This window comes from Sciurus carolinensis, chromosome 4 (assembly GCF_902686445.1).
Source record: "Sciurus carolinensis chromosome 4, mSciCar1.2, whole genome shotgun sequence".
Classification (NCBI taxonomy): Eukaryota; Metazoa; Chordata; class Mammalia; order Rodentia; family Sciuridae; genus Sciurus; species Sciurus carolinensis.
In genome coordinates this window covers 6,176,706-6,320,884 of record NC_062216.1, presented here as the reverse complement: position 1 = coordinate 6,320,884, position 144,179 = coordinate 6,176,706, and the positions used below count along the sequence as shown (strand labels likewise).

General features: G+C 39.0%; 1 pseudogene; it reads left to right on the top strand.

Moving 5' to 3' along the window:
- Nucleotides 1–74,461: 74,461 nt before the first annotated feature.
- LOC124982248 (ubiquitin carboxyl-terminal hydrolase 17-like protein 6) lies at nucleotides 74,462–126,683 on the top strand (annotated as a pseudogene).
- Nucleotides 126,684–144,179: the final 17,496 nt, after the last annotated feature.

The window sequence follows — 144,179 nt, the reverse complement described above, 5'->3', positions numbered from 1 at the left end:
CATTTTTGTCTTTTCATTTTGAGACAGGGACTTCGTAAGTTCCTGAAGTGTCTGGTGCATTGCTTATGAAAGCCTGAAAATTACTAACCTCCAAACTCATCATTGTAAATGAGAATCATTCCAAGTACAAATTAACTCATTTTAATTTTAGCTATGAATTATTTAAATTTATCATCACTGGATAATGGTTCTTAATAGTAGCATAGATGTAAAATCATGGAAGAAGGCTCTAAAAAATATAGATTCAAGACAAAGGGAAATGATTCCCTAATAATCAAAACAGAAAGTCGAGAAGTCACTGCTGAAACTATAAAATTGAGCAATCATAAATGCTCCTCTGATGGTCTAAATAACTAGGGATACAGAATTTGTTTTATTGTGAGGCAATGAGGGTGTCACCCCATGGACTGGCAGGTAATAAGACTTGGAGGAGACAGAGAAACCCACCAGCAGGGTTCCTCACATGAGCAGGGACATGCTCTTTTCCCAAGCTCTGAACTTTTCAATGCCTCATCTCAGGGAAAATAACACTTCTGCTTGATTTCCCTCTATATAGGGTCAATCAGTTATTAAATTCAATCAGGGCTGCATTCCAGGGACACACCTGACTTCAGACCATTTACCCTAATCAGGGTTTCAGCTGCAGGCACACCCTCTCAGATTGATGGGAGTGTCCACACTACTCAGAAGCCTTTCCCCACAACCAGTTGAAGACCAATGAGATAAGGTCACCACTGAAGAGGAATTTGGAAGATAACTTAGATCTTCACTCACTTATCAATATCCCTGGGAGCATCCTGTGGCCTGGATGAATTGTAATTATGGGAACTTGGCACAGTGGGGTTCCATGGGCAAAAGGCAACATGACCCTGCAGTATACTGGACTTGAAAATACAATGAGAAATGAACACATTGGAAAGGTTTCAATAAGAAAGTGTAGTAATTAAAACATCATTACTGTTATTGAGATGCAAATAGTAGGGTTCTGGCTAGGTCAAACTTTAAAGAAAATATCAAGAATTCAGGGCAAGGGAGTTCTGAAAATGACCAAGTAGAGGAATCCAGGGCACACCTTCGGCCCTCCAAGGCTGAATGAAAAGCACAGTTCTGCAGTGACCTGATGAGGTAGCAAGAAGATGGGAAGAGCTGGCAGGTCTCACCGTGGGTTATAGGTCAGGAGAAGAGCTGGAATGTCACTTTTGAGAATACAAAGAGAATTAGAGAAAGGAATGAACTGTGGCCACACTGGGGACATGTGTGTCCCAGTGTGGAAGGAAAAGCAGGCTGTGCTGTCTAGCAATTTCACAGCCTGAGCCAGAAAGAACCTCAGATACTGAGAAGGAATAAGTATGGGTGAGAAATCAGCATTCCCCAGCAGGTATAGAGAATGCAGGAAGCCTGGCCAGCTTTGTGTCCACTTTCTGGGCTAGAAATCAGAACCCAATGTAGTTTTCTTTTTCTTTCTTCTTCATTATTCTGTCTTTGTCTTGGCATTGCTTTCATTTGTGTACTCAAGACCTGGTGGTCATGCCTGCTGTATATTCACCAACTTCCCTGCCCAAGTCAGGAGCCCATCTGGACATGGGAGTGGGACTGTCCCATATTTTTGCAGGAATATTGGGCAATGCCAGGAGCATTATCAGCTAGGTCACAGGTCTGCAGAGTGGAGAAAAGCTGAGGGCACTTTCTGGTTCAAGTGGTATTCTGAGCTCTGTGATGAGAATTAAGGCCATGGGGATGTAGACCTGGGTCTAGTGGGGGTTGTGTGGAAGCTCCACCTTCAACCTTCCAGTTCAGGGTGCCCCACTTCCCCACACCAAGAAGTGTCCTGAGGCTATTCTCTGGTGATCTCTGGGACCTCTACCACTGGAGGATGTCAGTAGAAAAACCATCGTGGATAAAGTTCTCCTGGCCATGAATGCTGTGGCTCTTTAAAGTCATTTTACTATAGTACTGAATATTTATTTTGATGTTAATAAAATTCTCCCCAGTGTAGTATGCTGTGTTCACACTTCATTTTCTATACAAGGTTTATTTGCTACACACTGATTCTCTACTGGCCTCTCACTGTGAACACTTGGTGGCTCTACAATAGTGGTTACAGCAATCAAGATGATTCATGTTGCATGCTTAAATCTGTATCTCTGCATTTTCCCATTCTGGGTCAATAAACCTGTAAAGTGCTAGTATGCGAGACAGAAATGTTTGCCTTACTTTTTCAGACCTGGGCATTGGGAATTTAAAGTAACCTCTAAGTGATTATAAATATGAGCAAAATTTAGAATCACTGGAGTTGGCTGACAAAGGACACAAGTCACTGATAGGGAATCACCATGTTCTACCTTTGGGAATATGTCTGAATCGATTCAAGAAAGTCTCTAGATTTTCTCTAGAGAAGACTAAGCAGATGCCAGTTCCTTCGTACCTGAAAGCACTGGCACTGCAGTCCTTATTCATATAGTGTCTGATGTGATGATGCTTCTTAAAACAACTAAGAAATAAACACTAAAACAAGGCAGTTCCCATTGATCCCAATGGGAAAACAGAGAGGAGAACCATTTAACCAAAGACAGCTTCTCAAATTCAAATGAGCTGAAAATCACATTGAGAAACAAGGCTCAAATTCTAGGTATCTATGACTCTGAAAACTGGATAGAGCCATAAATTTGTCATTAGTAAAGTCAAATCTCATGGTGATGTTAGTACCCCCATGCCCTACTTCCTGTCACAAGGAATGCAGGAACATCCCTGGTGCAGGTGCAGGCACAGCCCAGTGAGAACCTTCATGCAAAGCAACCTCTCATATAAATTAGGGCTGGGTTCAGCGAAGTATACTCATTTCTTCCCGAAAGACCCCTGTAATTCTGAGCCTTAGGAAATGGAGTCATGTAGAGAACTGATATCTGAAGAGGAGAGCCTTTGCAAAACCGTGAGCATTCACCCATCATTGTGACTTTACTGCACTTTCACTCTTTGCTCACATGTGATTTAGGAAGCCTTGTCCTCAAGAACCCATGATTGAAACTACAGCATATCCTGAGATTTAATTCTCATGTCCCTTATTTTGAGTAATTGATAGTGAATTACATTAAGGGAGGAATGAAGGGGTGCAGAGACTGGAGGGATGAGATGGAAATGTAAGAGAGAATCCTAGAGGAAGGAGGGAAGCTTTCTCTGGAGCTCTGCATGCACCTCTAGGCACTATGGTCTAGAAACCAGAAATATCAGGAACACCAAATCACTGCTGCAAAGTTCTGAACCACACAGAGGTCAGATGTGATGGAACCCTCTGTCCTGGAGCCAGAGTGGAGCTGAAGTTCCATAAAAGAGGAACTGTACAGAGACATTCCCTGGAATAAAGTCTGGTTTGTGATGGTCAGAAGTGTACTGGCCTCCTGTGAAGGTGGCCATCCAACTGGTGACTGGTGGGAGGGTTGCTGCTGGAGGAGCTATTGGGGCTTGTCATTTCCTTTTATTTAGCGCTCCTGCCCTGTTCCCTGTCCCTAGACCTCAGCACCTGCTTTCAGAAGAGAAAACATCAAGGTTTGTGAAGAAGAGCAGTGACCTGAAAGCAGTGCTCAGGTGAGCAGCACCAGCCATTCCATGAGTGGTGTATGACACCCCCGTGTAGGTGTTTGTTCACTCGACCAAACCTTGGCATGAAGACCATCTCAAGTCATGCCTGCAGACTTCCTCCCGACCTGTGTGCTTTTTTCTCTAGGATTACTATAAGGAGCTGTTCACTGACCTGCAGGAATCTTGTGTGATCTTCCAGGATGGAGTTCACCTCATGTACTGACTGTGGTTCAGTCCCTGGATGCTCTGACCCTTCTCAGAGGAGCGTGGGCAGTGATGGGTGCTGTAGCCCAAGGCCATGTGCTGTTTTTGGTGATGTGCTCCTCACTGCAGGGCCTCTGTCATGGAAATGACTGACCCTGTGGAGATCCCCACACCATGGCAGGTGTAGCTTCTGTATCTGAGGGATCCCAGGCCAATGGAATTTCAAGCCCAGGACTACTGGTGTTCCTCCCTCCTAACACTGAATTTCTTCCCTTTCACTCTGGCTCAGTTGGGCTGCTGGCATACATCTGGGGGGCAGAAATGGAAGGCAACCTCTTAGTGAGGCCCAGGCCTGTTCACCAGCATTTCCTCATCTGAATAACTAGTCTGAATCTGGGACTTTCAGAGGTTCCTAATTCCATCCACTCCACACACAGAACCTGACCAAAGTCCCCAAGTTGAGACTGGATCATGTCACCTTTGTGGTTGTGGAAGAACTGGCTCAAGATACATATTTTACATAAAGTGTTTTCAAGTGTTGACAAGAAAACACTTGCATATTCAACATAAATGTCCTCACGACTCTAAATTTTCACATAAATAGAAGATGCAACCCTTAAGTTGCACGGGCAGATGCAGATTGGCCCTCCTGAACACCAAGCCTGCTCCTGAACTTCATGGATACAGGACAGTGACACCCTGGGTCGGAGGGACAAATGGTGGACAGGAAGCTCCTGGGGAAGAACCCATGCTCCTCAACCACCACCCTCACAGTCAATTTTTGAGAACCTGAAGCAGGTTTTCCTCTACTGAACTAAGCCTCAGTAGTTTGTTCACAACTGCAAGCCTGTTAACCAGTCCATGCAAGTGGGCTCGAGCATCCAGGACTCATGAATGCTGTGATCTCTGTACCCTTGTCAAGACCCTGGGAGATTAGCTGACAAACCCCTAGGAGGGCTTCTGTACCTTACTATATTTGATTGGAGTCTCTCCCATTCTTTTCCCCCTTCCTCTCTCCTTGCTGTCTGTCCTCACCATCTTCCTACTTACCCCACACAGGTGTGATGAACTGATAGATCTGAATCCATGAGAATGGTACAGGCCAGACTCTAAGGGAAATGACTAAACAGACTCCATTTTGCTCTGAGACTCCATGTTATGTAGGAAATAATCTTCTCCCATAGGAACACCCGCCTCTGTGCCCATCATCAGTTACTTGGTGTGACATGTTTAGTAATATACAATGGCAACTCCTATGTAGTAAAGAATTGCTCTCTTTTGATTCCTATTGCTTCTAAACAATGTACCATGTGAACAATGATGGTGTAGATGCTAGTAACCATTCTGTAGGTTGTACCTAGGTAAGGGTCATTTTGACCCACGTCCCCCTCTGTTGTTGATCTCATGATGTTAATGTGTAATTTTGAGTCATAGCAACAAACACTTATGATTAATGTAATTTTTGGTATAAGAACCCCTACAACCCTAGGGTCAGGGCTATTCTCCCATAGCCATTTTTTGGGGCATTGTGTGAGACAGTCAGTCAGCAGGCTTAATAAAGACTCTCGAATTTGGACTTCTTATTGGTGATTGGTCTATTCTTAAGTTGTGCCCCATAACACAGGGGCAAGTCACTCTCACCAGGAAGTCAGGTCTCACCATTCCCAGTTCATCCCAGACAACACAGGGGCTCACCACACTTTCCTTGTCATGACATTATGCAGGACACAAACACTTGCTAAGATCCCATATGGATGGATCCTCAAGAACTTTTGTGGTGTTGTCCTAAGTTCCTGAGGTCTCTTTTTCTTACTTCTCATTCAGGACAACCACTGGGCCTTAGCTGGGAGTCTACCTTCCCTTTCCTGTGACACTCCTGTTCGTTGCCCTAACCCTCATCCACTTGGGTCACCTGGAGGGATGTCTTCATATTTCCCTTATGGAGACAACCCATGAAAACAGTAGCAGAGCACAAGTCAAAGACCCTGAAACCTCAATGAATACATACAAAAGGTCAGATTTTGCAATGAGAGTTTGGGAAATTACATGACCTGTGGGAACTATGATCCTCAAAACACCAAAACAATATGAGGTAAAAGTCCCTGCTCACAGAGTCTGGTTTCCACATTTCCCACATTACAGTAGACAAACCCACTTTTGACCCAATCCAACACCATCACATGTACAGAGAGATTATGAAAAATGCCTTCCTTCTTGAAGGAAGAAAATCAACTGTGACAATCCCCAGGAAGTGCATTTCCTCCACTCAGGCCATTCTCCTTCATCTCTGTTCCAGCACTTTCTGAGTAGCATCCCAATGATTTTCTCTTTGTGTGGGCTAGAGAGCAGAAGATCAATGTATTGAAGGATTAAATCAGTGTCCAGGGCTCCATGAACTACCATTCTCAGGGCCGGGCTGTGGTTTGTGGTAATGATTAAGGGACTTTTGAGATACCATTTCCATTCACTGTCAGTCAACCAAAGGGGAAAATTCAAAGTGAATGTAAGTTGACCAAGTGAGATTTATACTGTTATTCTCTTAATGATGAAAGGAGAATCTGAGGCAGAGTTTTGAACCCTAAGAAGGTCTCTACCAGGCATTGAAGAAGCAACTTGGGTTGGTTTTGTGATGCAGTGGTACAGTGTATAAGCAGCAAGCATGAGGCCCTGCCTTCCCTCTCCTGAATCAGAAGAGAAAAAGAAATGAAAGATTCCTCATAGAGTGGAAAGGAGCAGGGATAGACAGGAGGGAACAGAAGCAAGAATATGGAAATTGAGATCCACAACTCTCATGGAATGGCACCTTTCCAATAATCTGTGGGATATAAAGAGAGTCAGTAGCCTCTGCTGAGATCATAGTCCCAGACAACACACGCTGGAGGGCCTGTGAGAGGTTTGCAGAGGACCCAGTCTGCCCAGACCTGGGATCCTAACTTATAAATGAGTGACTTAATTGTTTTTTAAACACTGAGTTTGTCCCAATATGTTACACAGAGCTGGAAAAAATGTGTAGATTTGTTTCTCCTTCTCCTCCTTCACTCCTATAAGAATTCAACCTCCAAACAGTGACTAAATCATTTACATGCTGTAGATAGAATCCTGACTGAAAAAGGAGTGATGTGGAAGAAGGATCATCCTCATTTTCAGGATTCAGTTTAATGTGAGGCTGGTGAAATGCAAGTGAAATGGACAGAGGAACCCTCAATCAGTCTTTCCTTGATGGTGGCAACATCAGAAGCTGGGACAAGTTTGCTGGAACTCAGTACAAAATTATAATTGGGGCACTTTTTCAAGAGGTAATTTATGATAATAAATTGTAAGTTTTCATCACTTTTTTCAGTTTTTGTCTCTTACATAGGGTGTTTTTCTATTTATAATTCATGCTGGTCTGAGAAAATGATCACAATTTAACTGACTTGGATGATTTTGTGTATCCTGACACTGCACAGCAACACAGTAATGCAGAGATGAGAGAACTTTTGACTCCTAGGAGGAATTTCTATAGTTACACGTTTTTGTTGGCTCTCTCTGAAGGGTTCTACCGGTTATCATAAAAAATCACTTTGAAATAAAACTCAGGAAGATAAGGAGAGGAATACAGGTAATTTCTTAAGATGTAGAGAGAAAAGTATTTGAGAGCTGGAAACTACTAGTTTTTTTTAAATATTTTTTTTTTATTTTTGCAGACTGGGGTACAATTTTTCATTTCTCTGACCTTATACGATGTAGATTCACAACATTGGTGTAATCATACATTACATAGGGAATGTCTGTCTCTGTCCACAATGTTTTATACTCCTGCAGCCTCCTCTCCTCATTTCCCTCCATGTCATCTAAAATTCCTTCATTCTTCTTTTACTTCCCACCTCCCTACCCCTATTATGTATCATGATTCACTTAACAGGGGAATCATTTGGCCTTTGGTGATTTGGGTTTGGCTTATTTCACTTAGCATGATATTTTCCAATTGCATCCATTTATCTGCAAATGCCATAATATTGTCAAGAGGAAATAAGAAAAAATTAAAAATCTCAGTGCACGTATAGTGATAACTAGTAAACCACAGTGTAAAGGAATACACTAGAGGTATATTTGTCACTACAGTGATTTTAATGTGATATTGGTTTTATTTCTTTATTTTTTTATTTAACTACTGGGAATTGAACCCAGGGAAGCTCTGCCACTGAGCCACATTCCCTGTCCTGTAATTTTTTTTTTTTGAGACAGTGTCTTGCTAAATGTGATGGGCTTGCTAAGGTAGATCTCAGAATTGCAATCCTTCTGTCTCAGGCTGCTGAGTCCTTGAGACTAAAGGTGTACACCCCATGTCCAGTGAATGTGCACATATTTATTTATTTGACAAACAATGGTGGATGATGAAGAAGTATATTGACAATTGTACAAAGTGTCTCTTCAGTTTTCACATGTATATGTATCAAAATGTTTAAATATGAAATGTAAATCACTATGTCTCAAAATACTCCAGAGGTAACTAGAATAAATGTGATAAGGTTATGTTGATTGGATTAGGAGTGCTTTCATGTGACCTGGAAAAGTAACCTCATGAAAGTTCCATTTTATTTATAGCACTTTTTAAAATTTGTAGTGACAAATTAGAGGTAATATAAACATTTAATTGAACTATGACCAATATTTAATTATGTGGTTCTAGGAGGCAAATTTATAAATCTATTGAAGTATGAAACGGAGTAAATTGAATGTAATTGAAGAGAAGGGTGCTTATGTACCAGCTCTTTGTTTGTTTTTTCCTACTAATTGACATAATATTTGTGTACACCTGCAGAGTACAATCTGTTATTTCCACACCTGTGTACATTGAGTAAATCTACAACCTCAAAGACACAATGTCATTTTGGTGAGAACATCAATCCCCTATTCCACTTGTTTTGAAACCTACAAATCATTGCTGCTATTAGCCACATAGGTGGAACTGGAGGGCATCTTTTTAAGTGAAATAACCCATTTGAGAAAGGGCAAGTAACTTTGTCATATAAGAGCAAAGACTCAGTCCTCTACTTTCACTGCCCGGGTGCTTTTCCTACCAATTGCCAGGAGGTGAGTCACACTCTTTGCTCTCTGTCACCCTTGCCAATAGCAAGTCAGAATGGAATTTACCATAGTAGGGTGACATGACTCTTGCACAGAGAGGTTGGCATTTCACTTCCTAGAACCTAGTATAAAAACAAACAATATACAAAATAAAAATCTCATGGCCAGAGCATCAAATATTCCTGATCCACACATCAGAGATGTTAACTGTTATTGACTCCCAACTGTGTTGGCACTCTTCTCCCTCTGATAGCACACACACACACACACACACACACACACACACACACTCAAGTTTGAATTCAAATGTTTCCAATTCATTAATAAAGAGTTATGTTATTAATCAGTAAAGTGACCTCACAACTATAAGCTTTAACTTTAAAATAAACCTGTTGTCTTTGAACAGCTCCCTCTGAGCAATTTTTTTTAATTGATGCTCTTGATGATTTGGTAATCATGATGATTTGATGTTGTGACATTTTGGCAACAAGAGAGACCTGAGGTCAAGGGGAAGGATGTGACCTGATCTTGAAACACTTCTATTCCTTAAGGGGATGGAATTACAGCTGAGGAAGGTATTCACACCAAGGCTACATCCTTGTCAACATCTGTTATATTTTTATTTCTTTGGTGATATTCATTCTAAGTGGTGTCAGGTGACATCTTGGTCAGGTTTTCAAGTGAAAACTATTCCCTAATAGCTAAAGACATCAAGCACTTTTTCATGTATTAATTGACCTTGTGTAGTTATTCTCTGTAAACGGCCTATTCAAGTCATTTACCCATTTTTTAATAAGCAAATTATATGCTGTCCCAAGGGATCTTTGCCTCCAAGCTACAGTGCAGCCCTTTTTATTTTTTGAGACAGGGTCTTTCCAAGTTGCTTAGGGCTTCACTAAATTGCTTAGGCTGGCTCTGAACTTGGGATCTTCCTGCCCAGGTTCTGGAGTCTCTGGGCTTACAGGTTGTAATTTGATGCCTAACCAGAGTTGAAACTTTGAAGGGAATTGAGTTCCCCTCTTTTTGCCTCAATTACCTGTTCCTTGATTTTTTTTTATTATCCTTTGAATACGCCTCAGTAAAGTTGTTTTGTTTTTCATTGTCTTAATGCTTTGGTTGCCAGGGTGATTGGGGTTAAGACAGTTTGGGAAACAAGAAAGAGTCCGAGAAATAGGGTAGGATGTGATCTGATCTTGAAAGACAAGTTTTTCTAAAGCAGATGTGATGACAGCTGAGGAAAATATTGACACAAGTCCTCACCTCCAGGTGCTCTGCTCTCAGAGGAGTCTCACTGTGCTGTGCAGTCACCTCATTATCCTCTCTCTCCCCTAAATGACTATGGTTTGGTTGTGAGGTGTCCCCCAAAACTCATGTGTGAGACAATGCCTGAAGGTTTAGAGGAGAAATGATTGACTTATGAGAACCTTGACACAACCTGTGTATTGATTATCTAATGGGATTAACTGAGTGGTAACTGTAGAGAGGAGGGTGAGGCCTGAGACTGGGAGTCCCTGGGGACATGTCTTTAGGGTATATATTTTTTAACCAGTGAATGGAATTTCTCTGACTCTTGATCATCATGTGAGCTGCTTCCCTCTGCCACACCCTTCTACAAAGATGTTCTGCCACATCTTGAGCCCCAAGGAATGGAGTCATGGATTGGGTCCTCTGAAACCCTGAGCACCCCCACAAATCTTTTCTCCTTGAAATTTTTCTGCTCAGGTCTTTTAGTCAGAGCAATAAAGGAAGCTGACTAAAAGACTAACTGATTTTCCCACCTGCTAAGAATCAGGCACCTAAATTCTTTGGGCACTGATTCATTCTGACTTTTCCTGATGAGAAAGGGTGATGTTGGTCAGAGTGACCCAAAGTCCTTGTTCTCTATCAGGTGGGGCATAGATAGTTAAGGGTATGCAGCGTCGTGGCAATCTGGAGGTCTAGGTGGCAGTTGGATAATACTAGGACAACAATAAACAGGACAGTAAAGCATAGCATTTTGTGTACAATTATCACAAAAGCAATTTGTATGATAAACCATTCCCTGAAAACCATTGGAGAGTAAGTATCTCATTAAAGCATAAGGCAGTGTCCAAAATACCAGTGATTTGTGACTGGAAGACATTCAAGCATTTACACACATTAGTAGAAATAGTAGAGTCACATCAAGATTATGCACAGTGAAAAACAACTTTTCTTTTATTTTTGTGTGAGTTACTGTGGTCATGAGTGCTTGTGTGTTTCTGTGTGACATGAACTACCCATGTTGTTAAAATAGACTAAATATATTAGTCTCTGTTTTATGTCAGAACTTGTTGAATAACAAGTTGTTTTGAGTTGTTTTGTGAGTGGTAGGTTGTGTTAGGTTATTTGAATTCTTTATATGTTCTAGCTTTTAATCCTCTTGGAAGAGGAGCTGGCAAAGATTTTTTTCTATACTCTGAGATTTTCCCTTCATCCTGCTAGTTGTTTCTGTCACCATGTAAAAGCATTTTATCTCCTTGACATTCCATTGATTCCTTATTGGTGGTGTTTTCTGAGCTACAGGATTCTTATAAAGAAACTTGCTACCTGGTCCTATATATGAAAGTTTTTCCCTTATGTTCTATTCAGTAGCAAATTTTCTGCTATGTTAAGGTTTTTGTTCCACTTGCAGTTGACTGTTGTGCAGGGTGACAGATTTCTGTTTTCAGTTATTTTTTTTTATATCATTCATATCCAATTTTCCTCACACCACTTGGTAAAGATGCTGACTTTCCTCCAACACAAGATTTTGTTGCCTTGGACAAGAATTAGATGACTGTAACCTGTATCTCTGCAGGGATGTCTCTGTATCTTATGTTTTGCTTCATAAGTCCATGTGTTTATTTTTACACCAGAACTATCGTATATTTTTTACTATCACTCTGTACTATATTTGAAGTCATTTATTTACTCCTCCTCCTTAACTTTTTTTTTAGTCAAAATTGCTTTAGCTATTATTACTGGTCTTTTTTTTTCTTCAGTATAAATTTTAGGATTAGTTTTTCTTTCTAAGGAGAATATTATTGATATTTTGTTGGGGATTGCATTGAATTTGTAGAATGCTATGTTAGCCTGACCATTTCAAAAAATCAATAATACCTTTCCATTAATATTGGAGGATTTTCCACCTTCTCATCACTTTTTAGATTTCTATGTATGTGTTTGTGTGTGTGTGTGTGTGTGTGTGTGTGTCTGAGTTTCCAAAGTAGAGGTCTTTTAACTTTTTGTTTAGATTCATTCATAAGTATTTTATTTCATTTTAAAAGTCCTTATGAATACAATTGCTATCTGAATTGATTCTGTAGCAGATCCATTCTCGGTATACTCTGATTCTGAAACCTATAACTTTGATGAATTTATTAATCAGTTCTAGAAATCTTCCAGTGGAGCTTTCAGAATTTTCTCAACAAAAATTATTTGTTTGCAAATGATGTGATTCATAAAATGAAAGAAAGATTCAGAAAGAAGTGAGATTGTTTCTGCTTGCAAATAATGTGAGGACAATCTCACCTCTCCTTCCTACCTGTATCCTATTTATATCCTTCTTCTGCCTAAGTTCTGTGACTGAAGTTTCAAACACCATAATGAAAAGGAGTATTGAGAATGGGCATCCTAAGTTGTTTCTGGTTTCCCAGCAAATGCTTTCAGTTTTTTTCCATTCACTGTAATTTTGCCTTTGTGTTGTACTGTGGAGATTTTACAACTTGAGGTAAGATCCTTCTATCCTTAGTTTATTCCATATTTTGTCATAAATGGATATCAACTTTTGTCAAAGACTTTTATGTACCTTTTAAGATGTTTGTGTGCTTTTTGTCCTATATACAATTTATGAAGCCTATTCAGTTGTTGACTCACCTATGTTGGACCATTCTTGCATCCCCAGAATGCAATCAACATGACCGTCGTGAGCAATCTGTTCAGTGTGATGTTGACTGTGATTTGATAATATTTTGGTAAGGACTTTTGCACATTTGTTCTTGAAGAATACTGGTATAGAGCTTTCTTTCTTTGAAGCATACCTCTCTGGACTTGGTATTGGAGTTATACTGGCTACATAGAGTAAGGCTGTTTGTGTTACCTTTCTATTTCCTGGAATAATTTGAGGCAAGTTCACACTAGTACTTCCTTAAAAGCCTTTCAGAATTCAGATGTGTGACCATCTGATCCTGAACCCTTTTTTGTTTTTCTTTTGGAAGTCTTCTTCTTTTTTTAAATTTTTCAGAGTAACCAATAAGGTCTTATTTCCAAAAAAATTAAAAACAAACATGAGCCTCATTTTATTCATGGGCTTTGCTTCACTGAACTTTTGTTTGAGGAACTACAACTCATATGTCTAACTACCTGTTTTTGCGAGTAATTATCCTATTTTGAAGAAGAAGAAGTTGAAATTGAACATAAAATTCTACAACATATTGTCTGAAAGGAGATGCTGTATAAATTGTATTTGAAGTGTATGATGAATGGGTTGGATGGATAAAATTGGGGTTATATATTACAAACACCCAACGTTTTGAAATTTTCTTAATTTACCCAAGAATTTTGAAATATTCCCCCATATGCTATTCTCTTTTCAATTAATATTTTCTAGTGTGCTATAGTTACACATAATCATGGGGTTTATTTTGACCTAATTTTACATGCATGGAAGATCATTTTCTCTAACTCAGGCACCAGTGCTTCCTCATACCCTCCTCTGTGGTGATTTCAGGCACATTTAGCAAGAAAGAGGGAAGTGTTAACTGCTGAGGACAATGCTGGCTATCAATCAATTAATTACCCATATTGATATCTAATCAATAAACACACAAGAGCCAATAATGAGAGGAAGCCTGATGGATCAGGCCATACCAGATTTGGTCTGTAACAACATGGAGTAGCTCATCTCTTCTTTATTTCATAGTCACACAGGTAAAGGGGTCAAGACTGAGAGGGGCTTCTTCTGTGATGAACAGGATGGGGTGAAGTTAGGGAATTCATTTGTTTAAGGCACTCGCATATCACTCAGAAGCTAAGCCACTCCCACACAGGGCCACTTCCTTCCCAGGCTATCTGGAGCAGTCTGTCATGGCTACCAGTTCCTGGGAGTCAGGCCTCTGTATCCCATGGCTCAACCAAGTATGATTCTGTTAGATATAGATGACTTTCCACACTTCTCCTCTCCCCTGTTCCCTGTCCTCTACCCTGCTCATCTTTTCTATTTATTTATTGTCTTTTATTTTGTTATTTAACTCTTAAAGGTGGAATTCTTTGTAGCATATGAACACATTTACAAGGAATAATTTGTTCAATATCATTGTTCAGTTCTTCCCATTTCCCATCTCCCCTCCCTCCTCCTCAGTCCCCTTCCTCTTCTCCTCCTTACTCCTCTGCATGGGTTTTAATTACTGCTTAAATCTCACTGGTTATTAGTGGATCTGTTTAGGTTTTCCCCATTGTTTTGATTCACATTTGACAATTTATATGTGTCTGGAAACATACTCATTTCTTCTAAAATTTTCAATTTATTGAAATACATGTTTTCAGAATGGTTGGTTATGATCTTCTAATTTCAGTGTTGACATATGTAATATGTTCTTTTTTATTTTTAACTTTATCAAGTCTTCTTTCTCCTTTTTTAATTTCATTTGGATAAGGGGTTTTCAATTTTGTTCATTCTCTCAAAGACCCTACTTTCCTACCCTGTTTATTGTTCTTTTATTCTCTATCTCAGTCATTTTAGCCTTGATCTTTATTGTGTCTTTACTTCTACTGATTTAGGAACTAGTTTGTTCTTCTTTTTCTAAGATCTTAGAATGCAGCATTAACATATTCATTTGGATTCTTTCTGATTTCTTAATGAAGGCACTCTTAGCTATAATCTTTCTGCCATCACTGTGTTCCAGAGAGTTTGTATGTTGCTATATTTCTATTCTCATTTGATTCTGAGAAATTTTCAATTTCTCCTCTGATTGCTTCAGTGACCAGCAAATTATTCAAAAGTGTATTGCTCAATATCCATGTGCTTGTACATTTTCTGTTCACTTCTAATTTTTAAAATATTTTTCTTTAGTTTTAGATATATAATGGCTTTATGTTATTTATTTATTCATATTTATGTGGTGCTGAGAATCAAACCCAGTGCCTTACACCTGATAAGCTATTGCTCCTCACCTGAACTTCTAATTTTATTCCATTAATATCTGATAAGTAGATGGGAATTATTTTGGCTATTTTATGTTTTCTAAGACATTCTTTGTCATCTGAAATATAATCAATGTTGCAGAAAGTTTCATAAGCAGCTGAGTAACATGGGCATTAAGCTGGTGTTTCATAAAATATCCTGTAGTCTCTTTTAAGTCCATTTGCCTTATGGTATGAATTAGCTCTGCTTTATTTCCTGTTGATTTTATGTCTGCATGAATTATTTGTGAAAAATTGTGTGATTTTCCATTTGAAGTAGGAAGAAATGCTGTCTTTGTTAGTAGGAAGAGGCATTCCGCAAGGCCTGTCAGCCAAGCATCAGGGACTTTGCCTCAATCTATATGACCATGGAGTATGTTTGGAATACCAACCAAAGGTGTTGCAGAATGAATGATCTCATCTACCAGGTAGGAGGAAATAGGTGAGACAAAATCCTTCCTATGTTGTCCTATTTCCAGCCATAATGAAGAAATCTTACCACTGTTTTTAGTTTAGGTGGAAAATTATTAATTGTATGTTGGAGTTAAAGTTTCTTAGAGAGATCTTCATCTTCATTTTGCACTGTGAAGATAGTCTTGATTTTTACCTTCCCAGTCTGAATTTTCTTTTTTAAATTTTGTGCTCTTCTTCTGAAACTTTTCATAAGCTTTGATGCGCATGATTGTGTTTCTAATACCTGGAGAATTTCCTGCATTTGGCTCATCTGCTCCACTGATATGCCAAATGGGTCACTATACACTCATGGGGAGTGATACATTTTAATGTTCTTTTTCTCCCCATTCTCTGGATACATGATGTATTTCAAAGAAAAATAGGTGAGGAAGGTGTAAATAAAATAATTGAGGTGAAATTCATGACCACATCGGAAGGAAAAGCACCCTGTCTTCAGGTCAGTGGTAAGTTCTCTGCATGTGAATGCTGGTGATAGAGATGAAAGACCCCAGTCATTAATTCGTGACTGAGCACAACTGACTGTCTGTAATTAAATGGACAGTGAGCAATTTCTCACCCACAATCTCTGCATATATTGTAATCACTGAGAAATGTAAATAAATTCAAAACTAACATATAAAATCTTAAAACTATGGTTCACTTCACAAACACTGCTAATGTACTTGGTCTTTCAATTTATAGTAGCTTTCAAAATTATTCCAGCAGCTCTGGTATTAGGATGCTACCAAATAGAGTATAATTGACCAACCTGAGAGTAATGTGGTATGCACATGGAAGTAAAAATGTAAAAACCTTTTGTCTTTAGACCATTAGTGGTGAGTGAATGATTCAAATGTATCTAAGTTAATGTTTGTTTTTATATGAAAAATATTGACAACTTTTCATGTTGTTTGCCAAACAAGAATCTCATACATAGGAAAATTGACCAAAACTAAATGAATCACAAGAAGATTTAACTCACATCTGCATCTGCTCAGTGTTTAACTCACAGAGCCAAGAAAGACTGTCAATAAGCCATGTGGACAATCCCATAATGACTGATTTCATGTTCAGGATTAAAGAGCAATCATAGCGGAGATACACCAGATGAATGTACCATCTGTGTGACAGGCGATTCCATCTGCAGAAGTCAGTGGCCCTTTTCTGCCAGTCTATCTTGACATCCTCTGGAGGAGAAAGCAGCATATACTCATAATGCTTCTTCCACAAGCTTTTGGTCCAGGATTTCAGCAGTGATGTTTATATTGAATGCCTGGAGACTAGGAAGATATAATTGCTCCATTTGATATTTTGACAAGTATTAGCTGAAACCATCAGAATTTCCTTCTCTACTAACCTTCAATAGCTGTGATATCTCTACTTTAAATTAAAATTACACACATAATTTTGAAGTAAATTATAATGTAATTGAATGTAATGCAAATTGCAATTTCTCCCTTTAAAAGAACAACAATCCATTGTATTTTGTGTCAAATTTAATGTCCTGAACAAAAATAGAATTCACTCACCATCTGTACCTGAACTTCAAAATAAAGGTGAGTTTACATGAATTGTTATTACAATTTTCTGATTACAGATTTTCACATATATGTATATTTAATTTCCATAACCCTAATGATAATACTTCCTCTACTAATTCATCAAATGATATAAATAGAGTCTGAGAAAACCTTAATACTATGATAAATTTGCCCATCTAATAATACAGGCACAATCTTAATTATTTTCTGTCACTGTTCTCAAAGTATTTTGAGAGTTCTGCATGACCTCTATGTTCACCTGGAACGGTTTTTCTAATATTAATCATCAATACCTTCTAGCATGTTGATACTCACACTTTCTCATTTCTTTCTACTTTCTACTCTTTAAAAACTCTAAAATACTTATTTACATATAATTTTTCTTGACAAATAGCAATTACACATTGTTATGGACTTCAGAGTGATATTTTGGTACATTTATACATTGCATAATCAGATCAGGTCACTTGGTATATGAACCACCTACAATATTTTGTTTTCCAATATGTATATTTCTTTCTGTTGGGGACTTTCAGAACCTTCTCATTTTGAAATATCTATCAATTGTTCTCAACTGTAGTTATTACACTTTGCTATAGAACACTAGAAGTCATTCTCCTCTTGCACTGTACCTCTGTACCTATTAACACTCCCCTTTCTCCCACATCTTCTGAAGCTCTGGTCACCAATTTCTGCTCTATCCTCCTATGAGATCAGCATTAGCACCCACATGTCTATCAGAGTGTGTGGTATTTTCCTTCTGTGCCTGACGTCTTCTTCTTCTTCTTCTTCTTCTTCTTCTTCTTCTTTGACTTTCAGAAAATATTTGCAATACACATGCTTATTTACAAGATATATGACTGGAAAACTCAATAATCATCAAATAATGCAATTAAAAATTAATGAAACACATAAAGTGGTATTTCATTGAACAGCATAATCGAATGGCAAAGAAGCAAATGAAATGTACACAGAATTATTGTTGTCAGAGAATTTCCCATTAAAACCATAATGAGATAATTAAGAGTTTGCCTATGGTAATGTATAAGCATAAATATGTATATGTTATTTTTTATTTGCAAATGAAAAGTGTTAACAAAAAATAAAATCAATCTGTTTCTGTGTACCACATGATATGTGAGAATAAACAATTATAATTAAATCATTCCAACAATCTTCTCTCTGAGCCTGACAGCAGGACTATTCAACACATTTTCCAAACAGTACACCATCAAACATATCATTTACCTAATTTTCATTGACCTTTATATCAGGTGTTCTTTTTTTTTCAACAATATCAATAACTAATGTAAGTATAATGAATTTGATATTAAAATTAATAGTAATAAAACCTGAACATGTGTAAAAATGAAACCATACCTTTATGCTCTATACCTATATTACATTTTAAATATTGATACACCAATAAGTAAAAGAAAAATAATCAAGAGAAACCTAAAGTAGGACTATTAATATAAAATAAATTTCAAGAAGTATTGTCAGAGACACTGGGGAACATTTTGGAACCTTAATAAGGCAACGTCATTAAGAAAGTAAAACAATCCTAAATGTGTACTTGTCTCCTAAAAAATTTTCAACACAGATAAAGCAAGATTTCATAAATCTAAGAAAAACACACCTATAATCATATTTGGAGACTTTGAGCCCCCTCATGTTGCTGGAGGGAGTAATGACATAGAAGGCTTAACAACATTATCAGCCACCTGGACCTACTTGTTATTTACAGACCACTATATACAAAAATGACAATTAGAAAATTCAGAGGATTGAACCATATTCTGTCATAAAATAAACATTGAGAAATTTTAAAAACTTGAAATCATGAAGACTGTGTTTCCTGCATGATTTATTACATTAGAAATCAATCACCTTAAGATATAGATCCCCACCTCCATGTCTCAATTATTAAAAAAATTAATGGTAAACTTATAAATATCTCATAGGTCAAATAAGAAAGCACAAGAAAATTAATTAAAAGGTGCTTGGAACTAAGTGATAATAAAAGCTAAAATCTGAGAATCTCTGGGATGAAATAGTACTTAGATGGACACTTATAACAAAGTATTTGTAGCAGAATGAAGTTAGAGTAACAATCAAATTATTTTCAAATTAGGAAGTGGGAAGGAAAAATAAGAATAGGAGCAGAAACATGTGAAATAGAAAAGAAATAACACAGCTAACAGTTGATTAAAATCTAACAAGTATAATCATGTAAAAAGCAAGAAAAGATCAATGGAAAAGGAGATATCAAAACAACCCTACAGATCCTAAAGTGTATTAAGGTAATATTACAATTGTGTAATTACAATTATACAGTTTACATGATCTGGTCTGTTTTAGAGGATGGAAACTCCTGCTTGTTTACGAGATCCATGTGCATGATGTTTTTTCCCAACTTTTCAGTCTGTGGATGTCATTGCCTATGAGGTGAGTCTCTTGGAGACAGCATATTGTTGGATTTTCTTTTTTAATCCAGTCTGCCAGTCTATGTCTTTTGATTGATGAGTTTAGGCCATCAATGTTCAGGATTATTATTGAGATATGATTTGTTCCCAGACATTTTTGTTCATTTCTCATTTTTAATTTGATTTAGTTTCTCCTTTGATTGACAATTCTTGTAGTATAGTTCCTCTGTTCACTGACTTTCATTTATTTATTTACTTTTTATTTCTTTTTTAAATTTATTTTTATTGTAAACAAATAGGATACATGTTGTTTCTCTGTACATGAAGTAGAGGAATACCATTTGTGTAATCATACATTTACCTAGGGTAATAGTTTTTGATTCATTTTGTAATTTTTTTCCTTCCCTCTCACCCCTCCCACACCTCTTTTCCCTCTATACAGTCCCTCCTTCTTCCATTCTTGTCACCCTCCACCCCCCATTATGCATCATCATCCACTTATCAGCGAAAACATTCGTCCTTTGTTTTTTTGAGACTGGCTTATCTCACTTAGCATGATATTCTCCAATTTCATCAATTTGCCTGCAAAAGCCATAATTTTATCCTTTATGGCTGAGTAATATTCCATTGTATGTATATATATATATATATATATATATATCTCACAGATTCTTTTTCCATTCATCAATTGAAGGGCATCTACATTGGTTCCACAATCTGGCTATTGTGAATTGAGTATCTATAAACATTGATGTGACTACATCTCTATTGTATACTGACTTGAAGTCCTTTGGGTATAGACCAAGTCATGGGATAACTGGATCAAATGGTGGTTCCATTCCAAGTTTTCTAAGGAAACTCCACACTACTTTCCAAAGTGGCTGCACTAATTTGCAGTCCCACCAGCAAAGTATGAGTATACGTTACCCCCACATCCTTCCCAACACCTATTGTTGCTTATATTTATGATAATTGTCATTCTAATTGGGGTGAGATGGAATCTTCTTTTTGGAATATTTTGTTGAGAATATTCTGATGTGCAGGCTTTCTGTTTCAAATTATTTACATTTTTGTTTATCATGGAAGGTTTTTATTTCATCTTCAAATCTGAGATTAAATTTTGTTGCATATAGGACTTTTGTTTGGCATTCATTTTCTTTCAGAATGTCAAAAAAGTCCCAATAAAATATAGTTAATCTGTTTAATGTCATCTGATTTTTGTAAAATATCCTTTTATTGGTACAACCTCTGGTTCAGCAGAGATTCCTTTATTTTGTTACTTAGGCTAAATGATCATACAAACACTGATTAGGCCTGTCTGTGTAGGAGTTTAAGAAGACCTGTAGTCTTTACACTGACTAAAAGTTTCTGACTCTAGCAGTTTCTCTTGATAGTTATTAAGCACTCTTCCCTACAAATACTTCTTTTGTAGCCTCCAATCTTACTTTTTCTTAGGTGCTAATACAAGTGTTCATCTTAAGTTATACTTAAGTATTGTTTCCTCTTTGAAATGTCCAGGAATGGCTGTGGTTTGGTTTTTAACTGTTTTGCTAGGTGATTAAGATCAAGCTGGTCAAATTGACCACATTCCTGTCTGCTATTAAGCATCAGTCGAGTTCTCCCAAGGGAAGCTGGAGCAATTGGCTAACTGAGTCCCCGCTGATTCCAACTTGGGGTGTTTAATTCCGGCCAAGGTTTCTGCTTTTTCCTTCACCATGCCTGGAGACTGAGCTTCCTCTTCAGGTATTGTACAACAAAGGATCACAGATGCTGGGGTCTAAAATGAAGTAAACCCTTGTTAAGGGATTTATCTTTAGGGCATTTTGTCAGCCAAATGATAAGTAGAGATTGACTTTTAAGAATGACTGGATTATGGCCTCCAGTGTCTGCAGCTGGTGGCAGGCTCTGAAGGAATGCATGGACCCCATCTTTCCCCTGAGGGTAAGAAACAAGTATTGACTGATGGAATCAAAATAAAACCAGAGGTGGATTCCAAATTAATAACTGCAAACTGATTTATCAGTATAACACCAATGATTTATTTCTTTCTGTGTTTGAGTCATTAGCAAAACTTCTAGAAAATAAAGTGTATGCAAGGAGTCCAGCACTCAGTATCCAAAATCATCATTTTGAAGTCAGGAATTGTTCTTTCCAAATTCTGGAGAGGAAGAGAAACCACTGAACATTTTAAGAAAAAACTGAAATCATACCATTCATCTCAAAATAATGTGTTTCTTAAGAACACTTGAACCCCTGAAAGGCATTTATTTTAACAAATGCATCTCTAAGTATAGCGGTATAAAAATAATCCTGTAGACCACTGTAACCCAAATTCATAGAAATCAACATCATCTAATGTCATCTTGCATTTCTAATCTACCAAGTGCCTAAAACCCATTTAAAGTGTTGATTTTGTGAACCTGCATCTAACCAAGTATTAACTTAGAAAGATTGGCACAGATGCAGGCAAGTAGCATTTATATAGGACACAAGGACTTGCAATCAGGTACATGGATTAGAGTCAGGTGATGCAAATGTGTGAGTCATGTTTTATCAGGAATTTCCACAGAGATTAGGCGAGTGGCATCAGGTGAGACATTGGATCACATGGGCTCAGGGCAGTATCCAATGTCCAACCCTCCCTTTCTTCTGGCATCCAGGAAGCTGCCTCTTCTCCTGAGCTTTTATCCAGGAGCCACCTGCCTAAAAACCTGGTGACAGATCAGAGGAGGACAGCTGGAGCTCAGGTAGGATTCCTTTACCAAGGTATTCTTCAGGTAATTGTTGAGGGAAAGAGTAGAAGAGAAACAGAAAATGATGGAGATTTAGGTTCTTGGGTAAGGATTGTTTGATTTAAGTAGTGGGTGTTTGCATTGAGAAATCATTCAACATTTTATTGACTGTGGAAAGATTCAAATTTCAGAGGGAACATGCTCCACCATTCTGAGTTCTATGGGTAGGTGGAGGAGTCATATGGAAACTGGTCATTTTTACTATGGGCAATTTAAAAGTGTAAATGTGAACAAATTAATGGGCTTCAGCCTGATATTCCCATCCATGCACATGTCAGTGTTTTCTCCTGTTAATCCATCCTTCTACCCATTTCCTCTCCCCTCTCTTACCAATCACCATCTCTCACTCCAGATGCTCCCTTCTCAGTCCCTGGTGATTCTCCCTATACCTGTGGATCATCTTCTTTCCTTCAGTTTCCACATATGAGAGGAAACACTGGAGCCTTATCTTTCTGTGTCTAGGTGGTGTCTTCCAGTTCCAGGGAAGCTCTGATCATAACTGGATTTACCTCTTTCGTGCTGAATATGAGTGCTTAGTTTACTTCTGCTGTTTTTCTTGTGTCCTCATCAGTTGGGTAAATATTCAGGTTAAACCTGGCCCCACAGAATGTTTTAAAAGTCCCTGCCTTTCAACAGCACAGGAGCATTTCAGAAGCATTGTTTTTGGAACCTCTTTAATCATCTGCTAATAAACTGGAGTTTTGGCTCAGTTGTAGGAGGCTTCCCTTGGTACATGCAAGGTCTCAAGTTCAACACTCAGCACCACATATAAATGAAGAGAATTTTAAAGAATCCATTGAAAACTGAAAAATATTAAACCAAAATTTTTAAAAGTCTGGTAAAACTCATCAATGATCCTATGGAGCCATGGATGTTCCTTGGAACAATCTTTACAATGGTTCATTTGTAATAGTTCAATTCTGTTCTTGTTTCTTAAGTATTTACTGAGGTCAGTTTTGGAAGGTCATGCGTGACCAGAAATTTGGCCATTTCCCCTGGATTTCTAATTTATTAGCATAGATTTTTGGTATATACTATTCCCCAACGTGCTAGATTTGAGAATCTGGGTTGAGAAATCAGGTAAGAATCAAATTACTTTCTCCATATATGTAATCTGATTTTTTTCCTCTCACAGCCTTTATAATTTTGTCCTTATTCTGTATTCTAGGCATTTGCATTACAATGTGCCTTAACATGGGTCTGTTATAATTTTGCACATTTGGGGTCCTGTAAGCGTCTTGTATTTGTTTCTCCATTTCATTCTTTAGCATTGGGAAATTTTGTGGGTCTATTGCATTGGAAAGCCTGTGCATTCCTTTGGTTTGTATCTCCATGCCTTCATCTATCCTGACAAATCTTAAATTTGGTCTTTTCCTGTTATCCCTTAATTCTTGGAAACTCTGTTCATGATTTTTTAACATCTCCCTATGGTCACCTCTATTTTGAAGATTATATATTTTGTCTTAGTTGCCTGAGGTTCTGTCATACAATTGGCCTAATCTGTTGGTGATGCTTTCTATTGATTTTTAGATTGGTTTATTAGTTCCTTTATTTTTGTTTGTTTTTTTCCCAGAATCTCTATCTCTTTATTGAAGTAATCTTCTGCTATCTGTGTTTGCTCTCTCTCCTTTACTTTCAGATAAAGTTAACTATGTACATACTAAACTTGTTTTCTGACATTCTTCTGCTGTGTTATCAGTGGATCCTATTACTGGAGTATGTTGGTTTCCTCAGGGTGACTTGGTCCCTTGCTTTCTCATGTCGTTTGTGCATCTACCCATCTAGTAGTTATGGATCTGAGGCAACAGAGTTTCTACCCTGTGGCTTGTACTGTCCCTCAAGGTTTCTAGTACACTACTGTTTAGGAGGAAACAAATAATAACAACAAGCAAGCAAACAATTTAGAGCATTAAACCAACTATTTCCTTCTATCATGTCTACAATGTTTAGTATCACAAGAAACAGAAATTATATGACCACCCATGCCTATAATAAAAAAAAGCAAGTTTGCATAAGTGTTCACATTGCTAAATGGTGCACTGGGAAAAAACGGAAGTGCTAGAGTGTGTAATGATTATGACAGAGGAGGAGAGAAGGCAGAAGTAAGGAATTAAAGGAAGAGTGAAAGATAGAACAATAGAGATTGACTGTTAGCAGAAGAAAAGGGGGAATCAAGGGAAACAGCTAGGTAGGAGAAAAATATACATGAAGCAAAAACTTTAAAGGAAAATCAAGAAATACATGAATACAAAACAAAACTACAATAAACTAAGGAAATATCCTAGTGCATAAAGAACTAATCCTTGTGAAATAATTGGCTTCAAGAATGCTAGAGATGAGAAGAAAATAGGAAACTGTATAAATGTATAAACTGTATTAATATACCATTAAGGTCACAATTAAACAGTGAAAAAGAATTTTTTAAAAATCTTCATGCAAAGTTAAAGAATTATATCCATTTTAATTTAAAATATTCTCAGCTTCTCTTCTCTGCAGTTTTAGGTGTGGTCATCTAGAGCTTGTTGCTCCACTATCTGTTGCTGGAGTGAGAAAGGCAACCCCAGAAGTGGAATTCCTGGAGGCATTGTTTAGGCTTAGTTAGGCTGGAGGCTCTTTGCCAAATGGCAATTGGTCTGGAGATTCTAAATCAGCACACCTCCTGCACCCAGTACTTGCAGACCATGCTGTATGATTTTAACCCATGGCTTCCCTTGGTTTCCACTCATTGGGTAGGTGGGTCAATACTTAGTTCCCTACATCACCTGCAGATGCCATGTTTCCTGGTCTCCAAAGAATTTCTCCTGCCCCCAAACTTCAAAGTTCCCAGCCAGTTGTGTCTCTCACAGTTGGTCCTGCAAGCAGTCAGATTGGAGGGGGAGGGGTAAAGAGAGGTGGATTTCTGATACCAGTTGTCCCTTGTGTAATCCTCTCTCCACATTTGATTGTCTTCTGGACACTTAAGTGCACTCTGTCATGCAGTGTGTGTTTATTGGGCCTATATCTGAAGTCAAACTCAGGTTTGCCAGGACTTGGCTTCCTCAGTTGCCAGTCCCCCAGTCACAGCTGCAAAATGATACCTTTCTTTTTCCTCCTTATGCCACCTGGAGAGATGGTGGCTTCTTTCCCCACACTCGGATACCATGCAGTGTGTCTTTGTGGTTTGTTGAAAAGTGTCCTTGGGGCAATATCCTTGGTCCCTAAATGCTCTGTTCCCAGACATGTCCCCAGGCCTCTGAAAACTGCTGGTTCCTTTAATTCTCTTATCCCTCTGTTATTCTGATGGAGGGACCACTGTGACTACAATATCCAGCCGTGTTGTGTCAGTGTATGTGCCACTGGGAATTTTTTTCTTATTTTATCTAACCTCCTGTGTCCCCAGACTGCTCTGTAGGACTAGTTTTAGGATCAATGAAAGTACCCCCCCTTCTTTTTGTTTACCCACATTGTGGAGAAGCTGCCTGTCTACTTTATTGTTTTCACTCATTCAAGTCTCCAGAAATGCAGTTTTCTCTATTTTGTCATCCCAGATCTCTCCTTACCATTTTTGAATCACCAACTCTTTCTTGAAATCTCACTTATTCATTTTCAATATTGTATAAAATGTCCAAATTTCTCTTTCTGTTTATTCCTAGCTTCAGTCCACCATGATCAGAAAAGAATCAGGATATTTTGTGAATATTTTGAATATGTCAGTTCTTGATTTGGAGCCTAATTTATTACATGAATTTGCCAAGTCTAAATATTTCCTCTGTTCATTTTATTTCAAAGTGGTACAGCCACTCTGGAAAGCAGTATGGAGAAGCCTTAGAAAACTTTGAATGGAACCACAATTTGACCCAGCTACTCCACTCCTGGGCCTATACCAAAAGGACTTAAAATCAGCATATAACTGTGACACAGCTACCTCAATGTTTATAGCAGCTTAATTTACAAGAGCTAGATTGTGGAACCAATCTAGATGCCCTTCAATAGATACATGGATGCAGAAATTGTGGCATATATATACAAATAAATATATAAGGGATTATTATTTAGCCATAAGGAAAAAAATTATGGAATTTGCAGTAAATGGATGGAGTGGGAAAATATCATGCTAAATGAAATAAGCCAATCCTATAAAAACAAAGCCTGAATAATTTATCTGATAAGTGGATGATGATATATAATGGGGGATGGGAAAGAGGCAAGAATGGAGGAGGGATGAATTGTGTACAGGAAAATGAGGGGTGGGTAAGGGTGGGAAAAGAAAATAATAGAATGAGACAAGCATCATTACCCTATGGACATTTGTGAGCACACAAATGGTGTGAATCTATTTGGTATACAACCAGAGAAAAGATAGTTGTAAACCATTTGTGCTCAATGAATAAAAATAAAAAAATAATAAAATTAAAAAAGCAAATGCTTTAATTTTATATTTATGAGAAAGTAATTAAATAGCAGGGTGCTAAAATTAAGTCAGCAAATTGGAATGCAAATTATGAACTTCAATTCTATGTATGCTACATAATAGAATTTCTTTGGAACATTTATCTGAAAACAGCCTCTCCTGAACTCACAGGATATGATATGAAAATAGTTTGGTTTTCAAATAGTTGTGCAAGAGAACTATATTTATACCAGTCCTCATGGCCATGATTGTTTCATCACTCAAGGAAATCACTTCCTCTGTTGACACTCACACACTGTGTTGCAATAGAAATGAACATGTTCTCTAGAATCAGTCACTCGGGGAACAAATGTCTCATTACCAGGCAATGTGTCTGGCCTAGGACAGGGTACCATCCTTGGACCAGGTGACTATAGCAGAGAATGGAGAAACATGTGGTAATGGGACATCACATTGTGTGGAATAGTTCTGACTATGTGGTCATGGTTCTATCTATCACAAAAAGGCAAGGAAATGCACATAGTAGGGCATTTGTTTCTCTGTGAATAGAACTTTTTTCTTTTCCATGTGACTGAGAGAATTCTAAATCTGACACCTGAGGAACACAGACCTGACTGTAAGGAGATGAGGCCATGGACAGATAGTTCCCACACCCTCAGCTACATAGATTCTTTAATACCCAGAATGTGAAAAAGTAGCAGAGGGCAGCAGTGGGTACCAGGGCTCCCTCACCAGAGTAGGAGGGTCCCAGGGTAAGTGGAGACCTGGGTATATGGAAAGCCAGGGGCCAACATGGATTAAGGAGCCTGGGTTAGATCATAGAGGTTCTGTCTCTGTAACTGAGTTGTCCATTCCAATCCCATCATGGGCTAGTCTGGGAACTCCCCATCAGGCCAACTGGTCTGTTCTTACACTGCCAGTGATTGCTTTACCTGAAAATAAGTATCACATCCAGCCAAGATGTTGTCCATTTTTTGAATCCTGGCTCAGTATCCCATCTCTCAGATTGTGTAGTCCTTCCTACTTGTGCCTCCATCAACTCTGGGTTTTGGGAACCACTCTAGCATCTCCAGTACCCTAGAAATGGACCTCCTATCTGATTCTCTCCCAAATATATAATACTAAGATGTGAAAATCTGTCCTTTTCTTGATAATGGAATATTGGCTGTCATTCTGCTCATGCACTAACATTTTCATTTTCTACCCACAGGTGAAGTGCAAGAAATGTGGGGCTTTGGAAACACTTGAAGGAGGAGAAGATGGCCAGTGAAGTGCTGGGATGGGGGGGGCATTGGCCACACAAGCCTTGGGTCCACAGCAGGAGAAGGAGGACCAGGCACAAGGGCAACCTGAGAATCTCCAGATCACAGGAGGCTTTAACTAGCCTGAGAGGCAAAAGAACCAGATGCAAAGTTGAGCATGGGAAAGGAAGTCATCCCCCCTCCACTGCAATCCAAGGTAGTTGTGTCTCTCCTTCTCTACACCACTGCACAGCCATCTCCAGGCACTTACAGAAAAACTGGAAAGGAATAGACAAAATCTTTATATCAGGAAACCACACCAAGGGGCTCATTTTTCTCATGTCCAATCAGTAAAGGGGTGGTGTGAGAGCACATCTAGGTGCGTGGCACACTACAGGCACAGAAGGAATGGAGAACATATAAAACTACTTAGTTAGAAAATGAGAAAGACCATCTGCCTGCAGTCAGGGTAAGGGTCTGACCTGAGGGAAGACACGATGTAGCAATTGTCACAGGGCTACAATATGTGTATCACCAATCACTTAATGAGACCAGGACCTTAAACTCTGCTTCTCCACTTGGATACACATAATTGACATTATTTGTTCAGTAGAGAAGAGGAGCAGCAGAATGATCTCCCCCAGAAATATACCAAGAGTCCCCAGGAGAGGCAGCAGACACATTGGAAGGAAGTGACAGAGCCTTGAGCCTGCTTGAAGGTGAGTCTCTCCCTTCTGCGTTGCTTCTTTCCAACTTTGGGCAGCACTTATTGGCTTCATTCCATGTCTCTTCTGCATGAGCCATCTGCTCCAATTTGCTCTGTACAATGTGATTCAAGTTTGTGTATTTTTCAGCTCTGATATTTCCAATTTTTTGTAGAGGGACTTGCACATCTCTCAATTACCTGCCAGAGAGGAATGGTTGAATTAAATTGCTGCACAAGACCAAATCTTAGTGCAGGATATTCTTACTTAGTGTGGGTACATACACTCAACTTGTTTTCAAAACTTGCCAGCTATTAGAGTGTCCTCCAAATCACATTAGACAATTTTATTCCATACAAGTAGCAGGAACGAGCCTGTTAAAAACTTATAACCACATAAAATATTAAGAATGATTTTAATTTTCCAATTTTGCATGATTTTTATCATTGGATAAGCTAACATATTTATATTTTATCACCACACCTGGAACACTACCTCAAGTTGAAAATGACTACTTGTTATTATCTTACAGTTAACTTTCAAGTTCTATGTTCCATATCATGATTGACAGATTTTTATTTTCACTTGATGTAGAGCAAGTACTAATGAATATTTTATGTGTCTGTCTTTTCCTGTAGCATGAAAGCAGGCCAATGCCAATTCAAACAACCCAGGGGAGATCTGTCCTACACCCTGTCTGCTTGAGTAAGCCTATCGCGTTCCCTCTGCCCGCAGAGAGAGACACGACAAACTGGTTGTTCATCAGAGCTCTTTATTGTTCTCTTCTTCCTCTTCATTGTGGGGGTTTCCGGGACCCCCAGCCTTGGGCATGGTCAAGATGGCGCCTGACGCTGAGCCAAAAGCGGCCAGCTGTACAGTAAACAACCAGCGAATTCCAATGATTGGCTAGTTAACGATGTGATTAGAGCATGCCCCCCTCGTGTACCTATCCTATGCTTGCAGCTGTCCGCGTTTACCTCGTGTACTCTCCCCTGATTGGTTGAAGTGTATATAAGCCTAGTGGGTGGGAGAGTAAGGGGACGAAGGCTGAAGCTGAGCTGGAAGCTGGGAGTGCGCGGAAGCTGGGAGTAAGAAGAAGCCTAGAGAAGAGAAGCTGGAAGTGCGCGGAAGCTGGGAGTAAGAAGAAGCTGAGAGAAGAGAAGCTAGGAGTGCACGGAAGCTGGGAGTAAGAGAAGTGTAGGAGAGGGACTGTGCATAATAAACTTCCAGAAGGAACGCGATACTTCTTTCTTCTTTCTCCTTTTCCTTGTTCTTCTTTAACAAGGAAGTCACGGTCCTTATATATGAATCATGAGCCAATCAGGTTACAGAGCATGTGGGGAGAGCATGATTACAATATAATACAATAGGGGTATCAAGAGAGCACACAGCGAGCACGAATCACCTCATCCAATCAGAACGATTTCCTTAAGCAGTGTCAGCTGTTTGTTGCAAACCAGGTTGCCCCGGCTCATTGCCAGGTGCCACACTGAAGTCCTTGATGTTGCAAACCAGGCCACCCTGGCTCAGTGTCAGGGTAACTTCCTTAAGCAGTGTCAACTGTTTGTTGCAAACCAGGTTGCCCCGGCTCAGTGCCAGGTGCCACACTGAAGTCCTTGATGTTGCAAACCAGGCTGCCCTGGCTCAGTGCCAGTGTGTTTGTTGCAAACCAGGTTGCCCTGGCTCAATGCCAGGCTAGGGTGGGGTCTGCGAACCCTGACATAAGCCCCCTGTGAACATCAGTCACATGAGACCATCTTACTGCTATGATTCCCGTCCACACACTTGAACTTGTATCTCCTGGGCCCAGAAAAGGAAAGGTACTGGTTTTCACTGACAGATGCCTGCTATCATTAAGGCACTCTGACCAAAATCCTGCCCTCCATGTGAAGACAGCAGTCCCAAAGCCAGAGGGAGTCTTCTTTCAAGTTTTGAAAGTTTTGGAGTCATGTCATGCCTTCAAAAGACATGATGTGGGCCAGGTGCACAACTCTCGAGCACTGTAGAAAGGTCCTAATGTGTCCCAGCCACATGCCTGCAGATTGTAGCATCCAGAGGGGACCAGGACATTGAAGTGAGCACAGGCCATGAAAAGGGACATGTCCTTGTCCCCAGTGAGACTTGTCAGAATGCCCAAAGGAATCCTAGACTCAGTCACAACCAGACTCCCCAGGAGAGCTCTCAGGGTCTTGAATTGGGGTGTATCCATTCTCTCCTGCCTCTGCCAGGTGTATGTGGACTAGGAGCAAAAGTGTCATTCTGGGCTATGTGGACAATACCAGTCAAGATGCCCAGCAATGTCTGCACCCTATAGGCAAAAGACTGGTCCTGAATTCCAGGCAGTCCTTCTTCAAGTTCCACCATCCACCATCCATCTATGTTCCAAAAAAAAAAAAAACCCTGAGAATGGTCTCCAGGAGATTGGACACTGACAGGTGTGGTTCAAGTTCATTACAGTTGCCTCCTTCTATTCTCCTGAGAAGAAAACCCTTCCTGCTGAGAGCCCTCCCATTCTGGAAAAGGTCAAGGGACATGGCTCCCATGTGCCTGTGTGTGTCTGCTATGAAGATCATCAGGTGTCGTGCTCCTCTGAGGACAGTGATTGGGAGTGAGATGCACCATGGAAAGGAAGACTCACACTCCACACACATGTGACTAGGCAAGCACTGTTGGGCTGAGGAAGCAAAGACACAGGGAGCAGGCTATACCTAGAGAAGAGGAATGTCCCCAGCTGTGGAATGGGTGCAACTGCTGAGACCTAAAGTGCTGAAACAAACACACAGATATTTACACTGTGAATCATGTGAAAGTAAATTGGCATTAACATGGGCACTTAGTAAGACAGCATGTGAAGGCTTTTACATGAAATAAGATGTAGGAAGATCTGAGTTGATATGCATTATAGATAGTGAGCTGTAATGCAAGTGTAGTGTTGAAATGATCCCTGTTGTCCAATGACTCATCAGAGGAACTCTGGGTGATCTCTGTGGTCTCTATTTTTTCGAAAGAGCACTGCATCAGAAAATACCCCTTGACACTGGAGGATGCCAGTGGAGTCCATTTTGGACAAAGTTTTCTTATTCATGAACACTGGGGTTTTTAAAAGTCATCATAAACATATACTTATTTTATTTTGATGTTAATATTCTCCTCAATATTGGAGGGAGTATCAATATTGTGACTGCTTACCTAGCAAATCCCTTTGAGAATCATTTCTCTTCAACATATTTATCTGATAAATATGGAGTCTATTTGCCTCACATTCTGAAGATGAGTCTAAAATGAACAAATATGGCAATCAAGTTTATTCATCCTGTGCACTTAAATACATATCACTGTATTTTCCCCTCATTCCTAATGAATTTTAAAAATTCTAGCCAAGATGAAAAGTTCTCTGTGAGTGAGTTTGTATTTTACTTAATACCTGGGCACTGGGATTTCAAAATACTTCGCTGGGTGATTGCAATAGTTAGCAGATTTGGAACTTTACTGATGTTGGTTAGCACTGATCAGAAGTCATTGAAAAGCCATCTCCTTCTCTACCTTTGGGAACACCTCTGACTAGGGTCAAGAAAAGAAGCTCTGTGGTTCTGCAGGGAAGATTAATCAAGTGCTTTTCCCTCCTCCCTGAGAGCACTGATGTTGGGGATAGTGTCTGATGTGATGATCCTTCTTAAAACAAGACAGGGGATTCTAATCAAAACCAGGGAGGAGAAGTAGTGAGATAAATATGGCTCCTGGAATCCTAAAGAGCTAGTCACCTCTAAGAAACAGTACTCAAATCTAAGAAAGTAGGATTCTGGAACTCAAGGCTAGAACCATGGTTTAGATTTTTAATAAGGTCACTGGCCAGACTGATGTTAGTTTCCTCCATATCTGTCTTGCTGAAGCTCTAAGCTGGGGAAGGCAGGCACAGCAAATGCAGCACCTCACATCAACAATCCTTCCTCATCCAAATTACAGTAGGTTCCAGGGAAGCTTGCCATTTTTCTCCCTGAGAAAACTTCATTTCTATCTTAGTCAATTGGAGATACATATAGAAAGGATATATGATTATGAGGCCTTTGGAAAAACTAGGCATTCTTTAAACAGAGTAACTTACACCAGACTCTTTTCCCTCCCGTGTATTGGGAGCTCTGGGTGCAACAACTTACTGGGAACCCGAATGCATTTCATGACTCATTCACCTGCACCTTGGTGTGAGACATGTACAGTGATCTTGGCAAATCCAGGACAGGAAGGAAGGGGTGGAGGTAGGGAGACATGAGAAGGGATAGGTAAGGGCAGTGCACAGAGGAAGGAGGAAAGATTTCTAATGCCAACTCACCTCAGGAGTACTGAGTGCTGTAGGCCTCACAGGTGCAGTGTTCCACAAGTGAGAGGGACTGAGGTCAGTAGGCTGCTGCCGCAGCAACAGAACCTGAGAGGGTTGGGGCTGTGTTGGAGCTTTGTGTCCAGGTGCAGGAGTGGAGCTGACCCTCCCAGCAAGCAGGTAGCATGGGGAGATGTTCCCTCCAGTGGATTCTGGTAGTGCAATGGGCAAAGGGCATGGGTCTTCTGTGTGCCTCTGAGGGTGCCTTACAGCTGAGGCTGGGGGTCATTTGCTTCTTCCTTGGCAAATTTAAGAATTATCAGGATAGAATGAGGTGCAGAGAGACAAAGCAAAAGAATGCACATCTTTTCAATGAAATAGTGTCAGAAAATTTCTCAAATACAAAGAATGAATTGGAAAATCAAACACAAGAGGCTTACAAGATTCCAAATGTGCAAAGTTTCAACAGAGCCACATCATGGCACATTGTAATGAACATGCCTAGTACCCAGAATAAGAATTAAATTTTAAAGACTGTGGGGGGAAAATGTCAGATTATATATAGGAGAAAACAATTTGAATCTCAGCTCATTTTTCAACCCAGACCCTCAAAGCAAGGAGGCACTGGACCAACATATACCAACCTCTGAAAGAAAATGGATGCCATCCAAGATTCCTACATCCAGCAAAATTAAGTTTCAGATTTGCACAAGAAATAAAACCTTCCTTGATGAAAACAAAATTAAAAGAACTCACACCCAGAAAGCCTGCACATCAGAATATTCTCAGCAAAACATTCCCTGAAGATAAAGTTAAAAAAAGAAAACCAGTGAAGGGAGGAACTACACTAAAGGAATAGTCAATCAAAAAGGAAAGTAATTGAAATTAAAAACTAGAAATAAATCCAAATGACTGAGAACAAAATCATATCTGAATAATAATCTTGAATATTGATGGCCTAACTCATCAATCAAAAGATATGGACTGGAAGGTTGGATTCATAAACAAAACCGAGCGTATTCCTGTCTCCAAGACACTCACCGCATAGAAAAAGACATCCACAGACTGACAGTGAAAAGTTGGGAAAAAAACATATCACTCACATGGACTGTATAAACAAGCAGGGGATTCTATCTTCTAAAGTAGGTCAAGATATGTAAGTTGTATAATTATAAGTATACAATTGTAATATTAATGCATTTTAGCATTCATAGGGTTGTTTTGATAGCTTCTTTTCCATTGATATGCTTTCTTGCTTTTTTCTTGATTAGACTTGTTAGATTTGTATCAACTTTTACTGTATTATTTCTTTTCTATTTCCCATGTTTCTGCTCCTACTCTTATTTTTTCCTTCCCACTTCCTAATTTGAAAGTAAATTGATTTTTAATCTAACTTCTTTCTGAGACAAATACTTTCAGTTATAAGTGTTCATCAAGTACTATTTCATCCTGGAGATTCTCAGATTTTTAAGATTTTATTATCACTTAGTTCTAAGCACCATTTATTTAATTTTCTTTTGCTTTCTTATTTCTTTGAGAAGATATTTATATCTGTGCCATTTAATTTTAAATAGTTGAGATATGGAAGTGGGGTTCTAGATATCTTCAGGTGATTGATTTCTAATGTTTTTAATCATGCAGGAAACACAGTTTCATGATTTCAAACTTTTAAAATTTTTAAATAAACTTTCAAAGCTTATTTTATGACAGAATATGGTTCATTCCTCTGTATTTTCTAATTTTCATTTTTGTGTACAGTGCTCTATAAATAACAAGTAGGTCCAGGTGGCTGATAATGTTGTTAAGCCTTCAATCTCATTACTCCCTCCAGCAACATAAAGGCGATGCCAAGCCTCCAAATATGATTATGGGTTTGTCTTTCTAAGCTTGATGAAGTTTTACTTCATGTAGTTTGGCATTTTCTAATTGGGTACATACACAGGCAGGATTTTTATACTATCTTGAAGAAATTACTCTAGTATAGTTAAGAAATGTTCCCCTCTACCTGTGAAAACTCTTTTTCTTGAAATTTACTTTATATGAATAGCTCTACTTCAAATTTCCCATGCTTAATGTCTTCTTTGTCTTTCAACATAATGGCTTATTGATATTTAAAGTGTGACATATGTATAGAGTACATATTTATTGCTTGCATTTTACAGTGTTGAACATTTATACATTTTAATTACAATATATAGTTTATATATACTCATATTAATTATTAGTATAGTTCAAAAAAAAAAAAAAAACACCTGACATGAAGGTCAGTGGAAAATTGGGTAAATGAGAGTAAATGAAATTTTGATGATGTAATATTTTGGAAAATGCATTGAATATTTGTACTCTCAGACTCAGAAAATTGTTGGAATGTTTGTATTGCAATAGCCCACTCTCTCATTTATCAGAGGGAATACAGCAACAGATTTATTTTATTGCTTCTTAAACATTTCATTTTGAAAAAAAATAATGTATACATATATAGATAGGTATATATACATATGAACATATATAATATATAATATGTGCATGCATAAATATGTATATTTCCATAGGCAATCTCTTAGGTGTTCCATTATGGTTTTTTTTTTTTTATAAATACGGTATTTATTCTGGTGTAAAGCCAGTAAGATTACATTCTTAAAAATTTTTTAAATACTTGCCTTAAGTAATTTGTGAGACTATAGAGTTTTACAAAGTATGGATTCTGAAGAATTTTTTTGTAATTTGAATTGCCAAATAAAATTGTATTTATGATATACAACATGAGTTTTGAAGAATGTATACATTGTGGAATGACTTAATGTAGCTAATTAACATATTATCATTATGTTAATAATGTCATTCTTGTGATGAAAAAGTATTCATTTTCTAACATTTTTAGAAAATAATTCATTTTCTAACATTTTTACAAAATACCCTGTATCAGTGATAGTCACTGTGTTGTATAAAGAACTCTTGCATTCATTCTTTCCTTCTTTCTTAAAATTATTTGTTTTTCTTATTTTTTAGTTTATTTTTATTGTAAACAAATGGGAAACATGTTGTTACTCTTTGTACATGGAGTAATAGCATACCATTTGCGTAATCATACATTTACATAGGGTAATGATGTTTGATTCATTCTGTTATTTTTTCCTTCCCCCCCACCCCTCCCAACACTCTTTCCCCTCTATACAGTCCTTCCTTCCTCCATTCTTGCCCCCCTCCCACCTCCCATTATGTGTCATCGTCTGCTTGTCAGTGAGAACATTCATCCATTGGATTTTGACATTGACTCATCTCACTTACCATGATATTCTCCAATTTCATCCATTTTCCTGCAAATGCCATAATTTTATTTTTCTATATAGTTGAGTAATATTCCATTGTATGTATATACACCACAGTTTCTTTATCCATTCATCCATTGAAGGACATCTAGGTTGGTTCTACAATCTGGCTATTGTGAATTGAGCAGTTAGGAACATTGATATGGCTGTAACTCTGTAGTATACTGATTTTAAGTACTTTGGGTATAGTCTGAGGAGTGGGATACCTGGGTCAAATGGTGGGTTCATTCCAAGTTTTCTAAGGAATTTCCACACTGCTTTCCAGAGTGGCTGCACTAATTTGCAGTCCCACCAGCCATGTACGAGTGTACCTTTTTCCCCACATACCCTCCAACACCTATTGTTGCTTGTATTCTTGATAATTGCCATTCTAAATCAGGTGAGATGAAATCTTAATGCAGTTTTGAATTGCATTTCCCTTATTACTACAGATGGTGAACATTTTTTCATATGTTTGTTGATTTCTTATAGATCTTCGTCTCTGAAGTGTCTGTTCATATCTTTAGCCCATTTGTTGATTGGGTTATTTGTATTCTTGGTGTAGAGTTTTTTGAGGTCTTTATATAGTCTGGAAATTAGTGCTCTATCTCAAGTGTGAGTGGCAAAGATTTTCTCCCACTCTGTAGGCTCTCTCTTTGCATTGCTGATAGTTTCCTTTGCTGAGAGAAAGCTTTTGGTTTGAATCTATCCCAGTTATTGATTCTTGCTTTTATTTCTTGTGCTATGGGAGTCCTGTTAAGGAAGTCTGATCCTAAGCCAACAAGTTGAAGATTTGGACCTAATTTTTTTTCTATAAGATGCAGGGTCTCTGGTCTTATTCCAAGGTCCTTGATCCATTGTGAGTTGATTTTTGTGCAGGTTGAGAGATAGTGGTTTAGTTCCATTCTGTTGCATATGGATTTCAATTTTCCCAGCACCACTTGTTGAAGACACTATCTTTTCTCCATTGCATATTTTTAGCACATTTGTCTAGTATGAGAAAATTGTATTTATTTGGGTTTGTGTCCATGTTCTCTCTTCTGTACCATTGACCTACCTGTCTATTTTGGTGCCAATACCATGCCATTTTTGTTACTATTGCTTTGTAGTATAGTTGAAGTTCTGGTATTGTGATATCACCTGTTTCATTCTTCCTGCTAAGGATTGCTTTAGCTATTCTGGGTTTCTTATTCTTCCAGATGAATTTCATGATTCCTTGTACTATTTCTGCAAGGTACATCATTGGGATTTTAATTGGAATTACATTGAATCTGAATCACACTTTTGGTAGTATGGCCACTTTGACAATATTAATTCTAGCCAATCCATTAACATGGGAGATCTTTCCATCTTCTAAGGTCTTCCTGAATTTCTTTCTTCAATGTTTTGATTTTTCATTGTAGAGATCTTTTAATTCTTTGGTTAGATTGATTCCCAAGTATTTTTTTTTTTGAGGTATTGCAAATGGAGTTGTTTTCCTTATTTCCCTTTCAGATATTTCATCACTGTGTGTATAAAAATGCTTTAGATTTATGTGTGTTGATTTTATAGTCTGCTATTTTGCTGAATTCATTGATGAAGTCTAGAAGTCTTCTGGAGGAGTTTCTTGGATCCTCTTAATATAGAATCATGTCATTAGCAAATAGTGTCAGCTTAGGTTCCTCTTTTCCTATTCATATCCTTTAATTTCCTTAGTCTATCTAATTGCTCTGGCTAGAGTTTCAAGGACAGTGTTGAATAGAAGTGGTGAAAGAGGACATCCTTGTCTTGTTCCCGTTATTAAAGGGAATGGTTTCAGATTTTCTCCATTAAGAAAGATGTTGACAATGGGCTTAGCATAAATAGCCTTTACAATGTTCAGGTATGTTCCTACTATCCCTATTTTTTCTAGTGTTTTGAGAATGAAGGGTGTTGTATTTTGTCGAACGATTTTTCTGTGTCAATTGAAATAACTATATGATTCTTATCCTTAAGTCTATTGACATAATGGATTATGTTTCTTGATTTACAGATGTTAAACCATCCTTGCATTATGGGGATGAACCGACTTGATCGTAGTGCACAATTTTCTTAATATGTTTTTGGATATGGTTTGCTAATATTTTGTTAAGGATCTTTACATCTATATTCATGAAGGATATTGGTCTAAAATTTTCTTTCCTTGATGTGTCTTTGCCTGGTTTGGGTATGAGGGTGATTTTAGCTTCATAGAATGAGTTTAGTAGAGTACTCTCCTTTTCTATTTCCTAGAGTACTTTGATAAGTATTGGAATGAGTTCTTCTTTTAAGGTCTTGTAGAACTCAGATGAGAATCCATCTGTTCCTGGGCTTTTCTTGGATGGTAGGTTTTCAATGGCTTTTTCTATTTCATTGCTTGATATTGATCTGTTTAAATTGTGTATGTCCTCCTGGTTCAGTTTGGGAGAAGTATATGTCTCTAGAAATTTGTCACTGTCTTCGTTAGTTTCTATTTTGTTGGAATACAGATTTTCGACGTAGCTTCTCAATATGTTATGTATCTCAGTGGTGTCTGTCATGATATTTCCTTCTTCATCACAAATTTTAGTAATTTGAGTTTTCTCTCTCCTTCTCTTTGTTAGTGTGACTAAGGGTTTGTCTATTTTGCTTACTTTCTCAACCAACTTTTTGTTTTGTCAATTTTTTGAATTGTTTCTTTTGTTTCAATTTCATTGATTTCAGCTCTGATTTTAATTATTTCCAGTCTTCTACTACTTTTGCTATTATTCTGTTCTTCTTTCTCTAGGCTTTGAGTACTAGACACTTGCTCTGAATGATGGAAGCTGCTTTGGGGTTTCCAAAGTGATTTATCAAATGGTCTCATGAAGGATTTCATATACTGTGCATAGAATGCAAAATGGAGTGGAGATGCTGGTGTACCTGTTGAACTGTAATGTAAGTAGGAGGCTCATGTGATTCTGTTTTCCTATGACTGAATTCAGAGCATCACTGGTTGATCACTGGGACCTCTGTCTTTGCAGCAGTGTCCTGGCTTGAAATGGGAGAATTTGACCAGAGTATGTCAGTGGAAATGATTTAGGACAGTTTCCTTGTCCTCACTTATTGTGCTCATTTATATTCTTTGCAAATATGTACTTAAAATTCATTTTAAACTTAACACAATTCTCCCCATGATTTATCATGTCCATAGTTTAAGCACTTAGCTTTGCACATCCATTTCAAACCCATTTTTCTCCTCCAAGTGTACTTCCTGTGTAGTGGTACTCAATCGGCATGAGTTGGAACCTCTTCGATGTGGCAATTCAGATCATTCATTGTGTTCAGTGAAGTATGTGTCACTGTATTTTCCTTTGTACCATAATAAAGTCATGAAATTACATAGATTTTCCCAGATAAAAGAGCTTTTATCTTCATTTTGAGTCCTGAACCTTGAGGCTTTACATACTGTCCAGGCGATCCTACCATTCAGCAGTTGGGGAATCACTGATATCGTGAGAAGGAGTGCAGGTCTCTACATACGTTCACCATGCCTAAACTTTAGAAATAGGTCTGCCCAGGATCCACAATGACTCTGTGACACTCTGGGATAATTAAGCAGCTGATCTCTCCTTCCTTGCCAATGGGACTGACATTGGATTCCCTATTCAGAGACAGTGTCTGGGCTGGTAAAGAACTTCTTAATCCAGGCAGGTGACACCTTGTGAGAACCCTGGAAAATATTTAGCTGCTCATGGCTCCTGGCACCCTAAGGCACTGCCACCTCTTTCTGAAGCTGGGCCCAATGACTCAGGGATGCTTCTGAACTGCAAGTTCAGAGCCAGGGATTGCCATCTTCAAAGGTATCAGTACTCTGCATTTATTAGTTCCTGACCCAATCTATCCTGCAGTACTGATATCATGGACACAGATAGAGTACAATCACTTCCTGCCACCATCTCTCTTTACTTCTGAAGACAACAGTGGGTTCTTGAGCACTAACCACTTACTCCAGAATGATCACATGATTTCTTAGCTTGATTAAGTGGAGATACAGAAAATATAATGTCTGACTAAGGGAGGTTTTAGAAAACTCAGTCCATTTTCTGAGTAGAGTAGGCTTTTCTGCAATTTTCCTGGTTCCTCAACAATTGTTCAGAGAATCATGTTTACTGATGACTGTCCTGGGAACCCCATTAGTGTGTGAGTTCCTTCCCATACCCCTCTGTGTGAGCAACCTACAGTGACTGATACACATCCAGACAAGTATGGAATGGTACAGACTGCTGAGGGATGCAAATGTACAGTGTAGAGTGGGCAGAAGAAAGGTTTCTACTACCCACTGTTCTTTCAGGAGCAGCAAGCTCTGGGCTCACCTGATGGGAGCAATGGTTTAAGGAAGACTTATGTGGAAACACCCAGCTTCTTCTGCAGTTATGGAACCTGAGAAAGGCAGGGCTGTGCTGGAATTTTCTGACCAGGTGTATAACTGGAGCTGGCCCCTCCCCTTGAGTTTACACAGTGGGCAAAAAGACCCTGTAGTGGAGCCTGCTTCTGAGATGAGCAGAGGGGGAGCAATATCCTGTGTGCATGTGAGACTTTGGTGAGAAGGAGGGCTGTGGAATTTTGCCTGCAGACGGGAGCATCAATACATTTTTTTTGTCACAGATTATGTCCCTCATATTCAGTACATCTCCTGATAGTAGAAGATTGAATGTGTTTGAGGAAGAGTAGAGAACTGAAATCAGGGCTCTGTGAGCAGCACCTTCCACTCAGGAGAAAGGAGTAGAACAGAACTGCTCAGGTGTTGATACTTGTGGCCACATGTTTTCATGTAGACCATCCTAAAGCATCAAGAAGCTATTAATTTCCTTCCTTTATCTGAAACTCAATATTCCTTCAGGACTTACTGGAAAGGTTCACTGAGGTGCTGGAATGTGGGATCTTTCTGGAAGGAATGAAGGGTAAATACTGACTGTGAACTCAGCACCTAGGTGGTAAGATCCCTTCTCTAGGACCCTGGAAGTTGTGGTGCTGGAGAACTCTTAACCTACTGCCTGGGGGTTATTCTGTTGCCTACTGCAGGTGACTGATCCATGGAAATAACTGATCTGTGTCTTGGTGGATGGTCTGGATGTAGGGAATGTGTACTGAACCTGATTTGAGTCACCTCCCAATCATGACCCTACCCCAAAGACTGTGGTCTAGGTAAAGCAGAAAACTATTAAGGGTAGAAGAATAGATGCCACCTTCTCTGGGTGAGGGTGGGAGGACAGTCCTCCTTCTATGTACCCAACTGTGTCATTGTTTTTTCAACTAGGCCAACAGATGTTTCCAAAACAAACAGCATGCTGACAGGGGAATTGCAGGCATAGATTGGCCCTTGATGACTTCTCTTCTCTTGCTTCAAGCAAATGCCCACGAAGCTAAACTCAAAAAGCAATGGACAGGTGTTATTACTGCAGATATGGTTAGAAACATGAACCATATGGAACATGGATAATCCTACTTTTTCATTTTTATTAACTTCTTTTCTTTCTCTTTTATATTTTCTCCTTTCCATTTATTTCATTCTTCTTTTTTTCTCCTTTTTTCTTTTTCTTCCTTTTTCCCTCTTTATTTGTTTCTTTTTTCTTTCTTTCTTTAATTTTGTGTTGTGTATTTGACCAGTTGTGTTTTACCACTCAACAATGTCCCCACACTACTTTCATCTCCAGTTTCTCTCCAGTTATCATCTTTTGTCTATCTGCATTTGTGATTTTCTCACCAAATGTGCAATTTTTACTTGTTCTTCTTTGTCTTCAACTTGTATTAGAGTAGATAAAATTGAAATGAGAGATTACTTAATTTCTAAGTGCAATCTAGGCACCTACATATTTTAAGTGACGTTTCTTAAAGGGGCTTCCAGTTCTGCAAAGGGGAAAGGTGGTATAAAACCAGGATATTAAACAGGAGGAATATAGGGAGGGTCCAGAAGGTAAAGTGGCGCTAGGCACTCCCTCCTTATGACCTTGCAATTGAGAATATTCATATGATTTTTCTCCTGAGTGAGTTGCTTTGTGGTGTCTAAGGAAAGTGTTCTCACTAAAGGTTTTGCAACACAGATAAAATCTGTATCATGAATGTAATGTAGTCTCTCCTGCTGTTTAAATTTAAGGTAGAGATTGAAGGCTTTCCCACACATGGGTGTATTCTCTTATGCATTATAAAATCAGAAGAGCACCTGAAGACTCTCCCACCAGAATGATGTTCATGTGGTTTCTATCTAGTACACATTTTCTTGAGAATTCTAAGGTTAGACATTTTAATAAAGGGTTTTCCAGAGATGATTTTGAATGGCCTCTGTACAGTATGAGTTATCTTACAACGTCTAAGTGTAGAGTGCTGGCTAAAGACTTTCCCACACACATGATATTTGTATGGTTTCTTTCCTGTGCACCTTACCTCATAAATCCTTAGGTCATATGATTTATGGATGATTTTGTCACACAGGTGGGTTAATACCTTGGGGTTTCTGTACAGTGTCCTCTCTCTCATATTGTCCAAGTTCAGAACTGTATCTGAAGATTTTCCCACAAAAATGAGTGTCATAGAGTTTCCTTTCAGTTTGTTTCCTATTGTTTTCTCTAAGATCAGTGAACAGTTACTAGGTCATTATCCACACTGCTGATGGTCTTCCTTTGCTTTGTGAGTTAAACAACAATGAACGGATGGAGATTTGTATGTTACATCATCTGGTGTATCATTCCATTCAAATAAATCTTCCTATGTATGTGATCACTTTTGTAAAATTATTGAATATTGTTTATGTTTTTCTTATAAAACCATACATTAATTAGTATATATTTGAACATTTATTGAACATTAATTACCTAAGTACAAAAACCATTATTTCTACTTTCATGTGCATACTTCATTACCATGAATTATGACACTTACATTCTCTTCGATATTATCATATTACCAGGGCTCATTTAATAGCTTCTATATGTTGAAAGACAAGTACATAAGCAGTACTTGTGAATTGAACCATAGTTTATAGATCTTAAATATTAGTTCTGAACTCATTCCTATTCTTTTGTGAATTGAACCCATGCAGAGATTTTGACTGTTGGTTTAATTTCAGATAGGGAAGTTTGCTCAGTCACTAATTTTACCACTGTGCAGTCTTCACTATACCAGCGTTTGCATCCAAGAAACTTACCAGTGGTCTGATGATGGGCATCTTTCCTTCTTATGTGGTCATTGTATATCACCTCGAGTTCTTTATGTGCACCTTCTCTGACTACAATTCTGGTAAGCAAAACATTTTCCAGAAAACTGAGAGAATAAAAATGTGGAAATTTGTAGCTCTTCATGAGTGGATGATTGCCCAATTGGTGCTTCAGTGGAACACATGGGCCTATGAAGGCCAATTCTAGATACCAGAAACACTATCACATGCATGATAGCTTATGAAAAGTTTCAGAACACTAGTACAAAACTAAAAAGAAAAATTGAGGCTGGGCAAGTGATTATCAGAAATATCTTCAAAGTGGAAAATGAATGAGGATCACTCTGAGAAACTTTAAATCCAAAATGATTAATATTTTCCCCCAACAGTCAAGACCATGGTAGAAGAACTCATCAACTCTACTTGTTCATGGTAGGAAACATGACAACACAGGAGGGTTATTTTTATCTCTCTAATCCCTCCTACACTGTAGATAATTCTCAGTCCTTCAGCAACAACTTTGGTTGATATTTCTAAACATATACCCTGGCCAAGTGTCCATCTACATTGAGCAAAGTCTCTGGTTCTTAGCTGGACTCTGGCTTTGGGGAATGCCTCTTCCTTCTATCAACCACAGCATTTATTCCCATTGCAAATGGAAAATCACACATGATGTATTATCAGGAATAAATATATTATGCAGAAAAAATTCACAAGCTATGGAGGCATAAATCGTAAAATAATTCCAAAGAACTGGTAATAATTATGTTAAGACATAATGTGGAATTTGAATGTTAACATGTTTTAATGCAATCCTCTTCTCTTTTTATTTACTTAGCTTCACAGACTCATCAATGGCAATTTGCCACTTTTATATCAGGAACATAGTGAAATTATGCTCATAGAAGGACCTCTGAATTCTCATGAATGAAATGGTTGAATAATCAGTCATAAGTTTTGAAAAGGCCAGTGAATGTCTTCAGATTTTGAGAACATGTGTAATATTCCATTAGGTTCTCATAATAAATGAGAGAGAGATCCTTGAACCACTCCCAAGATAGTTTGAGAATTGAACCAGTTCCATATGTCTTAGTATCAATAGGTAAAGTCACTGTCCACTTGATTGTGCTCAGACCTTCAAACTAGGATGAAGGGCAGGGAGTTGAGCAGCATAAAACTCTTCCACTTGTACTGGCTCTCTGAAGGAGAGTCAAAAGTGCACCATTCCTGACTTGTGACACCTCCCATTATCAGTTCTCTCTGGAGCTCCAAACTCTGTCAATGACTCTCTGGTATGTGTATCCAGTCCCCTCCTTCAAACATAAAAGGTGGGCCAGTCTTGGTGATGTTCTGCATTAATTCTAGTGACTCCGGATCCTGAGCCTTGAAGACTGCAATTCCCAAAACAGATTCAGCAATTTAGCAAGACCATAAAAAAATTTAGCAAGTTCCTTCATCAAAATAAAAAATTAAAGAGTCTGGGAGTTTAGCTCAGTGTTAGATCATCAATTACCAGTAACAAAAGAAACAAACAAACAAACAAACAAAAAACAAAGAAAAAGAAAAATAATGTAGAAGTAGCAGGGAAAGAAGGATGAAAGGAAAGAGGAAAACAGGATAAAAGGGAGCGTGAAGACATAACAAAGAGAAATAGAATAAATAGAAGAAAGATCCTTTTTTCACAAGGTTTATTTTTCTCAACAGCCCTCTGCAGTAATCAATTCATCTAATATTTGAATTTTCAACTTCACTATGCACCCAGGAGAGAGTAGACAGAAAGGGTTCATGTATTTCAATTCTGAGAAACACATTTCCACCCACATCGTGACATTTGTGGTAAACAATGTGGTAAACACCACAAATATCACACCAAAGTTTTGAAATATCAGGGGTTCAGGCCATAGAGGGCTCCATTCTCTCTCAGTGCCTACTGCTCTTTTCATGTTGAGTGGGGCTAGATGAAGTATAACCAACTCATGCCCTCATGCTTACTGGGCAAGAACCAGAACAGTAAGGTTGTTCCTTCAATGCCTGCAGAAATTCTCAACAGGTCAATCTATGCCTGCAATCCTTCTTCCAGGGGCATGGCAGTATGTGGAACATCTGTGGGTCTAGTGGAAAATCAGCTATTTATGGGGAGAATGGAGGAGGAATGCCCCACCAAGCAACACCCACAGACGTTGGAATCCATTCTTGATCCCCATGTTTGTAATCATTCTGTTAGGTGCAGAGTCATCTAGGGGTGGAACTCAATTTGTAGGTGACCCACATAAAGGTCAGATAAAAATTTCCTGGTTGCAGAACCTTCAACATGACACAGCTGCAGGTATTTTCATTGCACACTCCTCTTTTGATGGGCTGACAGATCTGGCTCCATGAGAATACAATAGGCCAGACTCTAAGGGAAATGACTAAACAGACTCCATTTTGCTCTGAGACTCCATGTAACATATGAAAAAAAGCTTCTCCCATAGGAATACCCCACTTCTCTACCCATCATCAGTTACTTAGCATGACATGTTAAGCAATACAAAATGAGCATTCTTATGTAATAAAAATTTGCTCTCTTTTGATTCCTATTGCTCTTGAACAATGTACCATGTGAATGGTGATTGTGTGGATGTTAGTAACCACTCTTTAGCTTGGACCTAGGTAAGGGTCACTTTGAGCCACTTCACCCACTGTTGATGATCTCATGATGTTAGTTTGTAATTTTGAATCATAGAAACAGACTCTTATGATTGATGTGAATTTTGGTATAAGAATCCCTACAAGCCTATGGTCTGGCTGTCCTCCCAATGGCAAATTTTGGGGACATTGTGTGAGACAGTAAGCCAGTCAAGTTAATAAAGACTCTCAAATTTGTACTTCTCAGTGGTGATCTTTCTGTTCTGAAGTAGCACCCCATAACACTCTATAGCAGGAAACAGAATGTGCCATAGACAGCAGGTTTCTGGGTTTACATCACCACCACTTCCAAAATCCTCTGAGAAGGGAACTCAAAATTGAGGTACTGAGGTTACAGTCAGTGTTTAATATCACTCCTTCCTGAAAGTTCCCACAATCTGCACCTCAGTGAACATTTCTTGAAGTATTTGAGAAAGATTGAGTTTCAAGGAAAGAGGGAACTGAATGGCTTCACAGATGTCTTAAGATGGGATATACTGCAAAGGCCTGGCCATGAGTACCAACACCTAAGCAGCTCTGCTCTAGTCCCTTCTCCTGAGTGGAAGGTGCTGCTCACCTGAGCCCTGATTTGAGGACTCCACTCTTCGTCAACATCCTTCATATCTTCGTTTGTCAGGAGACACACTAAAAACAAGGGACATCATTGAAGGTATGAGGACATAGTCTATGAGAATACAATGTCTTCATACTCTAACCTGTAAGGAACCTCCCCAGAGTCAGTATATTTTGCACAGCCTCAGATGAAGTCAGCATAGTGGTGCACTTCTGCTCATCACAGAAGCAGGCTCCACTGCTGAGTACTTCTCCCCACTGTGCCTGCTGAAGGTGAAGTTCAGCTCCACTCCTGCCCCTGGGTGTGAAATTGCAGAACAGCCTTGACTTTCTCAGTTTCACTAACTGCAGAAGTCACCTGGAGTTCTCCACAACTTACTCATTTAATAATTTTATCCCTGAGGAAGGCCCAGAACTCAGTACTCCTGAGAGCAGATCTGGCAAAAGATCTCCTTTCCTCTCCCTCTCTCCATGATTCTTTCTCATCCCTCCACTGTCTGTATCCTTCCTTCCTTTCCTGGATTTGCATCTGCCATTGCATGTTGCTGTCACCAAAGTGTATGTGAATGAACACAGCCCTTACTTGAGGTTCTGAGCACAGGCACCTGTAAATATGACACTCTGAACAACAGGTGAGGAAACAGGAAAGGTGAAGTCAAGTCTGCTCTGTTGAAACAATGTATATTGGTTTCCTAAAGCTGCCTTGCACAGACATCTGTTTTTATATATCTCCATTTATTCAGTCTCAGATACCAAGTGATTTTTCAGGGAGCATATGGTGAGTGCCATAGGAAACACTGTAGTATTTTCAAAACATATTTAAGCATTGTTATATGTTAGGGAATCAGGCCTGTGGAACATGAATTCCAGGGATCTTTAAGATCCTAAAAGCTTTTCTGGAATCATATGGTATAGAAAGGAATTAGAATAAAGGAGGAGAATATCCAAGTTTGAGAACACTGTGCCAGATTTCAACAAAAGGACAAACATTTGGGTGAATAAGTTAGATAAGGTGCCTGCTGACATCATTGCAGGGCCCTAATCTACCTGTGAGGAGGTCCCAGGCTAGGCTTTCATGGGTTGGAAAGTAGAGATTGAGTGGTAGAGGCAGAGTGATTTATTATCTCACCCAGATTCTAACCCATGTCACCACATTGCTTCTCTTTTACACACATCTACATTACCATATGGTCCTCCTCTGGTGGGGATCCCCTCTACTCCACAGCTCTCCTCTGCTGTTGCTTCCATTCTGGTTTTAATGAGCCTTTGGCCCGGAAGCTGTGAGGAACCACTGACTCATATTGTTGAAGTCATTTGCATCTTCCACAGATGTTGAGATTGGGATTTCCTGAGTCACAGAGAAAATAAAAGTAAATTCATAACCATAGAGAAAATGGAATCTCTCTTGGACATTCTTCACAATTTGCTCTTGGGCAGAACTGTCTTCACAGAGTAGATCAGAGGAATATGTGCAAGACAACTGGGTATGTGAAGAAGGAAGAAGGGCAACTACTGAGTCTGAGCTAGACCATTTTCCTCCATTCTTTCATAATCTTGTTGAAATGAATGCAGAATTTGTATTATTACCATATCCAATTTAAATAATGAGAGAAAACTATAGCTTGAAAAACTACAATAAGAGATAAACAAAAGATGAAGAGAGTAATCGTAATATATTCAGTTAAAAATGAAGGGACTTTTACTACTGATACCAGGGGAATTCAGAGCATGATTAATCATGCTTTCTGTTTAAAAAAATCTATGTCCTTTCCTGGAAATTCTAGTAATAATAGAATAATTTCTCCAAATATATGACCTATAAAAAACAACCTTGGAACATATTTCAAAATGCAGATATACAGATAACAAACACAGTGTTGTATCAATGGTAATGAATCTGCCAAAACAGAAAAGTTCAGGACTGGATGGGTGCACTGCTGAATTTCACCAAACTTTGGAAAAGGTTCTATAGCAAGGTGCCTCAAGCTTTTCCATAGAAATGAAAGTCAGGAAATCATTCCAAACACCTTCTGTGAGTCCAGCAGGATTCTCTACCAAAACTTGACACAGGAGCAGAGAGCAAGGAATGATAGATATTCAGCTACAGAGAACAGTGAAATTCTGTTATTTTGGAAGGCATTAATCATGGAATCCAAGGACATTGTGTGCTACACTGAGAAGACAAATGGTTGCTTTTGTGTGTGGAAACTAAGGGGAGAAATGACCAAAGTTAGAAACTGAACTGCCAGGGACAGGGCAGGGGATGGAAGTGGAGGACAGAGGGGAGGAGGATATGGGTAGAAAACCATGGGGTGTACATGACCAGGGGCTTACATGTGAATGTGTGGAAAGATCACAGCAAATCCCATTAACTTCTGGCATTTGTAAGTGTTCCTCACTAGCGTTTCCAAATACCCAAAGTAAAAATCACCAGTTTTCACTGGCATTCACAACCTGCCTACAGGTATCAGAATGCAGGGATAAATACGCTCTGAAATATTAATATATTTTGAATATATTAAATATACAATGATTAATTTTAGCCTTCTCAGCTGATGCATAGTTTAAAATGAAACATTCCTTAGCTGAGAACTTAAACCTCTGGCACTGCTTTTTCTCCCATCTAGTAATTTTTTCAGCAATAATCTGAAGAACACCTGGACAAAGGCTACCAACCTGAGATCTCACTATCCTTGTCTTTTCTGTGAGAAGGTTGTCGAATAGGCGACTGGTGGACACACAACACTGGAGGAGATGCAGCCTGCAGGATGCCAGGAAAGGTACAGTGAGGAGGATCAGTGTCCTGGATTTTATACTCCCCAAGTGTCATGTGACCCAAAACACCAACTAATGCAATCAACCTAATCAGGTGCAGTTTCCTGTTTATCCCCCATAGACTCAAACTTTTGCATCCCAACACTATATTCAGGGTACCAGATTCTCGAAACATTGTGTCCTTGATACATGCTGCTTCCATGACCATGGTGTCTATATTTCTGAGGCAATTATTTTATTAGAAACAGATTTTAAATACACAGATAGGATGATTTGGAGACTCTACAAAGATTGCACATGCAAGGTCTTCTAAAGAGCATTCAATTTTTTCCATTTTGCTCTCTGATGTCTGAAAGATTTTTTCCTGGCATTTTACTTAACGATGACTAAGTTGAGAGAAATAAATTGCATTCTTCAATTATTTATGAGAACTCTACTTGTCATTGGTGAATATGAATGTCAGATTATATTGAAGTGTACTTGTTTTTTTGCAGAGTTTGTAGTGACACTTCTGGATATGGAACAGCTGACAATGACCACATGGCTGAAGGATAGCCTACTGCTGAGTACTGATGTCCCGGGTCTCCCATGAGATTCAGGTGGGGTTTCTGATTTCCAGGGCAGGAGCAGGGTGGGTTTCTGGCATCAGCCCTCCTCCTAGAGAGACCACTGGGGCCCTCCACTGGCTAAGTACATTGTGAAAGCTGGGAAATACTTTAGTGCCCTCCACCATGTCCAGTGGTCCAAACCTGCCCATGACTAACAGTCATTCCCAGCACTATGTCAGTCCTTTCCTGCTCCTGTCTCTCTCTTTCTGGGTCCCTAAGATTCCAGACACAGAGATTTTCCCTTTTAAAAGCACTTGGGGCTGTCTAACAAGCTCATTCCTGTAGTCACCTGAGCACCAAACTTACCTCAAACATCACAGAAACTTATTGCAACCCCTACTTCCTGACTCCTTTATAATTTCTTCCAAATAGAGTTAGAGCCATTTCTAAAATATTTTTTTCTCAATCAAACCAGTATGAAAACTGTTCATCAGACTTGCAAGAAAATTTGGTTGATTAATAAAAATGAAAATTATATTCACGAAGTTCTTTTTAATGAATACAAAGCATAATGGTATGGATACCTAATTAGTATGCTAGATCTTCAAATATATATACATATAATCACACACACACACACACACACATACACACAGAAATACAATTCTTTACCAGAATTTTTCCTTTTCCTCATTTTGGGAGACCTAATTCAAGTGTCCTCCCAACAGAGCAGCCCCAGTCCACTGCTTGCAAATTTTCTTAATCACCTAGAGTTCTTTGAAATTTCTTGGACAATTCTGATAAATAAACCTACTTCTGTGCTTAAGATGCTTCACATATAGTAATTGAAGAAACAACTCTCATCACCTCTCCAGAGAATGCATTGTTCACACCCAAACCTTGCTAATCCAATTAAGTGCTTAGAAGTGATTAGTGGATGTGGCACCAAGTGAATGGGTTTGGTGGGTAGACTAGTTTGTACCTGAGGATCAGGAAAAGCAGGCCCTTTGAAAATCATCTCAAAAGGAGAAGTGTCTCTCTTCCTCTTGGGGTAAGGCAGGTACAACTTGGAGACATTGATGCTGGTGACATGGAGGCAGCTTCTCTCCACTGGCAAGGCCAGTCTCAGTTTGATGACTTTATTAAACCACCATCTTCTCCATCAAATCAATCTAATGCTAAAGTCCACTTGGGTCCTCCTCTACCTGCAGAGTCATCATTGTCACCTTGGCAGATGCACACTTGATAAACAATTTGTCTCCCCTGGGGACACAGCTGGCTCCCAGGGAGAAAGTGTCTGCCTGGAGAGACCTTCTGAGGCTGCCTTAGGGTGTGAGATATGGGAGGCCCCTATGAGGAGAGTGCAGCTCTGCAGACCTGAAACACTCTCCTCATTAAATGCAGAAAGTGGAGGAGAGTATAAGAGTGCAGGAGATCACAGAATCCATCACAGGCAAGGCAAATTATTTGGGTAAATATATGAAGATCAATGACTGCAAAGGTCCCCTAAGGGACACCCAGAATTTACAGTGCTCTGAGATATTCCCAAGAGATTGCCACAGGACCAGTGGAGTTCTTTTTGTTTCTTGTACTTGGGGATGGCACTCAGGTGCACTAGACAACTGAACCACATTTCCAGCCCTCTTTGGTATTTTACACAGAGACAGGTTGTCATTGAGTTGCACAGGTTCCTGCTGTTGCTCAGACTGGCTTTGAATTTGCAATCCTCCTGCCTCAGCCACCTGAGCCACTGGGATTACAGACATATGGCACAATGCCTGGTTACACTGGGATTCCTGGAATTCATGAGAGAATAGAATCTCAGGATGTGTCTCAAAGGCATAGACATATAACAAATTATATACATATTCATGGGAGAATGGGGCATCTGAGTTGAGAGATGCATGGGGGTCAAGCAAGGCACACACACTCAAGGTAGAATATGGTCCCTCCACAGGGAGAGAGAGCTATATCTCGGTGTGGGGTTTCAATACCTGAGAGTGACAGTTTTCAGGGGCTGCAATGGACATGGAGGAAGGCTGTGGCCACAGCATGACATGCCACCCTGTCATCAGCTTCCACACTGCTCTTATGCTACAAGGCATGGCTCAGCGTTGTAGGCCAAGGTCATGTGTCTCAGAAGTTGCAATGGTTCATGGAGCTTTCTGCATTTCCATGGCACATGGGTATTGCCATTCAGATTCAGTGTCCCTGCCTTTATTCCCATGATCCTTTCATAGAAACACCCAGCCTACAAAGTCAGTGACCTGATTGTACCTTGGGTTCAGATACCAAGATGAGGTGAGCAGGCTGGGCCTGGTAAATAGGAATTACCTATGCTGTGGAATCAGCCAAACTGGAACTCTAGAGCCTGATGGGCAGATCAATTAGACACTGATTCTGGATAATGGGATTGCAAAAGTGCTTTAAATCTATGAGTTATTCAAACTGCTTATGAAGGTCAATACTCTAAGCGCATTCATGAAAAATGGAGTTGATGGGCAGCTGTGTGTATTAAACCCTCATAAAAACAATCTCTCTTGTGCAAATGACCTCACATGTTGAAATACTGGGTGTCTTCTATGAGATCTCTAAATTCCTAGCAGTGGCCTGATGCGGGAGTCGAGGGTCCTGATTCCAACCCATGTCAGTGGATATCATTGTGGACAAGGATCCCTCAGAATTGCACATTGTGAGATTATAAAGCCACCATGACCCATGCCTAATTTAGTTAAATATTTATATAATTCTTCCCAGGTGGATGTTGGCCACATACTTTGTCTTCTTACTTATGAAAGTTCTTTCCAATCCATGAGGTGATAACATTTCAGGAGAGGTTATGCCTGAACAATGATTCTCTATGCCTCCAACTAGAATACCTGGTGGCTGAAAATGAGTGTTCACATTATGGTGGGATTGGAACAGTCACCAAGTCAATCTTAAATCAGGAGAAAGAACCATCTTCATTAACCAGCTGGCAGTCCAGATTCACCAGCTGTTCGGACAGAGGGCCAGGCTGTAATTCTACACTCTTTGACACCTGCCAGTGTTTAGAGTACACATTTTTAGACCATAAGGAAAACATGTCAGTATGTTACTCTTTAATGGCTGTTGCTATGATTCCAAACAACAACAACAGCAAAAAAAAAATCATGAGATCTAGAATCATAAGCAGAAGGGAAAGTGGGTCAAAATGGCTTTAGTTGAGTACAAGTTAAAGAATGGTTCTAACATCTAAACTATCACTTATGACAGAATACCTTGTCCAAGAGAAATGGGAACCAAAAGAGAATATTTTTAATCTTTAAATAGATCAATCTCTTGTTATCTTTTTAAAAACACAATTAAATATTTATATCTCAGTGTAAAATTACTGTTATCAAAAACTTTTGTCTGGAGAACACCAGATTCAACAAATTCTTCTTTAAACATTTTATTTTAAAGACTTGAATTCCGGGAAGATAAGAGCACATTTAATACACAAAGAAGAGAAATAGCATCATTACATTGATGTTTTATATTAACCAAGTGTAGCTCTCAAAGAAAAATTTAGACTTTAAAATGTAGTATAATATTCTGAAATAACAATTGCTGTTTAACTAGAGTTTTACGAACTACAAACTACTAAGACTATCTTCTTTAAAGAATAAACCTTAACAGACATCATGTTAACAGTATAGTAATGCTTTACAAATTACTTGTCATCTTAACTTATAGACTGAACTTTGGTTTATGTCATTATGTTAATCATTTCCTTTAAACTGTACCCTTCATTTACACTTCTGTTAATCACTTAATACGATCATCTAATTGACACAGTTGTAATACAACTTTATTTTGGCACAAAAAGACATTCTAATCGAGCAATTTTTCTGTTTTTCCTTTTACTAAAAAATTTCTATATTTAGAAACTTTCAATTTTCTTTCCACTCTGTCAAACTCCTCTTTTAAAATTTAGATTTTAGAGGAAACTTGTAAATTTCTGAATTGAGATAAATTACTCTATTTTAATAAGATGAAATTCTTCATGTTATTTATAGTGCTGTATTTGAAAGGCAATTTGGACCCACTCTTTATATAACTATATATCCTGGGACACTTAGTAACCTTGTTTTAAATGATGACACAAAGTAATTTTAAATCCTTCTTTATTTACCAATTTATGAAAGCACCAGGAATATTCCAAGTTTGTTACCCTATGGAACATAAGGAGTTAAGACTACTTGTATTTAACAGTTAGCATTTTAACTTGGTAAATGAATCAGAAGTCTCTAAGAAACAAATTTAAGATCAATCCCATACATGTCAAATCTGAATTAATTTTTTTTTAAATCAAAGATATCAGACAAGTGTATTGGACAGTTCAGCTATTTCTTCCCTGCTGAAGAAAAATCTAGAAGCAATGGATATTAGACATTTTATAGACATTAACATTTTATCATTTTGTGACCACCTAGAAACAAAAGTGTGGCAGTAACTTGAAAGACATATTTTGTTCACCCAATTTAAATGGAACTTTTTAAATCACATGAATGAAAGGCATTTGGATTCATTATAATTTATGAGCTCATATAACAATTTTGGTGCCAAATATATGTAGACATGACAATACACTTGTGTACATAACCATTAAAAAAAAAGGCTCATACATTATGTTGCCATTTAAACATATTAAATGTAGAGTTAACCCTGGTAACTTGGCCACTAAATGAAACAGAGTGTAAAAATATCCTTTAGAGTTGGATAAAGTAGGTCTGATTTGAAAAAAAAATTTAACTGGGGGTGCCAGATCAAAATGATGAACCCAATAAATAGAATTTTTAAAGCCTTCCTGGCCTCCATTCTGATGTGGTCCTACTCATCAGAGATGAAAAGAGTTAAGAGAATGACTAAGAATGCCATGTCCCACCCTCCCTGGAGGAATTTCCCAAAGAGACAGCACGTGAGCCTGCTTCCATCTGTCTCCTACAGAAAGCCTGCTCAAGTTGGGGTCGTGTTCTCAACCGGTTTTTGTAGTCCCTTTGATAGCAGCCATCAAGATGTTAGCAGGGCATTTTGGTGGACCAACTCATATATTGGAAGCCTTACATGCCTGCAATTCTTTTAAGTTTTTGGAATTTTCCTAGTCAAAAGGATTTGGCCATTAATTAGTCCTGTAAGGAGCAGTTTAAATTTTAATGCAAATGAACATGGTTAAAATTGTTTTTAACCATGTTTTTTCAGGTTGCTAATCAGACCAGGTTTGGATTAAAATACTAACAAAACAATAGGCAGAAACAATAGGAAGATGAGAGAAAAGAATTCTGGGGTGTCTCCCTAGGGCAAAGTGTTGAAAAAAGTGTTAGATACAAATTGAGGTAGAGACTAACACAAACAAAGAAACAACAAACAGGACAAGACAGAAACACAAGACAGACACGCTCTCCTCCACATAATCACAACCTTGAGACCATCATCACAGTCCATGTGCCAGAATGCTTAGTTATTGAGCATGGCCTCCTCAGACTCACAGTCACTTGATACAAGCTTGCGTACTGCAGTCAAGGACTTGATACACTTGGAAAGATTGACAACCAAGTTCTTGATACACCTCAAGCAGAGAGCCCATGAAACACTTCAAAAGATTTATCATTGGACTCTCGGATCTCTAAGGAATCACAGTCAAGTCAAACTGGGAGAACAAATGAGATGCTTCCAAACACATGCAGTTCCATCCTCTTTCAAAGCCTCTGGATTTACAGGCATAAGCCACACCAGACATGAATTACAGGAGTGAGCTGCACCAGGTGCTAATTTATGGGTGGTCTCCAATTAGTCATCAAAGCAGGTGCAGACCCTGGCAAAGCAGAGAACTCCCACAACAAGAGAAGGAGGATCCCTCTCTCTGCTTCAGAGTATCCAGGACTCCAATGCTCCCAAGAGCCACAGCTTTGACTCCAGTGATCATCTTGCAGGGTCCTCCAAAATGTTATGGTGAAATTGCAATACATCACCAAGTCAATCTTAAAGCAGGAGACAGGACCATCTGAATTAGCCAGTTGGCAGTCTGGATTTACCAGCTGGCAGGATGGAGGGGCAGGTTGCAAGTCCATACCCTTTGACACTCTCTGACACCCTCCAGGGGTTAGAGGACACATTTTAGACCATAAGTAAAACATGTCAGTATTTTAATCATAAGAGGTTCTTGCTATGATTAAAAATACAAAAAAGATCATAAGATCTACAATCATAAGCAGAAGGGAAAGTGGGTCAAAATGTCCCTGGTTGAGTGCACGCTAAAAAATGGTTACTAACATCTAGATAATCATTCTCTGACAGGGTATATTGTCGAAGAAAAATGGGAAGCAAAAGGAGAACAATTTTACATTGTATAAGAATTGCCATTTTGTGTTGCCAAACACACTATGCTAAGCAGAGGTTGATGGGTAGAGAGGCAGAGAGTTCCCATAGGAGAAGCATTTCCAACATGACACAGATTCTCAGCAAAAAATGGAGTCTGTTTTTAAAATTTGCCCATACAGCCTGGTCCATACCATTCACAAAACTCAAATGTATTCATACTGCACACTTAGAAATATGCATTACTGTGTTTTCCATTGTACCTCAATAAAGGTACAAAATTCTGGATGTGGAGATAAAGATTCCATTTCAGACAGGGTGTTTTGGGGTGCAACTTAAGAACAGACCAGTCACCACTGAGAAGTCCAAATTTGAGAGTCTATATTAGCCAGCCAGCTGACTGTCTCACACAATTCCCCAAAATTTGCTGTTGGGAGATCAGACTCAATCATGGGGTGCAGGGGTTTTTAAACCAGAAATCAGTACATCAGTCATAAGTGTCTGTTGCTATGGTTTAAAATTACAAAGTAACATCCTGAAATCTGAAATGATTAGCAGAGGGGGAAGTGGGTCAAAATGACCTTTCATAGGTACAAACAAAAGCATGGTTACTGACATCTAAACTATGACTGTTGACCTCACTGTTAACATAGTATATTGTTCACGAAAAATAGGAATCAAAAGGAGAAGAATTTTTCATTATATGAGAATTGTCATTTTGTATTGCCAAATGTGTCATGCAAAGTAATGGAAGATGGGTACAGAGGCGGGTGTTCCCATGGGAAAGCTAAGCAACCATTTCTGGGTACAGAGGTAGGAACTTTCCATGGGAGAAGCATTTCCTACATAACATGGTGTCTCAGAGCCAAGTGGAGTCTCTTTAGTCATTGCCTATATAGCCTGGTCTATAGCATTTCCATGGAGCCAAATCTGTCAGCCTGTCACATTCCCCACTGCTTTTAGTGTACATAATCAAAGCATTGATTCATCATTAGTATAGAGGTGATTGTAATGGTGCCTAACACCATTAGTTTAACAGGTTGGATTCTATCTCTAACATATTTGGTTGGATAGTTTATCACATACAGCCCAATGAAAAGCACCAGTATAACTAGGATGAGAGGTCCCACCATCTGGGTTATTACAGTACTTAACGAGGGGGATGAAGAGAACAGAAATTGGTGCCAATTTCCCTCAGGTTTTTCACTTCCCTCCCTCTCCTTCAGCCTTTCTCTAATCACAGATAAAGTATCATAAATGACACCTCAGTGATTACTCTAGAATCATCAGGTCTCCCCTTGTCCATACATAATCCTCCCTGTTGTCAAAACAGCAAACATATCCCTCTTCTCTTCAAGGAAACTACTTCAGCAAGTGAATCAAATTTTCTAAGGGGCTCAAAGAGTTTTCTACTTCACTTAAGTCTACTTCAAGTTTTAAATTTGAGTATACTGTAATCAGTACAGTGGTCCCTACAGCTGTGGAGCTGGCTGGACCTATTCTCACTAGGAGGGGAACTAAGACAGGGGCTGCTCTTTTAGATATTAGCCCCATATATTCCTTTCCTCCCTCCCCATCATAACAGTACACCTGGGGAATGATGCGAACAGTAACAGAGAATTCATAACCTTTGGTAAGCTCAAAAATTTGAAGTACCAGGCATGAAGTTACAGCTGACATGCACATCAACTATGTTCTCTCAGTGCCATAAGATGGATGTCATATTGGCCTGAGGATGTCCCAAGTACTAGAGTAGAGGTGCAAGAATAAGCAAGAGAAAAAAATGATTAATATTTTTTCAGTCTTTTCTTTGCAGGGTGGTTGGAGTCTCTGAGGGCTGTCCACTTTTTGGTGTCTTGACTCAGATGTGATGAGTCCATTCTATGAGCAAGGTTCCCTCCTTTTAAGGTGGGTGTTAGTCCTTTGTTCTGGAACCATTTGACATTGATGTAGTGTCCTGGCTTGAATTGGTGTTGGAAATTAGTCATCTCTTGGGGTTGGTTCTCTCATAATTTGATCCTGTTGGAGAGACTTAACAACAGGTTGGAAGTGGAACTGGTTCATAGTAAGCATTAAGGAAGATTTCTGGAAGCATTAACATTTGAATTTCTCAGAGGTCCTTTGCCTCCAGCTTTCTGAACCGAAATTGGCCTTTATTTTTGTGATTCAACCCAATTACCTATCTATATTGACTGTCTTTTAATATTTTTATTATCATTAGCCCTCTAATTTTAGGAAATTCTTACTGCCTAAAGGCAAATGGACAATGACGGTTCTTGTTGCTGCAAACAGAGAGAGGGCTATGTGGGGTGGGCCAACGAGTTTGGAGTCCCTTGTTAGACATTGAGTCTTTCTAGTGGTGAAAGTCTTGTGCTTTAAGAGAAACAAATACACATGTGTACAAAATAAATAGCATCTGGAACATGCCAATGAATATCAAGAAGATGATAGAAATCAGTAATCTCTTACCAGGAGGTAGAAGAACTGAGGTGTTTTTTCATAACAAGGCCTAACAAAACTAAGAAAGCATAACAAGACTGAGAGGATAAGGCCTTTTTTTTGAAAATCTTTAATATTGTCAGAGTTATCAGGAATGTAACACAACATTTCCTTAAGTTACCTAATGTCATCTGATTTTTGTAATATATTTTTTTATTATTATGAACTCTTTGCTTAGTAGAGATCCCTTTGTTTATGTTACTTAGGGCTAGAGAATTATACTAGAAAACATGGATTAAGTCTACCTGTTTAGGAGGATAGGAAGATCTGCAGGCCTTAAAGTGACTAAAAACTTAACACTGGCAGTTTTTCTTGATAGTTGTCAGGCATTGTGGTCTAAGAATCTTTTTTTGTCACCTCCACTATTACTTATCTTGAGGAGCTAATATAAGTGTACATTTTAAGTTACATTTCAATAACTATTGTTTGGTTTTAAAATGTCCAGGAATGACTGTGTATTGGTTTTAACTGTTTTTGCAAGGTGTTTAAGATCAAGTCAGTCAAATTGACCTTCTTCCTAACTGTTGTTAAGGGTCAGCAGAGTCCCCAAAGGGGTCACTCATGAGGAACTTGAGAGCAGATCGCTAGATAGTGTCTCTTTGGTGGGGTGGAATCCTTTGGAAGCTTCAGGGATGTCTCCCTTTTCTAAGGACCTTCCTCTGCAGTAGATGTGCTGATTGGCTTTTCATCCTCTAGTTCTCTCAGCATCTCCCTGATCAGGAGGTCATGTGGCCCATGTTTGGGAAGGCCCTTAAAGAAGTTCTCTTGTTCCCTGAGTTCAGGCTGACTCTGAGTTCAAGATCCAATTATCGTTTGTTTGTTTTGGGCCCTTTTGTCTTAATTTCAATGTTTAAGTCTTGATTTTAATAATCCAGCAAACCAGTTTTAGCAGTATTAAAGTAAGAATATTGGGCTTTAACATTAATGTTTATAATTTTACAGTTACTTTTACCCATTTTATTTATTACCTGTCCATAGATAACGGCCTAATCTACTTTTGTAAGGCACTAACAGGTAGCAGTTGAAGTACACATTCAAGCCCCTGTTTGAGATCACAGTAATTTTACAACAAAATACAATCCGTTGCATGTAACATTAATGGAGCTGAAGTCTGGCTTATGGTGGAGTCACTCTAACATGTAGTAAGGTGGGAGACAGAGCCTTATCCCAGGTAAGGTGCGGCTCTTCACAAATCCTAGGTAAGGTGGTCTAGTTTTGAAGCTGGACATTGTCTTCTTTTTAAATGTCATTTTTCAAAGATTACATATATAGTTTACTAAGCCTATATGAACGTTAGTTAACACAGTATGGTGTTACATCTAAAACATGAATCAAAGAAAGCTGACAGAGCTTTCAACTTTCCCTGTGTGGAGTAAAGTGGTAAATGGTTAATCTTTAAATAAATCAGTCTCTCAATAACTTTTAGAAATATATTCACACTTTTATCCCAGGGTAGAGGGCAATATAAAGCTCAGGTCCAGTTACAGAACATTAAATGATAAGTCCCCAATAAAATTTGCTCTTCTTATAAGTTTAAAATTACCATTACCACTTTAGTTTGAAGAAAACCAACTTGATAAAATGGTCTTTTAGTTGTTTTATGTTAAGAGCTTGTATACCTCATAGATCTGAGCACAATTTAATATATAAGAATAGAAATAGAGTCATAAATACATTCATGTTTTTATATTAACCTAGTTTAGCTTTTGAGAATAATTTACTTTCTAATGTAGTGTAATACTCTAAAATCACAGCTACTGTTTAACCAGCATTGTACAAACTGCAAATTTTTAAGACCAGTCGCACTAGGGAATACAACTATCTGAACATACTGTTAAGAAAAAATTAATATTTTAGGAATTATTTGTCATTTTAGTCTGTAGATTGAACTATGGTTTATACTAGTGCATTAGTGTTTGACCTTAGGGGAAAACCTTGAATAATTTTGACTGTTGTGTTACTTATATATACACATAAACATTTCAAAATTTATCCTTAATTTAAATTTTTTAATCACTTAATTAGACCCTGTTGTTTACTTAGAGATATGACAGCTTTATTTTATCACATAAAGACTTTTTGCTTAGAAACACTGTTTTCATTGCTAAATAAAGTTTTATGTCTAGAATCCTGTAATTGTTTAATCTGTTGATCCCCTTTTATAAAATTTATATTCTGAAACAACCCCTGTAAATTTCTGAATTTAGAAATAATTATTTTATTTTAATAAGATGAAATACTTTGTATTTATAAAACTCTATTTGATATGTAGTTAAAACATTTGAACCCTTTATACAGAATTATCCCTGTTGAAACTTCTATTAATCTTGGTTTCAGTGATAAAGTAATTATAAACCCCTTCTCTTATTTACCAATTTATGAAAACAGTAAAAATGTGTTAATTATGTTACCCTATGGAATTTAAGGAGTTAAGAGTACGTGATGTTATCTTTAACAGTTAGCATCTTAACATTTAAATCAGTTATATGTCTCTAACAAACACATCCATGGTCAATCTCATATAGTTCAAATCTAAATTCCTTATTTTTAAAATCCAAGATATCAGACAGGTGTATTGGACAGCAACTGTTTCTTCCTTGTTGATGAAAATCTAGAAACAATGGATATTAGATATTTATAGACATTGATACTTTATCGGTTGCATGAACACCTAAAGTATCTTGTGAGTTTTAATGACATCTTTACATTTATTTGTTTACCCAATTGAAATTGAACATTTACATTTCATGAATTTAAGGTATTTGCATCCATTTTTAAAAATTTTAGTTTATGAGCTCATATGTCAACTTTGATTAAAAAATATATGTTGATGTGACAATACACTGGTGTACATGCACATAAAACAGATAAACAAAGGCCTTGTAACTTATTTGTAAAAGCCCACAACATTGAGAGTTAACCCTTATACACTGGCGTTGAATGAAACGGAGAAACAAAAAGACTTTATAGTTGGATAAAATAGGTCTGATCCAAAAATTAACCTAGGTGCAGATCAAAATGATGAAGTTAAAAAATAGAATGTCAAAAGTATATCTTGGCTTCCATCCTGATGTGATCTTGCTCATCACTGTTAAGAAGAATTCAGTAACTATAGACAAAGGTTATGCACCATCCCTCCCTGAAGGAGTTTCCTGAAGAGACAGCAAGGGAGTCTGCTTCTGTTGGTCTCCTTGGGAGAGCCCCCTCAGGTTGGGGTCTTGTTCTAAACCATTTTTTCTGATCTCTTGGACAGCAGCCATCAAACTTTTTGCCTGGCATTTTGGTGGACAAATTCCAATATTTGGATGTTCCTGTTGACACCAGGTTACATTTTCATGGAAGCTTTAGTGAACATGGATCAAAAGCATTTTAACCACTTTTCAAAAAATGCTTTCATATAAGACTTTGGTAAAAATGTTCAGGCTGCTCAGAGACAATGTGGTGGTCCCCTGAGGGGTCCAACTGATCCTGAAAGTTGGCCATCCTCCCCCAGAGAATTTAGAGAGAGAAGAGATGTCATGGCCGTGTAGTCAGGGGACCTTCTCTGGAATTCCTGGAAATTGGTCAACATACATTGAAAGGCAGTACATGAAAAACATGAGGGATACTGACCCACATCCACACTCAGTGGCAATATAAAACAGAAAAAAAGGAAACAAACACGGAGCCAGTAAGACACCAAAGAAAATGACAAGTGGTCACTACTGATTCCTGATCTGAGGGCCTGGGCTCCATTGCCCCCAGAAAGCAATGCTGTCTCCAGCCTTTCCCAGAGTCCCCAGATATAAATCCACCAGAGGTAGACTTATGTGGGAGCCCCGGGGGCACACATAGGTGTCTCTCAAAGAATTTAGTTCACTCCTGGATCAGAGGTCTGCAGCCTTGGGCTGAGTCTCTGAGAGGCCTTCCGCTTGGAGCAACAGCTTATATGGCTTCTCCACACCCACAGGAGTTTCCAGGTCAGTGGTGAGCCACAGTTATATAGCTGGCAGCGAGTATCTCTCTGGGTCCTCCAAATGTTGTGGGGCACAACTTAAGAACAGACCAATGACCAATGAGAAGTCCAAATTTGAGAGTCTTTATTATCCACAGAACTCCCTGTCTCACACAACACCCCAAATTTGGCTACTGGGAGAACAGCCCTGACAACAGGGTTGTAGGGGTTTTTATACCATAAGTCATTACAATCATAAGTGTCTGTTGCTATGATTCAAAATTACAAACTAACACAATGAGATCTAAATTCATTAGCAGAAGGAGGGAACTGGGTCAAAATGACCTTACCTAGGTACAAATTAAGGATGGTTACTAATGTCCAGACAATCACTGTGGAGATCACTGTTCACATGGTATATTGTTTAGGAAAAATGAGAATCAAAAACAGCACAAAGTTTTGCTATATTAAAATTTCCATTTTATGTTGCCAAACATGTCATGCTAAGCTACTGTTGATGGGTAAGGAGGCAGGGGTTTCCTGTTGGAGAAGTATTTTCTACATAACATGGAGTCTCGGAGTACAATGGAGTCTGTTTAGTCATTGCCCATATATTCTGGCCCATAACATTTCCATGGGGAAAAATAAGTGAGCCTATCACACAGGGAAAAAGAAAGAGCTAGACTCTGCACTGTAAACTGAGATTCATATTCACCCAGGATGATACACAAATGGGTGCTGGAGTCTGCCTAATGTTTCTTGGGCATCTAGGGACACTATAATGGGAATTTTTGTCCTCCTGATGATTACGTGTAGATACATATTTATTGATTTCCTCATGTTTAACCAAAATTGCATCTCCAGGTAGTAAACATATGTGTACCTAACAAAAAGTAGAATTATTGAAATCCTTGACTTTTAACTAAGGCTTCCCTAGGTAGAAAAACAAGAAAAATAATCATTCAGAACAGAGGAAGCAATATTAGTAAGTACCAAATGCCACTAAGAGCACCTTGCATTGGTTTGGTACCTGAGACCTCACAGTCATTCCACCTGTCAAATCTGAACATAATCCTAAAGAGATTTTGCCAAAGAAAGATTGACAAACTGGTCCAGGGAAACAGCAAGTATCTAAGACCAATGTTTGGCAAATCAGGGACCGTGAGTAGAGTCATGTGGTGTAAAGGTGTGAGTCACGGATTTATAGGAAATTGCCCCTGAGGTATTCTGTTGGTGTCAGTAGCTCCTGTTTTGGATCACCTCACCCTGGGGCAGTATAAAGTCCAGGACCATGACAAGTCCTCACTAGTCCTTTCCCTGGCATCCTGGAGGCTGCAACTCCTGCCCTGTTGTGTCTCTAGCACCCACCTGCCTAACAATCATCTCACAGAAAAGAGCAGAACAGTGGGACCTCAGGTTGTTTTCCCTTTTCCAGGTGTTTTTCAGATTGTTGCTGGAAATAGTAACAGATGGTAAGAAAAGGAATGCCAGAGGTTTCAGTGCTGGGCTAATGATTGTTTCATTTTAAATTGTGAGTCTTTCTACTGAGGGGAACATAATAAATCTTGCTGATGGATTTGGGGTGTTGACCTTGTCTCCACTGCTTACCTCATACATTATGAGCTGTATAGGTCTTCTGGCTGAGTTTGTGGGTCTTCTAAATACAGGATCCTGTCCTCAGCAAACGGGGCCAATCTGAGTTCTCTTTCCCTGTTTCTGTCTACTCAGGATACTTAACTTCCATCTTTTGCTTGATTTTCATGGCTACAGTTTCTAGATTTTGATCGAAGAGGAGTGTGGATTGTTATCATGCTTGTCCTGTTTCTGTGTTCAGATAAAATGCTCTCGGTTCTTCTCCTGGATAATGTTGCCCTTGGATTCATCAACTATTATAGCCTGTGGGCTGCTGAGGTCAGTTCCCTCTATTCCTAGTTTTTCTGGTTTGTAAACATGAATGGGTGCTGGATTCTTGCATCTGGTTTTGGGCATGTGAGGAGATCTTCATGGGATTTTTGTCCTCATGACAATTATGTGCAGTAATACACTTATTGATTTCCTTATGTCAAACCAAACTTGCTCACCCAAGGAAAAAAAACTAATGAGATCACTGTGTACTACATATAAAATATGCTTTTGAATGCAGTTGGTCAGACTTTTCTCACGAAATTCCACATCTATTTTCAGCAAGGATATTGGTCTGCAGCTGATTTCCTTGAGATTTTTTTTTTCTGCCTCAATTTTCTTTTCCAAAATGTGGTCTCTGTTTCATTGATCACTGTCCTTTGTGTCCTTTTTTCATTTGTACTGTGATATTTATTACCTCCTTCTGATTCTGATTTGGTCATTCATACCTTGTTCCTTTTTTATGAACTGGAGATAACAAAGTGGATTATTAATTTAGGACTTTTGAAAGTTTTTGCAATGTAGGCAGGTCATGAAGGCAATGCTCAGCACTGCTCTTGCTGTAAGCCCCCAAGTTTGATGTATTGCATTTTGATTTTCCTCTGATTGAAGCAATTTTTAAAATTCCGTCCACACTTTTCAAGAGTCTCAGATTTTGTCAAAGGGGAGTTTTTCCATTTTGACCTAGTTATTAACTCCTATTGTTTCTTTTGCTGCTGATTTGCAGTTTTATTCCATTGTGATCAGAAAAGATGCAGGATACTGTTTTCAAGTGTTTTGTAACAGTTGGGCATTGATGTCAGGCTTAATATATCCCATGGATATTTAAAGCCTAAATATTTTATTTGTTCATACATAGGGCACATATTCTCATTCCAAATTTACTAGTATTGTAGTTAAATACTGGGGAGGTAATATAAGGCAGCAAATAGAATCCAGACCATCAGCTTCATCTACCAAAGCTAACACAAGACAGTATCTTCATATATGCGTGCGTGAAGATCACTTCTGGTGATATTTAATAGAGCAGTGAATACTTTGGAAGGGTAACTGCTATGCTTTTAATTTTCAAGGATGTGCATAAGGGGCTTCTATCCAGCCATCCTTGTAACCATCATTATTTCATAAATGTGGGGAAAATCATTTGTCTTATCTCTAATGCACTGTGTTACAAAGGAAATGAGCATATTGTCTAGAATCAGTCACCCAATGCAAATCTAAAATAAGCATCCATATATGATGTGTCAGAGTCCTAGCAAGGTCCTCTCCTAGGGCCAGGTACCTGTAGCTGTGGAAAAAGACACATCTGGGAATGGAGCATTGCACTCTGGGAAATAGAATTTCCTCAGTGGTTGTGAGGGTTGCTCAACACTACAATGTAAACAAAGTCCAATGGACATACCATTTCTTTGTGGTCATGAATATATTCGTCTTTTCTCCATTACTCAGGACACCCAAATCTCAGCCTCTGAGGAAGAAAGACCTGACATCAAGAACATGAGGCAGTGGGAAGGTCATTCCTCACAGTCTCCATCCCAAAGGCTCATTAAAACCCAGACTGATAAGCTCCAGCAGAGGAGAGCTGTGGGGCAGTGGGCTGCCCCACCAGAGGAGGAAAACCCCCAGGTAAGTGGAGGCCTGGAAGAGTCAGGAGCCTGGGGGCAGCAAGGGTCAGAGTCTGGCTCAGATATTGCTGATTTGGTCTCTACAACTCAAATCTCCTGCTAAAACCCATGAAGGCCAGGCCAGGTACCTGCTCATAGTTAAATGAGCCCCTTCATATGATGTGATGAGATATCTTCCATCCAAATTAGGAGCCTATTCAGCCATGTTTTATTACTTTTCTTGAATTCTGGCTCAGTATCATCACCTTTGGAACATTCAATTCTTCCTACTAGGGATTCTAACAACATATGCTTTCCAAAGAACTTCAGCAATTTTGGCGATCGTATAAATTCCTGGTGCACATGTCTGCATCTGTAATCTGAAACAAAGCTTAACTTAGTCTTGAAAATCCATCTGAACCTTGACACTGCAGAGCTGGATTTGTTTGTGCTGACTTGTCTTTTTGCACACACAGGTCAAGTGCAAGGACTGTGGGGCCTTTGGACACACTTCAAGGAGCAGAAGATGCCCCATGAAGTGCTGGGATGGGGCACTGACCCCACAACACTTGGGCCCAAAGAAGGAGAAGGAGAACCAGACACCAAGGCAGCTTGAGACTCTCCATGACACAGAAAGCTTTAAGCAGCTTGAGAGAAGGAAAGACCAGGGGCAAAGGTGAGTAATGGGTAGGGGGATCCAAGCTGGGGCACTGAAGTCAAAGGGATGGTGTCCTTCCTCCTCCACAGAATGATCACAGCTATGTGCAATGACAGGGTAAGTGGAAAAGAATTAGGTAAGGACATCACTTCAGAATGCCACACCCTGGATGCCACTCTGCTCCCATGCCTCCAGTAAGGGGCAGGATTCAGGGCTCTCTAGGAACATGACCATGATAAGCACAAAGGCAATGAGTCCTTGTGATTCAACTTAGTGGAAAATGAGAAGGGCAGGCTGGAGTTACAGAGTGGGCGTGACATAAGGGAAGGCACAGATCTAGGAACTGTCAGAGAGGTGGCTGGTGGAGACACAACAGGGCAGGAGATGCAGCCTCCAGGATGCCAGGGTTCTGGATGTCATGGTCCTGGACTTTTATACTGCCCCAGGGTGTTGTGATCCAAAACTTAAGCTACTGAAACCAACGGAATCTCCCAGGAGCCATTTCCTGTAAATCCGTGACTCACACCGTTACACCACATGACTCTACTCAGGGTCCCTGATTTGCCAATCATTGGGTCCTAGATACATGCTGTTTCCCTGGACCACTTTGTCAATCTTTTTGTGGCAAAAACTCTTTAGGACTATGTTCAGATTTGACACGTGGAATGACTATAAGGACTTAGGAACCTGACAAATGCAATGGCATTTGGTACATACTAATTTGGCTTCCTATTTTCTGAATGATTATATGTCTTGCCTTTCTACCTAAGGAATCTGTAGTTAAAAATCAAGTATTTCAATAATTCTATTATTTACTAGATACACATATGTTTACTACCTGGGGATGCAATTTCATTGGACATAAGGAAATTAATAAATGTATTTCTGCACATAATCGTGAGCAGGACAAATATCGCTTGTTTATCTCCTTGCATGCCCCCCAAAAAGATGCCAGAGTCCATCACCCATTTGTGCTTACAACACCAGAAAATCTAGGGATAGAGGAAACTGACCCTAGCAGCCCACAGGTTATAGCTCACAAATCCAAGGGCAATATTATCGAGGGGAAGAACCAAGAGCATTTTATCTGAATACAGAAACAGGACAAGCATGCCCACATTCCACACTCCTCTTTAACCTAAATCTTGAAGCCGTATCCATGAAAATGAAGCAAAAGGTGAAAATTTTATGAGCAGACAGCAAAAGGGAAGGAGAACTCAGATTGGCCCCGTTTGCTGAGGTCAGGATCCTGTATTTAGAAGACCCACAAACTCAGCCAGAAGACCTATACAGCTCATAATAAATTAGGCAAAGAAGTGGAGATAAGACCAACACCCCAAATCCACCAGTCATTTACAACAAGATTTACTTTGTCCCCCTCAATAGAAAGACTCACAGTTTAAAATGAAACAATCCTTAGCCCAGCACTGAAACCTCCGGCATTCCTTTTCTTACCATATATTAATATTTCCAGCAACAATCTGAAAAAAACCTGGAAAAGGGAAACCAACCTGAGGTCCCACTGTTCTGCTCTTTTCTGTGAGTAGATTGTTAGGCAGGTGGGTGCTAGAGACACAACAGGGCAGGAGTTGCAGCCTCCAGGATGCCAGGGAAAGGACTAGTGAGGACTTGTCATGGTCCTGGACTTTATACTGCCCCAGGGTGAGGTGATCCAAAACAGGAGCTACTGACACCAACAGAATACCTCAGGGGCAATTTCTTGTAAATCCGTGACTCACACCATTACACCACATGACTCTACTCACGGTCCCTGATTTGCCAATCATTGGGTCCTAGATACTTGCTGTTTCCCTGGACCACTTTGTCAATCTTTCTTTGGCAAAAACTCTTTAGAATTATATTCAGATTTGACAGGTGGAATGACTGTGAGGTCTCAGGTACCAAACCAATACAAGGTGCTCTTAGTGGCATTTGGTACTTACTAATTTTGCTTCCTCTGTTCTGAATGATTATTTTTCTTGTTTTTCTACCTAGGGAAGCCTTAGTTAAAAGTCAAGGATTTCAATAATTCTACTATTTGTTAGGTACACATATGTTTACTACCTGGAGATGCAATTTTGGTTAAACATGAGGAAATCAATAAATATGTATCTACACGTAATCATCAGGAGGACAAAAATTCCCATTATAGTGTCCCTAGATGCCCAAAAAACATTAGCCAGATTCCATTTGTGTATCATCTTGTGTGAATATGAATCTCAGTTTACAGTGCAGAGTCTAGCTCTTTCTATTTCCCTGTGAGATACGCTCACTTATTTTTCCCCATGGAAATGTTATGGGCCAGAATATATGGGCAATGACTAAACAGACTCCATTGTACTCCGAGACTCCATGTTATGTAGAAAATACTTCTCCAACAGGAAACCCCTGCCTCCTTACCCATCAACAGTAGCTTAGCATGACATACTTTGCAACACAATATGGAAATTTTAATATAGCAAAAATTTGTGCTGTTTTTGATTCTCATTTTTCCTAAACAATGTATCATGTGAACAGTGATCTCCACAGTGATTGTCTGGACATTAGTAACCATCCTTAATTTGTACCTAGGTAAGGTCATTTTGACCCAGTTCCCTCCTTCTGCTAATGAATTTAGATCTCATTGTGTTAGTTTGTAATTTTGAATCATAGCAACAGACACTTATGATTGTAATGACTTATGGTATAAAAACCCCTACAACCCTGTTGTCAGGGCTGTTCTCCCAGTAGCCAAATTTGGGGTGTTGTGTGAGACAGGGAGTTCTGTGGATAATAAAGACTCTCAAATTTGGACTTCTCATTGGTCATTGGTCTGTTCTTAAGTTGTGCCCCACAACATTTGGAGGACCCAGAGAGATACTCGCTGCCAGCTATATAACTGTGGCTCACCACTGACCTGGAAACTCCTGTGGGTGTGGAGAAGCCATATAAGCTGTTGCTCCAAGGGGAAGGCCTATCAGAGACTCAGCCCCAGGCTGCAGACTTCTGATCCAGGAGTGAACTAAATTCTTTGAGATACACCTGTGTGTGCCCCCGGGGCACCCACATAAGTCTACCTCTGGTGGATTTATATCTGGGGACTCTGGGAAAGGCTGGAGACAGCATTGCTTTCTGGGGGCAATGGAGCCCAGGCCCTCAGATCAGGAATCAGTAGTGACCACTTGTCATTGTCTTTGGTGTCTTACCGGCTACGTGTTTGCTTTTTTTTTCTGTTTCATGTTGCCAGTCAGTGTGCATGTGTGTCAGTATCCCTCATGTTTTTCATGTACTGCCTTTCAATGCATTTTAACCAATTTCCAGGAATTCCAGAAAAGGGCCCCTGACTACACGACCTGGCATGATATCTCTTCTCTCTCTAAATTCTCTGGGAGAGGTTGGCCAACATTCAGGGTCAGATGGCCCCCTCAGGGGACCACCAAATTGTCTCTGGGCAGCCTGAACATTTTTACCAAAGTCTTATATTTAAAATTTTTTTAAAAATTGGTTAAAATGCTTTTGATTCATGTTCACTAAAACTTCCATGGAAATGTAACCTGGTGTCAACAGGAACTTCCAACTATTGGACTTTCTCCACCAAAATGCCAGGCAAAAATTTTGATGGCTGCTGTCCAACAGATCAGAAAAAATGGTTTAGAACAAGACCCCAACGTGAGGGGGCTCTCCCAAGGAGACCAACAGAAACGGACTCCCTTGCTGTCTCTTCAGGAAAGTCCTTCAGGGAGGGATGGGGCATAACCTTTGCCTGTAGTTGCTGAATTCTTATCAGTGATGAGCAAGAACACATCAGGATGGAATCCAAAATGACTTTTGACATTCTATTTTTTAACTTCATCATTTTGATCTGCACCTAGGTTAATTTTTGTATCAGACCTATTTTATCCAACTATAGTCTTTCTAGTGCTCAGTTTCATTCAGAGGCCAGTGTATAAGGGTTAACTCTCAATGTTGTGGGCTTTTACAAATAAGTTACAAGGCCTTTGTTTATCAGTTTTATGTGCATGTACACCTGTGTATTGTCACATCAACATATATTTTTTAATCAAAGTTGACATATGAGCTCATAAACTAAAATTTTTAAAAATGGATGCAAATACCTTAAATTCATGAAATGTAAATGTTCAATTTCAATTGGGTAAACAAATAAAAGTAAAGATGTCATTAAAACTCACAAGATTCTTTAGGTGTTCATGCAACCGATAAAGTATCAATGTCTATAAATATCTAATATCCATTGTTTCTAGATTTTCATCAACAAGGAAGAAACAGTGGCTGTCCAACACACCTGTCTGATATCTTGGATTTTAAAAATAAGGAAATTAGATTTGACCTATATGAGATTGATCATGGATGTGTTTGTTAGAGACATATAACTGATATAAATGTTAAGATGCTAAGTGTTAAAGATAACATCAAGTACTCTTAACTCCTTAAATTCCATAGGTAACATAATTACCACATTTTTTGCTGTTTTCATAAATTGGTAAATAAGAGAAGGGGTTTATAATTACTTTATCACTGAAACCAAGATTAATAGAAGTTTCAACAGGGATAATTCTATATAAAGGGTTCAAAAGTTTCAACTACATTTCCAATAGAGTTTTATAAATACAAAGTATTTCATCTTATTAAAATAATTTAACTAAATACAGAAATTTACAGGGGTTGTTTCAGAATATAAATTTTATAAAAGGGGATCAACAGAATAAACAATTACAGGATTCTAGACATAAAACTTTATTTAGCAATGAAAACAGTGTTTCTAGGCAAAAAGTCTTTATGTGATAAAATAAAGCTGTCATATCTCTAAGTAAACAACAGGGTCTAATTAAGTGATTAAAAAATTTAAGTTAAGGGTAAATTTTGAAATGTTTATGTGTATATATAAGTAACACAACAGTCAAAATTATTCAAGGTTTTCCCCTAAGGTCAAACACTAATGCACTAGTATAAACCATAGTTCGATCTACATGCTAAAATGACAAATAATTCCTAAAATATTAATTTTTTCTTAACAGTATGTTCAGATAGTTGTATTCCCTAGTGCGACTGGTCTTAAAAAATTTGCAGTTTGTACAATGCTGGTTAAACAGTAGCTGTGATTTTAGAGTATTACACTACATTAGAAAGTAAATTATTCTCAAAAGCTAAACTAGGTTAATATAAAAACATGAATGTATTTATGACTCTATTTCTATTCTTATATATTAAATTGTGCTCAGATCTATGAGGTATACAAGCTCTTAACATAAAACAACTAAAAGACCATTTTATCAAGTTGGTTTTCTTCAAACTAAAGTGGTAATGGTAATTTTAAACTTATAAGAAGAGCAAATTTTATTGGGGACTTATCATTTAATGTTCTGTAACTGGACCTGAGCTTTATATTGCCCTCTACCCTGGGATAAAAGTGTGAATATATTTCTAAAAGTTATTGAGAGACTGATTTATTTAAAGATTAACCATTTACCACTTTACTCCACACAGGGAAAGTTGAAAGCTCTGTCAGCTTTCTTTGATTCATGTTTTAGATGTAACACCATACTGTGTTAACTAACATTCATATAGGCTTAGTAAACTATATATGTAATCTTTGAAAAATGACATTTAAAAAGAAGACAATGTCCAGCTTCAAAACTAGACCACCTTACCTAGGACTTGTGAAGAGCCGCACCTTACCTGGGATAAGGCTCTGTCTCCCACCTTACTACATGTTAGAGTGACTCCACCATAAGCCAGACTTCAGCTCCATTAATGTTACATGCAACGGATTGTATTTTGTTGTAAAATTACTGTGATCTCAAACAGGGGCTTGAATGTGTACTTCAACTGCTACCTGTTAGTGCCTTACAAAAGTAGATTAGGCCGTTATCTATGGACAGGTAATAAATAAAATGGGTAAAAGTAACTGTAAAATTATAAACATTAATGTTAAAGCCCAATATTCTTACTTTAATACTGCTAAAACTGGTTTGCTGGATTATTAAAATCAAGACTTAAACATTGAAATTAAGACAAAAGGGCCCAAAACAAACAAATGATAATTGGATCTTGAACTCAGAGTCAGCCTGAACTCAGGGAACAAGAGAACTTCTTTAAGGGCCTTCCCAAACATGGGCCACATGACCTCCTGATCAGGGAGATGCTGAGAGAACTAGAGGATGAAAAGCCAATCAGCACATCTACTGCAGAGGAAGGTCCTTAGAAAAGGGAGACATCCCTGAAGCTTCCAAAGGATTCCACCCCACCAAAGAGACACTATCTAGCGATCTGCTCTCAAGTTCCTCATGAGTGACCCCTTTGGGGACTCTGCTGACCCTTAACAACAGTTAGGAAGAAGGTCAATTTGACTGACTTGATCTTAAACACCTTGCAAAAACAGTAAAACCAATACACAGTCATTCCTGGACGTTTTAAAAACAAAAACAATAGTTATTGAAATGTAACTTGAAATGTACACTTGTATTAGCTCCTGAAGATAAGTAATAGTGGAGGTGACAAAAAAAGATTCTTAGAGCACAATTCCTGACAACTCCCAAAAAAATTGCCAGAGTATTAAGTTTTTAGTCACTTTAAGGCCTGCAGATCTTCCTAACCTCCTAAACAGGTAGACTGAATAGATGTCTGCTAGTATAATTCTCTAGTCCTAAGTAATATAAACAAAGGGATCTCTACTAAGCAAAGAGTTCATAATAATAAAAAGACATTTTACAAAAATCAGATGACATTAGGTAACTTAAGGAAATGTTGTGTTACATTCCTGATAACTCTGACAATATTAAAGATTTTCAAAAAAAGACCTTATCCTCTCAGTCTTCTTATGCTTTCTTAGTTTTGTTAGGCCTTGTTATGAAAAAACACCTCAGTTCTTCTACCTCCTTGGTAAGAGATTATTGATTTCTATCATCTTCTTGATATTCATTGACATGTTCCAGATGCTATTTATTTTGTACACATATGTATTTGTTTCTCTTATAGCACAAGACTTTCACCACTGTCGGAGTTTCCAGGACCCCCAGCCTTGGGCACGGTCAAGATGGCGCCTGACGCTGAGCCAAAAGCAGCCAGGTATATAGTAAACAACCAGCGAATTCCAATGATTGGCTAGTTAACGATGTGATTAGAGCATGCCCCCCTCGTGTACCTATTCTATGCCTGCAGCTGTCCGCCGTTTACCTCGTGTACTCTCCCCTGATTGGTTGAAGTGTATATAAGCTTGGTGGGTGGGGGAGTAAGGGGCAGAAGCTGAAGCTGGAGGGCGGAAGAAGCTGAGGGCGGAAGAAGCTGAGGGCGGAAGAAGCTGGGAGTGCGCAGAAGCTGAGAGAAGAAGCTGAGAGAAGAAGCTGAGAGAAGAGAAGCTGGGAGTGCACGGAAGCTGGGAGTAAGAGAAGTGTAGGAGAGGGACTGTGCATAATAAACTTCCAAAGCTTCAGACGTTTGTCGTGTCTCTCTCTGCGGCCAGAGGGAACGCGATAACTGGTGCCGAAACCCGGGAAGATGAAAAATAAGATATCTTAAAAAAATTTTAACAAGTTAAACCGGTTATAAAAAAGTTAAAGGGTATCAGGATACGCCATCAGCGGTCCTGGGGACACGCGGAATGTGGTCCAGTCGAAAGGTATCGGGATACGCCATCAGCGGTCCTGACGCATGGAACGCGGGTTAAAAGGTATCGGGATACGCCATCAGTGGTCCTGACGCGTGGAATGCGGGTTAAAAGGTATCAGGATACGCCATCAGCGGTCCTGACGCGTGGAACGTGGGTTAAAAGGTATCGGGATACGCCATCAGTGGTACTGAGTTGTGGAACGCGGTCCAATTAAAGTGAAAGTAGAAACACGCTTGATGCGGTCCAATTAGGGTTCTAAGGCACACTTGATAGATAGTTTTCCTTTCAGTAATCTCGTTGCTTCTGGCAGCTAGGCCACTGTTTGTTATTGTAACTGCCATAACTAAAGCTATTCAAATTAGTAACAATGGGGACTGAAACGTCTAAATTCAGAATGCAGCAACCCCTCAGGGAGCTATTAAAAAACCATAAGACGCCATTATTCAGAATGCAGCAACCCCTCAGGGAGCTATCAAAAAACCATGAGACGCCATTAAAGGAAAAAACAGCTAAAGTATTTCTCGATACTGTGGAAAGGGCTTCCCCTTGGTTTTTGGATGAGGGCTTTTTGAATACCCCACAGTAGAAACACTGGGGAAGGACTAGAAACCACTGTATGATCATATGTTCAAACCCTAGTAGAAATAAGCCCAGGGTTTATAGAAGAAAAGCTGCTCAGTGTGCCACAAGGGGGATCTTCATGAACAGGATCTAATAGCAACAGAAAAGAACTCTTAAAGAGAATAAAGTAAGGAAAAATTGAGTGGTGGTGACCTAGAAAATAATTGCTCAAAAAATTTAAGAACAAGGGAAAAAAGGGAACTAAGTCTAACACAAAGAACCCCCAAAAGGAATAACCAAGTGGTAGTGAAAACTTAAGAACAAGGGGAAAAGGTAAGAGAAACCTAAGCCTAATAAAAAGAGCTTCAAAATTTGTAGAACCTGCCCATATTTGAGGAGCAAATGGAGATACCATCAACCATTGAAAAAACTTTAAAGAGGCAGTTAAGACTATTTGGAAACAGGTATGCAGAGCAATGTTATCTGGAGGACAATGTCTAATTGGAGAGCTCAGTGGCAAGAAATAGCTGTTGAAACTGCTTGCAGAAACATAGTGGCAAGGTTTCCCGATAGAAATGTTAATAGGAGAAGGCCAATACACTTCAATAGATGCACAAAATCAGCAGCAAGGAGATAATGCCCTAACAAAAGATAAGAGATAACTATAGTAAAATCTGTTACACCTTATGCCCCAGGACTTTGCCCAAGGCGCAGAAGGGAAACACGTTGGGCTAACGAGTGCAAATTGGTTATTGTTGAGGGAAAGCAGCATGCAAGTGATGCTGCTCCTCCTCGCAATGGCGAGCCTGAGCCTTCCTCCAATAACAAAAACTCAGACGGAAAGGGAAACCCGGAACCTATGGGCCATTGTTAGCCTGGCCATATTTTTCATTTCTAATTAACACATTTTTTATCCTTCCTTTTCTTGTTTTTCACCAATTTCTCTACAAGCCTGTCAATTCTACTGATGATTCTTCAGGTCGTGCTACTTTTGGTGACAAAGATATCTCTAGCCTTTCTTTGCTTTAACAGGAGGAATTTTTGCACTTTGCCGTTGGAATCATACTACAAATCAGACCCACAGTAGAGCAACTCGTTCTGCTGACCCTAGCTGTGATATTGCTTTTCCTCCCACGTCAGCTTGTGTATTTCCTCCCTTTTATGTTTTTACCAACTAACATTTCTAATAACATCTCTTAAATGTTCACTAACCGTGTGCTATCTCTCACAATGCTGGAATGGTTCTTTTGCCACCCGTGCAATTTGCACATTTCTATCTTCCTACCAGTCCTAGTTTCTGTTGCAGATATAGAATTGCCAGTGTTATTATCAAGAAACAGGAGAGGCTTTGACATTGCAACAGCCGTGATCATTGTCATCACAGTCCTTGCAGTAGCAGCATTGACACAACCATAACAACGATCATTTGGCCGAGAATGCAGCTGCAGCCTTGCAGACCATAGAGACTCTATCAGAGAATGGACTCATTATAAGAACAAGTGGATACCTTGCAAGAACTTTTGGGACTGGGATGCGTTTATTCCCTGAGAGTTGTTTTGTGTTGCCCGTATTGTAACACTACTGGGATGTATATTGTTTCTGTATTTAATATGGCTATATGGTTTTTCTTCTATTTATAGATTTGTCAAACAGCGGGCAGGCTTAGGAGCTATGGTGGTACTCCTCTGCCTTGGCCTCCTTCTCTTCATTTGTTTTGGCATGTATCTACAAGCTAGCCAATAGAGAGATCAAATTATCTTTCATCAGGCCATGAACACCCTAAAGGCTGACAGCCCCCCATGAGTATGGCTCTTGATGCTGGACCGGTAGTCAAAGACGGGTAATGAAGGAGGTGGCTGTGTACCAACCTAAGACAGGAGCTGCAGCATGCTCTGCAGGCTCTGATGATGGGTAAGGACATATGCTGACCACTCAACCTAAGACAGACACGGTCCCGAGCCTTAGTTCAATAATAAAGAAGGGGGATCTGTCGGGGTTTCCAGGACCCCCATCCTTGGGCACGGTCAAGATGGCGCCTGACGCTGAGCCAAAAGTGGCCAGGTATATAGTAAACAACCAGTGAATTCCAATGATTGGCTAGTTAACGATGTGATTAGAGCATGCCCCCCTCATGTACCTATTCTATGCCTGCAGCTGTCCGCCATTTACCTCGTGTACTCTCCCCTGATTGGTTGAAGTGTATATAAGCTTGGTGGGTGGGGGAGTAAGGGGCAGAAGCTGAAGCTGGAGGGTGGAAGAAGCTGAGGGTGGAAGAAGCTGAGGGCGGAAGAAGCTGGGAGTGCGCAGAAGCTGAGAGAAGAAGCTGAGAGAAGAAGCTGAGAGAAGAAGCTGAGAGAAGAAGCTGAGAGAAGAGAAGCTGGGAGTGTGCGGAAGCTGGGAGTAAGAGAAGTGTAGGAGAGGGACTGTGCATAATAAACTTCCAAAGCTTCAGACGTTTGTCGTGTCTCTCTCTGTGGCCAGAGGGAACGTGATACACCACTAGAAAGACTCAATTTCTAACAAGGGACTCCAAACTCGTTGGCCCACCCCACATAGCCCCCTCTCTGTTTGCAGCAGCAAGAGCCGTCATCCTCCTTTTGCCTTTAGGGAGTAAGAATTTCCTAGAATTAGAGGGCTAATGATAATAAAAATATTAAAAGACAGTCAATATAGATACATAATTGGGTTGAATCACAAAAATAAAGGCCAGTTTGGGTCCAGAAAGTTGGAGGCAAAGGACCTCTGAGAAATTCAAATGTTAATGCTTCCAGAAATCTTCCTTAATGCTTACTATGAACCAGTTCCACTTCCAACCTGTTGTTAAGTCTCTCCAACAGGATCAAATTATGCTAGAACCAACCCCAAGAGATGACTAATTTCCAACACCAATTCAAGCCAGGACACTATATCTGTCAAATGGTTCCAGAATAAAGGACTAACACCCACCTTAAAAGGAGGGAACCTTGCTCACAGCATGGACTCATCACATCTGAGTCAAGACACCAAAAAAATGAACAGCCCTCAGAGACTCCAACCACCCTCCAAAGATAAGACTGAAAAAATATTAATCATTTTTTTCTCTTGCATATTCTTGCACCTCTACTCTAGTACTTGGGACATCCTCAGGCCAATATGACATCCATCTTATGGCACTGAGGGAACATAGTTGACGTGTGTGTCAGCTGTAACTTCATGCCTGGTACTTCAACTTTTTGAGGTTATCAAAGGGGATGAATTCTGTTACTGTTCACATCATTCCCCAGGTGTACTGTTATGAGGGGAGGGAGGAAAGGAACATATGGGTCTAATATCTAAAAGAGTGGCCCCTGTCTTAGTTCCCCTCCTAGTGAGAATAGGTCCAGCCAGCTCCACAGCTGAAGGGACCACTGTACTTATTACAGTAAACTGAAATTTAAAAACTGAAGTAGACTTAAGTGAATTAGAAAACTCTGTGAGCACCTTAGAAAATTTGATTCACTTGCTGCAGTAGTTTCCTTGAAAAAAAAGAGGGATATGTTTGCTGTTTTTACAATAGGGAGGATTATGTATGGCCAAGGGGAGACCTGATAATTCTAGAGTAACCACTGAGGTGTCATTCCTGATATTTATCTTTGATTAGAGAAAGGCTGAAGGAGAAGGAGGGAAGTGAAAAACCTGATGGAAATTGGCACCAATTTCTGTTCTCTTCATCCCCCTCGTTAAGTACTGTAATAACCCAGATGATGGGACCTTTCATTCTAGCTATACTGGTGCTTTTCATTGGGCTGTATGTGATAAACTATTACACCAAATATGTTAGAGATAGAATCCAATTTGTTAAACTAATGGTGTTAGGCACCATTACAATCACCTCTATACTAATGATGAATCAATGCTTTGATTATGTACACTAAAAGCAGTGGGGAATGTGACAGGCTGACAGATTTGGCTCCATGGAAATGCTATAGACCAGGCTTTATAGGCAATGACTAAAGAGACTCCACTTGGCTCTGAGACCCCATGTTATGTAGGAAATGCTTCTCCCATGGAAAGTTCCTACCTCTGCACCCAGAAATGATTAGTTAGCTTCTCCCATGGGAATGCCCACCTCTGTACCCATCTTCCATTACTTTGCATGACACATTTGGCAATACAAAATGACAATTCTCATATAATGAAAAATTCTTCTCCTTTTGAATCCTATTTTTCGTGAACAATATACTATGTTAACAGTGAGGTCAACAGTCATAGTTTAGATGTCAGTAACCATGCTTTTGTTTGTACCTATGAAAGGTCATTTTGACCCACTTCCCCCTCTGCTAATCATTTCAGATTTCAGGATGTTACTTTGTAATTTTAAACCATAGCAACAGACACTTATGACTGATGTACTGATTTCTGGTTCAAATAACCCTGCATCCCATGATCGAGTCTGATCTCCCAACAGCAATTTTTGGGGAATTGTGTGAGACAGTCAGCTGGCCGACTAATATAGACTCTCAAATTTGGACTTCTCAGTGGTGACTGGTCTGTTCTTAAGTTGCACCCCAAAACACCCTGTCTGAAATGGAATCTTTATCTCCACATCCAGAATTTTGTACCTTTATTGAGGTACAATGGAATACACAGTAATGCATATTTCTAAGTGTGCAGTATGAATACATTTGAGTTTTGTGAATGGTATGGACCAGGCTGTATGGGCAAATTTTAAAAACAGACTCCATTTTTTGCTGAGAATCTATGTCATGTTGGAAATGCTTCTCCTATGGGAACTCTCTGCCTCTCTACCCATCAACCTCTGCTTAGCATAGTGTGTTTGGCAACACAAAATGGCAATTCTTATACAATGTAAAATTGTTATCCTTTTGCTTCACATTTTTCTTGGACAGTATACCCTGTCAGAGAATGATTATCTAGATGTTAGTGACCATTCTTTAGCTTGCACCCAACCAGGATCATTTTGACCCACTTTCCCTTCTGCTTATGATTGTAGATCTTATGATTTTTTTGTATTTTTGAATCATAGCAAGAAACTCTTATGATTAAAATACTGACATGTTTTACTTATGGTCTAAAATGTGTCCTCTAACCCCTGGAGGGTGTCAGAGGGTTTCAAAGGGTATGGACTTGCAACATGCCCCTCCATCCTGCCAGCTGGTAAATCCAGACTGCCAACTGGTTAATTCAGATGGTCCTGTCTCCTGCTTTAAGATTGACTTGGTGATGTATTGCAATATCACCATAACATTTTGGAGGATCCTGCAAGATGATCACTGGAGTCTAAACTGTGGCTCTTGGGAGCATTAGAGTCCTGGATTCTCTGAAGCAGAGAGAGGGATCCTCCTTCTCTTGTTGTGGGAGTTCTCTGCTTTGCCAAGGTCTGCACCTGCTGTGATGACTAATTGGAGCCCACCCATAAAAGAGCACCTGGTTCAGTTCACTCCTGTAATTTGTGTCTGGTGTGGTTTATCCCTGTAAATCCAGAGGCTTTGAAAGAGGATGGAACTGCATGTGTTTGGAAGCACCTCATTTGTTCTCCCAGTTTGACTTGACTGTAATTCCTCAGAGGTTCCGAGGGCCCAATGGTAAATCTTTTGAAGTGTTTCATGGGCTCTCTGCTTGAGGTGTATCCAGAACTTGTTTGTCAATCTTTCCAAGTGTATCAAGTCCTTGACTGCAGTACGCAAGCTTGTATCAAGTGACTGTGAGTCTGAGGAGGCCATGCTCAATAACTAAGCACTCTGGCACATGGACTGTGATGACGGTCTCAAGGTTGGGATTATGTGGAGCAGAGTGTGTGTGTTTTGTGTTTCTGTCTTGTCCTGTTTGTTGTTTCTTTGTTTGTGTTAGTCTCTACCTCAGTTTGTACCTAACACTTTTTTCAACACTTTGCCCTAGCGAGACTCCCCAGAATTCTTTTCTCTCATCTTCCTATTGTTTCTGCCTATTGCTTTGTTAGTTTTTTAATCCAATCCTGGCCTGATTAGCAACCTGAAAAAACATGGTTAAAAACATTTTTAACCATGTTCATTTGCATTAAAATGTAAGCTTCTGCCCACAGGACTAATTAATGGCCATATCCTTTTGACTAGGAAAATTCCAAAAACTTAAAAGAATTGCAGGCATGAAAGGCTTCCGATATTGGAGTTGGTCCACCAACATGCCAGGCTAACATCTTGATGGCTGCTATCAAAGAGACTACAAAAACTGGTTGAGAACAAGACCCCAACTTGAGCAGACTCTCTGTAGGAGACCAATGGAAGTGGGCTCCCTTGCTGTCTCTTTGGGAAATTCCTTCAGAGAGGGTGGGATATGGCATTCTTAGACATTCTCTTAACTCTTTTCATCTCTGATGAGCAGGACCACATCAGAATGGAGGCCAGGAAGGCTTTAAAAATTCTATTTATTGGGTTCATCATTTTGATCTGGCACCCCCAGTTAATTTTTTTTTTTCAGATCAGACCTACTTTATCCAACTCTAAAGGATATTTTTACACTCTGTTTCATTCAGTGGCCAAGTTACCAGGGTTAACTCTACATCTAATATGTTTAAATGGCAACATAAGTATAAGGCCTTTGTCTGCTTTTTTTTAATGTTTATGTACACAAGTGTATTGTCATGTCTACATATGTTTGGCACCAAAATTGTTATATGAACTCATAAATTTAAAATGAATCCAAATGCCTTTCATTCATGTGATTTAAAAAGTTCCATTTAACTTGGGTTAACAAAATTTGTCTTTGTAGTTACTCCCACACTTTTGTTTCTAGGTGGTCACAAAATGATAAAATGTTAATGTCTATAAAATGTCTAATATCCATTGCTTCTAGATTTTTCTTCATCAGGGAAGAAATGGCTGATAATGTCCAATACTTGTCTTATATCTTGGATTTTAAATAAAATTAATTCAGATTTGACATGTGTGGGATTCATCTTGGATTTGTTTCTTAGAGACTTCTGATTCATTTACCAAGTTGAAATGCTAACTGTTAAATACAACAAGTATTCTTAACTCCTTAAGTTTCATAGGGTAACATATTGGAATATTCCCGGTGATTTTATAAATTGGTAAATAAAGAAGGATTTAAAATTACTTTGTGTCATCATTGAAAACAAGTTTATTAAGTGTCGCAACAGGTATAGTTCTATAAACAACTGGTCCAAAACTACCTTTCAAATTCAGCACTATAAATAACATGAAGCATTTCATGTTATTAAAATACAGTAATTTATCTCAATTCAGAAATTTATAAGTTTGCTTTAAAAATCTAAATTTTAAAAGGGGGATTTGACAGAGTGGAAAGAAAATTGAAAGGTTCTAAATATAGAATTTTTTTTAGTAAAAGGAAAAACAGAAAAATTGCTAGATTAGAATGTCTTTTTGTGCCAAAATAAAGCTGTAGTACAACTGTGTAAACTAGATGATGGAATTAAGTGATTAACAGAAGTATAAATGAAGGGTAAAGTTTAAAGAAAATGATTAACATAAAGACATAATCCAAAGTTCAGTCTATATGTTAAGATGACAAGTAATTTGTAAAGCATTAATTTACTGTTAACATGATGTCTGTTATGTTTTATTCTTTAAAGAAGATAGTCTTAGAAGTTTGGAGTTCATAAAATGCTAGTTAAACAGCAATTGTTATTTCAGAGTATTATACTACATTTTAAAGTCTAAATTTTTATTTGAAAGCTACACTTGTTTAATATAAAACATCAATGAAATGATTCTATATCTCTTCTTTGTGTATTAAATGTGCTCATATTTTCCAGTTATACAAGTCTTTAAAATAAAATGTTTAAAGAAGAATTTGTTGAATCTGGTGTTCTCCAGACAAGTTTTTGTTAACAGTAATTTTACACTGAGATATAAATATTTAAATGTGTTTTTAAAAAGATAACAAGAGCATGATCTATTTTAAGATTAAAAATATTCTCTTTTTGTTCCCATTTCTCTTGGACAAGGTACTCTATCATAAATGATAGTTTAGATATTAGTAACCATTCTTTAACTTGTACGCAACTAAAGCCATTTTAACCCACTTCCCCTTCTTCTTGTGATTCTAGATATCATGATTTTTTTTTGTAGTTTGGAATCATGCAACAGCTATTAATGAGAAACATGCTGACATGTTTTACTTGTGGTCTAAAATGTGTACTCTAAACACTGGAGGGTGTCAAAGGGTATAGTATTACAACCTGCCCCTCTGTCTGGCCAGCTGGTGAATCTGGACTGCCAGCTGGTTAATCAAGATGGTTCTGTCTCCTGATTTAAGATTGACTTGGTGACTGTTCCAATTCCACCATAATGTGAACACTCATCTTCAGCCATGAGGTATTCTAACTGGAGGCACAGAGAATCATTGTTCAGGCATAACCTCTCCTGAAATGTTATTACCTCATGGTTTGGAAGGAAACTTGCATAACTAAGGAGACAAAGTATGTGACCAATGTCCACCTTGGGAGGAATTGTATAAATATTTAACTAAATTAGGCATGGGTCATGGTGGCTTTATAATCTCACAATGTGCAATTCTGAGTGGATATCAATTCCACAATGATATCCACTGACATGGGTTGGAATCAGGACCCTGGACTCCCACATCAGTCCACTGCTAGGAATTTAGAGATCTCAGAAAAGACACATCCAGTATTTCCACATGTGAGGTCATTTGCACAGGAGAGATTTTTTTTATGAGGGTTTAATTACACACAGCTGCCCATCAACTCCATTTTTCATGAATGGGCTTAGAGAATTGACCTTCATGAGCAGTTTGAATAACTCATAGATTTAAAGCACATTTGCAATCCCATTATCCAGAATCAGTGTCTAAGTGATCTGCCCATCAGGCTCTAGAGTTCCAGTTTGACTGATTCCACAGCATAGGTAGTTCCTATTTACCAGGCCCAGCCTGCTCACCTCATCTTGGTATCTGAACCCAAGGTGCAATCTTGTCACTGACTTTGTAGGCTGGGTGTTTCTATGAAAGGATCATGGGAATAAAGGCAGGGACACTGAATCTGAATGGGAATACACATGTGCCATTGAAATACAGAAAGCTCCATGAACCATTGCAACTTCTGAGACACATGACCTTGGCCTACAGCCCTGAGCCATGCATTGTAGCATAAGAGCAGTGTGGAAGTTGATGCCAGGGTGGCATGACATGGTGTGGCCACAGCCTTCCTCCATGTCCATTGCAGCCCCTGAAAGCTGTCACTCTCAGGAATTAACACCCCACACAAAGATGTAGCTCTCTCTCCCTGTGGAGGGGTCATATTCTACCTTGAGTGTGTGTGCCTTGCTTGACCCCCATGCATCTCTCAATTCGGATGCCCCATTCTCCCATGAATATGTATATACTTTGTTATATGTCTATGCCTTTGAGACACGTCCTGAGATTCTATTCTCTCATGAATTCCAGGAATCCCAGTGTAACCAGGCATTGTGCCACATGTCTGTAATCCCAGTGGCTCAGGAGGCTGAGGCAGGAGAATTATAAATTCAAAGTAAATCTGAGCAAGAGCGGAAACCTGTGCAAATCAATGACAACCTGTCTCTGTATAAAATACCAAAGAGGGCTGGAAATGTGGTTCAGTTGTCTAGTGCACCTGAGTGCCATCCCCAAGTACAAGAAACAAAAAGAACTCCATTGGTCCTGTGGCAATCTCTTGGGAATATCTCAGAGCACTGTAAATTCTGGGTGTCCTTTAGGGGACCTTTGCCATCATTGACCTTCCTATATTTACCCAAATACTTTCCCTTGCCTGTGATGGATTCTGTGATCTCCTGCACTCATACACTCTCCTCCACTTTCTGCATTTAATGAGGAGGGTGTGTCCGTTCTGCAGAGCTGTACTCTCCGAGTAGGGGCCTCCCATATCTCACACCCTAAGGCAGTCTCAGAAGGTCTCTCCAGGCAGACACTTTCTCCCTGGGAGCCAGCTGTGTCCCCAGGGGAGACAAATTGTTTATCAAGTGTGCATCTGCCAAGGTGACACTGATGACTCTGCACATAGAGGAGGACCCAAGTGGACTTTAGCATCAGCTCCATTTGATGGAGAAGATGGTGGTTTAATAAAGTCATCAAACTGAGTCAGGCCTTTCCACTGGAGAGAAGCTGCCTCCTTGTCACCAGCATCAATGCCTCCAAGTTGTCCCTGCCTTACCCCAAGAGGAAGAGAGACACTTCTCCTTTTGAGATGATTTTCAAAGGGCATGCTTTTCCTGATCCTCAGGTACTAACTAGTCTACCCATCACACCCATTCACTTGGTGTCACATCCACTAATCACTTCTTAGCACTTAATTGGATTAGCAAGGTTTGGGTGTGAACAATGCATTCTCTGGAGAGGTGATGAGAGTTGTTTCTTCAATTACTATATGTGAAGCATCTTAAGCACAGAAGCAGGTTTAGTTATCAGAATTGTTCAGGAACTTTAAAAGAACTCTAGGTGATAAAGAAAATTTGCAAGTAGTGGACTGGGGCTGCTATGTTGGGAGGACACTTGAATTAGGTCAAACAAAATGAGGAAAAGGAAAAATTCTGGAAAAGAATTGTATTTCTCTATGTGTATGTGTGTGTGTGTGTGTATGTGTGTGTGTGTGATTATATGTATATATATTTGAAGATCCAGTATACTAATTAGGTATCCATACCATTATGCTTTGTATTCATTAAAAAGAACTTCGTGAATATAATTTTCATTTTTATTTATTGAAACAAATTTTCTTGCAAGTCTGATGAACAGTTTCCATACTGGTTTGATTGAGAAAAAAATATTTTAGAAATGGCTCTAACTCTATTTGGAAGAAATTATAAAGGAGTCATGATACAGGGGTTGCAATCAGTTTCTGTGATGTTTGAGGTAATTGTGGTGCTCAGGTGACTAAGGGAATGAGCTTGTTAGACAGCCCCAAGTGCTTTTAAAAGGGAAATTCTCTGTTTCTGGAGTCTTAGGGACCCAGAAAGAGAGAGACAGGAGCAGGAAAGGAGTGGCATAGTGCTGGGAATGACTGTTAGTCACTGGCAGGTTTGGACCACTGGACATGGAAGAGGGCACTATAGTATTTCCCAGCTTTCACAATGTACTTAGCCAGTGAGGGACCCCTGTGGTCTCTCTAGGAGGAGGGCTGATGCCAGAAACCCACCCTGTTCCTGCCCTGGAAATCAGAAACCCCACTTGAATCTCATGGGAGACCCGGGACATCAGTACTCAGCAGTAGGCTATCCTTCAGCCATGTGGTCATTGTCAGCTGTTCCATATCCAGAAGTGTCACTACAAACTCTGCAAAAAAACAAGTATGCTTCAATATAATCTGACATTCATATTCACCAATGACAAGTAGAGTTCTCATAAATAATTGAAGAATGCAATTTATTTCTCTCAACTTAGTCATGATTAAGTAAAATGCCAGGAAAGAATCTTTCATAACTCAGAAAGCAAAATAAAAAAAATTGAAAGCTCTTTAGAAAACCTTGCATGTGCAATCTTTGTAGAGTCTCCAAATCATCCTATCTGTGTATTTACAATCTGCTTCTAATAAAATAATTGCCTCAGAAATATAAATACCATGGTCAGAGATGCAGCATGTATCAAGGACACAATCTGGTACCCTGAATATAGTGGTGGGATGCAAAAGTTTGAGTCTTTGGGGGATAAACAGGAAATTGCACCTGATTAGGTTGATTGCATTAGTGTTTTGGACCAACTAATGACACTGGGGGAGTATAAAATCTAGGCCACTGATCCTTCCTCACTGTACATTCCCCTGGATACTGCCAGATGCATCTCCCCCTGTGTTATGTGTCCAACAGGCACCTATTCGACAACCTTCTCGCAGAAAAGACCAGGATAGTGAGATCTCAGGTTGGTATCCTTTGTCCAGGTGTTCTTCAGATTATTGCTGAAAAAATTACTAGATGGGAGAAAAAGGAGTGCCAGAGGTTTAAGTTCTCAGCTAAGGATTGTTTCATTTTAAACTGTGTATCTGCTGAGAAGGCTAAAATAAATCATTGTATATTTAATATATTCAAAAAATATTAATATTTCAGAGCGTATTTATCCCTGCATTCTGATACCTGTAGGCGGGTTGTGAATGCCAGTGAAAACTGGTGATTTATACTGTGGGTATTTGGAAACACTAGTGAGGAACACTTACAAATGCCAGAAGTTAATGGGATTTGCTGTGATCTTTCCACACTTTCACATGTAAGCCCCTGGTCATGTACACCCCATGTTTTTCTACCCATATCCTCCTCCCCTCTGTCCTCCACTCCTATCCCCTGCCCTGTCCCTGGCAGTTCAGTTTCTAACTTTTGCTCATTTCTCCCCTTAGTTTCCACACACAAAAGCAACCATTTGTCTTCTCAGTGTAGCACTCAATGTCCTTGGATTCCATGATTAATGTCTTCCAAAATAACAGAATTTCACTGTTCTTTGCAGTTGAATATCTATCATTCCTCGCTCTCTGCTCTTTGTGTTGGGTTTTGGTAGAGAATCCTGCTGGCATCACAGAAGGTGTTTGGAACTATTTCCTGATTTTTTTTTTTATGGAAAAGCTTGAGGTGCCTTGCTATAGAACATTTCCCAAAGTTTGGTGAAATTCAGCAGTGCGCCCATCCAATCCTGAACTTTTCCGTTTTGGCAGTTTCATTACCATTGATCCAACACTGTGTTTGTTATCTGTATATCTGCATTTTGAAATATTTTCCAAGGTTGGTTTTTATAAGTCATATATTTGGAGAAATTATTCTATTATTACTAGAATTTCCAGGAAAGGACATAGATTTTTTTAAAATAGAAAGCATGATTAATCATGCTCTGAATTCCCCTGGTATCCGTAGTAAAAATCCCTTCATTTTTAACTGAATATATTACAATTACACCCTTCATATTTTTTTTTATCTCTTATTGTAGTTTTTCAAGCCATAGTTTTCTCTCATTTTTTAAATTGGATATGGTAATAATACAAATTCTGCATTCATTTCAACAAGATTATGAAAGCATGGAGGAAAATGTTGTAGCTCAGACTCAGTAGTTGCCCTTCTTCCTTCTTCACATACCCAGTGGTCTTGCACATATTCTTCTGATCTTCTCTGTGATCACAGTTCTGCTCAAGATCAAATTGTGAAGAATGTCCAAGAGCGATTCCATTTTCTCTATGGTTATGAATTTACTTTTATTTTCTCTGTGACTCAGGAAATCCCAATCTCAGCATCTGTGGAAGATGCAACTGACTTCAACAACATGAATCAGTGGGTAGGGGGTTCCTCCAGCTTGTGTGACAAAGGCTCATTAAAACCAGAATGGAAGCAAAAGAAGAGGAGAACTGAGTAGAGGGGATCCCCACAATAGCAAGACCATAGGGTATTGTAGATGTGTGTAAAAGGGAAGCAAAGTGGTGACATGGGTTAGAGTCTGTGTGAGATAACAAATCACTCTACCTCTACCACTCAATGTCTACTTTCCAACCCATGAAATCCTAGCCTGGGACCTCCTCACAGGTAGACTAGGGCCCTGCAATGATGTCAGCAGGCACCTTATCTAACTTATTCACCCAAATGTTTGTCCTTTTGTTGAAATCTGGCACAGTGTACTCAAACTTGCATATTCTCCTCCATTATTCTAATTCCTTTCTATACCATGTGACTCCAGAAAAACTTTTAGGATCTTAAAGGTCCCTGGAATTCATGTTCCACAGGCCTGATTCCCTAACATATAACAATGTTTAAATATGTTTTGAAAATACTACAGCATTTCCTATGGCACTCACCATATGCTCCCTGAAAAATCACTGGGTATCTGAGACTGAATAAATGGAGATATATAAAAACAGATGTCTGTGCAAGGCAGCTTTAGGAAACCAATATACATTGTTTCAACAGAGCAGACTTGACTTCACCTTTCCTGTTTCCTCACCTGATGTTCAGAGTGTCATATTTACAGGTGCCTGTGCTGGGAACCCCAAGTAGTTTGTGAGTTCATTCACATACACTTTGATGACAGCAACATGGAATGGCAGATGCAAATCCAGGAAAGGAAGGAAGGATACAGACAGTGGAGGAATGAGAAAGAATCATGGAGAGAGGGAGAGGAAAGAGATCTTTTGCCAGATCTGCTCTCAGGAGTACTGAGTTCTGGGCCTTCCTCAGGGATAAAATTATTAAATGAGTAAGATGGGGAGAACTCCAGGTGACTTCTGCAGTTAGTGAACATGAGGAAGTCAAGGCTGTTCTGCAATTTCACACCGAGGTGCAGGAGTGGAGCTGAACGTCACCTTAAGCAGGCACAGTGGGGAGAAGGACTCAGCAGTGGAGCCGGCTTCTGTGATGAGCAGAAGTGCACCAGTATGCTGACTTCATCTAAGGCCGTGCAAAATATACTGACTCTGGAGAGGTTCCTTACAGGTTAGAGTATGAAGACATTGTATTCTCATAGACTATGTCCTCATACCTTCAACGATGTCCCTTGTTTTATTGTATCTCCTGACAAGTGAAGATATGAAGGATGTTGATGAAGAGTGGAGTCCTCAAATCAAGGATCAGGTGAGCAGCACCTTCCACTCAGGAGAAGGGAGTAGAGCAGAGCTGCTCAGGTGTTGATACTCATGGCCAAGTCTTTCAGTATATCCCATCTTAAGACTTCTGTGAAGATATTTAGTTCTCTCTTTCTGTGAAACTCAGTGTTCCTCAAGTACTTCGAGAAATGTTCACTGAAGTGCAGAATGTGGGAACTTTCAGGAAGGAGTAATATTAAACACTGACTATAACGTCAGTACCTCAGTTTTGAGTTCCCTTCTCAGAGGATTTTGGAAGTGGTGGTGCTGTAGACCCAGAAACACAACGTCCCCAAAATTGGCCCTTGGGAAGACAGCCAAGACCATAGGCTTGTAGGGGTTCTTATACCAAAAATCACATCAATCATAAGAGTCAGTTTCTATGATTCAAAATTACAAACTAACATCATGAGATCATCAACAGTGGGTGAAGTGAGTCAAAGTGACCCTTTCCTAGGTCCAAGCTAAAGAGTGGTTACTAACATCCACACAATCACCGTTCACATGGTACATTGTTCAAGAGCAGTAGGAATCAAAAGAGAGCAAATTTTTATTACATAAGACTGCTCATTTTGTATTGCTTAACATGTCATGCTAAGTAACTGATGATGGGTAGAGAAGTGGGGTATTCCTATGGGAGAAGCTTCTTACCTATGTTACATGGAGTCTCAGAGCAAAATGGAGTCTGTTTAGTCTTTTCCCTTAGAGTCTGGCCTACAGTATTCTCATGGAGCCAGATCTGTCAGCCCATCAAAAGAGGAGTGTGCAATGAAAATACCTGCAGCTGTGTCATGTTGAAGGTTCTGCAACCAGGAAATTTTTATCTGACCTTTATGTGGGTCACCTACAAATTGAGTTCCACCCCTAGGTGACACTGGTCCTAACAGGGTGATTACAAACATATGGGGATCAAGAATGGATTCTAACTTCTGTGGTTGTTGTTGTTGGGGCATTCCTCCTCCATTCTCCCCATAAATAGCCTATCTTCCACTAGACCCACAAGTGTTCCACATACTGCCATGCCCCTGGAAGAAGGATTTCAGGTATAGATTGAACTGTTGAGAATTTCTGCAGGCATTGAAGGAACAACCTTACTGTTCTGGTTCTTGCCCAGTAAGCATGAGGGCATGAGTTGGTTATACTTCAACTAGCCCCACTCATCATGAAAACAGCAGTATGCACTGAGAGAGAACGGAGCCCTCTATGGCCTGGACCCCTGATATTTAAAAACTTTGGTGTGATGATATTTGTGGTGTTTACCACATTGTTTACCACAAATGTCACGATTTGGGTGGAAATGTGATTCTCAGAATTGAAATACATGAACCCTTTCTGTCTACTCTCTCCTGAGTACATAGTGAAGTTGAAAATTCAAATATTAGATGAATTGATTACTGCAGAGGGCTGTTGAGAAAAATAAACCTTGTGAAAAAAGGATCTTTCTTCTATTTATTCTATTTCTCTTTGTTATGTCTTCACGCTCCCTTTTATCCTGTTTTCCTCTTTCCTTTCATCCTTCTTTCCCTGCTACTTCTACATTCTTTTTTCTTTTTCTTTGTGTTTGTTTGTTTCTTTTGTTACTGGTAATTGATGATCTAATACTGAGCTAAACACCCAGACTCTTTTAATTTTTTATTTTGACAAAGGGACTTGCTAAATTTTTTAGGGTCTTGCTAAATTGCTGAATCTGTATTGGGATTTGCAGTCTTCAAGGCTCAGGATCCAGAGTCACTAGAATTAATGCAGAACATCACCAAGACTGGCCCACCTTCTATATTTGAAGAAGGGGACTGGATACACATACCAGAATGTCATTGACAGAGTTTGGAGCTCCAGAGAGAACTGATAATGGGAGGTGTCACAAGTGAGGAATGGTGCAGTTTTGACTCTTGCATGCAATCTCTTGTACAGTGAAGACGACACAGTGATAAAATTAGTGACTGAGCAAACTTCCCTATCTGAAATTAAACCAACAGTCAAAATCTCTGCATGGGTTCAATACACAAAACAATAGGAATGAGTTCAGAACAAATATTTAAGATCTATAAACTGTGGTTCACTTCAAAGTACTGATTATATATTTGTCTTTCAATAAATAGAAGCAATTAAAACAGCCCTGGCATTATGATCATACCAAAGAGAATGGAATTGTCATAATTCATGGTAATGAAGTATGCACATGAAAGTAGAAATAATGGTTTTTGTACTTAGGGAATTATGTTCAATAAATGTTCAAATATATAGAAATTAATGTATGGATTTATAAGGAATACATAAACAATATTCAATATTTTACGAAAGTGATCACATACATACGAAGATTTATTTGAATGGAATGATACACCAGATGATGTAGTATACAAATCTCCATCCATTCATAGTTGTTTAACTCACAAAGCAAAGGAAGACCATCAGTAGTGTGGACAATGACCTAGTGAGTGTTCACTGATCTTAGAGAAAACAAAGGAATCAAACTGAAAGGAAACTCTATGACACTCATTTTTGTGGGAAAATCTTCAGATACAGTTCTGAAGTTGGACAATATGAGAGAGAGGACACAGAAACCCCAAGGTATAAAACCCACATGTGTGACCAAATCTTCCATAAATCATATGACCCAAGGATTAATGAGATAAGGTGCACAGGAAAGAAACCATACAAATATTATGTGTATTATCCCGCAATAGTCTTCAGCCCGCACTCTACACTTAGACGATGCAAGATAACTCTTAATGTACAGATGGCATTCAATGTCATCTCTGGAATACCCTTTATTAATAAATCTAACCTTAGAATTCACAGGAAAATGTATACTGGGCAGAAACCACATAAACATCATTCTGGTGGGAGAGTCTTCAGGTGCTCTTCTGATTTTGGAAAGCATAAGAAAATACACCCATGTGTGGGAAAGCCTTCAATCTATACCTTAAATCTAGTCAGCAGGAGATTCTACATTACATTTATGATACAGATTTTATCTGTGTTACAAAGCTTTTAGCCAGAACACTTTCCTTAGACACCACGAAGCAACTCACTCAGGAGAAAAATCATATGAATATTCTCAATTGCAAGGTCATAAGAAGAGAGTGCCTAGCCCCACTTTACCTTCTGGACCCTACCTGTATTCCTCCTGTTCAATATCCTGGTATTATACCACCATTCCCCTTTGCAGAAACTGGAAACCCCTTTAAGAAAAAACACCTAAAATATGTACGTGCCTAGATTGCACTTAGAAAGTAAATAATCTCTCATTTAAATTTTATTTACTCTAACACAAGGTAAAGACAAAGATGAACAAGTAAAAATTTCACATTTGGTGAGAAAATCATAAATGCAGATAGACAAAAGATGATAACTGGAGAGAAAAAGGAGAGGAAAGTAGTGTGGGGACATTGTTGAGTGGTAAAACACTACTGGTCAAATACACAACACAAAATTCAAGAAAGAAAAAGAAACAAATGAAGAGGGAAAAAGGAAGAAAAAGAAAAAAGGAGAAAGAAAGAAGAATAAAATAAATGTAAAGGAGACAACATAAAGGAGAAAGAAAATAATTTAATAAAAAAGAAAAAGTAGGATGATCCATTTTCCACATGGTTCATGTTTCTAGCCATGTCTGCAGTAATAACAGTTGTTCATTGCTTTTTGAGTGTATCTTCATGGGCATTTGCTTGAAGCAAGAGAAGTCAACAGGGTCCAATCTATGCCTGCAATTCCCCTGTCAGCAAGCTGGTTGTTTTGGGAACATCTGTTGGTCTAGTTGAAAAAACAATGACAGAGCTGGGTACATGGAAGGAGGACGGTCCTCCCACCTTCATCCAGAGAAGGTGGCATCTATTCTTCTCCCCTTAATAGTTTTATGCTTTACCTAGACCACAGTCTTTGGGGTAGGGTCATGATAGGGAAGTGACCCAAATTAGGTTCAGTACACATTCCCTACATCCAGACCCTTAACCATTGCGCATATCAGGTATATGTATGGATCAGTCCCCTGCAGTAGGCAACAGAATAACCCCCAGGAAGTAGGTTAAGAGTTCTCGAGCACCACAACTTCCAGGGTGGTCGAGAAGGTATCTTACCACCTAGGTGTTGAATTCACAGTCAGTATTTAACCTTTATTCCTTCCAGAACGATCACACATTCCAGCACCTCAGTGAACCTTTCCAGTAAGTCCTGGAGGAAGATTGAGTTTCAGATAAAGGAAGAAAATAAATGGCTTCTTGATGCCTTAAGATGGTCTACATGAAAACATGTGACCACAAGTACCAACACCTGAGCAGTTCTGCTCTACTCCCTTCTCCTGAGTGGAAGGTGCTGCTCACCTGAGCCCTGATTTCAGGTCTCTACTCTTCCTCAAACACCTTCAAGTCTTCTACTATAAGGAGATGTACTGAATATGAGGGACATAATCTGTGACAATAAAATGTATTGATGCTCCCGTCTGCAGGCAAAACTCCACAGCCCGCCTTCTCACCAAAGTCTCACATGCACACAGGATAGTGCTCCCCCTCTGCTCATCACAGAAGCAGGCTCCACTACAGGGTCTTTCTCCCCACTGTGTCTGCTCAAGGGAAGGGGCCAGCTCCACTTCTGCACCTGGTCAGAAAATTCCAGCACAGCCCTGCCTTTCTCAGGTTCCATAACTGCAGAAGAAGCTGGGTGTTTTCCACATAAGTCTTCCTTAAACCATTGCTCCCATCAGGTTTTCCCAGAGCTTGCTGCTCCTGAAAGAACAGTGGGTAGTAGAAACCTTTCTTCTGCCCACTCTACACTGTACATTTGCATCCCTCAGCAGTCTGTACCATTCCATACTTGTCTGGATGTGTATCAGTCACTGTAGTTTGCTCACACAGAGGGGTATGGGAAGGAACTCACACACTAATGGGGTTCCCAGGACAGTCATCAGTAAACATGATTCTCTGAACCACAGTTGAGGAACCAGGAAAATTGCAGAAAAGCCTACTCTACTCAGAAAATGGACTGAGTTTTCTAAAACCTGCCTTAGTCAGACATCATGTTTTCTGTATCTCCACTTATTCAGGCTAAGAAATCGCATGATCATTCTGGAGTAAATGGTGAGTTGTCCAGAACCAACTGTTGTCTTCAGAAGTAAAGAGAGATGGTGGCAGGAAGTGATTGTGCTCTATCTGTGTCCATGAGATCAGTACTACAGGATAGACTGGGTCAGGAACTAATAAATGCAGAGTACTGATAGTTTTGAAGATGGCAATCCCTGGCTCTGACTTGCAGTTCAGAAGCATCCCTGAGTCATTGGGCCCAGCTTCAGAAAGAGGTGGCAGTGTCTTAGGGTGCCAGGAGCCATGAGCAGCTAAACATTTTCCAGGGTTCTCACAGGTGTCACCTGCCTGGATTAAGAAGTTCTTTACCAGCCCAGACACTGTCTCTGAATAGGGAATCCAATGTCAGTCCCATTGGCAAGGAAGGAGAGATCAGCTGCTTAATTATCCCAGAGTGTCACAGATTCATTGTGGATACTGGGCAGAAGTGTTTCTTAAGTTTAGGCATGGTTAATGTATGTAGAGAACTGTGCTCCTTCTCACAATGGCAGTGATTCCCCAACTGCTGAATGGTAGGATCGCCTGGACAGTATGTAAAGCCTCAAGGTTCAGGACTCAAAATGAAGATAAAAACTCTTTTTTCTGGGTAAACCTATGTAATTTCATGACTTTATTATGGTACAAAGGAAAATACAGTGACACATACTTCACTGAACACAATGAATGATCTGAATTGCCACATTGAAGGGGTTCCAACTCATGCTGATTGAGCACCAGTATACAGGAAGTACACTTGGAGGAGAAAAATGAGTTTCAAATGGATGTGCACAGCTAAGTGCTCAAACTATGGACACGATTAAACATGGGGAGAATTGTGTTAAGATTAAAATGAATTTTAAGTACATATTTGCAAAGAATATAAATGAGCACAATGAGTGAGGACAAGGAAACAGTCTTAAATCATTTCCACTGACATACTCTGGTCAAATCCTTCCATTCCATGCCAGGACACTTCTGCAAAGACAGAGGTCCCAGTGATCAAACAGTGATGCTCTGAATTCAGTCATAGGAAAACAGAATCACATGATCCTCCTACTTACATTACAGTTCAATAGGTACACCAGCATCTCCACTCCCTTTTGCATTCTATGCACGGTATATGAAATCCTTCATGAGACCATTTGATAAATCACTTTGGAAACCCCAAAGCAGCTTCCATCATTCAGAGCAAGTGTCTAGGATTCAAAGCCTAGAAAAAGAAGAACAGAATAATAGCAAAAGTAGTAGAAGACTGGAAATAATTAAAATCAGAGCTGAAATCAATGAAATTGAAGCAAAAGAAACAATTCAATAAAAATGACAAAACTAAATGTTGGTTCTTTGAGAAAGTAAACAAAGTAGACAAACCCTTAGCCCCACTAACAAAGAGAAGGAGAGAAAAATCTCAAATTACTAAAATTTGTGATGAAAAAGGAAATATCATGACAGACACCACTGAGATACATAACATATTGAGAAGCTATGTCGAAAATCTGTATTCCAAAAAATGGAAACTAATGAAGACATTCACAAATTTCTAGAAACATATGCTTCTCCCAAACTGATCCAGGAGGACATCCACAATTTAAACAGATCAATATCAAGCAATGAAATAGAAGAAGCCATTGAAAACCTACCATCCAAGAAAAACCCAGGAACAGACGGATTCTCATTTAAGTTCCACAAGATCTTCAAAGAAGAACTCATTCCAATCCTTATCAAAGTACTCTAGGAAATAGAAAAGGAGAGTACCCTACTAAACTCGTTCTATGAAGCTAACATCACCCTCATACTCAAACCAGGCAAAGACACATCAAGGAAAGAAAATTTTAGACCAATATCCTTGATGAATATAGATGCAAAGATCCTTAACAAAATATTGGCAAACCGTATCCAAAAACATATAAAGAAAATTGTGCACTATGATCAAGTGGGTTCATCCCCATAATGCAAGGATGGTTTAACATCTGTAAATCAATAAACATAATCCATCATGTCAATAGAATTAAGGAAAAGAATCACATGGTTATTTCAATTGACAGAGAAAAATCATTTGACAAAATACAACACACTTTCATTCTCAAAACAGTAGAAAAAATAGGGATAGGAGGAATACAACTGAACATTGTAAAGGCTATTTATGCTAAGCCCATGGTCAACATCATTCTTAATGGAGAAAAAACTGAAACCATTGCCTTTAAAAACAGGAATAAGACAAGGATGTTCTCTTTCACCACTTCTATTCAACATTGTCCTTGAAACTCTAGCCAGAGCAAGTAGACAGACTAAGAAAATTAAAGGGATATGAATAGGAAAAAAAAATAACTTAAACTGTCACTATTTACTAATGACATGATTCTATAATAAGAGGATCCAAAAAACTCCTCCAGAAAACTTCTAGACCTCATCAATGAATTCAGCAAAAATAGCAGGCTATAAAATCAACATGCATACATCTAAAGTATTTTTATACACAAAGTGATGAAATATCTGAAAGGAAAATGAGGAAAACAACTCCATTTGCAATACCTCGAAAAAAAATAACATACAATACTTGGGAATCAATCTAACCAGAGCTAAAAGATCTCTACAATGAAAACTCAAAACATTGAAGAAAGAAATTCAGGAAGACCTTAGAAGATGGAAAGATCTCCCATGTTCTTGGGTAGGCCAATATTAATATTGTCAAAGTGGACATACTACCAAAAGTGCTATACAGATTCAATGCAATTTCAATTAAAATCCCAATGGTGTACCTTACAGAAATAGTACAAGCAATCATGAAATTCATCTGGAAGAAAAAGAAACCCAAAATAGCTAAAGCAATCCTTAGCAGGAAGAATGAAACAGGGCCTATCGCAATACCAGATATCCAACTATACTACAAAGCAATAGTAACAAAAATGTCATGGTATTGGCACCAAAATAGGTAGATCAATGATACAGAAGAGAGGACATGGACACAAACCCAAAGAAATACAATTTTCTCATACGAGACAAATGTGCCAAAATTATGCATGGAGAAAAGATAGCCTCTTCAACAAATGGTGCTGGAAAAACTGGAAATCCATATGCAACACAATGGAACTAAACCACTAACTCATACCCTGCAAAAAAATCAACTCAAAATTGATCAAGGACCTTGAAATCAGACCAGAGACCCTGCATCTTATAGAAGAAAAATTAGGTCCAAATCTTCAATTTGTTGGCTTAGGATCAGACTTCCTAAACAGGACTCCCATAGCACAAGAAATAAAAGCAAGAATCAATAACTGGCATAGATTCAAACCAAATAGCTTTCTCTCAGCAAAGAAAACTGTCATCAATGCAAAGAGAGAGCCTACAGAGTGGGAGAAAATCTTTGCCACTCACACTTCAGATAGAGCACTAATTTCCAGAATCTATAAAGAACTCAAAAAACTCTACACCAAGAATGCAAATAACCCAATCGACAAATGGGCTAAGGAAATGAATAGACACTTCACAGAACAAGATCTACAAGCAATCAACAAACATATGGAAAAATGTTCAACATCTCTAGTAATAAGAGAAATGCAAATCAAAACCACCCTAAGATTCCATCTCACCCCAATTAGAATGGCGATTATCAAGAATACAAGCAACAACTGGTGTTGGCGAGGATGTGGAGAGAAAGGTACACTCATACATTGCTGGTGGGGCTGCAAATTAGTGCAGCCACTCTGGAAAGCAGTATGGAGACTCCTTAGAAAACTTGGAATGGAACCACCATTTGACCCAGCTATTCCACTCCTTGGCCTATACCCAAAGGACTTAAAATCAGCATATTACAGAGATACAGCCACATCAATGTTCATAGCTGCTCAGTTCACAATAGCCAGATTGTGGAACCAACCTAGATGTCCTTCAATTGATGAATGGATAAAGAAACTGTGTATATATATATAATGGAATATTACTCAGCCATAAAGAATGATAAAACTATGGCATTTGCAGGCAAATGAATGAAATTGGAGAATATCATGCTAAGTGAGATAAGTCAATCTCAAAAAACAAAGGACGAATGACATCGCTAATAAGTGGATGATGACACATAATGGGGGGTGGGAGGGGTTTGCGTTAGGGTTAGAGTTAGGGTTAGGGAGGGGGGCAAGAATGGAGGAAGGAAGGACTGTATAGAGGGAAAAGATGGGTGGGAGGGGTGGGGGTGAAGGGGAAAAATAATAGAATGAATCAAACAACAATATCCTATGTAAATTTATGATTACACAAATGGTATGCCTTTACTCCATGTACAAACAGAGAAATAACATGTATCCCATTTGTTTAAAATAAAAAAAATAATAAAAAAAGAAAAAGAAAAAGTGAGATTAAGCAAAAATGCATCTAAACACTATTTTTCAGCCTTCACATTAAATGTTTGCCCATTATGCCTTTCCTTTCTACTGTCATGAAAATATTGGAACCTCTAAAAATGTTATTGAAATCAACATTTAAAGTGCTGATATGATCAATTGCCATTTAGAATTTTTTTGATATGTGTTACTTTATTTCTTTTGAGATTCCATAAAAAATTTTTTCTGTGTTAAAAAAAAAAAAGAATACAAGCAACAATAGGTGTTGGAGGGGATGTGGAAAACTCAACCATTGCTGGTGGGGCTGCAAATTAGTGAAGCCACTCTGGAAAGCAGTGTGGAGATTCCTTAGAAAACTTGGAATGGACCCACCATTTGACCCAGCTATTCCACTCCTCGGAATATACCCAAAGACTTAAAATCAGCATACTACAGAGATACAGCCACATCAATGTTCATAACTGCTCAATTCACAATAACCAGATTGTAGAACCAAACTAGATGTCTTTCAATGGATGAATGGATAAAGAAACTGTGGTGTATATACATACAATGGAATGTTACTCAGCTATAAAGAATAATAAAATTATGGCATTTGCAGGAAAATGGATGAAATTTGAGAATATCATGCTAAGTAAGATAAGCCAATCTCAAAATCCAGAGGACAAATGATCTCACTGATAAGCAGATGATGACACATAATGGGGGATGGGAGGGGGCAAGACTGGAGGAAGGAGGGACTGTATAGAGGGGAAAGAGGGTTGGGAGGGCTGGGCGGGAAGAAAAAAATAACAGAATGTATCAAACATCATTACCCTATGTAAATGTATGATTATGCAAATGGTATGCTGTTACTCCATGTACAAACAGAAACAACATGTTTCCCATTTTTTTACAATGAAAATAAACTAAAAAAATAATAAAAGTAAATAATTTTTAAAAAGAAGGAAAGAATGAATGCAAGAGTTCATTATACAACACAGTGACTATCACTGATACAGGATATTTTCTGAAAGTGTTTGAAAATGGATACTTTCTCATCACAAGAATGAAAACTCATTATTAACATAATGATTATATGTTAATTAGCTACATTAAGTCATTCTACAATGTATATGTTATTCAAACCTCATGTTGTATATCATAAATACAATTTTATTTGGCAATTCAAATTATAGAAAAGAAACATCAGAATCTATATTTTCTAGTCTCAAAAATTTCTTAAGGCAACTATTTAAAAAATTTTTATGTATATAATCTTATTGGCTTTACTCCAGAATAAATATCATATTTATAAAAAATAAAAAAATAAAAACCATAATGGAACACCTAAGAGATTGACTATAGAAATATACATATTTATGCATACACATATTACATATTATATACATTCATATGTATATATACATATCTATATATGTATACATTATTTTTTTTCAAAATGAAAAGTTTAAGAAGCAATAAAATAAAACTGTTGCTGTATTCCCTCTGATATATGAGAGAGTGGGCTATTGCAATACAAACATTCCAAAAATTTTCTGAGTCTGACAGTACCAATATTCAACCCATTTTCCAAAATATTACATCATCAAAATTTCATTTACTCTCATTTACCCAACTTTCCACTGACCATCATGTCAGGTATTTTTTGTTTATTTTTTTTAACTATACTAATAATTAATATAAATATATATAAAGTATATATTGTAATTAAAATGTATAAATGTTCAACACTGTAAAATGCAAGCAATAAATATATGCTCCATATATATGTCACACTTTAATATCAATACGCCATTATGTTGAAAGACAAAGAAGAAAATAAGCATGGGAAATCTGAAGTAGAGTTGCTCATATAAAGCAAATTTGAAGTAAAAGAATTTTCAGAGGTAGAGGGGATTATTTCTTAACTATACTAGAGTAATTTCTTCAAAAAGCATAAAAATCCTGCCTGTGTATGTACCCAATAACAAAATTTCAAACTACATGAAGTAAAATTCATCAAGCTTAGAAAGACAAACCTATAATCATATTTGGAGGTTTGGCATCCCCTTATGTTGCTGGAGGGAGTAATGAGATTGAAGGCTTAACAACATTATCAGCCACCTGGACCTACTTGTTATTTTTAGAGCACTGTACACAAAAATGAAAATTAAAAAATTCAGAGGAATGAACCATATTCTGTCATAAAATAAGCTTTGAGTAATTTTAAAAGTTTGAAATCATGAAGACTGAGTTTCCTTCATGATTCATTACATTAGAAATCAATCACCTTAAGATATCTAGAACCCCACTCCCATATCTCAACTATTTAACATTAAATGGCACAGATATAAATATCTTCTCAAAGAAATAAGAAAGCACAATAAAATTAAATAAACGGTGCTTGGGACTAAGTGATAATAAAATCTTAAAAATCTGATAATCTCTGGGATGAAATAGTACTTGATGAACACTTATAACTGAAAGTATTTGTCTCAGAAAGAAGTTAGATTAAAAATCAATTTACTTTCAAATTAGGAAGAGGGAAGGAAAAAATAAGAGTTGGAGCAGAAACATGGGAAATAGAAAAGAAATAATACAGTAAAAGTTGATACAAATCTAACAAGTCTAATCAAGAAAAAGCAAGAAATCATATCAATGGAAAAGAAGCTATCAAAACAACCCTATGAATGCTAAAATGCATTAACATTAAAATTGTATAGTTATAATTATACAACTTATATATCTTGACCTACTTTAGAAGATAGAATCCCCTGCTTGTTTACACAGTCCCTGTGGTGATATGTTTTTTTCCCAACTTCTTACTGTCAATCTGTGGATGTATTTTTCTATGCGGTGAGTGTCCTGGAGACAGAAATACATTCGGTTTTGTTTATGAATCCAATATTTCAGTCCATATCTTTTGATTGATGAGTGTAGGCCATCAATATTCAAGATTATTTAGAGATATGATTTGTGTTCCAGGTCATTTGGGTTTATTTCTAGTTTTTAATTTCAATTACTTTCTTTTTTGATTGACTATTCCTTTACTATAGTTCCTCCCTTCACTGGTTTTCTTTTTTTAATTTTATCTTCAGGGAATGTTTTGTTGAGAATATTTTGATGTGCAGGTTTTCTGGTTGCGAGTTCTTTTACTTGATTTCATCAAGGTAGGTTTATTTCATGTGCAAATCTGAAACTTAATTTTGCTGGATATAGGAATCTTGGATGGTATCCATTTTCTTTCAGAGGTTGGTGTATTTTGGTCCAGTGCCTCCTGGCTTTGAGGATCTGGGTTGAAAAATGAGCTGAGATCCAAATTGTTTTCTCCTATATATAATCTGACATTTTCCCCCCACAGTCTTTAAAATTTAACTCTTATTCTGGGTACTAGGCATGTTCATTGCAATGTGCCATGATATGGCTCTGTTGAAACTTTGCACATTTGGAATCTTGTAAGCCTCTTGTATTTGAATTTCCAATTCATTCTTTGTATTTGAGAAATTTTCTGACACTATTTCATTGAAAAGATGTGCATTCTTTTGCTTTGTCTCTCTGCATCTCATTCTATCCTGATAATTCTTAAATTTGCCAAGGAAGAAGCAAATGACCCCCAGCCTCAGCTGTAAGGCACCCTCACAGGCACACAGAAGACCCATGCCCTTTGCCCATTGCACCACCAGACTCCACTCCAGGGAACATCTCCCCATGCTACCTGCTTGATGGGAGGGTCAGCTCCACTCCTGCACCTGGACACAAAGTTTCAACACAGCCCCAATCCTCTCAGGTTCTGTTGCTGCAGCAGCAGCCTACTGACCTCAGTCCCTCTCACTTGTGGAACACTGCACTTGTGAGACCTACGGTACTCAGTATTCCTGAGATGAGTTGGCATTAGAAATCTTTCCTCCTTCCTCTGCACTGCCCTTACCTATTCCTTCTCATGTCTCCCTACTTCCACCCCTTCTTTCCTGTCCTGGATGTGCCAAGATCACTGTACATGTCTCATACCAAGGGGCAGGTGAATGAGTCATGAAATGCATTCAGGTTCCCAGTAAGTTGTTGCACCCAGGACTCCCAATACACAGGAGGGAAAAGAGTGTGGTGTAAGGTACTCTGTTTAAAGAATGCCTAGTTTTTCCAAAGGACCTCACCATCGAATATCCTTTCTATATGTATCTCCAATTGACTAAGATAGAAATGAAGTTTTTTCAGGGAGAAAAATGGCAAGCTTCCCTGGAACCTACCGTAGTTTGGATGATGAAGGATGGTTGATGTGAGGTGCTGCATTTGCTGTGCCTGCCTTCCCCAGCTTAGAGCTTCAGCAAGACAGATATGGAGGAAACTAACATCAGTCTGGCCAGTGATCTTATTAAAAATCTAAATCCATGGTTCTAGCCTTGAGTTCCAGAGTCCTACTTCTTTAGATTTGAGTACTGCTTCTTAGAGGTGACTAGCACTTTAGGATTCCAGGAGCCATATTTAGCTCACTACTTCTCCTCCCTGGTTTCCATTAGAATCCCCTGTCTTGTTTTAAGAAGCATCATCACTCCAGACACTATCCCCAACATCAGTGCTCTCAGGGAGGAGGGAAAAGCACTTGATTAATCTTCCCTGCAGAACCACAGAGCTTTTCTTGACCCTAGTCAGAGGTGTTTCCAAAGGTAGAGAAGGAGATGGCTTGCCAATGACTTCTGATCAGTGCTAACCAATATCAGTAAAGTACCAAATCTGCTAACTTTTGCAATCACCCAGCGAGTATTTTGAAATCCCAGTGCCCAGGTATTAAGTAAAATACAAACTCACTCACAGAGAACTTTTCATCTTGGCTAGAATTTTTAAAATTCAGTAGGAATGAGGGGAAAATACAGTGATATATATTTAAGTGCACAGGATGAATAAACATGATTGCCATATTTGTTCATTTTAGACTCTTCTTCAGAATGTGAGGCAAATAGAGTACAGGTTCATCAGATAAATATGTTGAAGAGAAATGATTCTCAAGGGGATTTGCTGGGTAAGCAGTCACAATATTGATACTCCCTCCTACATTGAGGAGAATATTAACATCGAAATAAAATATGTTTATAATGATTTTTAAAAATCCCAGTTCATGAACAGAAAATATTGTCCAAAATGAACTCCACTGATATCCTCCAGTGTCAAGGGGTATTTTCTGATGCAGTGCTCTGCTGAAAACATAGAGACCACAGAGATCACCCAGAGGTTCCTCAGATGAGTCAATTGGAAAACAGGAATAATTTAAACCCTATATTTGCATTACAGCTCACTATCTATAATATATATCAACTCAGATCTTCCTACATCTGATTTCATGTAAAACCCCTCAAATGCTGGCTTACTAAGTGCCCATGATTAATGCCAATTTATTTTCACATGATTTACAGTGTCAATGTCTGTGTGTCTGTTTCAGCACTTTGGGACTCAGCAGTTGCACCCATTCTACAGTTGGGAAGGTTCCTCTTCTCTAGGTGCAGCCTACTCCCTGTGTCTTTGCCTCCTCAGCCCCACAGTGCTTGCCTAGTAACATGCGTGTGGAGTGTGAGTTTCCCCTTCTGTGTAAATCTCACTCCCAGTCACTGTCCTCAGAGCAGCAAGACACCTGATGATCTTCATAGCAGACGCACACAGACACATGGGAGTCCTGTCCCTTGGCCATCACCAGAATGGGAGGGCTTTCAGCAGGAAGTTGTCTTCTCAGGAGAATGGAAGGAGGCAGCTGTGATGAACTGGGAGCTACACCTGTCTGTGTCCAATCTACTGGAGACCATTCTAAGGGTGTGTTTTGGAACATAGATGGATGGTGGATGATGGAATGTGAAGTAGGACTGCCTGGAATTCAGGACCAGTCTTTTGCTTGGAGGGTGCAGACATTGCTGGGCATCTTGACTGGTATTGTCATATATCCCAGAATGACACTTTTGCTCCTAGTCCACGTACACCTGGCAGATGTAGGAGAGACTGGAGAGACCCCAATCCAAGACCCTGAGAACTCTCCTGGGGAGTCTGGTTCTGACTGAGTCTAGGATTCTTTTGGGCATTTTGACAAGTCTCACTGGGTACAAGGACATGTCCCTTTTCAGGGCCTGTGCTCACTTCAGTGTCCTGGTCCCCTCTGCATGCTACAATCTGCAGGCATGTGGCTGGGACACACTAGGACTTTTCTACAGTGCTTGAGAGTTGTGCACCTGGCCCACATCATGCCTTTTGAAGGCATGACATGACTCCAAAACTTTCAAAACTTGGAAGAAGACTCCCTCTGGCTTTGGGACTGCTGTCTTCATATGGAGGGCAGGATTTTGGCCAGAGTGCCTTAATGCTGGCAGTCAAGTGCCAGGGAAAACCACTACCTTTCATTTCCTGGGCCCAGGAGATACAAGTTCAGATGTGTGGATGAGAGTCTCAGCAGTACCTATGGTCTCATGTGACTGATGTTGACGGGGGGCTGACTCAAGTGGGCAGGGTCTAGGAGAGATCTCCCCTGGGTTGTTTGAATTGGCATTGGCCTGCTTTCATGCTACAGGAAAAGACAGACACATAAAATATTCATTAGTATTTGCTCTACATCAAGTGAAAATAAAAATCTGTCAATCATGATATGGAACATAGAACTTGAAAGTTAACTGTAAGATAATAACAAGTAGTCATTTTCAACTTGAGGTAGTGTTCCAGGTGTGGTGATAAAATATAAATATGTTAGCTTATCCAATGATAAAAATCATGCAAAATTGGAAAATTAAAATCATTCTTAATATTTTGTGTGGTTATAAGGTTTTAACAGGCTCGTTCCTGCTACTTGTATGGAATAAAATTGTCTAATGTGATTTGGAGGACACTCTAATAGCTGGCAAGTTTTGAAAACAAGTTGAGTGTATGCACCCACACTAAGTAAGAATATCCTGCACTAAGATTTGGTCTTGTGCAGCAATTTAATTCAACCATTCCTCTCTGGCAGGTAATTGAGAGATGTGCAAGTCCCTCTACAAAGAATTGGAAATATCAGAGCTGAAAAATACACAAACTTGAATCACATTGTACAGAGCAAATTGGAGCAGATGGCTCATGCAGAAGAGACATGGAATGAAGCCAATAAGTGCTGCCCAAAGTTGGAAAGAAGCAGCGCAGAAGGGAGAGACTCACCTTCAAGCAGGCTCAAGGCTCTGTCACTTCCTTCCAATGTGTCTGCTGCCTCTCCTGGGGACTCTTGGTATATTTCTGGGGGAGATCGTTCTGCTGCTCCTCTTCTCTACTGAACAAATAATGTCAATTATGTGCATCCAAGTGGAGAAGCAGAGTTTAAGGTCCTGGTCTCATTAAGTGATTGGTGATACACATATTGTAGCCCTGTGACAATTGCTACATCGTGTCTTCCCTCAGGTCAGACCCTTACCCTGACTGCAGGCAGATGGTCTTTCTCATTTTCTAACTAAGTAGTTTTATATGTTCTCCATTCCTTCTGTGCCTGTAGTGTGCCACACACCTAGATGTGCTCTCACACCACCCCTTTACTGATTGGACATGAGAAAAATGAGCCCCTTGGTGTGGTTTCCTGATATAAAGATTTTGTCTATTCCTTTCCAGTTTTTCTGTAAGTGCCTGGAGATGGCTGTGCAGTGGTGTAGAGAAGGAGAGACACAACTACCTTGGATTGCAGTGGAGGGGGGATGACTTCCTTTCCCATGCTCAACTTTGCATCTGGTTCTTTTGCCTCTCAGGCTAGTTAAAGCCTCCTGTGATCTGGAGATTCTCAGGTTGCCCTTGTGCCTGGTCCTCCTTCTCCTGCTGTGGACCCAAGGCTTGTGTGGCCAATGCCCCCCCCATCCCAGCACTTCACTGGCCATCTTCTCCTCCTTCAAGTGTTTCCAAAGCCCCACATTTCTTGCACTTCACCTGTGGGTAGAAAATGAAAATGTTAGTGCATGAGCAGAACCACAGCCAATATTCCATTATCAAGAAAAGGACAGATTTTCACATCTTAGTATTATATTTTTGGGAGAGAATCAGATAGGAGGTCCATTTCTAGGGTACTGGAGATGCTAGAGTGGTTCCCAAAACCCAGAGTTGATGGAGGCACAAGTAGGAAGGACTACACAATCTGAGAGATGGGATACTGAGCCAGGATTCAAAAAGTGGACAACATCCTGGCTGGTTGTGATACTTATTTGCAGGTACAGCAGTCACTGGCAGTGTAAGAACAGACCAGTTGGCCTGATGGGGAGTTCAAAACTAGGCCATCATGGGATTGGAATTGTCAAGTCAGTTACAGAGGCAGAACCTCTATGATCTAACCCAGGCTCCTTAATCCATGTTGGCCCCTGGCTTTCCATATACCCAGGTCTCCACTTACCCTGGGACTCTCCTACTCTGGTGAGGGAGCCCTGGGACCCACTACTGCCCTCTGCTACTTTTTCACATTCTGAATATTAAAGGATCTATGTAGCTGAGGGTGTGAGGATCTATCTGTCCATGGCCTCATCTCCTTACAGTCAGGTCTGTGTTCCTCAGGTGTCAGATTTAGAATTCTCTCAGTCACATGGAAAATAAAATGTCCTATTCACTGAGAAACAAATGCCCTACTATGTGCATTTCCTTGCCTTTTTGTGTTAGGTAGAACCAAGACCACATAGTCAGAACTATTCCACACAATGTGATGCCCCATTACCACATGTTTCTCCATTCTCTGCTATAGTCACCTGGTCCAAGGATGGTACCCTGTCCTAGGCCAGACACATTGCCTGGTAATGAGACATTTGTTCCCCCAGTGGATGATTCTAGAGAACATGTTCATTTCTATTGCAACACAGTGTGTGAGTGTCAACAGAGGAAGTGATTTCCTTGAGTGATGAAAGAATCATGGCCATGAGGACTGGTATATATATAGTTCTCTTACACAACTATATGAAAACCAAACTATTTTCATATCTGACCAACTGTGAGTTCAGGAGAGACTGTTTTCAGATAAATGTTCCAAAGAAAATCTATTATGTATCATACTTAGAATTGAAGTTCATAATTTGCATTGCAATATCCTGAATTAATTTTAGCACCCTGCTATTCAATTACTTTCTCATAAATATAAAATTCATGCATTTGTTTTTTAAATTTTTATTATTTTTTATTTCTATTCATTGAACACAAATGGGTTACAACTATCTTTTCTCTGGTTGCACACCAAGTAGAGTCACACCATTTGTGTGATTACAAATGTCCATAGGGTAATGATGCTTTTCTCATTCTATTATTTTCTTTTCCCACCCTTACCCACCCCTCATTTTCCTGTACACAATTCATCCCTCCTCCATTCTTGCCTCTTTCCCATCCCCCATTATATATCATCATCCACTTATCAGATAAATTATTCAGGCTTTGTTTTTATAGGATTGGCTTATTTCATTTCGCATGATATTTTCCAACTCCATCCATTTAACTGCAAATTCCATAATTTTATTCTTTATGGCTAAATAATAATTTCTTATGTATATATTTGTATATATATGCCACAGTTTCTTCATCCATTCATCTATTGAAGGGCATCTAGATTGGTTCCACAATCTAGGTCAAATTGTGGGTCAAATTGTGGGTCAACTCTGGGCCAAATTGTGGTTCCATTCAAAGTTTTCTAAGGATTCTCCATACTGCTTTCCAGAGTGACTGTACCACTTTGAAATAAAATGAACAGAGGAAATATTTAGACTTGGCAAATTCATGTAATAAATTAGGCACCAAATCAAGAAATTACATATTGAAAATATTGACAAAATATCCTGATTCTTTTCTGACCATGGTGGACTGAAGCTAGGAATAAACAGAAAGAGAAATTTGGACATTTTATAAAATATTGAAAATGAATAAGTGAGTTTCCAAGAAAGAGTTGGTGATTCAAAAATGGTAAGGAGCAATCTGGGATGACAAAATAGAGGAAGCTGCATGTCTGGAGACTTGAATGAGTGAAAACAATAAAGTAGACAGGCAGCTTCTCCACAATGTGGGTAAACAAATAGAAGGGGGGGTACTTTCATTGATCCTAAAACTATTCCTACAGAGCAGTCCGGGGACACAGGAGGTTAGATAAAATAAGAAAAAAATCCCCAGTGGCACAGACACTGAGACAACACAGCTGGATGTTGTAGTCACAGTGGTCCCTCCATCAGAATAACAGAGGGATAAGAGAATTAAAGGAACCAGCAGTTTTCAGAGGCCTGGGGACATGTCTGGGGACAGAGCATTTAGGGAACAAGGACATTGAAACAAGGACATCTTTCAACAAACCACAAAGACACACTGCATGATATCTGAGTGTGGAGGAAAAAGCCACCATCTCTCCAGGTGGCATAAGGAGGAAAAAGAAAAGGACGATTTTGCAGCTGTGACTGGGGGGCTGGCAACTGAGGAAGCCAAGTCCTGGTAAACCTGAGTTTGACTTCAGATGTAGGCCCAATAAACACACACTGCATGACACAGAGTGCATTTAAGGGTCCAGAAAAAAATCACATGTGGAGAGGGAATTACACAAGGGTCAACTGGTGTCAGAAATCCACCTCTCTTTACCCCTCCCCCTCCAATATGACTGCTTGCAGGACCAACTGTGAGAGACACATCTGGCTGGGAACTTTGAAGTTTCGGGGCAGGAGAAATTCTTTGGAGACCAGGAAACGTGGCATCTGCAGGTGATATAGGGAACTAAGTATTGACCCACCTACCCGATGAGTGGAAACCAAGGGAAGCCATGGGTTAAAATCAGACAGCATGGCCTACAAGTACTGTGTGCAGGAGGTGTGCTGATTTAGAATCTCCAGACCAATTGCCATTTGGCAAAGAGTCTCCAGCCTAACAAAGCCTAAACCCTGCCTCCAGGAATTCCACATCTGGGATTTCCTTTCTCACTCCAGCAAAAGAGACTGGAGCATAATGCCCCAGAAGACCACACCTAAAACTGCAGAGAAGAGAAGCTGAAGATATTCTGAACTAAATTGGAAATAATTCTTTAACTTCACATCAAGATTTTTAAAAAATTCTTTTCATTGCTTAACTGTGACCTTAATGGTACATTAATACAGTTTATACATTTATACAGTTTCCTATTTTCTTCTTCTCATTTCTAGCATTCTTGAAGCCAATTATTTCACAAGGATTAGTTCTTTTTGTTTTATTGTAAACAAATGGGATACATGTTGTTTCTCTGTATATAGAGTAAAGGCATACCATTTGTGTAATCTTAAATTTACATAGGGTGATATTGGTTGATTCATTCTGTTATTCTTCCCCTTCCCCCACCCCTCCCATCCTTCTTTTCCCTCTATACAGTCCTTCCTTCCCCCATTCTTGCCCCACTCCCTAACCCTCACTCTAACCCTAAAACTAACCCCTCCCATGCCCCATTATGTATCATCATCCACTTATCAGTGAGATCATTCTTCCTTTGGTTTTTTGAGATTGGCTTATCTCACATAGTATGATATTCTCCAATTTCATCCATTTGCCTGCAAATGCCATAGTTTTATCATTCTTTATGGCTGAGTAATATTCCATTGTATATATATGCCACAGTTTCTTTATCCATTCATCAACTGAAGGGCATCTAGGTTGGTTCCACAATCTGGCTATGGTGAATTGAGCAGCAATGAACATTGATGTGGCTGTATCTCTGTAGAATGCAGATTGTAAGTCCTTTGGGTATAGGCCAAGGAGTGGGATAGTTGGGTCAAATGGTAGTTCCATTCCAAGTTTTCTAAGGAATCTCCATACTGCCTTCCAGAGTGGCTGCACTAATTTGCAACCCCACCAGCAATGTATGAGTGTACCTTTTTCCCCAAATCCTCACCAACACCTGTTGTTGCTTCTATTCTTGATAATCGCCATTCTAATTGGGGTGAGATGGAATCTTAGGGTGGTTTTGATTTGAATTTCTCTTATTACTAGAGATGGTGAACATTTTTCCATATGTTTGGTGATTGTAGGTCTTCTTCTGTGAAGTGTCTGTTCATTTCCCTAGACCATTTGTCGATTGGGTTATTTGTAGTCTTGGTGTTGAGTTTTTTGAGTTCTTTATAGATTCTGGAGATTAGTGCTCTATCTGAAGTATGATTGGCAAAGATTTTCTCCCACTCTGTAAGGCTCTTTCTTTGCATTGTTGATAGTTTCCTTTGCTGAGAGACAGCTTTTTAGTTTGAATCTATCCCAGTTGTTGATTCTTGCTTTTATTTCTTGTGCTATGGGAGTCCTGTTGAGGAAGTCTGGTCCTAAGCCGACATGTTGAAGATCTGGACCTACTTTTTCTTCTATAAGATGCAGGGTCTCTGGTCTGATTCTGAGGTCCTTAGTCCATTTTGAGTTTAGTTTCGTGCACGGTGAGAGATATGGGTTTAGTTTCATTCTGTTGCATATGGATTTCCAATTTTCCCAGCACCATTTGTTGAAGAGACTATCTTTTCTCCATTGCATAGTTTTGGCCCCTTTGTCTAGTATGAGAAAATTATATTTATTTGGGTTTGTGTCTGTGTCCTCTATCTGTACCATTGATCTACCTGTCTATTTTGGTACCAATACCATGCCGTTTCTGTTACTATTGCTTTGTAGTATAGTTGAAGTTCTGGAATTGCAATAACCCTGTTTAATTTTTTCCTGTGAAGGATTGCTTTAGCAATCCTGGGTTTCTTATTCTTCCAGATGAATTTCATGATTTCTTGTTCTATTTCTGTAAGGTACCTCGTTGGGATTTTAATTGGAATTGCATTGAATCTGTATAGCACTTTTGGTAGTATGGCCATTTTGACAATATTATTTCTGCCTATCCAGGAACATGGGAAATCTTTCCATCTTCTAAGGTGTTCTTTAATTTCTTTCTTTAGTGTTCTGTAGTTCTCATTATAGAGGTCTTTCACCTCTTTTGTGAGATTGATTCCCAAGTATTTCATTTTTTTGGAGGCTATGGTGAATGGGGAAGTTTTCCTAACTTCTCTTTCTGAAGATTCATCACTTATGTATAAAAATGCCTTAGATTTATGAGCATTGATCTTATATCCAGCTACTTTACTAAATTCACTTATGAGTTCTAAGAATTTTCTGGTGGAATTTCCTAGTTCCTCTAAGTAAATAATCATATCATCAGCAAATAGGGATAGTTCGAGTTCTTCTTTTCCTATTTGTATCCCTTTAAATTCTTTGGTCTGTCTAATTGCTCTGGCTAGAGTTTCAAGGACGATATTGAATAGGAGTGGTTAGAGACGGCATCCCTGCCTTGTTCCAGATTTTAGGGGGAATGCTTTCAGTTTTTCACCATTAAGAATGATATTAGCCATGGGCTTAGTGTAGATGGCCTTTACAATGTTAAGGAACGTTCCCAATATCCCTATTTTTTCTAGTGTTTTGAGCATGAAGGGGTGCTGTATTTTATCAAATGCTTTTTCTGCATTTATTGAAATAATCATGTGATTCTTGACTTTACGTCTGTTGATATGGTGAATTACATTTATTGATTTTCTGATGTTGAACCAACCTTGCATCCCTGGGATGAATTCCACTTGATCATGGTGCACTATCTTTTTAATATGTTTTTGTATGCAATTTGCTAAAATTTTGTTTAGAATTTTTGCATCAATGTTCATTAAGGATATTGGTCTAAAATTTTCCTTCTTCGATGTGTCTCTGTCTAGTTTATGAATCAGGGTGATATTGGCTTCGTAGAATGAGTTTGGGAGAGTTCCCTCCTCTTCTATTTCATGGAATACTTTGAAAAGTATTGGAATGAGCTCTTCTTTAAAGGTTTTGTAGAACTCGGCTGAGAAAGCATCAGGTCCTGGACTTTTCTTTGTTGGTAGGCTTTTGATGACTTCTTCTATTTCATTACTTGAAATTGGTCTATTTAAATTGTGTATGTCCTCCTCATTTAGTTTAAGCAATTCATACATCTCTAGAAACTTGTTGATATCTTCGAAATTTTCTATTTTGTTGGAGTATAGATTTTCAAAATAGCTTCTAATTATGGTTTGTATTTCCATCATGTATGTTGTGATATTTCCTTCATCATTCCGAATTTTGGTGATTTGGGTTTTCTCTCGTCTTCTCTTTGTTAGTGTGCCTAAAGGTTTATCAATTTTGTTTATTTTTTTGAAAAACCAACTATTTATTTTGTCAATTTTTTGTATTGTTTCTTTTGTTTCAATTTCATTGATTTCAGCTCTCAGTTTAACTATTTCCTGTCTTCTACTACTTTTGGTGTTGGTCTGTTCTTTTTCTAGGGCTTTGAGCTGTAGTGTTAGGTCGTTTATTTGTTGAGTTTTACTTCTTTTATTGAATGCGTTCCATGAAATAAATTTTCCTCTAAGTACTGCTTTCATAGTGTCCCAGTGATTTTGATATGATGTTTCTTTGTTCTCATTTACCTCTAAGAATTTTTTAATTTCCTTCCTAATATCTTCTGTTATCCATTCATCATATAATAGCATATTGTTTAATCTCTAGGTGTTGGAGTAATTTCTTTATTTTAGTCTTTCATTTATTTCTAATTTCAATCCATTATGATCTGATAAAATACAAGGAAGTGTCTCTATCTTCTTGTATTTGCTAACATTAGCTTTGTGGCATAATATATGGTCTATTTTAGAGAAGGATCCATGTGCTGCTGAGAAAAAAGTGTATTCACTCTTCATTGGATGGTATATTCTATAAATGTCTGTTAAGTCTAAATTATTGATTGTGTTATTCCGTTCTATGATTTCTTTGTTCAATTTTTGTTTGGAAGATCTGTACAGTGGTGAGAGAGATGTGTTAAAATCACCTAGTATTATTGTATTATTCTATTTGGTTTCTGAGATTGAGAAGGATTTCTTTGACATACATGGGTGAGCCACTGTTTGGGGCATAGATATTTATGATTGTTATGTCTTGCTGATTTATGCTTCCCTTAAGCAGTATGAAATGTCCTTCTTTATCCCTTCTGACTAACTTTGGCTTGAACCCCACTTTATCTGAAATGAGGATGGATACCCCAGCTTTTTTGCTGGGTCCATGTGCATGGTATGTTTTTTCCCATCCTTTCACCTTTAGTCTATGGGTATCTCTTTTTATGACATGAGTCTCTTGCAGGCAACATATTGTTGGATCTTTCTTTTTTATCCAATCTGCCAGTCTATGTCTTTTGATTGATGAATTCAGGCCATTAAAATTAAGGGTTATTATTGAGATATGATTTGTATTCCCGGTCATTTGACTCATTTTATTCATTTATTTATTTTTGACACGACTTGGTTCTTCTTTATTTGAGAGTTCCTTTAGGATAGCTCCTCCCTTTGCTGATTTGCTTCTTTGTTTTTCATCTCTTCTTCATGGAATATTTTGCTGAGAATGTTCTCTAATGCTGGCTTTCTTTTTGTATATTCTTTTAGCTTTTGTTTATCATGGAAGGATTTTATTTCATCGTGAAATCTGAAGGTAAGTTTTGCTGGGTATAAGATTATTGGTTGGCATCCATTTTCTTATAGGGCTTCAAAAATGTTATTCCAGGCCCTTCTAGCTCTTAAGATCTGGATTGAAAAATCTGCTGATATTCTTATTGGTTTCCCCCTGAATGTAATTTTGTTCTTTTCTCTCACAGCCTTTAAAATTCTGTCTTTATTTTGTATGTTAGGTATTTTCATTATAACGTGCCTTGGTGTGGGTCTGTTGTAATTTTGTATATTTGGAGTCCTATAAGCCTCTTGAACTTGATTTTCCATTTCATTCTTCAGATTTGGGAAATTTTCTGAAATTATCTCATTGAATAGATTGTTCATTCCTTTGGTTTGTTTCTCTAAGCCTTCCTCAATCCCAATAATTCTCAAATTTGGCCTTTTCATGATATCCCATAGTTCTTGGAGATTCTGTTCATGATTTCTCACCATCTTCTCTGTTTGTTCGACTTTGTTTTCGAGGTTAAATATTTTGTCTTCAATATCTGAAGTTCTGTCTTCCAGGTGTTCTATCCTATTGGTTGTGCTTTCTATGGAGTTCTTAATTTGGTTTATTGTTTCCTTCATTTCAAGGATTTCTGTTTGTTTTTTTTTTTCAATATCTCTAACTCTTTATTTAAATGGTCTTTTGCTTCCTGTATTTGCTCTTTTAATTGTCGATTGGTGTGTTCATTCAATGCCTGCATTTGCTCTTTAATCTCATTGTTTGCTTCCCTTATCATGTTAATTATGTACATTCTGAACTCCCTTTCTGACATTTCTTCTGCCATGCTGTCATTGGATTTTATTGATGCAACATCCAGATTTGTTTGAGGCATTTTCTTCCCTTGTTTTCTCATGTCCTTCAGGTATCAGTGGACTGCTGAGATGTTGCAATTTCCTCTATTGACTTATAATATCCCTGAAGATTGCTAGTGTATCCCCTCTTATCATTCAGTAGCCTGAAATCTTAGAGGAAGTTGATATTGTGGTGCTCCCCAAGGAAGCTGCCTCTCTAGGGGTGGTGGTCTTCAGGTGGGGTATGTTCCCTGCTAGTGGGAAGAGGTGCCTCTACTTGTTGACCAATGGTCTTCCAAAGGGGAACTAGGCTGTGGACTGAGGCAAGGCCTGTTTGGGCCTGTGTCTCTGGTTTTACCGTCCTTGTGGGAAAACCTCAGCCGGCGGGGAAGACTCACCCTTTGGGGAGGTCTCGCTGGTCAGTTTCCCTCCTAGAGGTTCCCCTCAGTCCACAACTACTGCCTGGGCAGGGCAGCCTTCCCAGGCAGCGTTCCCAGGGGCCCGGTCCTACCTCCTAGGCCTGGGAGCCCTGCCCCTTTCAGACGAGTCTCCTTAGGTATCCCCTCCTCAGAGAAGCTGCCCGTAGTCCTGGAAACTTCGCTCTGCCCCTCAGCTTGTCTCTGTGTAGCTCTTTCAACAAAAGGCTCCTAGGTCCCCGGACTGGATTGTGCTTTGCACCTAATCGCCTGGCTATGTGACCCCTCCTCTGAGCAGCCACCTGGAGCCTCGTACATATGTTCCGAGCCCCAGTGACCCGCTGCCCAGCTCTTCCTCTGGCAGCCGCCGGAGCCCCGGAAGTTTGCTCCGAAACCAAGCGTTGTGCTGCATGGCCTCCTCTGCAATGTTCCCCGCTTTCTGTGTTCACTGCTCCAGTGGGGAGAAGGGTATCTTGCTGCCTGGGCAGGGCAGCCTTCCCAGGCAACATTCCCAGAGGCCCAGACCTACCTCCTGGGACTGGGAGCCTCACCCTTCGCAGATGAGTCTCCTTAGGTTGCCCCTCCTCAGAGAAGCTGCCCGCAGTCCTGGAACCTTCGCTCCACCCGTCAGCTTGCCTCTGTGTACCTCTTTCAACAAAGGGCAAAGGGTGCCTAGGCCCCCGAACCGGACCGTGCTTTGCACCTAATCGCCTGGCTATGCCACCCCTCCTCTGAGCAGCCACTTGGAGCCTTGTACATATGTTCCAAGCCCCAGTGACCCGCCACTCGCCTCTTCCTCCAGGCAGCCACCCGGTGTTCTGTGTGGGCACTTGGAGACCAAGCAACTCACTGCGCACCTCCACCTCCTCAGGACAGCCCCCCCCCATTGTTCAGGAGGTTGCTGAGTCCAAATACCTCGCCGCCCAGCTCTTTCTCTGGCAGCCGTCGGAGTCCCGGCAGGTTGCTCCGAAACCAAGCTCTGTGCTGCACGGCCTCCTCTGCAAGTTCCGTGCTGTCCGTGTTTACCACTCCAGCAGGGGGATGGGTGTCTCACTGGGCTACTCTACTTTACAAAGTTTCCTGCATTCCAGAGCTACTGCCCCATCCAGGATGACTCCCCAATTGGAGAGACTCACCCGGCGACTTTGAGTTGGTCCCAAGTCACTCACTATCTCCTCTTTTGAATCCTGAATCCTGGAGCAACATGAAATGCAGCCGCCCTCTAGTCCGCCATCTTGAAAACCGCCAAGGATTAGTTCTTTATGAACTAGGATGTTTTCTTAGTATATTGTAGTTTTGTTTTTTATTCTTTTATTTCTTGATTTACCTTTAAGGTTTGCTTCAAGTATATTTTTCTCCTGCCTAGCTGTTTCCCTTGATTCCCTCTTTTCTTCTGCTTACAGCCAATCTCTATTGTTCTCTCTTTCACTCTTCTTTTAATTCCTTACTTCTGCCTCGTCTCCTCCTCCCTCATAATCATTACACTCTGTATCACTTCTGTTTTTTCCCAGTCCACCATTTAAAAATGTAAACATTTTGCAAACTTTCACTTTTTATTATAGGCATGAGTGGTCATATAATTTCTGTTTCTTGTGATACTAAACATTGTAGACATGATAGAAGGAAATAGTTGGTTTAATGCTCTAAATTGTTTGCTTGCTTGTTGTTATTATTTGTTTCCTCCTAAACAGTAGTGTACTAGAAACCTTGAGGGACAGTACAAGCCACAGGGTAGAAACTCTGTTGCCTCAGATCCATAACTACTAGATGGGTAGATGCACAAATGACATGAGAAAGCAAGGGACCAAGTCACCCTGAGGAAACCAACATACTCCAGTAATAGGATCCACTGATAACACAGCAGAAGAATGTCAGAAAACAAGTTTAGTATGTACATAGTTAACTTTATCTGAAAGTAAAGGAGAGAGAGCAAACACAGATAGCAGAAGATTACTTCAATAAAGAGATAGAGATTCTGGGGAAAAACAAACAAAAATAAAGGAACTAATAAACCAATCTAAAAATGCAGTAGAACACATCACAAACAGATTAGGTCAATATGATGACAGAACCTCAGGCAACTAAGACAAAATACATAATCTTCAACAGAGGTGACCATGGGGAGATGATAAAAAAACCAGGAACAGAGCTTCCAAGAATAAAGGGATAACAGGAAAAGACCAAATTTAAGATTTGTCAGGATTGATGAAGGCATGGAGATACAAACCAAAGGAATTCACATTCTTTTCAATGCAATAGACCCACAAAATTTCCCAATGCTAAAGAATGAAATGGAAAATCAAATACAAGAGGCTTACAGGACACCAAATGTGAAAAATTATAACAGACCCACATCAAGGCACATTGTAATGTAAATGCCTAGAATATAGAATAAGGACAAAATTATAAAGGCTGTGAGAGGAAAAAATCAGATTACATATAGGGAGAAACTAATTTGCATCTCAGTTGATTTCTCAACCCAGAGCCTGAAAGCAAGTATGTCGGGGAACAGCATATACAAAAATCTATGCTAATAAATTAGATAATCCAGAGGAAATGGTCAAATTTCTGGTCACGCTTGACCTTCCAAAACTGACCTCAGTATATATTTAAGAAACAAGAACAGAATTGAACCATTACAAATGAACCATTGTAAAGATTGTTCTGAGGAATATCCATGGCTCCATATGATCATTGATGAGTTTTACAAGACTTTTAAAAATTTTGGTTTAATATTTTTTAGTTGTCAATGGATTCTTTAAAATTCTGTTCATTTATATGTGGTGCTGAGTGTTGAACTTGAGGCCTTGCATGTACCAAGGGAAGCCTTCTACAACTGAGCCAAAACTCCAGCTAATTAAGCAATTGATTAAAGAGGTTCCAAAAACAATGCTTCTGAAATGCTGCCGTGCTGATGAAAGGCAGGGACTTTTAAAACATTCTGTGGGGCCAGGTTTAACCTGAATACTTACCCAACTGATGAGGACACAAGAAAAACAGTAGAAGTAAACTAAGCACTCATATTCAGCATGAGGAAGTAAATCCTGTCATGATCAGGGGCTTCCCTGGAACTGGAAGACACCACATCCTAGACACAGAAAGATAAGGCTCCAGTGTTTCCTCTCATATGTGGAAACTGAAGGAAAGAAGATGATCCACAGGTAGAGGGGGGATGACTCGGGGACAGGGAAGGGAGCGTCTGGAATGAGAGACAGTGATTGGAAAGAGAGGGGAGGGGAAATGGGTAGAAGGATGGATGAACAGGAGAAAACACTGACAAATGCATGGATGGGAATATCAGACTGAATTCCATTAATTTGTTCACATTTACACTTTTAAATTGCCCATAGTAAAAATGACCAGTTTCCATATGACTCCCCCACCTACACATAGAACTCAGAATGTTGGAGCATGTTCCCTCTGAAATTTGAATCTTTCCACAGTCAATAAAATGTTGAATGATTTCTCAATGCAAACACACACTATTTAAATCAAACAACCCTCACACAAGGACATAAACCTCCATCATTTTCTGTTTCTCTTCTTCTCTTTCCCCCAACAATGATCTGAAGAAAACTTTGGACAAGGAATCCCACCTGAAGTCCAGCTGTCCTCCTCTGCTCTGCCAGCAGGTTTTCAGGCAAGTGGCTACTGGACGAACAGCCCAGGAGCAAAGGCAACATCCTGGATGTCAGAGGAAAGGGAGCGAGGGCCATTGGATACTGCCCTGTACCCATGTGATCCAATGCCTCACCTGATGCCACTCACCTATTCCCTGTGGAAATTCCTGTTAAAACTTGACTCACACATTTGCATCACCTGACTCTAATCTATGTACCTTGTGTCCTAGAGAAAGGCTACTTGCCTGGATGTCTGTGCCAATCTTTCTAAGCTAATACTTGCTTAGATGCAGGCTCACAGAATCAATACTTTAAATGGGTTTTTGACACTTGGTAGATTAGAAATGCAAGATGACATTAGATGATATTGATTTCTATGAATTTGGGTTGCAGTGGTCTGCAGGATTACTTTTTTAATGCTATACTTCAAGATACATCTGTTAAAATAAATGCCTTTGAGGGATTCACGTGTTTGTAAGAAACACATTATTGTGAGATAAATGGTATGATTTCAGTTTGCCTTAAAATGTCCATGGGTTTCTCTTCCTCTCTGGAGTTTGGAAAGAACAATTCATGACGTGAAAATGATGATTTTTGATAACGAGTGGTGGACTCCTCGCGCGCACTTTATTTTCTAGAAGTTTTGTTAATGACTCACAGGGAGTAATAAATCATTGGTGTTATACTGAGAAATCAGTTTGCAATTATTACTTTGGAATCCACCTCTGGTTTCATTTTGATTACATCAGTCAATACTTGGTCCTCACCCTTAGGCGAGAGATGGGGTCCATGTATTCCTTCAGTGCCCGCCACCTGCTGCAGACACTGGGGGCTGTAATCCACAGTCATTCTTAAAAGTCCATCTCTACTTATCAATTGGCTGACAAAATGCCCTAAATGTAAATCCCTCAACAAGTGTTTACTTCACTTTAGTCCTTAGCATCTGTGATCCTTTGTTGTACAATATCTGAAGAGGAGGCTCAGTCTCCAGGCGTGGTGAAGGACAAAGCAGAAACCTGGGCCGGAATTAAACTCCCCAAGTTGGAATCATCTTTGACTCAGTTGGCCAATTGCTGCAGCCTCCCATGGGAGAACCCAATTGACGCTTAACAACAGATAGGAATGAAGTCAATTTGACCAGGTTGATCTTAAAAACCTAGCAAAACAGTTAAAAAACAAACCACAGCAATTCCTGGACATTTCAAAGAAGAAACTAAACTATAACTTAAGATCAACACTTGTATTAACACCTACAGAAAAGTAAAACTGGATGCTACAAAAGAGATTTGTAGGCAAGAGTGCCTAATAACTAGCAAGAGAAACTGCCAGAGTGATAAATTTTAGTCAGTATAAGTACTACAGATCTTATTAACCTCCTACACAGACAGGCCTAATCAATTTTTGTAAGTATGTTCACTTAGCATAAGGATCAAAATAAAGGAATCTTTGCTGAACCAGAGGTTGTACCAATAAAATGATATTTTACAAAAATCAGATAACATTAAAAAGCTTAACTATATTTTATGGGGATATATATGACAGAAAAAATTCAATGTTTTGTGCTCATTTCTGATAACTGCGACAGTGTTAAAGATTTACATTCTCACATAAAGGTCTTGACCTCTGCAGCCTTCCTTAGACCTTGATATGGAAACATCTTCTCAGCTTTTCAACCTACTGGTGAGAGATTATTGACTTCTATCACATTCATGATATTTATTGACATTTTCCAGATGCTGCAACATTTATTTTGTATTCATCTCATTTTAGAACTCATGTCCTTTTGTTTCTCACTCATAGAAGCAGCACCCCCACATGACATTGCAACCTGTTCTTCCCCAACCAGAGATTTAGTATAGATCCCGCAACCTACCAGATTTCTAAAAGGGAACTCCAATCTGTTTGCCTCACTCTGCCCCATTACAACTCTAAGCAGCCACAACTGTCATTGTCCCATTTCCTTACAGCAATAAGAAGTTCCTAAAATTAGAGGAGGGAATGAAGCCAGAATTAAAGACAGGCAGTAAGAATGCAATAGGTGATCAGGTCAGATCAAGAAAGAGGATGATCTGAGTCTGGGAAGTTGGACAATCTGAGCTCCTGGGAGATTGGAATGATCATGTCTCCAGATCCCTTTGATACAGCCATTCCCAAAAGGTTGTTCATGAAGCAGCTCCTGAGAAGATAGAGAGCTACTCATCAATACCCCCTGGGCTGCCATTTCCCTCCTGCCTGGCACTCCAACTTGGCCCTCCACGTTCACCTGCTCAACCCCACCCTGGCCATTCCACTGACATATCCCAGTCACTATGCATGATGGGGTGGAAATAAACAAGATAAGAGAGAAGAATGCAGGAGAACAAAGGAAACTTTTGTCTGTAAAAGAGGCAGGGCACTCTCATTTCCTGGGTTACCAGAATACCATCCATGGCCCCTCTTCCCTCCCAGGGGACATCTGTGTTCTAACTTGAAGTAAACCTGCTTCATACACCTGCCTCAGCATGCTTCTTTAATGTTCACACTTCAACATTGGAGGAAGAAGAACTCATCACCAATAACTGGTAGTATCAGTGCTAACATTGTATGTGCCAGTTTATGGAAACAACTTCTCAACTCTTCCACCTACTGGTGAGAGATTATTGAGCATCCATACAATTGGGTTCCTTCCAGGAAAAAACCTGTGTGACACCAAATTTTGAAATCAAATTGGGGTCCCAGGAAATCCTAGCACAACCTCAAGTCTTCCTACATGTCAACAAAATGTCCTGAGATCCTGGTTCTTCCTGGGTGTTTGGTGCTATTCCTTTAGGTCAAATAAATTTAGGTGATGAGGAGCAACTCTATCTCACCTGGGATGGTTGGGGGAGGTTTCACTTACACACAGAGAACCTGGCATTTTCTAAGTCAAGTGAGGGGTGTTGGGTCACCTTTGCTAGCAAATTGGATCAGGGTGCTTTCTAGGTCAGACTGAGTATTTGGAAATTTCCTAAATCTACTGATGTCCTCAAAAGCCTGGAGATCTGGTGAAATCAGAGAGTTCCATCTGACCTTCTGAGCAATTTCAGAACTACCTGTCTTCTAAGAAAGCCCTGGCTCCTCTTCTGCCTGTTGGACTTTCCCCAGTGTCTTGGGAACACAGAAGAAGAAGATCTAAAACTGCACTGGATGGGAAAATGAGTAGCAGAATTCTAGACTGAGAGGGGCCCAGAACAACATCATGACAGGAGAGCCAGATTGTGAGAGTTTCTAGGGCCTGGATTCACAGGAGGGTCAGGTGTGTCTTCCGAGTCCACATGGAGGAGCAGGGTGTGCCTGTAGTGAGTGGTCCTTCTTGGAAGCCTACAGGTCCCACCTTCTGCCTATGTGACTAAGTACTTCTGGGGACCTCATGTCAGGGAGGAGTTAGAAATGTATCTACCTCAGCCCAGGGGTCCCCACACTGTTCTGGTCCAACAGCAATCCCTGACCCTGTTCCAAACCACTTTCTTCTTCTGACTGCTCTCTCTTTCCATGACCCAGCTAAGTCCAGACACATAGATTCACATAAAGAGATCTTGGTCTGTGGAGGTCATCATCCTCAAATCTCCTGGCCAGCATGGCATGAAAGCCCCAGCCAGAGTTATTTCCAAGCTCTGTGGAGGACATAGAATTCTGCAGTTCCTAGGAGGACCATGATCTTCACCATGTGTCCTAGATTGGGTCAGGTTTCCCTACTGCCCCAAGGTCACTTGGAATATTTCTCATGTCCAGGCCTTCAGAGAGCAGAATAATTCTGCTGAGCCTGTTTTTAACAAGCACTGTTGCTGGGCTCAGAATCTGAAGAGAATAAGGGTAGGGCTGCTAGGGTTGGGGCAGGAGTGCCATTCACAACCTCTCCACATATCAAGTCAGTTGCTGGACTGGAGTTTCCCTAGCCCAGCAGGTAGTGGCTCTGAAGGGAAAGATGTCCCCCAATTCCAGGCCTGTACAAGCTGCTTGGGGGCACATGAGGCACTGTCACATTTTTTACAGACTTTGTTGCATAAGGGAAACTTGCTTGAACCACCCCTACAGGCAGAGGCTCTCATTGTTTACAGAGGGGAAATGGGAGCATTTAAAGAGGTGATTTTGTCCAAGGTGCCGCCACAGGCAATGCTGGGGCCACCAGGAGCTGTGTGCATGCCAGCCCCTCAGGAAATCCTCCATCATCATGGTCAGTAAGTCATAAATACTTTTTATGTAGAGAAATGTGCAGAAAATATTCATGAAAAAATTAAATGATACACAAAACATGACAGTGTGAACAGGATTCTCAGTGATAGCCAGAGCAGGAGAGAGAAACTTTGCAGGTAGACAGGCCTAAAGGGCCCCTCCTCATGCTGCATTTGGCTTCTGCCTTTCTGCCACTGACCACAGATGGAGTGGACGCCTCCTGACCAGCACCTCCATTGGAACCTGATGCTGTGCTCAGAACCCTGAGCCAATCCCGAGGCATCAACACCCTGACTGGGCAGGTGTGACTGGACTCACAGACCACCACTTTCAAATCAGCAGTCCTTGGACTTTATGGGTGACTAACTCCCCTCTCACATCACCATACAAAGCCCTAGACAGCAGCCATCTCGCAGCAACACACCTCTGCTTTCCTTCTTTAGTTTCATGTGTCCTCTTATTTTGCTCTCCTGCTCTGCGACCCTGGATCTCATTCTTTGAATTCACAAGAGAAAGAACCTACAAATCCTTTCTTCTCCATCCTTCTCCTGATCATCATAATCAATTTAAGAGAGTGGGAGATTAAATGACAGAAAGCCCTGGAGAATTAGTGAAATCATTTGCATTGTCACCTTTCTGAGGCCCAACACAGGTAGACAAATCCATTTCTAGCTATGTTCCAGATCATTCCACTGAAAAATGAAATTTGAGAGGTAAAGAACCATAGAATTAAAAACCTTAGTACATTGATCTTATTTAAATCATTTATGGGGCTAAGTTCATAGCTCAGCGGTAGAGGGCTTACCTACCATGAGTGAGACATTGGGTTTGATTCTCAGCACCACATAAAAATAAATAAAATAAATTATTTATGACCCTACGTGAGTACTGGCATTTGAGTGGAGAAATCTGTACACATGATACATGAAAATTAGAAGGAATGTTATCTTGAACTTAATTGAAAACTTATCCTAACTGGTGCCACATGCCTCCTTGTTATTTCTGCCAAAGATAGGCAGGCATATTCCCAAATGACTTCCTTTTGAATTCAAAACCACCATGGAAATGAATCAGGAAAATTTCCAACACAACTTGGTTCATTGAGAACATAAGGAATTGAAATGTATCATTTTCTCTGTAAAGTGGTTTAAAATGTAGAAACACTTTTAATAAATGCAAACAGTACTCCCTTTGAAATATTACTGATATGAAACTGTGCATGCCTCAAATGCTAAAAGAATGGGCACACACGCAAACAACAGAGAAGACTTTGTCCTGTATTCTTCATTTTCCATGTTTTTGAGACCCAATTCAAAAGTATCCATCACACCAACCGAGCAGAACTACCAGAAATGTTGGTTTGTTGGTTTGCATTGTCTAACTGGAGACCTCAGGATATTCCTGAACAACCCTGATAACTGAATCAGATTCTAAGCTCCTGGGATCTACAAATCAGAGAAAGAAGTCAAGGAGTCTCTCCCAGAAGGGAACCAACCATATCCAAAATTCTTAATCCATTTAAGTGCTTAGAGGTGATTGGTGGATCTGAAACAGTCAGTGGGTGTGGTGGAAAGGCTGAGCTGTAAAAGGGCTGGAAACTTGGAGAAGACTGTCATTTGAAGACAAGCTCAGAAGAAGAAGCTTTCCTACTCTTGAGATCCCAGCTGGGAAAACCTGTGGTCAGTGCTCCTGGAGACATGGAGGGAGCTTCACCCACTGTGGAGGTAAGTCTCTGTTTGATGCCTTTGTGAAACCTAAATATTCATCAAATGCAGCTGATGCTAAAGTCCATTTGGGTTTTTATCTACCTGCAGAGTCACCATTGTCACCTTGCACTAATGCACACTTGAATAAAAATTTGGCTCCTGTGGGACACAGCTGGTTCCTAGGGAGAAACAATCTCTGAGCTAGCAGAGACATTCTGAGGCTTGTGCTGGGCTGAAGAACATGGGAAACACTTGCTACGTGAATGCCGTTCTTCAGGGTCTGACATACACCCCTCCTCTGGCTAACGACATGCTGTCCCAGGAGCCCTCCCAAACCTGCCCTCCTCACAGGGTCTGCATGCTGTGTGTGATGCAAGCTCCCATGACATGGGCTCTCCACCACCCTGGGGATGTCATTCAGCCCCTGCCTGCATTGGCTGCTGGCTTCCACACATGGCAGCAGGAAGATGCCCATGAGTTTCTGCTGTTCACCCTCAAGGCCCTGCAGAAAGCATGTCTGTGTGGGCACAAGTAGCCAGGTGCTGACTCCCAGGACATCACCCTCATGCACCAAATATTTGGAGGATGCTAGAGATTGCAAATCAAGTGTCTCTGCTGCCACAGCCTTTCAGACACTTTTGACCCCTACCTGGACATCAACCCAGACATCCTGGCAGCTCAGAGTGTGCAGCATAACCTTGGAGCAGTTGGTGAAGCCTGAATGGCTAGAGGGGAAAAATGCCTACCACTGTGGTGTTTGTCTGAAGAAGATGCCAGCCTGCAAGACCTTGAGCCTGCAGACTGCCTCAAAGGTTCTCATGCTTGTATTGAAATGGTTCTCAGTTCTCACAGGTGACAAAATTGCTAAGCAGGTGCTCTATCCTGAGTGTCTTGACATGCAGCCATACATGGCTCAGCAGAGCAGTGACCCACTCCCCTATGCCCTCTATGCCATGCTGGTCCATGCTGGGGTGAGCTGTCACAGTGGACATTACTATTGCTACATAAAAACTGGGAATGGCCAGTGGTATAAAATGGATGATACTAACATAGTAGCCTGTGACATTACTTGTGTCCTGAGTCAGTGTGCATATATCCACTTTTATGTCCAGAAGAGTGAACTTGAACCTGACACTGGGAGTGTGTCACAAGACAGGGAACCAAGTACTCTTGGGCCTGAAGATACAGCTTGGGAACTGCCCAAGGAGAGCTCCAGCGAGACTCCTGTAGCCTCTTAATGGAGTCATAGGAACCCCTTGGTGGCACAGCCACCAAAGAACTCACCTTAGATCTGTGGAAGTTCCTCCAAGAACAGAAACAGCCAAAGTCTGACTCCAAACCCAGGAAAGTAGAATTCACTCTGCCTCCCAATGGAGTCACCACTCAGCCAGTCAAAACACAGAGGAGGGCAGAGAATTCATGATAACCAGGAAATAAACGAGCCCAACAAGGTTGCCACGAGCACAGTCTGTGAACACTTGTGTTAGAGGAAGGGCCAGAGCCACCAAGAGGAAGAACAAGCAGGGCAAGAGGTTGAGGCAGTGTTCTAGCACTCCAGTAAGAGGATGAGCCCAGGTGCCCTCACACACACACACACACACACACACACACACACAGGCACACAGAGAACCCATAAAATGCTGGAGATGGGTACACTCTGTCTAGATCCTCCTCAGAATTCTCCACATGAACTTAGGGGCCAGAATTCTAAATTTCAAATGTTAGAGTTGCAACTACAATTCATATCCAGGTCTTCACAATTATTCTGGGACCCCTGAGTTCCCTGCAAAGCTAATGATGGTCTCAAAGGTCAAACCATGGTGACACACCCACCTACACAGCTCCAAATATTCTGCCAAGAGCTCCTGGGCTTCCCCAGCCTGGGTGTCCCCCACTGCTGGTCAGACCTTCTGGCTGCCACTCTTCTGTCCATGCAGGGGCATCCAGAATTCCATCCAGTGCTTGACAAAGATCCTCTGGAGGATAATTGCAAAGGCTCATCCTAAAAGGAATTACCGGACGTTTTGCTGTGGAGCATGGTGTTTTCTCTGGTGTGTTTTTCTGATAATATATTACTCATTTCAGTCTGAATGGATTGCTTAAGGGGATGAGGGGAATACAACAAAAATTCCAGAAAATATTACCTACAATCTGAAAAACAATGGGTCTTTACCACTAACAAAGTCAAAAATAATTTTGCAACCATGCAATGAGTCCCTGAAAGCCTCTGGAGAAAATAGTTATAGATCTGCCTTTGTCTCCAACAGGCTGGTTAAATTCTAAGGATGGTTTTGTTTATGTGTGGTGGTGAGGTAAGAGAATAAGGTTTCACAACATTCCTTCCTTCCTACAAAGAATATGTCACCCCTATAATAAACGTTGGTACACAATAACCATTGGGACCACTGCCCTCCTGTAACCCTTAACTCAGCAATTTAGATATTAACCAGATGGACCTAGTAGAGATGGTCACATGAGATTACTTGTCTATCGCTTTAACCGCGAGAGTAATAAGAATAGTCTTAGGTCACAGAGAGTTTAGATATTAAGGAAATAAAACATTGTATTAGCTCATTGACATAGTTAGATATTCTTAAAACAATTGTGATTAGGTAAGGATAATCTGTAAGGATGCTGTTTTCTGCCTATGCTTTGGAAACTTCCTTAATATTAACCACAAGACTGACATTATAGCCTGAAGAAAAATGTATATAAACACAACCTTCCCCAGAATAAAGTGCACCAGAACTATAGTCTGTGTCTTTATTCTCCATCCATTGCTGACGCTGTCTCCCTGCGCCCCGTTTAACTGTGTGGAACCCATGGACTCCTGCTAAGGCTGGACCCCAGCATGTCCTCTGACTCCAGTCCCCCATGAGACCCTTCTCTGAAAGAGATGTAGGATCAGAGCTGCCAGGACACTCTGGGTCTCCTAAGTTAGAGTAGAACACAAATGTAGATAAAAATAGCTTAAAGTATTTCAAATCTATGATAACTCTCAGAACTGAAGATCAATGGAAACCAGTGGGAAATTGCACATGAATTTGTACAATTAATGTGTTCATTAAATTATTTGATATGACACACTTGTTTCAAGGGCTTAGAATTTGTAAATTCTCCCACATGTGAAATAGAGCAAGTGAAACGTAAATTTCAAAAGGAAAATATATGCAAATTGTAATTGTGACCTCTTTATCTTGTTTCAATTGAGATATGATAATTCTTTGTGCCTACAATGTACAAACCATGTTTTGATACTTGTACATATTATGAAGTCTACTACCTCCAATATTTATCCTTTCATGTTGGTGAGAATATTCAAACACCCTCTTCTTTCTATTTTAAATCATGGCAACATGATCACTGTCATCTGGTGGAACTGGAGGATATTGTGCTGAGTGAAGTAAGACAGATACAGAAGGGGAGTATTTTGTTGTCTTAAAGCAGAGTCTGCGTTCTCCACCCTCACTGTGCAGGTGCTGGTCCTGTGGAGTTCCAGAAGTTGCTTCCAAAGCTGTGCTGCTGTCCACCTTGCAAATGGCAAGTCAAGGTGGAATTTGTGCCTTCAATGCACAGAGAGTTTTCACTTTCTAGTACCCACTGTAAAAGTCATACAAAAGAAAATCAATTTTGACAACTACAGACTCAAGCATTCCTGATCCACCCATCACTGACTGTGAACTTGTTAGATCACCCAAGTCTGTTGAACTCTTCTCCACCTGCTCCCACATATGAAATAAACTTCAACTGTTTCAATAGAGACTTCAACCATTTAGATTTGTTAAGAAGAAAACGTATATTCTGAACACAGCAGCCAGGCTTCGAAAGATGGCTCATTCACATTTCAATGGTGAGCAACCTCCACATCCTCACCTACATTTCTGACATTTTCATAGACAACAGCCATCCTAATGGGGAGACAGGGTATTGCACAGTGGCTTTGATTTGCATGTAATGGAGAACTGATGATATTATGTAGTTTTCTTGGGTTTCTTGGTCATTTTTATTTCTTCTTTTAGAAAGTGTCTATACATGTCATCCATACATTTTTAATACAATAAAGTTTGCGTTATTGTGGTTGTTATATGATTTTCTATTTTCTCATATGTGCTGAATATTAACACTGTCAGATGAAAGGTTGTTCAATATTTTCTCACATTCTATGGATTGTTTCTGCACGAAGATGTGGAAAAAATGAAACCCTTTTTCACTGTTGATGGGAATGTAAATTAATTGAACCAGTATAAAAAACAGTATGGATTTTCCTCAAATAACTAAAAGGACATATATCTTGTGGTTGGGCTACCCCATCTTGGGCTTGTATCCATGGCAGTTGTCTTCAGCAAGTCAATAAGATACACACACAGACATGTTTATGGCAGCTCTATTTCCACTAACTAAAACAAGGGGTCAGCCCAGTGCCCACTGAAAGAAGACTGGATACAGAAAATCTGCTACATATGCACAATGGTGCAGTGTTCAGCCATGACAAAAAGCATAATCTGTAGGACATTTTGTTAAGCTATGTGATCCAGGAGCAGAAAGACAGTACTTTATGTTCTCTTTTCAAGTGCTGATCAAGAAGTTCAGAAGTGTAGCCAGAAAGACCAGTGATTGTTACAATTTGATAAGGGTGTGTGGGATGTAGTGGGAAGGGGTTTGAACTCAGATAGTGCACACCATATGCATGTATGGTACAATCACACTGAAGCCCATTAATACAAAAATTTATTGTGTGAATAAAAATCACTAAGGGACAAAGAAACTATGTGAAAATATATCAAGGACTCAAAGACTGCTTTCATTGAAGAGGCGGACTCTTCACTTGATCCTAAACATCTCTGGGCACTAAAACTGAGAAAGACACCTGGCACCTCTGCCTTCACTTGCCTCTGAGGCACTCTCTAGGGAAGCCCCAGGATGCCATGAACAGGTCTGGTGGATAAACAGCCTGTGATGAGCTCATATACCACCCAGGCAGCCAGTTCACTCCTGAGAGTACCACCAACCTGGAGACCGTTTGCCCAGTAAGCCTGACTATGACTTCCGGTCCCCTTTTGTGCACGCCAAGGCAGGGCTCAGGAAGTCAGACCTCTTGCCTCCCTGGCACAGGTGCATTCATTAAAGTTCCCCTTTTTACTTTCACTCAGCTAGATGCTTCAACTGGACTTCTGGGTCAGGCAGCAGAAACTAGCGAGATGCGACCCCAGAGCAGGACTTCACCCTAACCCTCCAGAAATTACCAAGCTTCAGATCACTGCAGTGAGTGGGAACAGCCTTGCCCCACTTCTCACAGAGATCACTCATCTGTACACTAACTAGGAGACTTGGGTCCTCTGACCAAGTGAAGACCCCAGTGCTCCTATTGGTTACGGGGGTTGTAGGCTCAAGTCCTCCCAAGGCCCTCCTCTCTCTTCCAGGTCCCAACCCCTTAGAGGAGCACAGCTTTCTTATGATGAGGCATCAAATTTCCTATTCCATTTTCTTGTGGTGATTGTGGAATGAACCCAGGGCCTCAGGTATACTAGGCACGCCCTCTACCACTGAGACAAACCCCAGCTCATTTCCTCCCAATTTTCCCTGGGGGACCTGGGAACTCCCTCTCACTATGAGGCTCCTTCTGGCCGAGCTGCATCAGTTTCTGGATGGAATCTGTGGATGTGGGTCCCAAGCCCATCTGCACCATCAATTTCCATTCTCTCCCCTCCTCATGCTCCACGAAGTCCCCACTGATGGCTTCTCCACCCTATGGAGCATTCTCCCTGCAGTCCTTTTTGACCTGGGATACTGTGGGCACCAGTCCTCCACAAGGATTTCTTCTGTCCTCAAGTCCTTGTGGACATGGCACTGCCACTCATCAGTCTCCCCTTTGAGTCACTGGGGAGAATTCAGAGTCCCCTCTGGGTGAGAACACCAGCCTCTGTCCTGTTCTAGATCCCATCCTCTTTCAGTCCCATCCCAATAGATGTGCCTGACAGGTGACACTCACCATGTTCCATAGGAAGGTGCTGGCCCTGGGCTGGGGGCACATTTGATTCTTCTTCACACATAGATGGGTGAGTGGGAAAGACTGGAATGGTGTCATGGATGGGTAACAGGGAACCCTTGTGCCTATGGACATAGAGTTCAGGCTCACCAAGGAGGGCTCCATGGAGAGCAGATGAATGAAGCAAAGGACCCTAGTCCAGGGGAATTTCCTCCAAGGAAAATTCAACAAAAATCTGGTGAAAAAAGAAAGTGGGGACACTATGTGCCCAAGCTTGTCCCTGTGTCTGGAATCCTCACAGAAGCAAAGTGAAGCTGAACTTGATGTCACTGTTTCTAACTGATTTGAGAAACTCCTGGAGGAATATCTGCATTCTCAAACTCCACATTCTTATATAATTAATCATTCCATGCATGATTCTGAACCCATCTCTGAATCTCCACTTTCAAATAGTTCAAACTGCCCTTCATGCCTGATCCAAATACACCACCACACAGTGACCTTCCCTGATGCCACTATACAAATGCAAATCTATTCTTTTGTATCTTGACAATTGCAAACCATATGTATGTTTCTTTCTTGGCATTTTCTTCTTGATAAATCATCTTCTCCATGAAGGCAACAGTAATAACATGCATTCTAATTTTGAATACATCATTCTCCACATAATGCATTGTGCATAATGCTCACAAAAATTATGGAAAAAATAAGCTCACAAAATGCTGCAAATCCAGATTCTAAAATTTTTCAAATTTCTCTGCTTAACTTGAATTCTTCAGTGACACAATCAGAAAGGCATACTGCAAAGTGTTAGTTGCTCCCCCTAAGTGGATTCCTTTTTCTCTGCCATTGAGTCACAAGACAATATAAAGTTGCTATTTTCTCTTTACAATGCACCCTGTATAAAGTTGCCTCATCTTTTGAACGCTGCTTCATGTCCACAGCATGTGTTTACTGAGAGAGAGATCACAGTTCCTTTCTAATCCTGTCATTCTAGCATCACTATTGACAGTGTCTGCTTTTCATTCCACAAAATTTTCTCAGTTTTCATGGGAAACTACTCAGTGCTTTCTTTACACAGCACCTACCATTTACCAGCCTCCAATGTGAATCTAGGATCCACATACGCTAAAAGAATTCATTGCTTCAATGATTTGCTTAAATTTGAGTCAGTGGAGAGCAATATCAAGCAATAAATGTATAAGAATGTGCTAGTTTTTATATGTTGATTATACACATTGCAAACTTACTAAATTTATTTGTTGGTTTCAACAACTTTTTGATGGAATATTCAGGGCATTCTCCATAGAAGATCATATCACAAAGAAACAGGGACAATTTAGATTCTTTCCTTTTCTTTCTTTCTCTCATCAAATTTCTCTGTCTAGGACTTCTACTATGATGGAAAGGCGGATGAAAGTGGAATCCTGGTTTTGTACCAAAGTTTAGAGGAAAAACTTTCAATTTTTTTATGTTCAGTATGATAATATCTCTGGGTTTGACAAACAAGTCTTTTATTGTTTTGGGGTACATCCTTTCTCTGCCTAATTTATGGAGAGCTTTTATTCATGCAGAATAGTGAACTTTGTAAAGTGCTTTTTTTGCATGTATCGAAATGATACATGGCTTTGTCCTTCTTTCTCTTCCTATGTATCACAGTTATTGATTTCTGTATATTGAATATTGATAATTGTGAGGGCAATGCAAGTGAAAACCACCCTGAGATTGCATCTCACACTCATTTAAATGGCTATTATCAAAGTGACAATGTATAACAAGTCCTGGAAAGAGTGTGGGGAAAAAGAATTGTCACCTACTATTGGTGGGGATTTAAACAAGTAGAGCCATCATGCCAAACAGAATAAAGGTCCTCCAGGAAATTGAAAATAGAACTACCATATGATCCAGCAATCCTACTACTGGGAATTGATCCAAAAGAAATGAAATCAGTATGGTGATGAGATATCTGCATTCCCATGTTTATTGTGGTAACAAGGAAAACATACTCAAAACATACACAAAAACCTAGATGCAGAATCTACCTGTTCATCCATCAATGAATGAAAAAACAACAAAAAAAAAATGGTGTGTGCAGACAGTGGCATCTATCTAGGCACAAAAGAGGAATGAAATTCTGTCATTTGCAACAATGTGTGTGGATCTGAAGAACATTTTGCTGAATTAAATAAATCACACATGAGGAGAGAAATACTCATGATCTCACTCATATGTGGAATCAAAACATATGTAGTTCATTGGATGGGATTCTGGAATTATAAAGGAAAACAAGGGACTTCTGAGTAAACACTGAATTTTAGTTAATAATAGTGTATAAGAATCTGTTCATAAATAGTGATTAAAAATGTCACAGTGCTATAAAGTGTTCATGAGGGGGAAATGTGGTCTAGAATATATAGGAAATTTCTGTAATATGTGTAATACAATTGTTTACAAAATAAAAAATACTATTAAAAATAAATTTTTCTAGCACATATTTGCTTAACTCACTTGTTTAATTAATTACTCATTATCCAAGAATTCACTAGTTCTATTATTTTCATTTTTAAAATATAAGTATTTATGAAACAGACACAAAGTATTGCAAATAGTACACACTTACTAATAATTGCCTACATTTTGTATTCCATATAAAATAATAACATTCATATGTACAATTGGGTAGGTATGCCCTTTTTGGTTCTGATCTAATACCTACATTATAAACATGTAAAAATACTCAATGATTATCCAGTCAAATAAAATCAGGGAAAATCTTATTTTAGCAATTTTAACAATACACATTAAATATGTATGTGTACATATTACATATACAAAATATGTTACATGTTAAATATATTACATAATAAATTACTACATTTTTCTAAATCAGACACATTTTCATGGTAACAAAATAAAGACTTTTGTTCATCTAATCATATAATACAAAGTTTCAAAAATTGAGGAAAGAAATGAACAATGTTTTCCAATGAAATATCCTCTGGATAAAAGGTGATTAGAACTCCTACCTCCTTGTTGAACACAAAGACAAGAAATAATTTGGAAAGTATGTTGATGAATGTAAACTTTCCACAAGACATATGCATATGTATTCCCAATTTGAAAATGAACAGGACAGATAAAGAAATAAATGATTTATTCCTCAAATGAAACTAAATAATTATAGGAAACTGTATGGAAAATAAGGAGACGGGAAACATCTTAACATCACATTTGAAGGGAAAATATGCAAAACTATACTGTGAGTACTGCTATCACCCCAATGATGCCGTCATAACTCCAAAACCTCTAGCCCACAGTACAGCAATGGCCAAGCTTTCAAAACCTCTGGCCTCCATGAAGCAATGACCAAGCCATCACAATTGGTCAGAATCAACTTTGGAATGCTGGAATCTGTGTTAAAAAATTTTAGAAAGTAGGGGACGACTTAACAAATAAAGAAGCCGCTGATTTTCTTGAAGTCAGAATGATGACCTTTCCACTGACCCAGCTCTAAGGTCCTCCTCTTCAAGTGTGGCAGTCACCAAGGCAGGGAACCCACATTCCTGTGCACAGTGGTAGGCCAAGTAGTGCTTTCAATTGCTGTCCTGTGTCCAGATTTCCCTGGTGACTTCCAGAATGATAATCAGAGGGGCTTTTCTATCTCTCAAGAACCTGAGAATTTTCCCTACCTAAGTCTCCACTCTGCTTCCAGGAATTCTGCATATGGGGTAGCCTTTCTCACTCCAGCAATCCACAGGGTGGAGCACCATGCTTAAGAAGACCACACCTAAACCTGCTGAGAAGAGAAACAGAAAATTTTGAATTCCAATGGAAAGAATTCTTGTATTATTAATATTATTATTATTATTTTTATTATTATTGTTATTATTTGATTCATTGTACACAAAGGGGATACAACTTCTCATTTCTCTGGTTGTACCCAGGGTAGAGTCACACCTTTTGTGTAATAATACATGTACATAGGCTAACGCTGTTTGCCTCATTTCATTATCTTTTCTTTCCCCCACCCACTCCCCAGCCCTTGTATTTCTCTACACAATCCATCCATCCTCCATCATCTACTTATCAGAGAAAATATTCAGCCTTTGGTTTTTTGGAATTGGCTTATCTCACTTAGCATGATATTCTTCAACTCCATCCATTTACATTCAGATGCCACAATTTTATTCTTCTTTATGGCTGAATCATATTCCATTGTGTATATATACAACAGTTTCTTTGTCCATTCATCTATTGGAGGACACCTAGGTTGGTACCACAATCTAGATATTGTGAATTAAACTTCTTTTAATTTTGCTTTCACTCTTCCTATGATCTAGCACCTTTATATATTCACTTCTAATTTCATTAACATTAAATCCTACACCTCTCTCCATCCTCTTTGTCCACCATTAAAAATCATGGGTTTTATTGCAAACCGATTGTTTATGCTATAGATAGTAAACACATCATCTGTGTTTATTACAACAATACATAATGTCTAATATCAATCTCCACTTTTAAAGTGAGATATTGGAAACCTGCAGGGATACTATAAGCCTATAGGTGGAAAACTGCAATACCTTGGATCCACACTGCTAGAAGGGAAGATACACAAACAGTAAAAAAAAATGGAAGAAAATGTCCAAAACAAAGATGCTATATTAATAGAATCCAATGACAGCATGGTAGAAGAAATGTCAGAAAAGGAGTTCAGAATGTACATAATTAAAATGATCCACAAAGTGAAGGATGAAATAAGAGTGCAAATGCAGGCAATGAATATCACTTCAATAAACAGTTAAAAGAGCAAATGCAGGAAGCAAAAGATCATTTCAATAAAGAGATAGAAATTCTGAAAAAAACAAACAGAAATCCTTGAAAGGAAGGAAACAACAAACCACATTAAAAACTCTATGGAAAGCTTGACCAACAGACTAGATCACGTGGAAGAGAGAACCTCAGACAACGAAGACAAAATATTTAATCCTGAAAACACAGTTGACCAAACAGAGCAGATGGTAAGAAATCATGAACAGAACCTTCAAGAACTGTGGGATACCATGAAAAGACCAATTTAAGAAAACCGGGGAAAGAATTCTTTATCTTTCCATCAGGATTTTTTAATTTCTTTTTCACTGTTTAATTGTACCCTAAATGGTACATGGACATTTATACAGTTTCTTTTTTTTTCTCATCTCTAGCATTTTTGAAGCCAGTAATTTTACATGGATTAATTTTTTATAAACTAGGATATTTGATTACTATGTTTTAGTTATATTTTGTATTTTTAATGTTTGTTTATAATTTTTTATTTAAATTTTTGTTTTTATATACATATTTTATCTCCTACCTGTTTCCCTTGATCCTTTCTTTTCTTCTGCTAACATCACCAGCAGACTAGACCACATGGAAGACAGACCTCAGGCAATGAAGACAAAATACATAATCTTGAAAATAGAGTTGATCAGAGAGTAAAGATACTAAGAAACCATCTATTATTCTGTTTCACTCTTCCTTTAATCTTTTACTTCTGTCTTCTCTCCTCTCTCAATCACCACATCCTATGTCAATTCTAGTCTCTCTGTTTTTAGCACCTGAACTTGTAAACACTTTTGCAAACTTGCTGTTTTTATTATAGGCATAGTTGGTCATAACATTTCTGTTTATTGTGATAATTCACATTGTGTATGTCGTCGTAGGAAAAGTTTGGTGTAATGCTGTAAATTGTTTGCAGTGTTTGCTTTAGTTTTTTATCTCCCCCTAAACAGTGAAGTATTGGAAAACTTCAGGAAAACTAAGTCCAGAGGGTAGAAACTCTACCAGCTCAGATCCATACTTTTAAAGGGAAAGAGCAAGGAAACAAGTCACCCCAAGCAAACCAAGATATTCCACTAATAGAACCCATTGATACCACAGTGGAAGAAATGCCAGACAAGAAGTTTAATATGTACAGAGTTAACATATCTGCAAAGTAAAGGATGGTGTGAGAGAGCAAATACAGGTAGCAGGAAATCACTTCAATAAAGAGATAGGGATTCTAAAAAAAATTCCTTGATATGAAGGAAACAATAAACCAAATTAAAAATTCAATAGAAAACATCACCAGATTACTAGACCACTTGGAAGACAGAACCTCAGGCAATGAAGACAAAATAAATCATCTTGGAAATAGAGCTGATCACAGAGAAAAGATGTTAAGATACAATGAACAGATCTTCCAAGAATTATGGGATAAGATGAATAGACAAATTTAAGATTTATCAGAAGAGATGATCATGTGGAAATATAAACCAAAGGAATGGATAATCTTTTCAATAAAGTGTATCAGAAAATTTCCCAAAGCCAAAGTATGAAATGGAAAACCAAATACAACAGGCTTACAGTACTCCAATATGCAAAATTACAACAGAGTCATGTCAAGGCACATTGTAATGAAAATGCCTAGCATACAGAATAAGGACAAAATTGTAATAGCTGTGAGAGAAAAATATCACATACATATAGTGGAAATACAAATTGGATCTCAATTGCTTTCTCAACCCAGACCCTGAAAGTCAGGAGGTCCTGGAATTTTTCTCAAGCTCTGAAAGAAAATGAATGCCAAACAAATATCCTCTATGCAACAAAATTTAATCTCAGATTTGAAGATGAAATAAAAACCTTCCATGATAAACAAAAATTTAAATAATTTGAAACAGAAAGCCTCCACATCAGAATATTCTCAACAAAATATTCCAAAAAGAAGATTCCATCTCACCCCAATTAGAATGGCAATTGTCAAGAATACAAGCAACAGTAGGTGTTGGCAATGCTGTGGGGGTAAAGGCATACTCATACATTGCTGGTGGGATTGCAAATTAGTGCAGCCACTCTGGAAAGCAGTGTAGAGATTCCTTAGAAAACTTGGAATGGAACCACCATTTGATCTAGCTATCCCACGCCTTGGCCCATACCCAAAGGACTTAAAATCAGTATACAATAGAGATGCAGCCACATCAATGTTCATAGCTGCTCAATTCACAATAGCCAGATTGTGGAAACAATGTAGATGCCCTTCAATTCATGAATGGAAAAAGAAACTGTGATAAAATATCATTTATATATTCCATTGTATGTATATATATACAATGGAATATTGCTCAGCCATAAAGAATAAAATTATGGCATTTGCAGGCAAATGATGAAATTGGAGAATACCATGCTAAGTGAGATAAGCAAGTCTTAAAAAACCAAAGGACGAATGTTTTCGCTGATAAGTGGATGATGATACATAATCAGGGGTGGAGGGGGGCAAGAATGGAAGAAGGATGGACTGTATAGAGGGAAAAGAGGTGTGGGAGGGGTGGGGGGGAAGGAAAAAATAACAAAATGAATCAAAAATTATTACCCTAGGTAAATGTGTGATTACACATATGGTATTCCTCTACTTCATGTACAGAGAAACAACATGTATCCTATTTGTTTACAATAAAAATAAATTTAAAAAGAGATAAAAAGTAAATAAATAAATGAAAGTCAGTGAACGGAGGAACTGTACTACAAGAATAGTCAATCAAAGGAGAAACTAACTCAAATTAAAAATGAGAAATGAACCAAAATGTCTGGGAACACAAATCATATCTCAATAATAATCCTGAACATTGATGGCCTAAACTCATCAATCAAAAGACATAGACTGGCAGCCTGGATTAAAAAAGAAAATCCAACAATATGCTGTCTCCAAGAGACTCACCTCATAGGTAATGACATCCACAGACTGAAAAGTCGGGAAAAAACATCAGGCACATGGATCTCGTAAACAAGCAGGAGTTTCCATCCTCTAAAACAGACCAGATCGTGTAAACTGTATAATTGTAATTACACAATTTTAATATTACCTTAATACATTTTAGTATCTGTAGGGTTGTTTTGATATCTTCTTTTCCATTGATCTTTTCTTGCTTTTTACATGATTATACTTGTTAGATTTTTATCAAATGTTAGCTGTGTTATTTCTTTTCTATTTCACATGTTTCTGCTCCTATTCTTATTTTTTCCTTCCCACTTCCTAATTTGAAAATAATTTGATTGTTACTCTAACTTCATTCTGCTACCAATACTTTGTTATAAGTGTCCATCTAAGTACTATTTCATCCCAGAGATTCTCAGATTTTAGCTTTTATTATCACTTACTTCTAAGCACCTTTTAATTAATTTTCTTGTGCTTTCTTATTTGACCTATGAGATATTTATAAGTGTGCCATTTAATTTTTTAATAATTGAGACATGGAGGTGGGGATCTAGATATCTTAAGGTGATTGATTTCTAATGTAATAAATCATGCAGGAAACACAGTCCTCATGATTTCAAGGTTTTAAAATTTCTCAAAGTTTATTTTATGACAGAATATGGTTCAATCCTCTGAATATTCTAATTAATAAATCATGCAGGAAAGTGTCTACATGATTTTGTATTTTTTAAAAAGTAACAGAAATGCTTAATAAAAAGTTTTCCCCATCACTTTTTAAAATATTTAAAGATAATATTGTACTGGTTACATACATGCCAAATAAGATCAAACTGCATGCCTCAAATATGTGCATTTTATTGTACTTCAACTTTAACTAAATAAAGCTATGAAAAAAATGTGAAGCAGCCTTCAAGTGTACTTGTAAAATCTGAAGCTGTGGATCCCCAAATTGGAGAACCACCTTTAATCAGTATCAATAATTTTTAAGTAATCTTACTCCTCTCCTGATATACACAAGTTCATTGAAAATAAGCCACATGAAAGAAGATTGTTTACAAGCTTTTTAATCAGTAATATTTTTTAAGCAGAATGAAGTTATTACATACTCTGTCTTTAAAAGAATGTAGTAGTCTATAACCTCAACTCTCAGCTGTAAACCCAGCAGAGTATTTAGCAGGAAAGGAAGATTGAATAGCTCCAGGATCTGGAAAGGGTTTCCTTAATTCTCTGTGCTTTCAGACCTTATCCCACCCTTCCCGTATTCCTCATGAGATTCTTGAGCTTCATTCACATTTGTTCCTTTGTGTCCATCCTTTTTGGTGGGGCTTTTCAGAAAAAAAATGTTAAAAATGAATTTCCAAAGATTCCACTCTTTAGATTAATGTTCTCTCATTTCTCCATTAAACATGGTGTTCCAAAACATGGAGCAAGATGAACAGTTGAATTTATATTAATATGTTACTGGTTAACTTTTATTACTCATATCAACAGTACCTACAAATAGAAAAACACAGATATATTCTGAGCAACACAATGAGACACAGAATTGGGTTTGAAATTTGTTACCTTTAGTATTATTTACCCCATGTCCTTTGAACAAGAAAACAAATTTTGATTTTGTGCCAAAATTTGCAAAATGTAATATCAGAAAGTCCTGATGGGTCCACCATAAGGAAATATATTTGGTAGATTTTTGTCCTCTTTCCTGAGTTTTACAAGCCTCAAAACCAATTATATCTGTAAAATAAGGATGGAATTTATTTCACATGATTCTCTTTTTCAGAGTGTTTCTTTAGGTTAGGTAGAAGGGAGTGAAATAGGGGGAAGGGGCATGAAGGTAAGAAAGGCAGTAGAATGTAATAGACACTATTACCTTATGTATATATATGACTGCATGACAATGTGACTCTACAACATGTACAATCAGAAAAATGAGAGTTGTACTCCATTTACATACAATACTAAAAATGCATAAATGCATTCTACTATCATGTATGACTAATTAGAACAAATAAAAATTTAAAAATATATGAGTCTAAAATTACATTGTATCTGGAAATTAATGAGTCGATCAACCTATAGAATACCTCCCAAGTTTGTTTCAATGACATTTGAAGTTATAAATGTACTGAAGTGTGAAATGAAGTAAATTGAATGAAAATAAAGAGAAGGGCACTTCTAAGCCAGCTCTATCTTTGTTTCTTTCTTCCTATTAATTGACATAATAATTGTGTACACCTGCAGAGGACGAGCTGATATTTCCATACCTGTATACATTGAGTAAATGTACAAAATCAAAGATACCCTTTCATTGTGGTGAGAGCATCCAAAGTCCCCTATTCCATCTCTTTTGAATTACACAGATTATTATTCTTATAGTCAAATGGGTGTAACTGGAGGACATCTTTTTAAGTGAAACAAGTTGTTCAAGAAAGGGCAAGTAACTTTGTCATATTAGAGCAAAGACTCAGCCCTCTACTGTCAATGCCTATGTGCTGTTTCCACCAGGTGCCAGGGGATGAGTCTATGTGTTGTTCTCTCTAACCCTTGCCAAAAGCAAGTCAAAATGGAATTTGCCCCATTAGAGTGCAATTGCTCTTGCACAGAGAGGTTGGCATTTCCATTTCTAGAACCTACTATAAAATGCAAACTACATAAAAAATAAAAAACTCATGGCCAGTGCCTCAAACATTCCTCATCCACACATCAGAGATGTTAACTATTATAGACTCCCAACTGTGTTAGCACTCTTCTCTGTCTGCTTGCACACACACACACACACACACACACACACACACACACACAAACACAAACATACCAGTTTCAATTCAACTGTTTCCAACTTGTTAACAAAAATACATGATGCTATCAAAAGTGGCATCACAAATATAAGCTTTAACTTTAAAACAGCAACCTTCCACATCCCTGGCAATGTTTGTCACATTTCACTTTCTGTGTAATATTCATTCTTAATGGCAAGAGGTGGTATATGGGCCTGGTTTTCATTTTCACTCCCTCAAAACTAATAATATCATAGTTCAAATTCCAAAGCCAGCCACAGAAATTTAGTGAGGCCTTAGGAATGCAGATAGACCCTGTTTCAAAAAATACAATTGACTGTAGCTCAGAGGTAAACCCTCCTTGGATAGCATGTAGGTTGTTTATTGAAAATAGGCAAATGACTTGATCATATACTTCCCAGAAGAATAAATACAAATGACCAACAATCACATGAAAACATGCTTGGTATCATTAGGTAAAAAGAAATGTGAGGTATTAGATCAGAAACAAAAAGGGTATATGCTACCCAATTGTACATATAAATGTTATTATTTTATATAGAATATAAAATGTAGGCAATTATTAATAAGTGCATATTATCTGCAATACTTTGTGTCTGTTCCATAAATATATTTTAAAAATGAAAATAATAGAACTAGTGAATTCTTGGATAATAAGCAACTAATTGAACAAATGAATTAAACAAATATGTGCTAGAAAATTTTATTTTAAATAGGTTATTTATTTTGTAAACAATTGCATTATACATATTACAGATTTCCTATAAATTCTTGACCACATTTCCCAACTCATTAACACTTTATAGCACTGTGACATTTTTAATCACTATTTAGGAACAGATTCTTATACACTATTATAAACGAAAATTCAATCTTTAGTCAGAAGCTCCAAAGTTTCCTTTACCATTCCAGAATCCAATTGAATGAACTACTTTTTTTTTTTTTTGATTCCACACATGAGTCAGATCATGAGTATTTGTTCCTTGTGTGTGGTTTATTTAATTTAGGGAAATGTTCTTCAGATCCACACACATTGCTGCAAATGACAGAATTTCATTCTTTTATTCTTGGATAGATGCAACTGTCTGCATACACCATACATATATATATATATATTTATATGTATATATATATTTATATGTATATATAATATATATATATATATTTTATTCATTCATTGATGTCATACAAGTAGTTTCCACATCTTGGTTTTTGTGTATGTTTTGAGTATGTTTTCCATGTAACCACAATAAACATAGGAATGCAGATATTTCATCACCATACTGATTTTATTACTTTTGGATCTTTTCCCAGTAGTAAGATTGCTGAGTCATATGGTAGTTCTATTTTTAATTTTTTGAAGGACCTTTTTACTGTTTTGCATGATGGCTGTATTTCTTTAAATCCCCCAAAATAGTTGGTGACAATTCATTTTCCCCACACCCTTTCCAGGACTTGTTGTCCTTCTTCACTTTGATAATAGCCATTTTAATGAATGTGAGATGCAAACTCATGGTGGTTTTCACTTGCATTTCCCTGATGATTACCAATATTCAACATACAGAATTCAATAACTGTGATTCATAGGAAAAGGATGAAGGAAAAAGCCATATATGTTTTCAATACATGCAAAAAAAGCACATTACAAAATTCACTATTCTGTATGAATAAAAGTTCTCCACAAATAAGGCCGAGAAAGGTTGTACCCCAACACAATAAAGGTCAAGTTTGGCATACCCACAGATATTATCATAGTGAACATGAAAAAATTGAAACTTTTTCATCTATGCTTTGGTATAAAAACCAGGATGTCACTTTCACCCTTCTTTTCATCATAGTAGTAGAAGTTCTAGACAGAGAAATTTCACTAGAGAAAGAAAGAAAAGGAAAGAATCTAAATTGTCCCTGTTTGTTTGTGATATGATCTTATATAGAGAATGCCCTGAATATTCCATCAAAAAGTTGTTCAAACCAACAAATAAATTTAGTAAGTTTGCAATGTGTATAATCGACATATAAAAACTAGTACATTCTTATACATTTATTGCTTGATATTGCTCTCCACCGACTCAAATTTAAGCAAATCATTGAAGCAATGAATTCTTTTAGCATATGTGGATCCTAGATTCACATTGGAGGCTGGTAAATGGTAGGCGTTGTGTAAAGAAAGTACCGAGTGGTTTCCCATGAAAACTGAGACTATTTTGTGGAATGAAAAGCAGACACTGTCAATAGTGATGCTAGAACGACAGGATTAGAAAGGAAGTGTGATCTCTCTCTCAGTAAACACATGCTGTGGACATGAAGCAGTGTTCAAGAGATGAGGCGACTTTATAGAGGGTGCACTGTAAAGAGAAAATAGCAACTATTTATTGTCTTGTGAATCAATGGCAGAGAAAAAGGAATCCACTTAGGGTGAGCAACTAACACTTTGCAGCATGCCTTTCTGATTGTGTCACTGAAGAATTCATGTTAAGCAGAGAAATTTGAAAAATTTTAGAATCTGGATTTGCAGCATTTTGTGAGTTTATTTTTCCATAATATTT